This window comes from Ursus arctos, unplaced genomic scaffold (genome assembly GCF_023065955.2).
Source record: "Ursus arctos isolate Adak ecotype North America unplaced genomic scaffold, UrsArc2.0 scaffold_11, whole genome shotgun sequence".
NCBI classification, from domain to species: Eukaryota; Metazoa; Chordata; class Mammalia; order Carnivora; family Ursidae; genus Ursus; species Ursus arctos.
In genome coordinates, this window is record NW_026622775.1 from 69327678 (window position 1) to 69469803 (window position 142126).

A 142126-nucleotide genomic window follows, 5' to 3' on the forward strand; every position below is an offset into this window, starting at 1 on the left:
AGAAGTAGTCGAAAGCCAGGAGCCTGGAGGGCATAACCCAGCCTGAGCCCTGGAGCCTCTGACGAGAAGAGACTTGGGCGAGACCAGCAGGAAAGTCATTACCATTAAAAAAAGAGCGAGAGTGTTTACCTTCAGGGCGGGGAGGCAGTTTGGAGAAGGAGCATGTGTGTTGCGGGGATGTTTCCGGGATGCCAGTAATATTCTAGTTCTTGGGCTGGACAGTAATTACATGGATGTTTGCTTTATATTAGTTCATTATGCTCATGTTTCTATATTATGCACTTCCATGCATGTAGGTATATTCCACAGCTGTAAAACTTTTGAGATGATAGATCAACAGGCAGACAGATAATGGGCTCATAAGGAAAACCAGGAGAATGAGACTGAAAGGCCAGAAGTTATTTATGTTAAATTGTAGAGAATGGGGTTTGGTTTGGTTTGGTTTGGTTTTTTACTACAGTTCAAGAGCTCCAGGGATTCTTTAAGGAACAATGATTACAATTCCTGAAGTAGAAGCTGCTGGAGAGACGGGCTGCGTTGGCTGGAGCCTCCCAGCAATGGTCTCCTAGCAACCAAGGAGGCTGGTAGTGGGGGACGGGCCTCTGACTACACTGATGCGTCTTGGGTTGCCCCACTCTTCAAAATCACACCCGATAATTAGGGAGCTACCTTCCCTGTCCAGAGCACATGCATGTTTAATCTCTTTCTCCTTCTCAATAGCTCAATGAGGTAGGTGGGGGAAGACACAATTATATCTCAATCTACAAGAAAGAACATCAAGATTCCAAAAATAAAAAAAAGAAAGAAAGAAAAAGAAAAAATAGAGCAATGCCATTTTTATAGTGAGGAGGAGCCTTCATATCTAATTCAACCCGTTGTCTCCTGAAGAGAAAACCTGAAACCGGAATCCAAATTGCCTAACCTAACTGGAGCGCTCCAGAACACCGGATCGTCAGTCTGGAGAAAGTGGCGCCCGTGGCTCCTGGCATATTGCCCCTCCAGAAAGCGAGAATAAAAAGGAAAATAAGGTCTTAGTTTCATAAAAGTCATTTGACCTCATGGACTCCTTTCAAAGGTCTTGGTAACCCTCAGTGGCCCCTGGAGCACACTCTGAGAAGCCCTGCTGGCCCAGAGCACCTGGAGGAGAGTTAGGGCAGTAGCCGAGGGAAGGGGCTGCTGGAGATATATGACATTGTGCACACATTTGGCGCATCTTAATTTATACTGCGCATTGAAAGGTAGGCGATGGGGGCTCTGGGAGCGAGCCTGTGTGTAGGAGGGGAGTAACAGTGAAGCTAGAGGACAAAGAAGCAAAAGCCCCGGGGTCACGATGTTGCCAGTGGCCCGCGGTGGCAGAGGTCTGGGAAGGAATAGCCATCTGCGTGTTTGTGCGAGTCAGCTCAGGCTGCTGACACAAAATACCACAGCTGGGCGGCTTCAACAGCCAGCATTTATCTTGCACAGTTCTGGAGCCTGGAAGCCAAGATCAAGGTGCCGGCAGTTTCTGGCAAGAGCCTGCTTCCCGCCTGCCTACAGACAGCCGCCTTTTTGCTGTGTCCTTACCTGGTGGGAGGACAGAGAGAGAGAGAGAGCTTTGATCTATCTCCTTCTTTTACAAAGACACAAACCCCATCGTGAGGGCCCCACCTTCATGAGCTCATCTAACCTCATTACCTCCCAAAGCCGTGTCCAAATGCCATCAGAACTGGGTGGGGGTGGGGGGGGGTGGGGAGGGCTTCAGCATGTGAATTTAGGGGGACACAGTTCAGTCCGCAGCAGTGTTCCTGCCGTGTTGGTGACTGGCGCTGTTGGGGCTTGGAGACTTTTTCCTGGACCATGCCTTCCTCGGAACCTCCTACCCTCTCCAGGTATTTAAAATAAGACAGCCACCTCTGTGGGCTGGTGCTGGGTATTCTCCCCCAGGAGCAAGGTGCTGGTGGGCAGAGCAGGATTCGTTCCTCCTCTCCCTCCCCTAGGGTGCCAAGCTGGGTCTGGGCATGCAGGAGCCTCATAAATGCCAGTAGCTAGAATGGAATGGAGTCAGGCTATGTCCTCAGCCAACCCCGAGTGACCTGGCTGGGCCGCTCAAATGCTTTCTGGGAGGTGGCAATGCTTTGCTGGGCTGCGGCCCGGAGTGGGGGCCCTGCCAGATGCCAGCCCATCACTCTGCAGAAAAGCTCCCATTTTTCTCTGGCACTCCCCCTCCCTGTTTTAGCTGCATCTTTGAGACAAGGTGGTCAGAACTGGCACAAGCCAGGTGTCTGGGAATGAGATTTGGAACTTTTTTTTTTTTTCCCTCCCTCTAAATGACTGTGCTAGGTAAGACTCTCCCTCTTCTCCCTGCTGGAGACTTTCCTGGTGGAGCGGTCAAGTGGCAAGTGAGGAGAGCAGCAAAATTATAATGTGGGTGAAGCTTGTCTTCAGAACCTGTCACCCCATGTTCTGTGCCTTTGCCAAATCTCCAGGGTCCACTCTATGCCCAGCCACATCCCACCTGCTCCCAAATGTCCCAGAGCTCTCCCTGAGCAAGGATTAAGCTGTTTTCCCAGGTGTGTGTCTCCCTCCTGCCACTCCCACCTGGCCCAGCCTGGCAGGCATTGACCTTTCTTCCCTGCCTGTCTAGTCCCTACCCTCCTCTTATGCCCCACCCCCACTCATCACATTCCCCAGACACCACGCAGCCTCTTGGACTCTCTGGTCCCTCTGATTGCTGCTCACTGCATGCTGCAGCCACTTTGTACTGAATCTCCTACTGCTTAGTCTTGTTATTTAATTTCTATGTGATCTCCTCTCCTAAATCACAATATAAGCCTCTTGAGGACTGCATCAAGTTTTATTTAATCCTAGTACCCACCTCCTTCCAAATCCTATCTGCTACACACACACACACACACACACACACACACACACGCAGATGGCGAGAAAAAGGTCTGATACCCCAGGTGCTTGGTGAAAGCTCCCAGCCACAGACTGGGAGAAAATCTTTGCAATACACATGAAGGACTATATAAAATATACAAAGAACTCAAACTCAACAATAAGGAAACAAACAACCCAATTAAAACATGGAGAAAATATCTGAAAAGATAGCTCACCAAAAAGACGAGCAGATGCAAATAAACATAAGAAAAGATCCTCCACATCATTTGTCATCAGGAAAATGCAAATTAAAACAGCAGTGAGACACCACTACAGACCTATTGGAATGGCCGAGATCACGTGCTGGTGAGGATGTGCAGCGACAGGAACTCTCATTCATCACTGGTGGAAACGCTCCACGGAACAGCCACTTCGAAGGACAGTTTGACAGTTTCTTAGAAAACAAAACATACTCTTTTTTCCCCCACAATTTCTCTGCTTTATGTGGCCTTTTTTCCCTATGGTTTTTATTATGGTAAAATACACATAACATAAAATTTACTATCTTAACCATTTTTAAGTGTAGAGTTTGGTGGTATTAAATACATTCATAATGTTGTGCAACCATAGCCACCATCCATCTCCAGAACTCTCTATACCATCTCAGAACTCCGTCTCCTTCATCATGTAAAACTGAAACTCTGTATCCACTGAACAACACCTTCCCGTTCCCCTTCTCCCCAGCTCCTGGCAACCACCATTCTACATTCTGTCTCCAGGATTTCAACTACTCTAAAAGTACCTCATATGAGTGGAATCACACAGTATTTGTCCTTTTGCATCTGGCTTATTTCAGTTATCCTGTCCTCACGGTTCATGTCCTCAGAGTTCATCTATATTTTAGCATGTGTCAGAATTTCCTTCCTTTTTAGGGCTGTATAATATTCCATTGCGTGGCTAGACCATTTAAATTAAGCAGAGCCTTACCATACAATCCAGCAGTTGTGCCCCTTGAAACTTACCCAAAGGAGTTGAAAACTTATAACCACACATGAATGTTTATAACAGATTTATTCATAATTGTCAAAACTTGGAAGCAACCAAGATGTTCTTCAGTAGGTGAATGGATTAAAAAAAAACCTATGGTACAACCAGACAATGGAATATTAGTCAGCCATAAAAGAAATGAACTATCAAGCCATGAAAAGACATGGGAGAAACTTAAATGCGGATCAGCATGTGAAAGAGGCCAATCTGAAAAGTTTACATGCTATAGACGCCAACTCTATGACATTCTGAAGAAGAGAAAACTATGGAGAGAGCACAAGGATCAGTGGATGCTGCGGGTTGGGGGGAGGAAGGGAAGAACAGGCAGAGCAGGGAGGATTTTTAGGGCAGTGAAACTCTTCTGCATGGTATTATAATGATTAATACATGTCATTATACATTTGTCAAAATCCACAGAATGTACAACACAAAGATTGGACCCTAATGTAAACCATGGAACTCAGTTAATAATAATGTGTCAATATAGGGGCGCCTGGGTGGCTCAGTCGTTAAGCATCTGCCTTCGGCTCAGGGCGTGATCCTGGCGTTCTGGGATCGAGGCCCACATCAGGCTCTTCCGCTGGGAGCCTGCTTCTTCCTCTCCCATTCCCCCTGCATGTGTTCCCTCTCTCACTGGCTGTCTCTCTCTGTCGAATGAATAAATAAAATCTTTAAAAATAATAATAATAATAATAATGTGTCAATACGGTTCATCAATTGTAATGAATGTACCACCCTAATGCAAGATGTTAGTAAGAGGGGAAATTCACTGTGTGAAGGTTGGATAGGGAGGAGCTCTCTGTATTGGCTGCTCGATTTTTTTGTAGACCTAACACTAGTCTAAAAAACATAGTAACAAAACAAAAGAAGACACTTCCGTGTAGATTGGTTTAAAGCTAGCTGGTGGTGCCCATGCGCCAGGCACTTTACTGCAGGCATCTCACAGTTATGAACACATTTCAGCCTTACAAGAATTCTGGGCAGTAAAATGTAGAGGCATTTGACGAGTGAAGAAACCGAGGCCCGGAGAGGTTAAATGACGTGCTCAGCTCCCGCGACTCGTAAGCAGTGGAGTGAAGATTCACACCCACACAGACAGGCTCCAGCTGCTGTGTTCCTACCCACATGTCACCCTGTGTGGCCCTTCTCCAAACTGCTTGCGTTTTAAAAGAGGATATCAGAATGGGGAGGAGCTCCAGAAGAGAGGACTACGTTTTAAACAACACTTATTCTGGAGTAATTTCTGTAAAATAAAATTCGTCCATTTTAAGTGTTCAGTTTCATGAATTTTGGAAGAAAGCATATACCAATGTAAATACCATCACAGTTACGAAGTAGATCATTTCCATCACCCCAAAAACGTTGTTCTGTCCTGCTTATTCTCAGGCAAACCTCCACCTCCATGCCTCAGGCCACCACTGATCTGCTTTCTGTCACAGGAGTTTATTGCCGACTTTTCCAGAGTTTCCTATGACTGGGATCACGTGGTTTCTTACTGGCTTGTTTAGGGAGGGGGCGCTCAGCATGATATTTTTGAGACCCAGCCATACTGTTGTGTGTACCAGTGCTTTATTCATATGAGACTGATTTCTAACGACAGGATTTCAGACACAGCAAACCCCAGAAGTGGAACGCGTGCTTTTATGTAGACTCCTTAAACTATACCGACCCTGGTCAGTCTGCTAGGCAGGGGAGGCACTGGGCAACATCAGGCTGAACAGGACCCCAAATGGGCTGCAAGCACCAGATGTTATCCAAGGAGCCAAGGAGCCCCCCACCCAAGTTCTGGACAGAAATGGCAGGGTAGTCGTGGAAAATGGATTTTCCCTTTTCTAGACATATTTTTCTTCTTTGAAGAATATAAAGAGTTGCCTTGCTCTGCTTTCTTCATTGGAGAAGGCTTTGAAAAGCTTTGGGGACCCGAATAAATTGGTTTGCACCTTCAAACATGTTGTTATAATAATTAATAATAAAGAAAAGGAAAAGGAGAGAGATGGAGGAAGCTTAGTCCCAGGTGTGTGACAAAGAATGATCACACATCCTAGAAAAAAAGCTTATACTTTTACGATATAAAAACACGTGCTCTCTGGAGAAAAGGCGGAGGCAGCCTAAGCGCCCTTGACCTACACACACGTGCAGTTTACCATTGTGCTTTCTGAGCAGATTTGTGGTTCTCGGGGTTAGAGGCCTCGATCTGGATCTGCTGGCGGCGCTGCTGCTAACCGGCCCACGCACTGCGATCCGGGCAAGGGCTCTGCGGGTTTCGGAGAGCGCGACTCTAAAGGAGATAGGCATTAGGACTTCTCCAAGTCCTCTTAGTTTGAACTTGGCCTGAAGAGTACAAGCGCTCAGCGCCTTAAGAGACATGGACACTAGGGGGCGCTGCCGGCCAGGAGGAAGCTAGCATTTCCCCCCAAGCTCTTCCTAGAAACCATCTGCACCCGTTAAAAGTGGTTGTGATAACGCTATAGATTCCGGAATCTGAGAAAGCCAGCCAGCAGGGTCTGATATCTGGCCAACATAGGACACTGGGATATATGAAATACTTGACCAACGTGACTGCTTTAACTGCAATCCCCTCTGCGAGTACCAGACCAGACCACTATCCTGGCTGTGACGGGGCATTTCCGAATCACTTTCCCAAAGGAACCAATGTTTGTTTGGTTGCTAGGTTCCCCTTTTAACTTAACAAGTAGGCGAGCTGGAGCCTCTTCTTTGATTGTATAAATTTAAACTACTAGCTTTTTCATTCTTCTTACTGTGCGTAATCATTAATAATGCTGACCACAATGATTTCTTAATCATGTAGGCTTTCAAATGTTACAGTTCAATCTGATTCACTTCGACAAACACGGATGCTGGTGATATGGGCAGGGCGCGCTGCTGGCTCCCCAGGTGGCCACAGAGGCCAAGGCCACTCTGCCCACGGGAGCTTGTGATCGTCCTATAAGGGAGAGAAATTGAATACATAATCATGTATAAGTCAAGCAGAAAGTGACACATAGGTCAGCAGTGCTGCAAGGTGAGTGCCATGAAGCCCGCAGGAAGGCAAGACTTTCCACCCCAAACTGCCACCTCGTCAGCCAGGGTCTTCGCAGGCCAGCCGGATGAAATAGCACTCCGTGCTTCCTTCTGTCCTCACTTCTGTCCTGGCTCCACTTTGGTTTTCTCCATAGTACTTGCCACCGGGCTTCTCCCCCATTTCATTGTTCCTATTTGTCAGTTTGTGTCTTGTCAGAGTGTGTCAGCCCCCTGAGAGCAAAAACTGGGGAGGATGTTAGCTGGGCCTCCACTGAGACCCCGGTTGCCCTTCTGGGACATACCCAGACTTAGGAAGGTGATTTGGCCACTGAACTCAAGAGCCAAGAGAAAAGAGAAAGAACAGTCCATACCCTTGGACTCAGCCATCACATCACGGGAGTGTGTCCTGGGGACGCAATCCCCATGGCCCCTGCAGGTGGCAGGCCGGTGCCGGCTTCCTTCCCTCTGGCTGCTGGGGGTCTGCAGCTCCTGCTCCCGCAGAGTCCACAACAGCGCCATGCCCTCGTCCCTTCAGCCCCGCAGCCCCGCAGCCCTGCAGGAGCAGATGCCAAACAGCAACTTAAGTGCAATCCCACATGCAGGGACTCTTCTACGGCTCCCCGGGCATCCGGCCCCTTTCACTCCTCTAGAAGCGTTTTGAATGAGATGCTTCTTACAGATGAGGCGAGCCAGGCAAAGACAGTCACTGTTCAGGCAGGAAGTGGTGGAGTCGGGATGTGAACCCAGGTATTCTGACTGTGGACGCAGGCTCTGAATCCATTGCGTGGCTCTGCCTCTGCCTGGGAGATGGGGGGGCGGGGGTTCACACGGGACTATATGGATGACCTATGGACATAAAGCATTCTGTTTCATCTAGAACAGAGGTCTGCTGCCTTCCCGGCCTCCCAGGTCTTCGGTTCAGTTCCTGAAAGTGTATCCATGAACGACTCTGTGCAAGCTTCAAGTACTCATTTTCTCTTGGGAGTGGGGCATGGCGAGGCACAGGTGGACTTGTAGAGGCCTCGGGTGTGAGGCCGCTGAGTACTTGTAGGAGAGGTTAAGTACACTTTAATGATCACAGCTTGACCACTTATTGGTTCTGTGAGTCTGGGGAAATTACACAGCTTCTCCGAGCCTCCGCTTTCTCAACTGTAACAATTTGCAGGAACCACATAGTAGCTGCTCAATAAATATTCCTTTCCCAAGGATAACTGTCATGGTCTAATTTAAACTAGTAAAAAGTTGTAAATAACTTGATGTCTAACAATAGAGAAATGATGTCACCAAACACAGAAGTTTTAGACACTGGTGGGGTCTACATTGAAAAAATGCACAAAAAACAATAGAGAAAAAAAAATGCTGGGTACAAAAACTGTATCTACCTGTGATTCTTAAAAAAACCTGAAGGAAATACTGCCCAATGTTAGGTGTTTATCTGTGGGTGATAGGACATGAGGGTGGCGACTTTCTTTATTATACTTTTTCGTATTTTCTAAATGCTCCACAAGGAGTTTGCCTTTTTTCACAAGCAGACAACACATTGTTTACAAAGTTAGTTTCCTTTCATTTTATGCTATATGGGTTAATGCTTTAGCATGAAGAGTAGGACCAGAAGTGGAGGGATCAGAGAAAAAGGTGAGGGGAGAGGAGAGAACCTCATTTCACTGGCGTTATATTGAGCACCTGCTATGTGCAGGCACTGTGTAGAGTGTCGACTGTGCCAACTGAATGAGATCTCAAAGAATTAGTCATTACCGGGCAGACAAGGCATGGGAATGGCACGTGCAAAGGCCCTGGGGTGTGAAACAGCAAGCATGGTGAACAGCAAGTAGGGCCCGTGGGGGAGAGGAAAGAATGTGGCTGAGAGATGGGCAAGCTGGAAATGCCTCTGGGGGCCCCTGACAGCTGTGAAGGCGATCAGACTGCATCCTGAGGGCCCTGGAGCTCCTGTGGGTGGGTTGTTTGTTTGTTTTGTCAGTTAAAAATTTTACTGAGATACTTGTAGATTCACGTGCCACTGTAAGAAATAATACAGAGAGATGCCTGGTACACTTTGCCCAGTTACCCCCGACAGTGACATTTTGCAAAACCATAGGGCAACATCACAACCAGGATATTGATATTGATACAATCCACTAACTTTATTCAGATTCTCCCAGTTTTGCTTGTACGTGAGTGCTTACTAAGTTCTTATTAAGTTCTATGCATTTTTTTTTATTTTGTAAAACATGTATTTTATAAAGGGTTCATATATTGAATATACAGAGAATATTTATACCTCAATAATAAGAAAATAAACAACTCAACAAAAGCAGGCAAACGACTTGAATATACATTTTGCCCAGTTTTTAAAATTCTTTTTATTATTTTAAGTCCTATGCAATTTTATCCCCTGTGTAGTTTCATGTACCCACCACCGCAGTCAAGATACTGAAAATTCCAGCACCACAGGGACTCCTGCTGCCCTTTGATAACCACACCCATCTCCTCCTGCCCCCTCCCTCCACTGCCTACCAGACCAGAGGATTGATTCAGGGGGAGGGTAAGGAGGAAGGGCCTGAGGAGCCCCCTTTTCTGCCTAACAGAACTCACAGGGGTTGGGGTGGGCTGTGAGTTAGGGATCAGGTGTGGGGTAGCATGCTAAGTTAGCGGTGGCCATGGGAAATGTCCAGAGGGCCAAGGGAAGATGTCCCCAAGGCCAGTGGATTTGCAAATCCACAGTGAAGAGAGGGGTCTGAGCCTGAAGGCTAGTTTGGGAGTCACCACCTGTCACTGCTGGTGCCCTGGGCTTGCTAGGGAGGGAGTGGGTGGGAGAAGAGGACGGGGAAAAGAGCTGGAGGAGGATTGCCACCCTTAATGTACCAGAGGTCCGTTGACAGTCCCCTCTGGGCTCTGCCTGCACAGAGGCCCACAACTGTCTGCCTCCTGCCGGGCCCAGCCCTGCTCTTGCTTCAGGAGCCCTGGCAATCTGCACAGAGGGCTCCCCCAACTTGTAAGGTGCCCTTCACTTTGCCCCCAGTGTGAGCCTCAGAGCCAGTAATGGAATGTCCCTCTGCACAATATGCGCCCCTTAGCTGTGTCCTGTTCGCTTCCCTGCGCGCAGGGCTTGTTAATCCTGGCCCTGCCATGCAGGGAAGGACCTTAGAGGTCACTGAATCCAAAGCCTTTAATTACAAAGGAGAAAACCAATCCTCAGAGAGGGAGGCTTGTCAAAGGCCATAGATAGGACTTGCTGGAAGAAAGGGGGCTGTTTGTTTTCACGTTCAGAATCGGCTTTTCGTATAGAGGAGAAACCCAGGCGAGATGAATGGAAGTTTCTGAACTCCTTCATTGATCAGTTTTTACTGAGCGTCTATTATGCGCCAGGCAGCATTGTGTTCTCTGGAGACCAGGATGGGTCCTGTGCGGACCCTAATGCTGGTGGATAAGGGCATTGAAGAGTTAAATTCCGGGAGCTACTGAGGGTGGGGGTGGGTAGAGATCTCCCAGAGGAAAGACCCCCTGCCTAGCTTCTCGGGCTCGGGAAAGCTGGGCGCGAGAAGCCTGGGAAGGGCTGCCCCTCTGGCGCGCAGCCTCCCCCGCACGGCCCGCTCCGGCCCCGGGGAGGGCCGCTCTCGAATTACAACAAAAGGGGCTGGAGGCCGGGCCTGCCGCGGTGGCCGCCTCCCGGGAAGGGGGTGGGTCCGGGGAGGGGTTTGCCTTCCGACTCACGTTAAAAGTACCGGGAAAAGCGTGAAGGAGCGACTCCAGCCCGCGGCGTCCGCAACTTGGAGCCCGCTTTCTCCAGCGGCCTGAGAAGTCGGCTCGCCCCCTCTGCTCGGGAAAGGGGGTCAGCGGCGACGGGCGCGGAGAGGGGCCATCGTGGAAAGTGCCTGCCCCTGCTGCCAAGTAAGAGCGCTCCCTGCCCCTCCCGTCCCCACCGCGGTAGGCAGGGAAGCGGGAGCGTCCCGGCGGGGTCTCCAGGCTCCACTCCCTGCGGAGCTGCCTCTCGGCCGCGCTCGGGGTTCCCGGGACCTGCGCGGCGGGCACTCCGAGCCAAGGCTACTTGCTCGGAGAGATGCTAGGACCCGCAGGCTAACGGGGTGCCCTTTCCGACTCGGGCGGACCCGCCCAGCCCCATCTCTACCGAGCCGGACGAGGCGATGCAGCCGGCGCGCCCCGGAGAGCAGGGCGCTCGGTTCCTTGCTTGCTGGGGCCGCCCGCGACCCGGCAGGACGGAGCTCGTCGAGGCTCTTGCGCTCTAGGTGCCTAGGGGGGTGAGGCGTGGGGCCAGGGACACTCGGAGTTATGGCTTTTGAGGAGGTGGAACGCGTGCGGGGAGCGGGGGTCGGCCTGGCGTGTCCCCGGTACTGCGGCTTTGGGGATACGGAGCGCACCGGGCTGGGGCAGAGTGGGTGGGGGCTATCGGGGCTGCGCCTGTGTGCTCTGGTGGCCGCTGCCTCGGAACTGGGCTTTCCCCCAGCCTGCTAGAAAGGCTCGGCTGAGCGCCCGAGTGTCCTGAGCCCTGTGCGAGGACAGGCGCGATCCGCACGCGAGGTATTCCCTCCCACGTCGCCCTGGCTCGTCCGGGGACCAGGGAACCTCTCCCGCCGTTATCACAGAGAGGCCCTGGAGTAGGAAAGAACTAGCACAAGCTACCCCGCGAATCGTGCCTGCAGGATCGCCCCGGGGGTAGACCAAATCTTAAGTCTAGCACGGATACTCCGGCGGTCCTCAGTGCCTGCAGTTTTTACGCAGGCGCTTTGGCTACTGCTCTCTGCACACCCTCCCCCAACCCCAAATTTGGGAGCCTTCTAATGTAGCAGCCTGCTGGAGGTGTCGCCATAAATCAGCGCTGGAATAGAAATGATTGGAAGAAACAAGCGAAGACCACCAAAAAACACCCCACCCGGGTGGGGTGAGGGGACGCGGCGGAACTTGGCGGGGTGGGGGGCACTGAACCACTCAGTATGCTTGGAAAGAAACCTCAGGTCCAGGCGAGGAGAACGATGTGCATGAAAGTCGGAAACATGCCCCAAATAAATTTCGCCCCCTAAAATCTTTGGACTGCGAAGTTCTTAAAATCAGTCCAACCGTTTCTTTTTGAAGAGGAGGAAAAGCGCTGGAGCTCAAGACCCCCCCAGCTGGTCGGTATGGGGCCTTCTCCCTTATGCCACCGCGAGCCTGTCGGTCCAGGAACCCCCAAAGCCTATTTGTCACCCTTGCTGGAATTATTTAGTTATTTATGTGGTGTACTCTGTACTTAAAATGGTCGGGGATGGGGCTTAAGAGGAAGTCAAAATGCTCATTTCCCTGGTCAGTGCCCAGATGAATGACTGACTCACTGGACCCTGCCTCAGCTAAATCATTCATCTCCCTCTCCCTTTTTGTCCTGTTCTCCTTCCTGGTCCCTAGTATCCGTCCTAGGAAGGACCATCAAACCCATGTAAAAGTGCGTGCCCCCATGGGCCCTTGGGGCTCTTGGGACCCAAGAAGATCCAGTGTCAGTGGTGTGTGTAAGCATGAATGTTTGTCTCCCTGTAACTTTGTGTTAAAAAGTGACTTGGTCTAAAGTGAATATGAAACTTAGGTCTGAAGACAAAGTATGCACTTGACTTTGGAGGTGAGCTGACATTTTGATGCATGCAAACAGGAAAATTCTGCAAAGAGGCTTCCGTCTGTCTTCTGTCCAGCTGGGTTCCTGGCCTTGCTTCTCCTAGCCTTTTGCCCTGTCCTTCTCTGACCTCTGGACGACCAGTGTGGAAGGGTCTTTCTGGTGAGGGAAACAGATTTTCTGTGCTCTGGGGATGACCATTGGTGAAGCTTTGTGCTGTCCCCCAGGTTCTGCAGTGTGTATTTAAAAATTATTTTATATTCTGAGAAATTTCAAATATGCAGAGAAGTAGAGAGAAGACCCCCATATCTTCCCATCCAGCTTCAAGTTATCAATATTCTGCCACACTTGCTTCTAACTATCCCTTTGCTCTTTCTTTTCTCATTGAAGTATTTTAAAGCAAATGCCAGATTTCAAATTTGATAATCATTCCATCTGTATGTATTTCAGTGTGATTTTGAAAAATGTTGAATAACCATGATGCCATAATTACACCTAAGAAAATTAACAATGATTCTTTACTATCATCTAATACCCAACCCATATGCAAAAAGTTCCCAGTTTTCTCCAACACGCCTTTGTAAAGATGATCTGAGTTCTGTTGGTTTTTATAATCTATGTTCATGTCATATGTTATTCCTTTCAAGCTATGTTTCTAGCCACTGTGTCATTTGGTTATTATGATGTCCCACTAAAGAGTAAGATGGGTCCGGAATTCATTTTTTGGCTGAGTAAACTGGCAAAGAGATAAGCTGTCAGATGGCACAGCCGGTGATTGGCGGAGACTGGACCAGACCCAGCCTCCTCCTTCCTGGGCCACGTTGGTTCTGCTTCTCAGTGCTGCTTATGGACTATTAGCTTTTCTGTAAAACGTTCATCTTGGCTCTGGCTTCCTACTGAGCTTATCACTTCCTATACACCTGCTATCAGAAATCCCTGTGTAAATATTTAGTAATTGGCCATTTGGCTCTTGAGGTAAATCAGCTGCAAAGTCAGGAAGCCTGGGTTTACTTCCCAGCTTATTATGAAACTGTAAGAAAGCAGAGCCCCACTTGAGGACTCGGGGTGGCCCTCTCTGAACTAGGAAGCAGCATTTCCCTCCATTCTCGGGCTCCTGGGTCTGGGAGTGGGATGACTGAAAGGACCGTAGCTGAAATTCCTGGACAAGACCAAGCCAGAAAAAACTTTCCCTGAGAACAGTCGCCCCTCCTGGGGCATCGCCTCAGTATCCTGGCAGCTGGCATCTTTGCTCGAAGATTCCTAAATCCAGTGACAGAAGAGGCTTCCCTCTGAGGTCCTTCATTCACAGACAACTTTGTTTATTCTGCCGCTGTCCGATGAGGATACAGAACACCAGAATTTTGTACATTTAGCCATTTCATTACTTGTGTTTATTTGCTTTGTAGTGGGGTGATAAATCATTTTTACACCTTATTAGTAAGACTCATGAGTTGGAATTCTCCTTCCTTGGCTGACTGTGTGGGAAAATGGAATTTCTTATTTCTTCACTCCTAGGTTTTCTGTTCATATGTTCATTGCCCCAAAATAGACATTGAATGAATAGATCTTCCGTAAAACAGCCATTCAGGGACAGAGAAATTGGCTGCTTCAATCCCATTATTCAACTGTAGAGACTCGTCGGGGCACGGCATTGACCTGGAATCACACTGTCTTCTGGCAGCCATCAGTCCTCTGCCCCCGTAGCCGATAGGCGTGCTCTGTAGGGGAACAGTTCTCCGTGATTCCATGTCAGTGGTGGCAAGTGGCTTCCTTCCTTTTACAGCTTTGGGAGCAGTAAGAGGTTAGTTCCCCACTCCCAGGGCTGCCTGGTTCGGGACAGCTTGTGATGACTAGCTGTTCCTTCTCCTCCAGGGAAGGGTCTTCGCGGGCAGTCTGCATGGCCGTGACACACAGACCCACCTGCCCTGTGGACCCTGGCTGGGCCTTGAGGCCTCAGAAGTGGCCGCAGCCTGCGCTGCTCCAGGCCCACAGAACCAGCGGGAGCCTAGCGACCGTGGGCCAGAGGAGGACGGGCCAAGCAGATCGCACAGACAAGCGTCCGCAGCGATGCGCTGGTTAGCCTCTGTGCAGCCACGTCCAGGTGTGACGTGGGTCTTCAGACCTTCTTATGTCAGTGATTCCAGCGGTGCTCCCGCTGTCAGGCGTGGCGCGTGCTTGGCGGGGAACACAAGCTGGCCAGGTGTGCTGGCTGGTCTTCCCCTCGCCACCGGTGTCTGAGAAGCCTTCAGGCACGAGGACCATCCTTTCGAGGGGCATAAAGCATGAGGGTGACAGTTTAGATAAGATTTCTGTCCCGAGTTCAAAGAAATCTGTCGCACTTCTCTTGGCAAAAACAGCATACCCAGGCAAGGTTCGTGTGGCAAGGATGCGTGTAGAGTGAGAACGAACTCAGCAGAGAATGAGGATGTAATTAGGGTCGCAGTTGATTTCTTCTTGCCCAAGGCTTTTGGTCCCTTTGTTTGGAGTATCTTCAACTTTGCATTGTAATATCATGGGTGAATGATGAGCCCTTTTGTTTAGTTTTTCATTGTCAGACTCTTCGTTACACAAGCAGACACAGCTGGCCCCGTGGAGGCTTTGTGCAGACTACCATGTGTCCACCTTGACGTGTCCCCAACACAATGCTTAAAGTAGCTTATGGGAAGATAACGCTGCTTGCCTACAAAGCACACGAATGATGAGAACAGAACTTAACGTCGATGACTTTGAACACCTTACTGTGCTCAGTTTCTTTACACTGTCCTTGAACTTGGATCCATGAACTCCACCCCCCCCCCCCGGCCTTGTCCTGGGCACCACTGCAGTAGTGGGATGAATAGCTTTCCAGAGTGCCCGCATGACCCAAAGATCTAGGAACATCTTTTCCTAAATATCTAACTCAAATTCAAGTATAAAATCGAGTACATTTTTAAAGTCAACTGCTCCCCCTCCCCGAGAATAGCATACATTGGTAAAAGGGCACTGATCCTAAGCGTACACACGTGTAAACTTTTGTTTTTGTTTTTATTGTGCTGAAATAGACATAACTTAAAACTCACCGTTTTATCCATTTTTAAGTGTACAGTTCAGTGGCATGAAGTACATTCAACTTTCCCATCTTCCCAAACTGAAACTCTGTCCCTATTAAGCACTAACTCCCTATTCCCCCACCTCCCAGCCCCTGAAAACCATCATTCTACTTTCCATCTTTCTAAGTTTGACAACTCCAGGTACGCATATAAGTGGAATCATATGGTACTTTGTCTTTTGGTGACCCGCTTATTTCACTTGACATATGTGTCCCCAAGATTCGTCCATGTTGTAGCATGTGTCAGAATTTCCTTCCCTCTTAAGGGAATAATATTTCATTGTATGGCTAGATCACTTTTTCTTTCTCCATTCATCCATCAGTGGGCACTTGAGTTGTTTCCGCCTCTCAGCTAGTGGGAATAATGCGGCTGTGATCATGGGTGTACAAATACCTGTTCTGGATGAATTTTTACAAGATGAACATGCCCTCATGACTACCACCTACGTCAAGACTAGACGGTTACCCAGAAGGCACTGTTCTTCGGGGAGGCAGGAGATGTCAGCAGCGTGCCTTGCTTGCGTGTGGCTCCTTCAGCTGCACTCGGGCTGGGAATTGGAAGCTCATTTGCTCTACCATGAGGCAGTTTGGAAGAGATGTTTGAAAAACACAGTTTATAATGTGAAAGGCCCCGAGATGAGTTGTGAGATGTAAGCAACTTTTTCCTTAGGGGAAGATGGTGCCGCATGTGTGGGTTTGCAGCTGCAGGTGTATTAGCACACGACCACCAGGGACCGCCTGCCAGGCTCTCCCGGGAAGAAGGGGGCTCACACCCACCTGGAGAACTGCGCTTTCATCGGCTGCTGCCGGAGCATGAGTTTTAAGCCTCGAGGGAAAATTGTGTGGCCAAGTCCAGCCTTCCTTTCTTCCTTTCCTTCCTTCCTCCTTCCCTCCTGACCCGGTCCTCTCTCTCTTCTTAACTAAAATGATTTATTAGTGGCCTTCTGTGTACCAGACACTCTGCCAGTCACCGTAGGAGACACCAAGATGAATAAGGCATGATATTTGACACGTGTATTTAAAATGAAATCGTCGGTCAAAATAGTATTCTGTTGGCTGGCAGCCAACCCCTTGGTGCCCACCTAGTGCCAACAGCAGCCTTAGAGCACAGCCAAAGAATTTGTGGAGTTTGGGCTTGTTGCAACACGTGAGAAGAGGAAGACCATCGGTTAGAGTTGCTCTAGCTGCCTGTAACCAAAGGGTAGGAGTAAGTTTAAAATACTTTAAAGCTGGGGGCACCTGGCTGGCTCAGTTCCTAGAGCATCGACTCTTGATAGCGGGGTCATGAGTTTGAGCCCCACGCTGGGTGTAGAGATTACTTTAAAAAATTAAATGAAATGCTTTTAAGCTGCCTTGAATTCAGGTGTTTGACAGCATTCTGCTAAAAATGATGTTTAGAGACCATTTTAATGCTGAAGGAAAAAAAACTCTAAAATTCACACATTGGTCTCCAATCCTTTTCAGAAAAATCAGGCACTCTTGATTTACTTGAATTGATACTCTCCAGGTATTTTTCCTTCCCTGCAAAGCCCCGCCCATCCCCCTCCAACCACCACCCCCATGCCGTCTGTTACACCATCATAACATTACCCAGGTCGGGAGAGGTGCTGGTCTCACTGGCCTCCTTTCCCTCGGTCTTAACCCATTGGAAACCATCTTTTATGCAACGGCCCCAGTGACCTTTCTAGAGCTGGGAGTGGTAAACGCTTTCTCTAGGGATGGATAGCAAATATTTCAGACCTCACAGTCCATATGCGCTGTGTTGCTGTTGGTCAGCTCTGCTATTTTAGTGGGAAAGCAGCCACAGATAACAAGTAAATCATTATGGCTGTGTTCCAATAACATTTCATTTCCAAAACCTGTATTTATAGATTTGGCCCGTGGGCTGTAGTTTGCTGACTCCCGCTCTAGGTCAAGAATCTGCCCCCGTCACCCTCCTTCCTCTTACCGTTCATTGGTTCCTTATCCCCAAAAGGAAAAGTCGGCATTTCCTAGCATGACATTCAAGTTCCGTCTCGGCTCGCCCTCTGCTGCTTCTCCTCCCTCACCTCTCCCACTTCTCACCACACCCAACACTTCTGCTTTTCATCTGGCCCTTGGAACCACACACGGCTCCCCAAAATACCCTGTGTTATTTCAGACCTGCCCTGCTTGCTGCCTGGAATGATCCCCGCCCCCCCGCCCCCAGTCGTGTCAAACTCGAACTTTCCTCCAAAACCTGCTCAGTGTCAGCTGTCTGAGGCTTTCCCTGGTCCTCGTCCCCACGCGTGATCGCCGCCTCCCTGTTCCGTTTCTGTACCTATTTCTGCACTATTATTGCTTCTCTAAGTAGCGGGTGAACTCCGTGAGGGCGGAACCCACAGCAGATATGTCTTTGAATTCCCAGCGCCCAACAGTGCTTGTCGTGTGGCAGATGCTTCATAAACACATACCACTAACAGGAGGTGTCATTTAAGGCGATTTTTTAAACAGCATAATTGAGATGTAATTCACATATCGTACACTTCACCCATTTAACGTGTTGAAGTCAGTGCATGCTAGTGTATTCACAGATGTGTGCACCCATCACCGCGGTCAATTTTAGGGCGTCTCACTGCCAGAAAGAGGCCCCCCCCCCGTGCCCTTTACCTGTCACCCGCTTCTCCTCCCACCCCCCTCCCCCACTCCCCCCTCTACTCCTGCTAGTCTACTTTCTGCCTGTATGTGCCCATTCTGGATATTTCATATAAATGGAATCACATACATGGCTTCTTTTACTTCACGTAATGTTTTCGAGCCTTATTTATGTTGTGACAGGTATGCATACGTCACACCTTTTTACGGCTAAATAATAGACCATTGTATGGCTAGACCCCATTCTGTTTATCTCGTCACTGTCGATGGACGTTTGGGCGGTTTCCACCTTCTGGCTATTACGAATAGTGCTGCTATGCACATTATAGTGTACAAGTCTTTGTTTGAACATCTGTTTTCAGTTCTCTTGGCTGCATAAACAGGAGCGGAATTGCTGGGTCATGGGCGTTTCTGTGTTGATCTTTTTGAGGAATTGCCAAACTGTTTTCCACAAGGGCTGCACCATTTTCCCTTTCCACCGTCAACGTGTGGAGTTTCCGATTTCTCCACATCTTCACCAACACCTGCTTTTTCCCCGCTTAAAAAAAATCCTAGACATCCTAGTGTGTGTGAAGTGGTATTTCATTAGAGTTTTGATTTGTGTTTCCCTGGTGACTAATGATGTTGGACGTCTTTTCAGGCGTCAGTGAGCATGTGCATATCTTCTTTGGGGAAATGTCAGCTCAAGCCCTGTGCCCATTTTTAAATTTGGCTGCTTATCTTCTTCTTATTGAATTGTAGGAGTTTTTATATGTTCCGGATACTAGAGCCCTTTCAAATGTATGACTTACAAATATTTTCTCCCATTCTCTGCGTTGTCTTTTCACATTCTTGATAGTGTCTCTTTGTTTCTCAGTTCACATCACGTTTACTTAGCATTTATTCTATAAGGACCCAGGAGATACAGAGATGATGGGCCCTCTAGGGGGCTCACAGTCTTAAAGGGAGACAGACACGCAAACAGTACAACAAACACTTGATCAATGTGCCTTTTTCTACCCTTACTACTGCTCTCCTGGTTCACGAACATCTTAATAGTGCCTTTTGATGCACAGCAGTTTTAAATTTTGATGAAGTACAATATATACATTTTTAATGTGTTGCTTCTGCTTTTGGTGTCGTAGTTAAGAAACCATTGCCAAACCCAAAGTCATGAAGATTTACCTCTATGTTTTCTTCTACTAGTTGTATACTTCAACTTTTATATGTAGGGGTTTGATCCATTTTGAATTAATTTTTGTAAATAGTGCAGAGGAGGAGTCCACCTTCTTTCTCTCTCTCTTTTTAAAAGGATTTTATTTATTTATTTATTTTTAAAGATTTAATTTATTTATTTGTCAGAGAGAGCGTGCAAGCAGGGGGAGCGGCAGAGGGAGAGGGAGAAGCAGGCTCCCCGCTGAGCAGGGAACCCGATGCGGGACTTGATCCCAGGACCCTGGGATCATGACCTGAGCCGAGGGCAGACGTTTAACTGACTGAGCCATCCAGGTGCCCCCCTCAACTTCTTTCTCTTACATGTGGCTATCCAGTTATTCCAGCACTGTTCTTTTTACAAAGACTGTTGTTTCCCCCATTGAATGGTCTTGGTACCCTTGTCCAAATGAATTAATCATAAATATATGAGCTTATTACTAGACTCTCAGTTCTATTCCACGGATCTATGTAGGTCTATGCCAGTACCCCCACTATCTTGATAACTGTTGCTTTGCATTACCTTTTGAAAGTGGGAAGTGTGAGACTTTCCACTTTGTTCTCCTTTCTCAGAATTGTCTCGGCTATTCTGGATCCCTTAAAATGCCGCATAAATTTTAGAATCAGCTTTTCAGTTTCTATGAAAACGTCCTTTGGGATACTAGTAGGTACTTTGATGAATCTGTAGATCAGTGTGTATTCTCATCTGATGACGTTAAGTTCATCTTCATGAACATGGGATGTTTTTCCACTTATTTAGGTCTTTAATTTCTTTCAACAATGTTTTGTAGTTTTCTGAGGATAAATTTTGCATATCTTTTGTTAAATTTATTTCTAAATATTTTATTCTTTTTGGTGCTATTGTAAATGGAATTAGTTCATAATTTCATTTTTGGATTGTTCTTTGAAAGTGAATAGAAACAGGTAACTTTTGTATATTGATCTTGTCTCCTGTAAACTTGTTGAACTCTTACCAGTTCTAATAGTCTTTTAGTAGGTTCCTTAAGATTTTTTTTATATACACATGTGGGTATATTCCTAAACAAAGAGTAGTAGGTGTTCAGGAGGTGGCTAGTGGTGTCCTGGAACAGGGAACAGCAAGCACAAAGGCAGGGAAGTGTGGAAGCAGGTGTCTTCTGGGAACCACATGCCCTCAGTCAGTGTGGCCAGAGCTCAGGGTTGTGGGTGCGTGTCACGCTATAGAGAGTGGAGGCATCCTGTAACCGCCAGTGGCAGCCATGCCGTGCTTGGAAATGCAGTGAGAATAGAATCATTCCCAGAAGGAGGCCCCGAAAAGACTTAGGATCAACACCACTGACACTGATCCGGTCCAAAGGTAGCTGAGAAAGTCTGCCTGCCTCGGTAAGGGCAAGAACTTGTAGGTCTGTGTGTATGTGCCACGACTCTGTAGATGCCATTATCTCCGGGAATGATCGCCGGTGACACAGGACCAGCTGGCATTGTGCAGCTGAGCCCGGCCAGCTTTGGTGATGTGGCGGTCGGTGCCTGCTGCTGTTACTCACTCGGCTTCTGGAAGGGAGCCAGTGCTTCTAGGGACAGCAGAATCCCAGATCGCAGGCTCTTAACAAACTTGAGAACAGCCCTCCTACCCCCTCCTCGGTGTAGCCAGACATTTCCAGACAAGCTAAAGATGGGGCTGTGGTCTCTGTGCCGGCTACTCCTTCCTTTGCTGGCCCCGGGGGTCTTATTCTCATCTGAAGGCCTCGGGCCTGAACAGTTGGCTGTTGGCCGAGGTTGTATCATTTGAATGAGAGCTTGGCCTGGAAGCTAGTGGAGACCACAGAAGGTGGACAAAGCCAAGAGTGTGTCCTGCTAGGACTTGCCCTACCTGAGGCATGAGGGAAGCTAAGCAGGAGATGCTTCCTTGGCCACTTTTGAGGGGCCATCTCCTTGAAGAACTGGTTTGTAGACTCCCTGTAGCCCAGAACTCCCTCCACCTCCTGCCCAGTATACTCCTCTTACCCTTACTGGCCCTGCCAAAACCCCTCCCTACCTGTCTGGGCCTGGACCTACCCTCCCGGAATTTGCATGCAGTGGGTTCCATCCCCAACGACACTTCCTGCCCTAAAAACACAACGTATTTGCAGTGATTGGATTGCTGACCAAGTCTGCACACCATTCTGGCTCTGGCTTCTGTTCTCCTCCCCTTCGAAAGTGGTGCAGAAACTCAGACCAGTCTGGCTACTGATCGTTAGCTCTGGGACACAGTGTGTGTGTAGGGAGGGGAAGAGGGGGGATGGTTAAAACCTGGTGTCCAAGTAGTGTGTTAAGAGTGGTTGATGAGTGAGGTGACATCCCTCCTGGGATTTTTTTCCAGGTTCTTGCTGATTTTTATCTGATTATAATAGTCACCACTCATCAAGCATTGCCATGAGCCAGTCATGGTACTGGGCCCTTGATACCTCCAGTATCAAGCTGGTAAGGCCCTTCTCTATTTGCAGAAGCCAGATCTGAATCTGAGACCACTCTAGAGGCCAACACCCTGTTCTTTCAATTATTGTATGTTCTCCCGTAGTCAAACTAGGTCTTCCTTTTCTTAGGGCCTAGGGATTGGTTAATTTGAACCCAGGGGGCCTCTTGGCCTCACACGGTTCCCGCTGCCATTATGATAGTACCGCCTTCAAGCAGGAGCACTGAGTTCGGATGCTCGCTGCCTCTCTCTCTGGGCTTTGTGCTGTAAAGGTAAAATGCGTCTCTTACAGACGCTATCTATGTTTCTAATCTGGTCCGACAGTCTCCATTAGGCACACTTTTAAGAGCTGGAAATTGTACCTTCAGCCTCCCCAACAGAGAGCCTGGTTAAAATGAGATTCCACCCAGAGCCAGAGGTGGACTGTGGGGAACCCCAGTTGATCACAACAAATTAGGCCTGACAAAGGCCTCTTTCTGGAGGATGAAAAAAATTCAGCTTTATATGCTTCCCTTCTCACCGTTTCCCTGTGCCCTGAACATTCCTGCTCCGTGGCCAGAAATAGACAGAACTGAGGTGGAATCTTTGGCCAGGGGCCAAATGGACCAGCCCTGGCCGAGGCTGGTGTCAAAGTCTGCATTCTTGTCTGAGGTGGTTCAGAAGGGCCCCATCGTCCCCCACCGCTTCCCTCATTCTCTGAGCACACCCCATTCACCAAAGGCAGCCTTCTTCCACAAAGGAATGTGTTCCGTGTGAGGCCAGAAGCAGCACCAGGACCACAGCTGGGATAGCCTCCCCATGGGGCGCCCTGGGCCGTGAATGAGGACCATTCATCACTCCTGCTGATCCAGCAGGAATCCCTAGCCATGAGGGTCTGATGAAGGAGACAGCCCCCACCCCACCCCTTGACCCCCTATCTGAATGCCGACATCTGGCGGCGATGTTAAGTGGAGCATTCTGTCTGGGTGAAAGAATTCTGTTGAGTTCTGTGCTCCACTGTTCAACGAACATTAAGCAAGTGCCCTTTGCGTCGTGGGCCACTGCTCCTGGCTGGGGAGTGGTACCCTTGCTTACGTGACGCTTCCCTTCCCGTGTGGCGCAGGAAGGCCCCTTCCTAGGAGCTGCAGAGCGCAAGATGTGGAGCCAGGGCTGGGAGGAATGATGCATTTCCCTACCTACGAAAGGCCTAGAAACGACAGACCCAGTCATACGAAGCTGGAGCGAGGCCTGCTCTCGGAGGCCCCAGACAGTCCTGTTGGTGGGCAGGCGGAGGGGGTGCCGTTGAGGGGATCAGCTTGTGTAAGGGTAGGGCTTTCTGCTAAATGCACTACACACGCACAGTGAACGATATTTACAATGTGCCCCCCCATCTGTGCGTGCCTTTGTTACTAACTGGGAATCGGTTGGTCACATGACTGGGTGCGACAAAGCGAGGCGTCCGTGGTAAGAGGCCATGGCTTGTCTTGTTGTTTAAGGCTGTACCAGGGAAGTCAATAGCCATCTGACTTTTCAGAAAATATTTTTAGGCAGGCAAGTTCTATAGGACAGAATACCCTTTTCAGGTAGATGATGGAGTGATTCAGACGGGATTGCTTCTAGGGGAAGAAAAGCATTTGAGTGGTCCCAAGGCTACTTGAGACTCAGATTTCTCTGGAGTAGGCCTGTCATATTCTTTGCTAGGCAGAATGATTCAGCTGTCGAAATAGTGCTTAAGAAAAAGACCCTGGAATTTCCAGTTTTTACATTTTCTCCTTTGTCTTTTGGAGCCCTGCTTGGTTAAAATTAAGTAAAAGATTTTCAAATCTTTATCCATTATGAGAACAGTGCCACTCTTGGAATCCTAGAAATTGGTGTTTCTAGAATGTACTGGAAAGTCCTGCGGTGACATATGCTTTGAAGCTAAAGATGTCCTCAAAGAATGATGTTTATTAGACCATTGATGAAGCTCTGTTCATGATCAGATGAGAAACTTGAACAAGACCCAGGGTTAGAAACTTTCTCTCCCTCCCTCTGACCACGTCCCCGGCCCCAGCAAGACCAAGAAGCATTGATGACTTAGACTCCACTTAAAAGTCTTATTTGCAGAGACCGCAGGCTCGCTGGAGCCCATCTTCCCGTTGAACTTCACACAAGGTAGCACCTACCTGGTGATACGGCCCATGTGAAGACACCTATTGACTTAGGTAATTAAGCTTTTCTTCCGTATCATATGGTCTTTGGAGCAAATGTATATTTCTAGTTTTCAATGGAGTTTTTCCAAGGGCTGGATCCAGGAGGAACTAAGCTCATCCTTGGGAGTTACCAGTTCCCCCAGATCTGAAGATCAAAATTAAATACAGCCATTTCCATACGCAGCTTAGCATCTTGCGGTTGGCACGTAAATCGCCTGACCTTGATCTGGCAGGCTGCACCTGTTTGAACCCAAATACTTTACCTGATATTTTTGACCACCTACTGTGGATCAGGAACTTAAGAAATACGATCTTTGATTTTTATAACAATCCTGAAAAATAGTGTGTTTCTTGTTCTCCCTTTAAAAAGTTGCTTTTAGGGCGCCTGGGGTGGCTCAGTCTGTTAAGTTTCTGCCTTTGGCTCAGGTCATGATCCCAGGGTCCTGGGATAGAGCCCCACATCGGGCTCCCTGCTCAGTCTGGTTCTCCCTCTCCCTCTGCTCCTCCCCCCTGCTTGTGCGCTCTCTCTCTCTCACTCTCTCTCAAATAAAGAAATAAAATCTTTAAAAAATAAAAATAAAAATTTGCTTTTAGGTACATATTGCATCCATTTTACAGCTGAAATGCAGAGACTTGGAAAATCTCAGTGTGCCCGAGGTCGCAAAGCGAGGAAGTGGAAATGAAATTTGAAGTCTGTTCTGCATGCCTCTAAACTATTACTCCATGCTGTGTACTGACAGCAGAGATGTGGGAATGCATGCAGCCCATTCTCCATGGGGGAAGAACGTGCAGGCTGTCTGAGTGGGCCCCTGCGTGCCGGGTTGCTTAAGGCGCTTGAGGAAGGTGAGCTGAGTCCCGGTTTGTCAGGAATGCCTGGGACCTTTGATCCCAGTCATGTGAAGAATTCTTTCCCTATCTCTCCCAGATACCCCCTGGGGACATAGAGCCTCTCGTTGGCCAAGCTTATACTAGCATCCATTGTGTGAAAGTTGTATCCTCCAGTGGATTGAATTGAATGTAAGAATGTCCTCAACTGCTTAGCCGAGAGCCGAGTGAGAAAATATTAGGAGAGATAATTTACCACTTTCTGATAAGCCACGGCCACAGCCAGCTTTTTTCTGGCACACACTGGCTCCCATTCGTGTTAAACACATACTACGGTCCATGGGCATCTTGCCTTGAACCCCCTGATGATGGCCCACTCCCGAGCTAAACTGTGTGAGTAATTAAGACCATCTGCTACTGTAGTTCCTCGACTTCAGTCACATGAGGTTTTAACAGAACACTCTCCAAGGTGAGCTTCCCCCTCGTGAACTTTCCTCAGCTTGCCTGGAGAGGGTTGCTGAAACCCTCTTGAGCTTGCTTTTTGGTATGTGGGAGCAAGCTACAGAAATGTTCTGCGGACCCAGCTGGCCTGTGTTCCGGGTGGAGGAAGCTCCTGGAATTTCCATGTTGGGTGGTAATGCGTCCTCACTGGCATGGACCCTTATTGGGCCATCGATGACCTGGGAGGTCTTCAAAGGTGAATGCTGAAAATAGATCTTCCTGTTGCCAAAATCTCCCCCAGCTGTGGTCACAGATACCACATTTGATCAGATGTCTCCACCTTTTTTTTTTTTTTTTTGATGTCTTTAGCAGAATAAAATTTCTGACCAGGATAGAGTAGGTGTGAAGAGGAGGAACTTGTCTTCCATCAATCCAAATGTCATCAAATGTCCAGAAGGGTAGGGGCGCCTGGGTGGCTCAGTCAGTTAAGCGTCTGCCTTTGGCTCAGCTCATGATACTGGGTCCTGGGATCGAGCCCCGTGTCGGGCTCCCGCTCTGCAGGAAGCCTGCTTCTCCCTCTGCCCGCCGCTCCCCCTGCTTGTGCTCTTTCTCTGTTAAATAAATAAATAAAATCTTAAAAAAAACACAAAGTCCAGAAAGGTAAAGGGAAAATTTACCATATTTGTTTAGATTAGGCACCAGAAAAGGTAAGAGACATAGTGCCCTTCTGTTTGTTTTACTGAAATTAAAATTCAGGCTTTCTTTTGCTTTTGTTAGTCATCATTTGGAGCCTCGTACATTTCTTAGTGAAGCTCAAATCCTTTAACCCAAAGCAGTCTTCTCAGGCAAACTGGTCCCTGGGCAAGGCCGGGTATACCAGAGTGCGGGTGCACCAGTCTCAGCCACAGGGGTAAGAAGATTAGTGAATAAACGTATCAGTTCTGGTATCTGGCTGCCTAGAGGCAAGTCCCGCCTTGATCACCTCTTAGCCATGTGACCTTAGGAAAATCACATAGCCCTTCTGTCCCTTGGTTTTTCCTGGGGGAAGTCGGGGTGCTCATCACACTCTCTCAGAGGGCTTCCTGGAGCTCTGCCATCCAATATGGCGGCCACCACCAAGTGGGGCCACCAAGCACCTGAAATGTGCGTGACCGAATTGAGACGTGCTGTGAATGTGAATGTGAAGTACCCACCAGATTTCAAAGGCTTAGTACAAGAAAAGAATGTGAAGAATCTCATTAATAATTTTATATTGATTACATACTGGAATGATAATATTTGGGATATATTTGAGCTAAATAGAATATATCATTAACATTAATTTCACCTATTTCATTTTACTTTTTTAATGGGGCTACCAGAAAAATTTCAATCATATATGTGGCTCGCACTATATTTCTATTGGGAAGCTCTGGTCTAGAGAATCAACTGGTCCATACTTGTAAGGCACTTTTCACACAGTAATTGATACAGAATGAGTGATCAATAAATACAGGGTTTATTAATTTTTTTAAAAAATCCAGCTTTTTCTGTAACAATCCCACCTTCAACACCAGCCCATGCAGTGTCCAGGTTTCTATATAAAAGCAGAGATCATGCTTGTAGAAGAAGGTGGGGAGGAGGGCAAATGAATACATAAAACAGGCAGAGAATAAGAAAATGTTATATGTCCCTGGGTGGGGGGACGAGCGTGGAATTGCTCACACAACCTTTGCACAGCAAAATGACCAGACCCCCAAAGGCGAAGCACGTCTACCTCTCAGCACCTTCTAATATAATGTTCTGCTGGAAGATGGAGGCTATTGAGCTGCCTCCTGAGCTTTCGTCCTGCCTTCCTTCCTGAGGCTGGCCTCTCTTGGGAACTGGCCTCAGAGAGGGAATGGAATATGCTTGGCCTACCTGGTCCGCTCAAAGCACGAGATGATGCCCAGCCCCCTCTCGCTTCCCGAGCGCAGCTAAAGGTGGTGCTGGAGGTAAGTGGGAAGGCAGAAGGAGCTGGAGCTGGCTTCTTCGAGGTGGTGGGTCTTGAGGAGTCATTGCTCCCCGTGGGGCTGCCGTGTGGACCCTGCAGACACAGCTGTTCTCCCCTCGGAGTGTCAGTGTGGCTCACTGCCTCAGACCTTCACAGGCCCTTAGGGTGTCGAGTCCAGCAGGTGGTTAGGGGCTCATCCTTTAGGGCTAACAAGTGCGTACAGTGAGTCGGCACATTTCCCAGGAAATCAGCTGTGATGAGGGGACCGGGCCTCACTCTGCCCCTCCCAGATCCCACCTCTTGTCTAGATACCGGTACTGATGAGCTGGTGGGGTGAGACGTTAGCATCCAGGGGATCTTCATCTCCCACAGATCACCCCAGCGCCTGCCTGCCACCTTCGCGAGTTCACAGTGAATCCGAGGTGAGCAGGCAGCTACGGCACTGATCTGAAGGGCATGCGCAGGGTCCACCTACTCAGGAAACACCCTGTTGCCCTTGCTTCTAACATTGGACAATATGTAAAATTCGACTATTGGAATTCATATCTAGGCGTTCCTGTTACGATGTAAAAGTGCCCTGTCCTTGGAAGAGTAATTATTCTTTAATGTGTTACACTCCTAAATACAAAAATTTCACAAGGAATGAATTTATCACCTTGCTTTCCAGTGCAATTAGATGAGAAGAAAAAGGCAATTTGGGTAGGGTGTGAAGATGTAAATAGGAATTTTATTTACTCACTCAATAAATATTTGCTGAGTACCTACCGAGTACCCACAATCGGGGGTTCTAAGTTGGCAGGAAGGAAAGAAGAAAACTAATGTGAATGAGTCTATGCTGTGTGCTAGGAATTTTTACATTATTTCATGTAATCTACACACACACACACACACACACACACACACACACACACACACACGGAAGGTTATTTCCATAATCCAAAGAGAAAATTCAGGCTCTAAAAATAAACTGTCCCCAAATCAATAGAGCTTGGATATGGTGAAGGCAGGATTCAGACGTATGTGTTCTGATTCCAAGATGCCCACCAGACCTCTCCGGGGAACCAGTGGTGCCAACAGATACCAGAGGAAGGGTTGGAGAGAGAGAAGAGGAAGGGTTGCCAGGAGCAAGAGGACCCACACGTCGGAAGACGAGGGAGCCAAAAGCCCCCTCCCATCCACTTTACTTGAATAGTGCCTTGACCTGTGATCATAGAGGAGAGCTTCTTTAAAACCACCACGGAGAGGCATATCAAGTATCAGATGCCCTCTGGTCCGATCAGCGGATGTGAATAGAGCAGCCGTGGAGCAGAGTAGATGTGCACACGGAGGGGTGCAGCATGTGTTCGGGGTGGGCTCCACAGCAGAGCATCGGCTGGCCATCGTGAGAGATCCAGGGAGGAAGCATTACTGAGGTCTAGCAGCAGAATCAGGACCAGGGTTCGGAGAGGGAGGGATTAGCCCCTAGAAAGACTGACCAGAGCAAGGCAGGGGACACAATTCAACCCATAACGACAGTCTTCTCACTGAGGACGTTTAGGACCTCAGTGGATTCATAAAATCTGAGAACCAGAAAGTTCTTAAGATGGTTTGCCCAGTGCCTAGAATGGCAAACGCCTAGCGGGCATGCTGCCCCTCTCCCGCCCCGCTCTGTGGCAGTGCTCACGAACCCATGCCAGCCCTCTTGCTTCTCAGGTCTCGATGCCACTCAGCTCCCTAGCTAGCCACCACGAGCTGGGTGAATGTGACCTGCAAGTCGACACCTGCATGCCTTCCCTGTGCTAGCGTACCCTGTTCATGTCACAGATGAGGGACTGGAGGCGGGGGTGCCAGGGACTCAGACCACGGAAGAGACTGAGCCCGAGCTCTTGTCATGGCCCCCAGCTGCATCTTGGGTCCAGCAGGATCCTTCCAAGTCCTCTGCAAGCTGGCCTCAGCCAGGAACTTAGAGCCTGGCTGAAAAACAAAATGGGGACAGACAGGGACAGAAAAAGGCGTCCCAGTACAGGAGATAGAATTGGAAACCAAGATCCAAGGTCAAGAAAAGACTCTGCTAACTACCAACCATTGACTGTAGGCCAGTCTAGTAAACACTTGGTCCTCACTTCTTTCATCTATAAAATGAAATGAGATGGACTTGCTGACTCGATGGACTTGCTCTGAATTCCCTCCTGCTCTGAAGGTCTGCCCACCCACCCTTCTTTTCCAGCACCTTCTAAACACTGTGTTCCAAATGCCACCTCCTTCAGTCTCTGCACGGATTGCTGACTTCCACACCTATTGCTTTAATCATGTAGTTTGCTCTGGACCAGACTACTCCATGTTTTCTTTTCCTAATTCTTTTTCCCAGCCCTGCTCAAGGCCGTCCTCCTCCCATAGCCTCTCCTGACCTTTGTACTGAAGTGGGAGGAGTCCTGGATTTGGGAAGCAGGAGCTACAAATCATTCCCTGCTCTTGCTCCTTAGCTAAGTGACCCCGGACATGGCCTTCCCCTTTCAAATGGCCCTTGCATGGTCCCTTCTGGCAAAAAACCTCTGATTTTGTTCTAACTCACACAGACCTCTTATACCCATAACTCTTAACACTCCCATCATCTGGGCCCACCTATTTAAAACTTGAGTAAATTCTCTTCTAATTCTCCCATTCCAGAGAGATAGGACCAGCCCAAGAGACAACAGGAGGAAAATGAGGACAGCATTTACATTCTAGATGGGGCAATAGGACCCACCCCCCCCCCCAAGAATGTGTGCTCCTCCCATTTCTTATGTCTCTCTGACAGCAGCAAGCACCACACTGGGGACGTGATAGGTGTTCAGTGACATACTCAGTAAGCGTGGTGATACTACTTTGCATGAACATAGCACAATTTATAAAGATTCTCTGAACTGAAAGGAACTGAGTAAGGAGATGGAGCACAGGAACCAGGAGGTCAGACAGGCTGTTCCTCCGTTCTTGCAGGAAAAGAAGGGAGGGTGTGTTGTCTGTACCCTAAGTCTTATCTGTCACCTCCTCTGAGAGGAAAAATCCACAGAGGGAGCTATACTGCAGGCGCTGTGAAAATTCAGCCCCAAACCCTGCAATTGTTCAATAAAAAATGACATTTCCCACCTGCTCTAATGACCCTTTCTGGAAGAAGTCTGTGCGTGATATGAGACATACGTACACCACTGGCAGAAAGCAGAGGGAGTCTTTCTTGTTTGAGGTTTGACTGCTCTCCTTCACTCCTGTCCTATGAATCCTCACAGCTGGGAATCCACACAAGGCACCTAAAGCAGGTGAAAGTAATGACTTTGTATGAGGGCACTGGGTTTGGGGAGGACAGCTCGGCCACGACGGGACTCCCGCCTCCCAGAGAAAAGTGAGGATAAGGCAATCAGGTTCTTCCTCTGCTTTTGCCACTGTTTTCACTGGCTGAACAATTGTTATCACAGGTCGGAATGGTGTATCTGTTTTACAGAGAAAAACACTCAAGAAGGGGAAATGGTTTTCTAGGGGTAATAGAACTGTGCCAACCTAACTATAATCTCAGAACTTCTGCCTGGTGCTCTGTTCCAGCTCCTTTGTGAGGTCTGTTGTTTGTAAGTAAAACTGTGACTCTCACCAGCCATCTGGAAGGCCTGCGTGCGGTCCGCCTGGTCTCTGCCCTCCCCCTCCCCTCTTCCAGGAATGAGGATGGGTCTACTCTGAGCCAGCTGTACCCTGTTATTATCCAAATCTTCTTTAAAAAGGGTCTCACATGCGCCAGGCACCGTGCTAAGCCTGGGGGCCGCGTCGGGTACCAGATCACCAACGGCACCCCCTCCACACACACGTGGGCAATGCGAGCAGAGAGGGGACACGCGCTCCCACGGAACCTGGCACGGCCCAGCCCATCCGGTCCTCACCAGGCCTGGTTCCCGGAGAGTCCCGCGGGAGGCAGCGGGGGCCCCGGGCGCGGCTCCAGAGCGGCCGCCGCGGGGCCGGGGAGTCCAGGCCCCGGGTCAGCGCGGTCCCCTCGCTTTCCCGTCCTCCGGGGACCCTGGGCACCCGAACGCCGCGCCCCGCGCCCCCACGGGCTCACATGTGCGCCCACGCCGGGCCGCCTGCCCCGGAGGACTTCGGCGGCCCTAGTGGGCTGGGAGGGCGGCCCGACCGAGGGCCCCGCCCGCCCGGGGCAGGAGCGCAGAGCCCGCAGGCCGGGGCCCGCCCTCCGCGGCTGCGACCCGAACGTCCCGGCGCCTGGCCGCTCTACGCGGCCGTTCCGTTCCCCGCGTGGCACCAGGGCGCCGCAGGCTGCGGGCGGTGGCCAGAAACAGGGGGACCGCCCTCTAGCTGGGCCGCCTTGCTGCGGGCAGCTGGGGTCTCAGGCCGAGGCGGGGCTGAACGCAAGCTCAAGTGCAGGGCGCTTGGGAGGAGCAGCCAGGCTGCGGGGCATTTTGCTCTGCACCCACCCAGGCTTTGCTTTTTTGGACGTTGGTTTTCACCTGGCCGTTTTTCCCTCCTGAGGGTTGTTCGGATGCCAATGAGAAAAATGGATTTTATAAAGCCATAAGGGAAAGATGAACATTAGGTAGAAAAGGGGATAAAAAGCGTGAAGAGAGAATTTCCAAAAAAAAGAAAGAAAGGGAGGGAGGGAAGAAGGGAGAGAGAGAAAGAAAAGCAAGGAGGGAAGGAGAAAGAAAAAAGACAAATGCAGGTGGCCAATAAGAATGGGGGGGAGCATTCAACATCACTAGTAACAAAAGAAATGCTAGTTAAAACAAAAATACTCTTTTCTGCTTATCAGATGGAGAAAGGTTTGAAGACCTGGTTATAGCTAGAATTCTGAACCTGTGAGGAAATCTGCATACCGCTGGCTGGTGTATGCGTTGACAGTCTTTCTGGAGGGCAGTTAATATAGTTTTGCGAAAGTGTTGACTTTTTGCCAGCTCTTTGACCCAGCAATTTTACTTCTTGGAGTTCATCCCAAGACTGTGCACAGTTTTAGCTACAAGGATATTAATTTCAACAATGTTTTATAGCAGTAAAAAAAATTCGTGAAAAGATTATCCAATTTTATGGTATGTGGATAAAACTCTTGTAAAAGAAGAGTCAAGGTGGCATAATATTTGCAATAGACCGGTAAATGGGAAAAGCAGTTTACACAGCAAGTATGTAGAAAACGATTCCAATGTGTGAAAGGATATCCGATGTACAAAAGGAAGGCTGGAGGGGTACATAGCGCGGTGTTGGTCATGGCTCCCTCCATCAGTGACGCTGCAGACTGTTTTCTTCCTTTTACTTGTTTGCATTGTCCGGAGTTTTATCACTAGTTTGCTAACTGTTGCAGAAGAAAAAAGCATAAAAGTTATTTTTGAAAGAAGAGAGAAGCATCTGGGTCTAATACTTTACAATCCCCCAGAGTAAGAAGCAGAAGTCCTCACAAAAGAGGCAGAAAGTTCAGGAGCACTTTTCTAGGAAAGATTTAGGAGTTGAACACTGGCCATTCCCACAGATTGGAGAATCCAAGAAGACGGGTGGAACAGTGTGGAGATAGGCACGTCCAGAGAATAAGATTTCTTTTAAAAAATGGCCACTTAAAAAATAAACCGTTAGGAAGGAAGAAGTTTATACTCACCGATTCCTAGAAACGGGAGGCAAGACACACGATGGGGGGCCACACCGGGAAGCACCAGGGTTGGTCCCAGGCAGAGGGAGTGAGGGGAAACTGTGGGCAAGAGCCTTTCTTGTGACTGTCGCAGGAAGGAATGGGTGAGACCTAAGAAGCAGGCTAAGCAGGTTTAGGATTGGCTGATGGAATAATTTTGGCTCACTCTGGGGCTAAGGGGCTATGTCTAGTTGTCAGGTACCTGGCCGTGGGGTGACTAGGGCCGAGGGATAGTGGCCCCGAGTATGAGATTTTGGTAAGGAGGTAGTTGGGAGGACAGGGCTCTGGATTGGTTGGTTTGCATATGAAAGGTACACTTGTGAGTTATCATCTCAAGGAATTAACTAGCCCTGGGAAGATTAATTGTGTAAAGCACAAACAAAATGCGATTTTAAAGGAAATAGAGAAGACATTCATTCTGACTAGAGGAAGAATTTTCTCTGCCCTTCAAGGCCTTTCTAGCTGGGCTAAGAGTCATATTGACACAAGACAGATTAACGGGAGGAAAATCAAATATAATTTCATTCATACAGGGAATCTACACAGACATGGAAATTCCAGAGACAGGCAAAATGAGGTACATATGTCTTCCTGAACTAAAGAAAGGGGGTAGGTGTCTGGGTGTTCAAAGGAAGAAATGCAATTCACAGGAAGATGGAAAAGTAAATGTTGGCTAAACAAATGTTGGGAGGGGGCTCTCAGGCCCCTCAGAAACAACGGAACACACAGGACTTGGATGAACCAGGCCTTGCTAGGGTTCCTCCCTGTCCACCACACCCAGTTCATATCATAATGTAGTTCTCGATGGTGACAGCTCTCTTCCTGGAGCAGGTCCTCTATCTAAATTCTTTTTAGGCGTTTGAGGGGGAGGTAAAGAGCTTTTCCTGAATCTGCTGGGTTTTGATTGCTTTTAACTCAAAATAATCTTCATGCTGAAGTGGCCCATCTTGGAGTGGCCCACCTTTAGCCCCTACGGGAGCATCTGGGAAGGTTTCCTTGAAGAATGGGCGGGCTTGTGACATACACTATTTGGAGGGAGGGGGAGAGGGAGGGCATAGGGACACGATCTAGGTGTAAAGCTTCAGTAGAGTAGAGGCTGATAGGATTAGACAGGTGGCCTGTGAGGGTCTGGAGTGAGAGCGGGGAGAGAAGGGTAGTTCGAACTGAAGCCAACGAGGTAGCTATGTGCCGAACTGCAGAAGCTTCTATGCCCCAGGCACAATTTGTGCTGGTGGACTGTTGCTGTCTTGGTAGCTTGGGATTTCTAGTTCTGGCTTTGCCTGCGCTAACGTGCAACTCCAGGGAAGTCCTTAATCCTCTCTAGTTCTTGAGTTTCTCCCTTGTAGAAGAATCAGGATCCCTGCCTTCTTCATCACGCCTCAAGGTTTCAGTGAGGCACAGTTGATCGAGCCTGCGGGTGCAAATGTGCTCTGATGGGAATGAAGTGAGGGCAGGGGAGGTGAGGATGCTTCCCTTCAGAGCCACACTGTCATTTGCCGGGCTGTGTCTGAAGGGGGCTATTGCAGGACCTCCCGTGACTTTCTGGCCTTTCTTGTGAGTCACAGGATGACGATGGGTGGATCTCCAGTGGACCTGGGGGGGCCTTCCACAGTCCTCGGGCCTGACCGGCCCCCAAGCACTGGCGTCTTCAGCCCGCACCCACTACAGGGGACTGGGCACTGTCCGGCCATCCTGACAGTTCTGGGCAGTTATCTGGTCCTTCCTCGATGGTGCGGTGCCACGAACTGAATATGATTAGCCTAACCCTTTGTACCTGGTTAAAATAGAAAGTATTATATCTTTAGCTTCCACCTGCTGGTCCCAGTTCTGCTTCTGGGGCCCCACATCCCAAGACTGCTTCCTCTCCTGGGACACACCTGCAGTCCTTTTAAGCTAGTAGTCCCTCTCTCCGGATTATGGAAGGACTAGGACCGATGGCCTAAGTATTTATCTCTTGCTGTAATCCTCGCTGTGGAATTCTTAGGTAGTCTCCACCTGGGAATGGTGACCACAATCTTGAGAATTTAAATTCTTTATTTAAGAAATGCTCCTGTAGCACTGAATGGCGATGTGCCATTCATTCAGTCTTTGTGACATTTCTGTGAGCTAGATAGTATTACCCCATGTTACAGATAGGGAACACAGAGAGGCACAGAGAAGTTAAGTATTTGCCCGATGTTGCACAGCTAGTATCAGAACGAGGATTCAAACCCAAGCTGTGTGGCTCTAGCGTCTGTGCGTCCCCTACTCTGCTGTCAGGTCCTCCCTTGCCTGATGACAGGCCACTCAGCCCCTCCTCTGTTTGCCACAAAGAGCTTTATGCCTCCGCTCTGTGCTAAGAGCAGACTGGCCCCAGTCCCCTGCACCCCTCAGGGACAGACGCTGTGAAAAGGGACAGAACTGTTCCCAGGACATCACTGGCATCAGGACCGTGCATCAGGACCGTCTGAGCCTGCTGCTTGCAGAGACCACAGCTCAGCTAAGGACAGGCTCTGCATGGGGGCTTTTTACGGAGACTTTGCCACTGACCTTCTCGTTCAGCAACCTTGCCTGTGTGGTCCCGAGTGCACGGTGTAATGAGATCGGGGGTGTGGGTGGGAAGCATGCTGGTGTGTCTGAAGGCCTGGGGCCTGAAAGCAGAGCCCTAGGAGGGTTCACAGGTGTGTGTAGAGAGAACAGCAGCCCGTGTTATTCTGGCATCCTTCCTGGTGTTTTTCTCTGCACCCGAAAGAGGCCATTTCTGTCCCAGTCAGCTAACGTCCCAAAGGAAGGAGGACATGTCACACGGGAATGCCCAGAGAGTGCCCACGGGACTCCTTCCATGCAGCACTCTCAAGCTCCGTACCTCGCCAGGGGCTCAGTCCCTGGAACCAGATCACTTTCTCCTTCAATAAACATGTCCGTAAACCTGTAAGGTTTACTCTGGAGGAGCCAAAGAATGAGCTACAAGTCCTGCCCTTGAGAAGTCTGTAATCTACCTGGGGACTTGGAGGTATCTGGAAAGGTTGAGAAGCATGTCTAGATAATGAGCCCACCTCGGAAGGAGAGAACCCTGGAGGGCACTTCAGTAGGGATATGGCATGAAGGAGGCAGGAAGGGGTCTGAGCCCTGGGAAGCAGCTGTACAGAGGTGGGGAGGAAGAGGAAGAATGTCCTGGATGCCCTCTGCTTGCCCTTTCCACCTGCTGCCCTCCCTCCCCACCATCCCCTGTGCCCCAGGAGGCAGGGTGGGCTTGCCCAGTAGGAGACCCCGGAAAGAGAGTAGGAGACCAGGAGAGAGAGAGAGGTCAGGTATTTTTTCCTCCTGCTCTTGTTGCTGTGATTTGGCTTTAAGACCCTTCCCTGAAGCCACAGTTCCAAAGAGGCGACCTTCTCAGCTTGGCCATTCTCTCTGGTGCTGACAACCACTCCCTCCCCAGCCCCTCAGGCTGGAGTGGGAACAGCTCTCTTCTCTTGCCAGCCCAGGGTATCATGCTATCTTTCCTTCCTTCCCCTGAAGGCTGCTCACATCTCTGTAGATGATCTTTTTAAGAACTCTGCTCAAGGGGCACCTGGGTGGCTCAGTCGGTTAAGCCTCTGCCTTCGGCTTGGGTCATGATCCTGGGGTCCTGGGACGGAGTCCCTGCATCGGGCTCCCTACTCAGTGGGGAGCCTGCTTCTCCCTCTCCCACTCCCCCTGCTTGTGCCTGCTGTCTCTCTCTCTCTGTGTCAAATAAATACGTAAAAATCTTTAAAAAAAAAAAACAAAAAAAACCAACACTGTGCTCAAATGAAGTGTGAATGTGCTCTTGTGACTGCCAGAGCCCCACCGCAGAAAAGCATTTCAGAGCTAGGGAAAGGTGGGTGGGCAAAAGAAGTAGGAATTCACACACCCGTCCACTGGAGTCACAGGTGGGAGAAGAGAAGGGGTGGGGTCCAGAAGGTGAAGAGCTTTAAATACTAAGCTGGATGTTTCTTAGACCGGTAACCTGCATCCCTCCCTGTCTTCCAGGACGCTCCTGCCTGTTGCCCCTCACTGCCCAGCGCCCCCTCGCTCAGGTCAGAGGCCGGGGATGGAGAGGCATGGAGGCTCACGCCTGGGCGGCTGTCTGGCCCTGCTCTCACTGCTCCCGTCCCTGAGCCTGGCACAGTACGAGGGCTGGCCCCAGTACCCCGAGTACTTCCAGCAGCCGGCCCCCGAGTACCACCGGCCCCAGGTGCCGTCAGACGTGGTGAAGATCCAGCTGCGCCTGGCGGGCCAGAAGAGGAAGCACAGCGAGGGCCGGGTGGAGGTGTACTACAACGGCCAGTGGGGCACCGTGTGCGACGATGACTTCTCCATCCACGCCGCCCACGTCGTCTGCCGGGAGCTCGGCTACGTGGAGGCCAAGGCCTGGACCGCCAGCGCCTCGTACGGCAAGGGGGAAGGTAACGCTCTGTGCTTTGGAACTGAGTGCTGGGTCGCTGGAAAGCCAGGAACAGTCCCGCGCGTGGTTAGCCTGTAAAGGGAGCCGCAGCTGCTGTCGCGTGTGAATGGCCCATAGCCCTGCATCTGGGCAGGAAGGTGGGAACAGACGGGTGCCGGGAAGGGGTACAGGGGCCAGCCGTCCCGCTTTGCCCGGGACTTCCCTGGTGTTGGCGCAGGAAGTCTTGCCTCCTGGCAGTGCCTCCTGCTGGCCCGGGCAGACCGGTTGGTGACCCTCACTAAGGGCTGAGTCCGTCTGCTCCCGGGGCCCCATGCGCCCTGCCTGGGGGCCTCGTGAGCCAGGGGACAGGGTGCCTTTCTTCCAGTCACCCCCTCGAAGGGGTGCCTTTTGCTCTTTCTCACAAAGGCTCCCCGTAGGCCAACGTTCCCTGACTCTCGCCACTGTGCTTTTCCTGGAGCCTTCACGCTGTTAACACTAAGATGTTGTTCTGGGCTCGTCCGTGACAGGAACAGAGCTACTCTGGGTTTCGAACTTCGGTTGGGCTACTCTTTCTTCCCTTGTCGAGTTCAAATCAATATATTTCGGGGGGAGAAAAAAAAGAAAGATGTTTTGGTGAAAGCTTTGAGGGGGGGCAGGTATTGGAGCCCAGAACCCTGAGCTCAGTCCTTGTGGGGGGTGGGGAGGAGGGCTAACCTGTAATATTCTGGGTTGAGGTCTGGGCTTGAGTCTAGGACTAACTTTTGGAACCCTCCCAAGTGATCGTATATGTAGTCGGGTTTGGGAGTCATTGAAATAGATTGTAATTATGCTCCCTTCCAACCCTTGCTTTCTGTTATTCTAGAAATTATAGGAAAAAGGGAACCCATCTCGTACGAATCTTACCTCTGTGCAGTTGAATATGCTCCGTGGGAGTAACCAGACCAAGAGACCACACTTAGAGTAAAATGTTCTCCGAAGCTGACTTGGGCTTCCCTAGCAGTGTTGACATTAAAGCAGCAAAGATGAGTTAGCAAATGCTGGTGTTTTGGGTTTTGTTTTTGTTTTTGTTTTTTAGAGAGGGGAGAGGGAGGGAGGGAGGGGCAGAGGAAGAGGAAGAGGGAGAATCCCAAGCAGATTCTACGCCCAGTGTGGAGCCCAACACTGGGCTCTATCCCACACCCCCAAGATCACGACCCGAGCCGAAATCAAGAGTCGGATGCTCATTGACCAAGCCACCTAGGCAGCCTGCAAATGCTGGGCTTTTAAAGCCCACTTCCTGTGTTTTTTACAAAACTCTGGACATGTTGGAACACCTGGGTAGCTTAATCAGTGAAGCATCTGACTCTTGCTCTCAGCTCAGGTCTTGATCTCAGGTCGTGAGTTCAAACCCTGTATTGAGCTCCACGCCCAGCATGGAGCCCACTTCAAAATGAAAAACAAAATCCTCTGACATGTCTCCACACTTGTACATCTCCATGTATCCTGCTGGCTGAGTGCTCCAGGGGTAACATCAGGTGTGTGTTTTCAATCCCAGGCTCTCAAGCCTAGGTATTTTACAACAAATACTTTCCAATGACTGTGGGGTTTTTCCAGTGAGCATTATTTTATTTCTACTCAGACATAAAGTTTACCTGTCATCAGATTAGATGGATATGGTTTTTCCCCTGTCCCAGTTCACCTGCCCAAGTGTGGGCACGGGGTGGCCTGGGAGGTAGGTTAACCTGGCTCAGACTTTGCCGCCCAAGGAGGATTATGGGAGAAGAGTTCAGGGGAGCAGAGGGAGTGTGTGAGGGAGCAATTGAAACCATGGTCCCTGGAGTCTGGGCTGGGTAAGTAGGATGGTGCTGCGTGGGGGACTTGTGTGGAGGGCGGCTGGGGTCACGAGTCAGGGTGGAGATTGCAGTACAAGAAGGAGTGTGCTAGAAACATTTTTGGGGATGGGTGGAGATGCGGCCGCACGGCAGAAGGGTTGAGATGGACACTGGGAAGGGCGCCATTGTTGGTAACGACGAGGTCTAGGCTACGACCGTGGCAGAGTGGCTGACATAGGCCCAGGGGAAGATGCTGCAGAGAGAAGCTATAGTAACAAGAGGCCAAAGAGTCCTGGGAGGCTCATCTAGGTGGATATTAAACCAGCAGGACTTAGGCAAGGAGAAGTATCAAAGAGGAAGGGAGAAACAGATGCTAAAAAAATCGTAAACCATCATGTCTCCCGGACTTTGGGGATATGTTGTCTACGTAAAGTGGTTCTTGGTTTTTGCATCATGAGAGATCTTTTAAATATATATAAACGTGTTTGAGTTCTTCAGCGTCAGGTTAGGATTCTTAGCACTGGGTAGGTGTTGGGCACTCAGTAAATATTAGCTGATTAATTCATTTTGATTGAGGACAATACTGGAAACAGTCGGCAAGCAGTCCTTGCATAGGGACCAGAGAATGTGACCAGTGCCCTGGGCTGTGCTCCCGTGGAAGGAGTTTAACCTGCAGGTGGGCTCTGTGCGTGCCCTGGGAACGCCGCGGCCGGCCCTCCAGAGCGCCCGCTATCACCGGCGCCTCTGACATGCAGGCGGTAGTAATGAAGCCCCAGGAGAGCACCCAGGCCCTCCCAGGTTTTCCAGCCTGGACTGTCAAGAGGTCTTTCCCCCTAAAGTGTCTCTGAGCTTGGGGAATTCAGGGACGCTTTTGGAGGGTTCTGGAGGGGACAGCTGCTCTATTTCTCACCCTCCGGATGGGTCTCAGAGCAACCTGAACCAGAGGCGATTGCTCTCCTTTGCTTGTCTTCAGACCTGAGCTCAGATCTGATCCCTCCCCAGGCCCCCCCAACGCCCCTCACCCCCATTGTTCAGATCAGAGCAACAAAGCCAGCAGATGACCCCAGTGGGGTCCCAGAGGTTCTAACATGAACAATTGTCCTGACAACACAGGGAGCACTCTGGCATTCAGAGTTTCATTTGTGACCTCTGTCTTCCAAATGGTTTGTGGATTGGCTTATACATCTCTTCTTTTGTCAGGAGAAGCGTTTCTTAGAATGAATGAATGGACAGAGTAGAATGAGGTTTGGCTTCTGATTGGCTGGCTTTTTGTGTCCAAAACTGAGCCCCATCTACAATCCAAGTGTCACTTTCCTAGCGGCTCTGAGATGGCGTCTACGGAACTGTGCCCAGACCACCCTGCACCCCAGCAGGCAGAGCCTGAGCTGGCTGACGGTCTAGATGATAGGCAGGGACCATACAGGGAAAAATATTGTCATGGAATCGGGCCAGATTAGTATATCGTTCCTGGCAGTGCTATCTTGGGCTATGTAGAAATTTACATTTCCGGCATCTACAAAAAAATACCTGGTGAGGGGGCGTCTGAGTGGCTCAGTTGGTTAAGCGTCTGCCTTCGGCTCAGGTCATGATTTCAGGGTCCTGGGATCGAGCCCTGCATCGGCGGGGGGGGGGGGTCCCTGCTCAGTGGGGCTTCTCCCTCTCCCTCTGCTCCTGCTCGTGTACTCTCTCTCTCTCGCTCACTCTCTCTTTCAAATAAGTAAAGTATTAAAATTAATATTAAAATATTAAATATTAATATTAAATATTAAAATATTTTTGAAAAACCTAGTGAGACTTTGTCAAGAGTAGGGCCGTTGGCGGTGAGCGAAAGCTTCTTAGGAAAGCAGCTCTTCGGGGGAAGTTCGTTCCCTTAGCGCCAGGGAGCTAATTTCAGATGTTCCGTATTAGAGTAAAGCAGGCCATGGAGTGTCTGCTTTGCAGCTCCTCGTTCCTTCAGCTGCGCGCTGTCCTGCTTCCCCTCCCCTGAGCTAGGGTGGTTTCTCTCCTTGCAGATGGAGTAAGGGCCCTGCATCTTTTCACCATCTCTGTCCCTTCAGCAGCTTTGCCACAGAATGTTCCAAAGAGGCCGCGCTTCAGATGCGGAGGGTCTTTTCCGTTGCTAGTACTTAGTAAGACAAACATTGGTTTGTTGTCCAAGCAGCAATTGATTAGGGAACATATGTTTCCGAGGAGCTTGACGGCTGGCAAGCAAGGCCAAATTGAGAAACCAGTTGGAAACCCTCAGCCCAGATGTTTTCAATCAGCTTGTTGTTCCCTACAATGCGTCTGAGGCGCGCTGGTTCGAGCGCTGACCAGCCATCCGTCACAGCAAACGCATCTCAGCGGGGCCCCAGAGTCAGTGACTAGCCCCATGTCCTCCCTGACCTCGAAGAACCTCAGATTCTCCTCGGTTTTCTCGTCTCTACAATGGGAGTGTTTGTATCTGCATTTTCCTTGCATCCTTGTTTCCCTGCGTGGAAACAACGGGATTCCCTGTTTTTCTGAGTAACTGGAAGGAGGAAGGGAAAGGGCTCGAACATGTACTAGGCCCATACATTATCTCATCAAATCTCCATGGTAACCTGTTTGTTGGGGATCCTTGTTTTCAGTTTAGAAATGGGAAATAGGTTTGGTTAAGTAGCTGGCCAAGATGCGTGGTGCCCAGGCCCGAGGCAGAGAGAGTCTGGTTATCTGGCCCCATCATCCTGTCGAGTCCTGCCTGGAGCCATGAGAAAAAGGAGACCTTTGATTTTGTTTCGTTTCATTTTGTTGGGGCACTTAACAAAAATCACTCTTTGAAAACCCTTTAGCACTATAAAAAATTTTATTTTTAATTGTGGTGAAATACATATACCATAAAATATGCCGTCTTCACCATTTTTCAGTGTGCAATTCAGTAGTATTAGTACATTCCTACTGTTGTGCAACCAATCTCCAGAACACATTTTGTCTTGAAGAGCGGAAACTCAGTGCCCATTAAACAAGCACTCCTCATGCTCCCCTCTCCCAGCCCTGCCAACCTCCTTTCCACTTTCGGTCTTCATGGACTTGACTACTCCAAGTCCCTCATCTAAGCAGAATTATACAGTTGTTGTCATTTTGTGACGGGCTTATTTCACTGAGCATAATGCCTCATCCATGTTGTAGCCTGTGTTAGAATTTCCTACCTTTTTAAGGCCGAGTAATAGTCTCAGGGTGGTCAGCTCTTCTGGGTACATACCCAGAGGTGGGGCTTGCTGGATCGTATGGTAATCCCATTTTTATTTTTAAAATATTTATTTCTTTATTGAAGTATAGTTGACACATGTTACGTTAGTCTCAGGTGTACCACATAGCGATTCGAAAAGTCTGTTCGTTATGCCGTGCTCACCGCAAGCATGGCTACCATCTGTCACCACACAGCGCTATTGCAATACCATCGACTATATTCCCTGTGCTGTGCCTTTCACCCCTGTGACTTCTGCACTCTGTGACTGGAAGCCTGTACCTCCCATTGTTCATTTCTTGAGGGACCACCCTACTGTTTTCCATAGTGGCTGCCCCATTTTACATTCCCGCCGACCACTAGTGCACAAGGGTTCCAATTTCTCCAGACTTTTGCCAACACTTAGTGTTTTCTGTCCTTTTGACAGTAACCATTCTAATGGGTGTGAAGTGGCATCTCATTGTGACAAACCCTCTAGCACTTTGCATTCTGAAGTCTCTACTTGGTGCAAATCAGAGACACAGGAGGCCAGCAGAATTGCACAGGGTCTCCCAGCCCTGCCTTCACCTGACTTCTGGAACGTGAGGGGGCGGCTCCGTGGGTTAGCAGAGCAGGGCCGTCTCTGATTCAGTGGCTGGGAAACAGCAGGAAGAGAGAAGGGCACTGAATGGACCAGGCTCTGGGCTCAGCGGGCGGCCTTGCCTGATAAGCCACCTCTGAGCCAGAGCCCTGTGCCTGGGAAGTGGGAATGACTGTCCCCGAGGTGTGGGGAGGTTAGGGGGTGATACGTATGAAAATACCTTAAAAACTCCAAGCCCTCAGTTGCAAGATAGCTTACCTTTTTGCTGAGGGGTCAGAGTTCAGCCTGTGCTGCAGGTGCAAGGTGAGTCTGGCCTGCACCACGGTCAGTCTAACTAGAATTGCCATCGTCATCATGGTCACCTTGTTTGAGTAACGATGGGCCAACAACAAACTAGGCACGTGCCACGTATTATCTCTAATCTGTACACAGCCCTGCAGCTGAGGTGTCTGATGAGAAAGAGGGGCTTTGACCAAGGTCATATAGCTAAGTGGCTCTGCCAGAATGAAACCCAGCTTACTATCCAAAATCTCTGCCCGTTCTACTAACCACGTGACATCTGGGCTCAAATCTGGTTTCCAAATCACGTTCCATTAACACACCCCCGAATCACATCAGCTGCCCGCTCTGGAAAGGGAACCCAGATGCCCTAGAATGATATCCGATATCTGGAACATACTAATGATTGATGACCACAGTAACTGGCAAAATGAGAGACAAATTCTCTCTCTGTGGATGACACTGGTGCCCGCGAAGACTCAGACCGACTTGGACACACCATTTGGTCTCTCTCTTCTCTGCTTGCTTCAGGGCCCATCTGGTTGGACAATATCTACTGCACAGGCAGAGAGGCGACCCTGGCGGCCTGTTCCTCCAACGGCTGGGGCGTCACCGACTGCAAGCACTCAGAAGACGTGGGCGTGGTGTGTAGTGACAAAAGGATTCCTGGTTTCAAGTTCGACAATTCGTTGGTCAACCACATAGAGGTAAGTCCTGTGCTCCTGAGGACTCCCACACGTGGATATTTTCCTTCTTCCATGTAACTCGGTTCTCACCTACTAATTCTGAGAGAGTGCTAAGGAGGGAGCCCCAGCCAACCTGGTTTGATGCAGGGTGGCTGAGGGGAGGATTTCTGGAGAAGGGGAGGCCACCAGTGGGGAAAGGGTGCTCATTCCCTACACAAAGAATGGCTCGGGTGAAGGCCTGGAAGCCCCGAGGCATGAACGGGGATAAGTAGGTCAGTACTGCCCAAGGCTGCGATGTGAATGCGGGAGCAGTGTGAAGGGAAGCTACGGAGGGTGGGCAGGAAAGCCCCTCTGTGCTCTGCCCAGGAGCTTGCCGTTTGGGCTGGGAAAACGTACTAGTTATCAATTGCCGTGGAACAAATTATCCCCCAAATTTTGCATCTTCAAACAATAGACTTCATGATCTCAGTTTCCAAGTGTCTGGAATCCAGGAGCGGCTTAGCTGGTTGACTCTGATCACATTCTCTCATGAGGTCACCAGGGCCTGGGAGCCCTGTCCCAAGCTGACTCACGCAGCTGTTGACCAGCTTTAGTTCCTGGCCATCAGCTGGAGCCCTCTGATCGTCTGCACATGAGCTCTCTGTGGCCTGCCCGAGTGTTCTTAAGACATGGCAGTTGTCCTTCTCCAGATTCAGTGATTCAAAAGAGAGAGAAAGGGAGCAAAACCCGGAAGCCACAGCCTTTTGTAACCCAATCTTGGAGGGAATAGACCATCATTTCTGCTATATTCTGTTGGTCACACAGACTAACCGTATGCAGTGTGGGAGGAGACTACCCAAGGGTGTGAATGCAGAAAGTGGAGACCATCGGGGCCCATCTCGGAGGCTGGCTACCAAAGGCCCATTGTTTCGAAATCTAGCTGGGGATCCGAGTCACTTTTAAAACGCACTTATTGGGGCCTCACCCCAGACCTCCTGAATCGGAAGTCCCACTAGGGAACCAGACTAGTTTTGAAAGAGCTCTCAGATGATTCTGATGTTGTCAGCCTGACCCAAGTCAGCATTTGGAAATGGCCAGAGGGCTTGTGACCCTTCTACATTTATGGCTACATTTCAGAGTTAGCTTTTCAATAAGTTCTCCACCCAAACAACAAAACCCACAAACGTTTATGGCACTGCTCTTATGTACAAGGTATGTGGGGCTGAGGGCGGGCAGAGTGGGCAGCCTCCTCCAGGACATGTTGGATGTCGCCCCCCAAGGCACTGTGGGATCTGCCATGAAGCCAGGCCAAAGGGCCTTCGGTGTGCTTTAGCCCCCAGCTGACCTCAGAACCAACGCTGAAGAAAGGCAACTTGAAATTGCCCTATTTGGGCTCTAGAGGAAGTTCTCCCCAGACTGTGGTCTTTACATTTTCCTCTCATGACTCACACTGTCCCACTCTTTTCTCATATGTTCCTAGAGCACGCTGAGTACGCTGGGAACTAGTCCAAGCCGGCATTATAGCATGGAAAAGGATTTCCAGCTTTCTCTCAGCTAGCAGGATCAGATTGCTTCTAGCTGACACTCTTCAAATGCTGCTGTTTTATCTGGGAGAGTTAGAAGAGATTGTCAAAGAGCTGATGCGTGTTAGTGTTCCAGTGATCGATGACAACTTCGCTTTCCCGTAAGGTCTGTGATTTGGAGGATGGGCTTGTCCAGCCCGGTTTCACATGTTCCATCTCCGCTCCTTATGACCTCATACGGGACCATTAGCACCCACTTTCTGAGGAGATTGGAAGCTGCTTGGGGGGTAGGGGTGTACCTAATTCGCCATTGCATCCAGTAGATACAGTGCTAGGTACCTGACAGAACAGTGTCTCCGACCCCTAAATTTCCTTCTTAGGAATGCATACCACAGATCGTCATCCCCACAGGTGAAGAATCTCCCAGGATCAAATATCAAATTAAACAGTGATAAGAAAAAAAAAACAGTGATAAGAAGCGCATAGAAGCAAATCATTCCTTCACAGCATCACCCTGCTTAATAGAAAAATGAGCTTATTTATAGCATCTTTAATGGGCCTGTGTTCAGCCTAGAACCTCGGGATAATACAGTTGGATTGTCAAGTGAAGATCCAGGCTTCTGGGTATAAGAAAGTCATTGATGGTTTGAATAAAGAGAAGATGGGCCAAAATGTCAGTGGGTTTTTGCGGGTGGGAGAATGAGAAGACTCATCCGCCATTAGAAAAAATGATTCTGGAGAAAGGACTCTGGGCATGGCACTTCAACAGAGAAGTGTTTATTGAATCTGGCTCCTAGAAAAAGCAGACCCTTGACTGGGTAGAATAGGCAGATAAATGACCCCCCACATTCTAGTAAGAAGTACGTTTTTATTCTGGAAGTGCTAAGAGTCCACCATAACAGCTCAGTTCCTGTCTTTACTCTGGACATTTGTTGGGTGCCTGTTATACACACAGCATGGTCTGGGTCTCCATTAGGGAAAGAAAACATGGCCTTATAACCTGAGAAGACAAGATGCATGCCTTTGGAAAGCTAGAGGATCATTTCAAGGCAAGAAGCCTAGACCCTAAACGAATTTACAGTAACCCAGACAGGACTACCAGGGGGATGGGGAACGGCTGGTTTGAAGGGTGGGAAGACTCCCACCGCCTTCCACGCTTTGCAGCTTCCTAGAAGGCCTCCCTCTTGCCTTTATTTATTTTTATTTATATATTTTTTAAGATTTTATTTATTTATTTGACCTAGAGAGAGATAGCCAGAGAGAGAGGGAACACAAGCAGGGGTGGTGGAAGAAGCAGGCTTCCAGCAGGGGAGCCTGATGCGGGGCTCGATCCCATAACGCCGGGATCACGCCCTGAGCCGAAGGCAGACGCTTAACGACTGAGCCACCCAGGCACCCCTCCCTCTTGCCTTTATACAGTCAGGCTGTTTCCCATGAGCCACAATGGGAGTTTCTTGTCCAGCCTCACACGCTGAGGAAACTTTCAAATGGTGAGCAGTCCCTGGAACCTCTTCCCTTTGGTGTCAGCCGAATACAGGTCATGAAAGGGCCCTCATCTCAAGATATCTGAGGAGAAGCCTTGAGAGTTGCCCCTCCATCTAGGACTTTGTGGCTAGAGCTCATGCTTACTGTCAGAGCTGGCCTGATGGGTAGGGAGCTGCCCAGCCCACCTACAGGGGATATTTGTGGGATGTTGAGAAGTTTCTCCAAAATGCCTCATATAAAAGCTTGTGTCAGTAGCTGAAGTCATGGAATCATTCCTGTTGGCTACAGAAATGGCCCCATTAGATGTTTGTGGATAAGAGGAAGAGATGTAGGCTGGTGGACGTGCAGTTAGGTGGGGCCGCAGTGCGATGACTAATGGTGCCCGGGAAGACTGTAGGTTAATCCGTGAACACAGCAGATGGTCTCAAACCGTAGTTCTGGGGCCTGGCTCCTGCCTCTCTAACAGCAGACGTTTATCTGGAGAGTAAAATATGCCTTGATAAAAGTTGTAGGAGACACGAAACTAGAAGGGATTGCTGAAATACAACATTATTGAATGAGATTCAGCAAAACCTCAGTAAGTTAAGATAATAGGCCCAAACCGTAATATATCAGGGATGAATACAAGGTCCTATGTCAAGGTTCATTGAAAAAAAATCAGCCACGGAGTGAAAACCAAGGAGAGTGACTGAAAAGCATTGATTGTATCTTTAAAATCCCTGAAGGGGATTGGCTGACTAAAAGCTCTGTATAAGCCAAAGCTATGATATAGTGGTAAAAAACAAAAACGAAACAAACAAACAAACAAAAAAACCCCAAAAAACAAAAATCAAAAAAACCCATAAGCGTGAATGTGCACTCATACACTGACGGAAGAATTCTTCCCCTAAACTCTTAGTTTTTTGGATCAAGGACAGATCCAGGGTTCAGTTCTGGGGCCATCTTTTAGCTAGGTCACCCAGAGGATGGACCCGCAGGATGGAGACAGGTCTGGAAACCATATCATATGAGGAAATGAAGATATGGTGACAAGAAAAGAGAGGGGAGGGGAGCCATGTGGGTTCTCTTTAAATATCTGCAGTGTTACCATGGAGAAGATGTGTGGTTTATTCTAACCCAGAACCAAGATGGGTAAGAAGGTAATGGGACGTAGATTTCAGCTCGGAGTGAAAACTCTGTAACACTTAGGTCTGCCCCACAGTTCATGGAGCTGCCCGGTCAGTAGCAAGCTCCCGTCACAAGAGTCATTCAAGCAGGAATGGGATGACCTCCTGCCAGGAATGTGCAGCCAGATTCCTGCACTGGGAAGGAAGCAGGATGAGGTGATTGCCAAGTTCTAAGATCCCTGCTTACTCTGCATTTACGAAAATACACCCAGCCCACGCAAGGGGTGCCCATAGCTGGCTGTGGGCAGGGCGCACCGTTGTGTGAATCGGCATCTCTCTCTCTCTCATACATGCACGCACACGCACATGCACGCACGCACACAGAAGGGATGCCCGCTGGTGTGTGGGCTCTGTGCTCTGGCTCTCTCCCTGCCTCTTTTCTGATCCCACCCAACCTTGGCCTTGAAAGCAGGAGCAGACTTTCTGCCCTTCCTCTTCCACATCAAAGCACTAAGGCCCTCCCTGGACTTCCCCAGGTAGCGGTCCATGAATTCAAGTGGCCAAGAGTGGAGCGTGGTCAAAATGAGAGGTCAGTTAATGCTTTCTCTGTGTCTTATGACTCCAGGTGCAAATGACTGGCCTAATGAAAACGTGATGAGGTCACCTCCCCCACCCCCCATCCCATCTCTTCCCACCCTCGAAAGGGTGTGACCAGGATCTCTAACATCCGTCCTTATTGACTCCTGGAGATTGGGGGCAGATCACGGACCATTAGAGGTGACCCTCCCAGGCTTGTGCCTTCTCCGGAGCACACTGGAATTCCCCAAGCAGAGAGTGGAAGAAAACTGAGCATCAGTCTAGACCAAGTTCATCCCACTTTGGAATGCCAGAGGCCTGAGTCACTAAGCCCTGGGGCCTGGCTGATGAATTTCACTCAGTGAGCTCACTGTGCTTCCAGTGGACTCCTCCATCTGCTTGGGGCATCCCCGGGGGCTCTTTGACACTTCATGAGTTCCCTTCTAAAGAAGGGAGGAAGCACATCTCCTTCATATGAATGACCCCATCAAGGGAGAGTTCACAGGTTTGGACCCTGAGCTACCTGTTGGCCAGCAGCCAGAACACTGGGCACGTCCATTCTCTTTCTGAAGATGAGCTGGTTGAATTCTGTCCCTTCCAGCTAGACAGTCTGTCATGCGGGGTGGCAATGGTTTCTCCATCAGAATGACACAGCATGCACTCTTCATTTACAAGGGCGTTTTAAATATTCTGGAGAGGAAAAAACTCAGATGATTTCTGTCAAAGTGCTTAGCAGACTATGAAGTGCTGCAGTAGGTTGGCCCTGGGGGTCCGCCAGCCTTGGTTCACGGCAGCCAGAAAAGTCACCAGGTAGAGTCTCAGTTCTCTGGTTTTCTGGCACAGACTGTACGGTCATGTCTGGCTATGGAGCCTGTCTTGGACCCCAGAGGTGAAGGCAGGGCCCCTGAGTTCCGTTCCAGTGGAGCCTGAGACTTGCAGCTGTGTGTCCGGAGTGCCTGAGCCTTCCTGGGTCTCTGGACTGTAAAACAGCCTTCTCAGAAGGCAAATGAGTCAGAGGCCAGTCCTCAAAACCTTCTCAAAAAGAGGCAAGCAGGACCAAAGCATGAAATGCAAAATACTGTTGCTTCCATCTGAGCCACTTTTAAACCTGGGAAACAGAGCCCCAACTAAACCTCCCAGGATTTCAGAGGCTCTTAACTTGAGAGGCTTTGTTTCCTGTCTGTGGCAGTGGACAAGTTGGAAAAAGCATTAGATAAGGAGAGATTACAAATCCAGATGCCCTCCTGAGTAGACCTCTCCACGTTGGCTGTTTTGCACATTGCTAAGTCATGTGCTCATGGAAGGGCTCAAGGCTGGAGCCGTGTGCTGTGAGATCAGGGAACATACAGATCTTTTCCTTTTCTTCACACCCCCACACCACCTTCTCCCGTACCCACTTTTTAAAGGCTCTTTTGCAAAGGCAGTTAGGTTACCGGCACTGATTGGAAACCCCCAGGCTGTGAGATTTAGGTGTGGCCCATCCTTCCAGTGGCCCCCAAGCTCAGTTTCTCCTTGTGACAGCAGGCAGCCCTGAGGTCTGGAGAGGCCAACAGAGGGACAATGAGGCCAGAGCTGGGAGAATCTTGTACCCCTACCCTCCACGCTCTCATATCCTTCTGGAAGGGCACGGAGACCTGAAAAAGCTCTTTCTTCTCTTAACCACAGGAACTGAGGCTGGTGTGAATTCTTAAAATTCCAGGAGTCCAGGTTTGTATTAGTCACCCTCAGCTGCCAAAATGCTTCAAGGTTTCCCTCTCAGCATCAGCCTTATCTCACCAGCATCTGGGGTCTCTAGGAAGGTCTGAGAACTTTCCAGCCGAAAGTCCCCCCCCGCCCCACCAAAGAGTAGGTGTAGCAGGTTGCACTGGATGATTTAGGAAAGAAAGGGGGTCTGTCCTGCTTCCCCCGATGGCCGCGGGATAGCTGGATGACCTCCCACTGTGGCAGAAGGAGAAACGGTAGCAAGTGGGCAGTTTGTGCCGGACGCTACGGTGGGAGCCCACAGCTCTGAATCCCTAGTCTTGCCGACCCGTTGAGCAGGGCCATCAGATATAGCTGTGCTGGGTTTGTCTCGTAGCTCACAGGGAGTTTGGGCTAAAGGGTGTATGTATAAGATCCTGTCTGGTGTTAACATTCCATGATTCTATTTATTGAGTCTCTATGTGGTCAGGGCTGGCCAGCCACCACAAGGAACCCAAGAGAAGTAGGTCCAGGATGACCTATTTTCCCGACTAAAAATAGGTCATAGCATCTGAAAAGCAAAAGGGCATTTATGCGGATCACGGTACAAAATACTTGAAATTGGGCACGTCCTGACAAACCTGGGAACCTGATTCCTGGCCAGGGTGTTGTTCACACAACTCTTTGAAAAGTATAAATACTATTATATTTGTGTGTGAGGTGAAATAAGTAAATAAGCAACATTGTACTTACCTGTTAGATGAAATAAATAAGTTGCATTAAAGTTTATCTTAGGTGAAATAAATAAATGGACAGCATGGACTCCAGGTTCGAACGTGAAGATTTGGATGGGAAATCCGTGGCAGCTTGGAAAGGGAGAGAAGAGAACATGGAAGATTAGACGTGGGATGCAAGATGGGAGAAGCAGGCAGGAGAAAGACTCATGTTGCCCTGGATGGGTTCTGTAGGGCAGTCCTCTCATGTGGCTAGGGTGGGGCTGCAGGGGACGGCAGCAGTTCAAATGAGTCACCTGGCCCATGCTGGAGGGGTCAGTGCCAAGGAATCCCCACCCCCCAACTCCATCCCCGTGAGGCTGTTGCTAAGTTAGTTGGATGCTGGATCTGGTCATACATTCCTCTGATACGTTTTCACCGAGCACCAGACGCTATGCCGGCACTGGGAGTAGACCGAGGAAGGAGACAGCCTTGCCTTCCTGGAGATTGCAGTCTGCTAGTGAAGGACAGTTCCACAAATCGTGCCTTTGTTACCATGGTGATAATTACCCTGAGAAGCAGTAGGTACCCCAGTTGGGAGTCTGGCCCAGGACATGGCTGGTTGGTGGCGTCAGCCCCCCTGCTGGGTCAGAGGGACTGGTTGCTGGAGCAGGTGTCCTGCCAGCTTCCTGCAGACAGCAGGGCTCGCTTGTTCTCCGAAGAAGCAGGCTCTGTTACCTACCCCAGTGCTTTCAGGTTGGAAAAGGAAATACAGAGCATTCGATTTTCCAGCAGCCTTGTAAGGCTCTTGATTTATAGCAGGAGGGCCCAGACAGACTGCCGGTTTTTTCCTCTGGTGGCTCAGAATGACGTCAGCTCTCCACACCACCCCCACCTGACTGGCCTCCATCACATAGAGTGGAGGAGCGATCACGGCCATGCCTTCTCTCTTCCCCTTCATCCATCTGACCCAGTGGGAGTTCCCGGATAGAGACTGTTACTTCTTACTCAGCTCCTTACTCTGTGAACGCTGATCTGATCATCAAAAGGAGATAATTACAGGGGCACCTGGGTGGCTCAGTGGGTTAAGCGTCTGCCTTTGGCTCAGGTCATGATCCTGGGGTGCTGGGATTGAGTCCCGCATCAGGCTCCTTGCTGAGAGGGGAGCCTGCTTCTCCCTCTGTCTGCTGCTCCCCCTGCTTGTGCTCTCTCACTCTCTCTCTGTCAAATAAATAAATAAGATCTCAAAAAAAAAAAAAAAGGAGGTAACTACAGTGTGGCCAGATTCTTGCCTCAGGCTGTTTACAGATGATACCCATTTAGCTAAACCATCTAGATGTGTGCTGAGGGTCAGATCCGCTTTTAATTCAGCGCAGTAACTTCCTTAGCGTCAGAGTTTGAGAGGCAAGGGAGGGTGTTAATAGCCCAATGACAAGGGAGCGCACGGAGAGGGTGTAGACCTTCTGCTTGTCCATCCATAAGTCACACGAGTAGTGCTTATGCTGTGAAGAGAGGCAAGGGCTGCCTAGTTGTTTATTTTGCATTAAACGAAGAATAAAGGGAGTCTTTACTACATTTTTGGCTTGGGAGTTCAATGTTCAGCTAAGACGAATTCCTGTAATTGGATTTTTAAAAAATGATTATTGGTCCGTTCCAAAAATATTTGAGGACCCACTATGTGTCATGTCTGGCCTTAGGGCCATGGATAAGACAGAAATAAGGCACTGTCCCGCCCTCAGGAACTCACAATTCTGAGGTGGCAAAAACACATTGGAAAGATAAATAATCAGAGTATAAGACAGTCAGGATAAGCCAAGGACTCTGAGCAACTCAGAGAGCAAATGCACGGGGAATAAAGAAATCCATTCTCTGCGGCCTAGATATTTGGAGAAGGGGGCTTCGTGGAGGACTTGGTTCTCTCTGTTTCCTGTCAGGAGTGACAGCAAGAGACTGGCGTGTCGGGTTGGCCGGTGCGTCCCAGGGCCTCACACGGTGCCAGGAGCACTCAGACACGTTTCAAACGCATGAATGAGATTGTCCCTGAGGTCAGGAGGACTCAGACAGAAGGAAAAGAGAATTTCAGGGAGGTTCAATGCTGGGCTTTAAGAGTGATGTCTGTGGCAGTGAGAGAAGGTCGCTGGCTGGAGAAAGGGAAGGGAGGGAGTGGTATGGATCAGGGAGCCCAAGGCCTGGGGAGCCATGGAAAGGTTTGGAGCAAGACACGACTACACAGTAGGCTAGGTGCTGTGAGAGGCAGACCAGGTCAGCGATTCCTCCACACCGGGGAGCACTCAGCCTGTGTGAAATGACAGGGCTTCGGTCATTTCACCCCCTGGTTCCCGTTGCCACCTGACTGGCAGATGGAGATGGGAATGGGCCAGTGATGGAAGGCTAGACGGGGCGCTGCCGGGTGGCCGGGCGGTAGGTCTGAGGAGGGCAAGGCGCAGAAGGCAGGTGAGGCTTGTGGTCTGCAAGCTGGACGGGTGGGAGCCTGACTCGGTGAGCGGAGGCAAGGCTGAGCGTGTCTTGGATGTGTCTGCTTTGAGGTGCTGAGGAAGGTGCCGAGCTGGTGGTTGGGAAAATGGATCTCGGTCTGGAAGGCCCGTTTTTGAAACAGCTGAATAAAGGCAGCTGAGGGCTTAGAGAGCAAGATGCAGGAAGCCGTTAGCAATAGAGGGATGAGGCTTGCTAGGCAAGCAGAGGTTGTGTGGGACCAGCCGTGCGTCCTCGTTGGGATGACTGCGTACTCGTGTATCTCATCACCGAGGTCCTCCCTCCTCGACACCTCTCCAGGGATGCCTTCTCAGGTGGGAAGGCCGGGGCTGATATTCCTTCAGAGGGAAGGAAGATAATTGGGCTGAGATGGGGCCCTTACACACATGCCTCCCAGGATGGGGGGGGGCTTCGCACCCAGTGCCGAGCTTTGCAGTTGTGAAGTATGACCTTACAGGCTTGCTGCTTGCTTGCCTTGCCTCCCCCTGTATCTTTACCTGATGCAATCTTCAACTAGCTTTTCAAAATTGGTGATTTCTCCTCATTGGCGACAGCCCCAGACTGTCACATTGTGGAATTTTTGCAAGTCATTCACAGATGCTGCAAATGTGAAATGTTGTGCAGACACAAGACTGGGAGTCCTGCCCCGGTGCTCCTGCAGCGGCCTTTCTTTCCAGCAGCCTGCTGGCTGAAGCAAGGCAGGTCCTCACCTCCCTGCACCTGGATTTGCCCTTTTGGAAGTGTCTGATCATCACTCTCGAGCCCTGCTGGGGACGAGATGAGTTCTGAGTAGGACAAGTCTAGAAGGTTCTGTGAATTCCTTGGAAGAAGGTCTTATTGGAGATCTGGGTGAACTCTTATCTCTGGCAAGAGAGACAGCATTCAGACTTTAATTTGAAAATATGCCAGACACTTTGCCACCTTTTGGGCTATAGGGCTTAATGTATAATCAGCAAGTCTAGAGAGCTCTTTGTGAGAAAAAAAAAGTGTGTCTATGGTTTAGTGTTTCACATCTTCTCGTCTCTTTTGGAGTTGAGCTTCTGAGGAAAAGAAAAATCTAGCCCTTGTGGTTATGGAAGAGATTCCACAGCAGTGAAGTAAGGGGGAAGTTCTGTGTGTCTGTGTGTGTCTTCCTGCACAGAAGTCTCTGAGCGGCCTGTGGGAGCTCGTCAGCGAGCAGTGAGCCCTGAATGTGCGCCACGAAGGGTTTCCCTGCTGCCCCCTGGCCCGAGTCCAAGAGCAGCTGGGAGGCAGCTCTCCCCACACGTACACTCTGGTCTGACTCATGGCTCCTCCCACCGGAGCACAGGATGGACTTCGAACACGTGCAGGCCCCAAAGGGACCACCCAGAAGGCCGAGCCCCTGACCCCGCCTCGTGTGGGTGGACTCAGTACCTCGCACTGGATGGGGCATGAATGGGAGGGCAGAGACCAGTGGTCTCCAGTCCCAAGCACAGGGTTGGAGTCCGAACTCAGTCTTCACCCTTGTTTACCTACTTACCGGCTGTGTGAACTGGGAGAAGTGAAATCTTGCCAAGTTTTCTCATTTTTCACCTGGAACACGGGTGTACCATCGGCTTGCTCGTGGGTTGTCATGGGAATTGAGGGAGCCCAGAGCCTGCTGTCTAACGATAGGTTGGTGTTTGATAAGTGAGGGCCCTCGCCCAGCTTTTGTTATTCAGAGAAGAGGCAGGGCCCTGTGGCTGCGGCAGAGGGAGGAAGGCTGGCCAGGTCCATGGAGGAGACAGACTGAATTTTGTTGAATGAATGAATAAATGAATGACTGCAGTGAATTTGAGTCTGACGGAATGAGGAGTTGGTTCCATGGAGGGAGAAAAGAAGACATTCCATTTTGAAGGAACGACCCTGAGCTTGTCCCTCTCTGGACCTCCCCTGCACTGCGTGGGTGTACAGACACCCTCCCACTCCCACATACAGAGACACACAGACCCACACAGAGAGAACGCATGCACTCACACACGCACTCACACACACGCACACGCACACACACACACAGAGGCAGGGAGTTGGTGGGAGAATAAAGACAAGGACACCTTGCTCTAACACATTCTCCTCTCTTCACCTCATTACCTTGAGCCCACTTGGCTCCCCCTCCCCCACGCTTCTACGAAAGAGGTGCCACCTGGCCCAAGACAAGGGTACATGGGTCTGCTGTGTCCCCTCCCCACTATGCGGGCTGGGGTGCCGAGGGTCACATTTCACATCTCCCCTTAGTGAGCCTGCACTGCTGCCCCATGGCAGGGGGGCATGGGGGAGGGAAGGATCGGAATTTAATAAAGTTGGTCCGGGCTGCCTGCCCTGTGGAGTCACAGGGCTGGCGCCTCAGCGGTAACTTTCCTTCTGGGCATTTTGCAGGGCGCTGGAATTCCAGACCCGCCTCCTGAGGTGGGAAGAGGCAGGAGGGGCTGGTCTGCAGGCTGGTCCAGAGATCAGGCCCTTTCTTGGCTTGTCCCTGTCCACGTGTCTTGGTGGCACAGGTCCTGTGGCCTGAATGGAGGCCGTAAAGAATCCAGGATTTAAGCTGACAAACATAATCCTGCCCCTGGCACTTTCCTTCCTCTCTGCATGGACAGGAGCCGGGGCCAAATGCCATCACTCCTGGCCCACATACTTTCCACTGCCTTGCCGGGCTGCTGGAACAGGGCCTGGCTTTGCACCCTGAAGCCGGGGTGAGGAGACATGAATCCCCGGGCACCCAAATAATGGTTCTGTTCAACCTAGTGGTTCATTTGCATCCTGGCTGGACAGGGGCTCAGGCACTCAGGTTGCCAAGATCCTGTGCCCGCCGCCCCCGCCCCCCCGGCCCAGCTCGGAGAGCTCCTCACACTGCACTCCCTGCCTCTAGGTGGTTCTCGGAAATAGAGTCAACCAGTTTTCTTACCTGGAAAACGGACGGCAATAGCTCCGAAACACCCCATTCTGTTAGTTGAGGATTAAGCAGGAGAATGCACTAGAACACTCCTTGTGCGGCTCGCACATGGGCTGTTGTTGTTACATTGCAGTTAACCAGATCTGAGTATAGATTTGGGGCTGGGGACAGTGAGGGGGCTGGAGGCACAGGGGGCATCAGTCCTGACCGGCTGTGGGCTCCTCACTAAGTAATCTGGGCATTATTATACAGTGAAGGAACAAGATCTCTCTGTGTTTTAGAAAGGCCTCTGCTGGCTGGCCCTGTAGCCGATGGATGGAAGAGGGAGATGGAGGCAGGGACCCATGGAGCCTTGCAAGAGCCGGTGGTGGTCCCACAGGGCAGGGGAAGAAAGAGGAGGGGGTGGAACTAAGAGATTCGGGAGGGAGCTTCCGTAGTGTTTGGGGGCACATCGAGTGAGCACAGGTATCACTAACTCCAAGTAGCCCCCCATTCCTCTCATCCATCTTGGCCTCTTGAGGCCCCCTGTCCTTCTTCCAAATCCCTGGGCCTCTGGGGTAAGCGTGGGGCAGGGACATTGCCGCTCAGTGTCAGAGGTGTGGGGAGGAGAGCCCACAATGCAGTGCGGCAAGAGTCCCCCCTCCCGTGCCCAGCCTCTTCTGCTTCCTCCTGTCAGGGTCCTGACTCTTTGGTCACTGCCTCAGAAAGATGGATGGAGGTGGGGGTGGGGGTGGGAGTGGGGGTGAGGAGCGGGCTTTCCAAGGGCCTCAAGTCATCTGGAATCTTTCCTTTCCTGGCCACAGCTCAGTGACGGTGTCCATCCCTACCTCCTGCGGGGCAGGCCTGAGTCCCTACACAAAGCTCCTCCCTCCCCCTTCTCTCCTGGGGTTTTCTGCCTGAGGAACACCCACACCAGGGGACGAGGCAGAGTGCGGGATGGCACCACCAGCCTCAAGATGGCCAAGGCTCCTCCACCTGACATTTCGGTTTTACTCAAAGCTTAGTGGGGACACACACATACAGGCACACGTGTGCACGCAGACATGCTTTGGCGTAAAATCCCAAATCCAGATTGTTTTTAATGTAGAACTTGCAAGGTCAAAGAACACGTTCTCACTTCTGCACTTATTTTGAGAACCCACGGAAGGAGTCTGCCGCACGCTCTGTCCGCGCTCGTAGGATGTAGGAGAAGCCGCCGGGGTCCTGGGGCTCCTCTCTGACTGCTCCTGGCCACGCCTGCCCCCCCCCCCCCCCAGGGTCTGCAGGGCAGAGGCAGGCTGCAGAGTGCCTGGCCTGCAGGCCCCCCTCATGGCCGGACCAGGCAAGTAACTCCTCTGCCCCGTGCCTCCTCCTTCCCAGAGCCTGAACATCCAGGTGGAGGACATCCGGATTCGGGCCATCCTGTCGGCCTACCGCAAGCGCACCCCCGTGACAGAGGGCTATGTGGAGGTGAAGGACGGCAAGAGCTGGAAACAGATCTGCGACAAGCACTGGACAGCCAAGAATTCCCGAGTGGTCTGCGGCATGTTTGGCTTCCCGGGGGAGAAGACGTACAACACCAAAGTGTACAAGTAAGGGGGCGGCTGACTCCTGGGCTCTCACCCTGCCTGGTTACTGGTCAACTCTGCCAGGGGGCCCCCCGCAGAGGAGAGTCCTTCCTGCCCCACGTCGTGGCAGGCCTGCCCGTGGCCCTCCTGTAAGCCTGCCCTCCAGGAACTTCCGCTCCTGTGGGAGACAGACCCCAAAAACATGACGGAGGCAGGGTGAGGGAAGGGTGAGGGCCAAGATGAAGGGCAAGGTGCTCCAGCCAGGAAAAACCCCACCTCTCGGTGCGCACGGTCAGCGTAGTGACCACAGGGGCTGAACGAGGACAATACTAGCCAGGCCGGGGGGGGCAAGGGCAATGCCAGCTTAAGGAGACATGTCCACTTTTCCTCAGGGAATGATTATTCAGAGAAATCTGGACCTTTCAGCAACTGTCAGGAAATTGAAAAATGGTTCGCTTTGACTCAGTTACACGCATCCCAGTTAAACTTACAGTGCTGTTACGGTTTCCAAAGTTAGCATCTCCCAGGGGTAAAGGGAGGCGATACCAATGAGACGTAGAGTAACCTGCCCCGAGGGGTGTCCAGTGAAGGGATTGGGTCCCCTGCCAGGCTGGCCGCTGGAGTCCCTTTGTTGGTAGTGGGTCTCCCTCTCTCCTCTCCTGGGGTAACGACGGTCTGTTTCTGAGTGCTGACTGGTGCCGGGCTCTGCTCCTAGCCGTCGAACCCTCACAGCACCAGGAAGTAGGGGGCTGCTTCACAGTCGAAGAAAGAAAGTCAGAGAGAGGCAGGAGAGCTAGGATCCGAACACGGGTCTCCAGCTTCAGGGTCTACACTCCTAGAGAGTGTAGACTCACGACACTACGTCTCTCCTTTCAAACCAAGGACAGGGAATTTCGAAGTCAGGAGACGTGGGTTCCACGCCAGGCTCTCCTTCCAGACCCCTGGGGTCGGGCGGGCTCCATCCCTCCCTGGGCTTGGCCTGGCCGCCTTTGGTTAGAGCCCCCAGTCCGCCACAGGGGTGAGCACTGGCAGCCGGGCAGGCTCACCACACTCCTGGGGGTGTGTCGATTCCCACCCTCCTCAGCCTCAGACACGGCCCAGACCTTCCTGGTCGCACAGGGCAGCTGGGAGGTGGAGTGGTCTCGGGCCTCCGAGTCTCTGGAAAACTCCTGCCAGCTGGTCAGCTCCTTCCCTGGGGACACCTTCTCAGCTTTTCCGACCCACTGGAGCCAAGAAAAGCAAACCCCTCCCCTGGCTGGCCCCACCACAGCCCCCAGCCCAGTCCCAGGAGCGGGACGGCTGCCATCAGGCCAAGGCCAAGCAGCACAAGGCTTGTTCAGTTGAAAGCCATCTCCCCAGCTGAGGACGGTCCTGAGTCCTCTTGCTGCTTTCGAGGAGGGGTCTCGGATCTGTTTTGGCGCTGTGCCCCGGGCGATCCTCTCGTGGGCTGGGTTGGAAACCCTCTCCTTGCTCCTCCCATACTCCTGTGTGCAGCTTCCCTGTTCAAACTGGGACAGGAAAAGGCCCCAAAGGGCTGGGAGGCATCCAAGGCCATGGTGGTGGGTGGTGTTCTCAGCCACATTGGGAGATGATTAACTGACGCTGCTGAAAACCAGCTCCAATTCCTGACCTCTCGCCGGAGAGGGCAGGAGGGCGGGCGCTAAACCTTGCAGACTTGTTTTATGTTAGCCTCAGAGGCTCAACTGACCGTTGAGCCCCAAAAGAGAAAGGCACACTGGGAAGTTTCTGCCTCCGTGGTGCTCTTCGGGGCAGTGATGGCAGGCGGCTGGAGGAAGCTGTTCGTGATGAGCTGGGACTCCCAGGGCCTACGGCAGCCTCAGACATCACCTGGTTCAAGCCCTCGGTCTGCACAGGAGACGCAGGGCTGCAGGCAGGGCACTTGGGGGTCCCAGAGCCCACCCGCCCAGAGCCCGCAGGGGAGCCCAGTGTGTTCTCCACACTGCTGCCGCCCTCTTCAGCCCCGGCTCCTGCTCTGCTCCCCCCCAGAGGCAGGGCCTGGCTGGGTGGCCCAGAGAGTCTGGGAGCTGGGGTGGGGCTGGCCTGGGGACAGGGGGTCTGTGAGCCGTGCTGAGAGGCTATGGACAGCAGAGGCCTGGGAGCCAAGTGAGGGCCACCCTGTATGGTCCCTGAGTCTGCGCCTTCCAGTAGCATCTTTCCCCAGTTCCCTTTGACCCTTCCCGCAGCCTGTCCCTGCTATTGCTGACATCCCTCAATCCCAGGGAGGCCCTTCACCCTAGGGAGGAGATTGTTTTCAAAGTGATTCTGTCTGGGGTGGGGTTAGCCATCTCCAAGTCTCTACCAGGTCCAAAGGAGCTTTGCAACCTTAGACATTCATTCACCTGGGCAGTGCCTGAGGCCTCTCCTCTTGCTCTGTCTGCTAACTGGTGTGTCTGGGGGCCACTCAGGGGCCTCGGTTATCCCCAGGGCCGGGACCATAGCTCATGAGAGCCTCTCGGCTCACCACTGTCCACCCTCCAGGTGGTTCCCACGTGTTCCTCAGAGTCCTTGTGCCCATAGGGCCACTGAGAGTGGAGTCAGTTTCCCCACCAAGGGCTGCTTTGCCATGAGCTGACTTATGCTGTGGTCCGGGGAGCCGTGAAGGCTCCTTGAAGCTAATGACACTGAAGCTTCGGGACCCCATTCTTGGAGCCAGGAGCATTTTGTGGTCATTTTTGTTCTTAGAGCAGGATCCCAGAGTTGACATTGATTTATTGATGGGAGCTCACTACGCTGAGATTCTGCATCTAATGTTACGTCTCGGGAGTTAGGAAGAGCTTTAACGATTTGGTTGGTTGGCTGAGACGTGAACCAAAATGTGGCCCACCGTGAGCGAAACGGAAATGCCTGCCCTCCTTGGTTTCATGCGGAGGAAGGGATTCAAAGGCTTAAGGAGACTGGAACATTGGAGTACATTTGTCAGCTGAGACCTCACCCACCCTGGGAGGGTCCAGAAGACACACTTTCCCTATGACTGAGGAATAAATTTGTGCGGGAAACCCTGGCATTCTTAAGAGTTCCCTGGAAGCTCTTCACTATAGGCCATACCTCCCCCTAACTGGATCCCAGGGTAGAGGGACTAGGTGACAACACGCAGCCTCCCAAGGCCAGACGGACGTGGTCCCCGAATGACAGCAGAATCGGAGCAGGCATCAGAGCAGCTTGACACCTGCAGACCCTTGGCGTGGGCTGATTGATCATGGTGCCGTGGGCTAGTTGATGACGGTGTTCCCAGAAGTGAAATGGATAGGAAGCCTACTGAATTCTTACTCATTCTAGATGAACAGAAACCCCAGGTTGAGAGAACAAAAATCGAACCTAAATCATAAACACAGAGAGTCACACCCCTCCCCCAATTCCCAGCCCCGAGCCAACTTACAGACCCAGGACCTTTTGAACGAAGGGGAGGCTGGGTCCCCTTGAGAAAGGACCCCAATACACTGCCAAAAACTTACCATGTTAATCAATTTCCCAACCTTCCCCAAAGGGACCTATGGCCTTTTACCGAAGTGTGCCTTGGGGAAGAGGAAATAACCAGAACTTTACTGGACACAGGCTCTGAATGACACGCTCCCAGGAGACTCACAGGTCACTATGGCTCTCCAGTCGGAGGAGGGGCTTATGGAGGTCAGGTGATCGATGGAGTTTTAGTTCAGGCCCAGTGGGTCTCTGAGCCCATCTTGTGGTTATTTCCCTAATTCTGGAATCTGTCATTGGAATGGACATACACAGTAGCTGGCAGAATCCCTAACAAAATCTGGCTTTTCCCTTGGCTGGAGAAGAGCCAGGAGGACCTTTCATTTTTACTTGCAGCAGCCCAGCTGTGGGTTCTTCCTGCTACCCTGCCCTAGGCCTGGTCACCTCTTTCTCCAGCAGGCTTCCCCCTGGGCCCAAAGCCGCCCCTCACTCCAGTCACTCTCCAAACAGCAGGCCTGAGGCGGGCTGTCCACGCATCCTCCCCAGCGCCTCAACTCGTGTCTGCACCCCCTGGCCTGGCCCTGGTGAATCACTGGGGGGGAGGGGCTGCTGCCTGTGTAGTGGAGGGCTACGGCGCATTCCTGTGAGCTGATGTGAGAGGGACGCAGGGCTGCCTGGGAAAGGCAGGAGCAGTTCTGTGTTTGCTGTGGGTGCTTCCGTCTACATTAAGAGCTCAGTACATCTGTTGCTGGGTGAGGGTGGTGTTCACTGAACCCTGGAAGCAAGAGGATGTTTCAGGCCAGGGAGGCCTGGCCAGTCCTTGTGCAGCTGATCTCCCCCGAGTGTGCTCTCTCGCATAACGTGGGGGCGTCCTGAGGAACAAGCTGGAGACTCCCCCCAAGTGTGTTCTCCAGTCCGAGGTGGGGGTGTCGTGGGGAACAAGCTGGAGGTTATGTTTCCAAGTGCAGGGGTCTTGTATGCAGGAAGTGGGGAGGGGCAGCGGTGCTTGGAATTATTAACAGCCCTCCTGCAAAGTTCTTCACCGTGGGCTACAGGGCTGTGGGGCACACATCCTGAATTTCCCAGGGTAGTCCTTTTTCCAAAGATTCTGTGTCATCGGGCACACAGGTACACTAGAATTATTCCTAGTCGAAATTTTTGGTTAAGGAAAGAAATTGGCAGCGTCTGTAGGGTTTCACCTTCCTCTACGTTCACATCCTTCACTCTGAGACGAAGCAGAAACTTCCAGTCTGGCCCTACCAAGCAGAAACAGGACCCCATTTCTGCCCCACCCTGGGCCAGCCTGCCCCGGGAGGCCCCTCCACTGGGCCCCTGGCGACGATGCTGCCTGGCTGGCTGTGGCATCTCACTGGTTCTGCCAAGCAGGGACAAGCACACAGACCCCTGGGAGCTGGGAGAGCGTGAGAGGACAGGGTGTCTTCCCTGCCCTCCTCCTTTGCAAACCCCACCATCATTCAGAGCCGAGCTCAAGCCCTGGTCCTTCCCAAAGTCGTGTCAGGACGGCAGCCCTGGGGAGTCCTATCTTCTCCAATCCCCTTTGTTTCTCCTTTAGCCAAGGTAGCTGTCGGTTCTTTTACAAACACACACGAAGCCTTTCCTGTGTGCAGTTCTAATTGCTTGGCAAGTATTATAAACGATCTTATCAAGTAGATCCCATTGCCGCTTCTAATTTGGAGATCAGGAAACCGAGGCCCAGTACTGTTAACCAGTTCCTTACTTACTGGTTGGTTATTGTTTTAGAAAACACTTTGGCTCACCCTGATCTTTATTCTGCCTTCCAAAAACACAGAAAAAGGAACGCTTTACACATAATACAGGCTAAGAGCTTCCCTGGGCTATGCTCCGGGGACACCATCAGCCTCACTGGCTCCCACGTGAAGATTTGCTAATAAGGTCTGTGGCCAAGTTTCATGACCATTTTAATTTCCAGGCAAGTTATACTTTGATTCAGCCCATGTTAAGACTGTTCTCATTGCTTCTCATTGGATCCACACCTTTGATCTTGTATGTCATTGGGAGAGAGTTTAACATTCAACTTGTTCTGCTCATGGACGCAGGCAAGAAACCACAACCAATCGTGATGAAATGATCTGAAGGGTTAGGTGAGCAACCATTCTGGTTTGCCTGGGATTGAGGGTTTCCTGGGACCAGGAATCGTACCTCTTCTAGATCCCAATCTGCATTTTGCATTTGTAGGCTTTAGTGTTATCCCACTCCTGAGTCCCTCCTCTCCTAGCATATGAACCGCCCGGGGGAAGGAGGCCACATCTGCCTGTCCAGGTCCTGCTCCCGGCGCCCAGCATGGTGCCCCGCATGGCTGGGGTGCTCAGCAGTGCTCGCCCACTCATCTAGCCTGAGCTCCAGATGCACAGACCAGACCCATTCATTCCCCCCGCCCCCAGGTCCCCAGAAGCCAGAACGGCGGCTGGCCCCGGGCCCCGTACCTGGTTGTGGAAGGAATGAGGGGTGGGTGTCATGACGCCCTGGTCACCCGCTGCCTTCCGCCCTCTGCAGAATGTTTGCCGCCCGGAAGAAACAGCGCTACTGGCCGTTCTCCATGGACTGCACGGGCACAGAGGCCCACATCTCCAGCTGCAAGCTCGGCACGCAGGTGTTGCTGGACCCCGTGAAGAATGTCACCTGTGAGAATGGGCTGCCAGCTGTGGTGAGTTGTGTGCCTGGCCAGGTCTTCAGCCCCGACGGGCCCTCAAGATTCCGGAAAGCCTACAAGCCAGAGGTGAGGACGCGGCCAGAGGTCTGGCTCCTTGGCGCGTTGTGGGGGGAGGGGGGAGGGTGGCAGTTCAGGGAGCAGGCAGGGACCCCCCCAGGAGAGAATGAGGAGAGCTGGCCCCAACTCAGACCACTTGCCTGCAGGGCAGGAATGTAGTAGGATGCCTGTCACGGCTGGCCCCACGCATAGATGCCACCTCTAGAGTGTGACGAGCAGCTGGGCCCCGGCCCCAAATCATCAGCACCCCGCCTGGCCTTCCACCATTGCTACTCTGAGACCGGAGTCCCCTCCGTGGAGGGCAAATACCAAGGAGAGGAGAGCACCTTGTTATCCACTGTCACAGGCTCTGTGCGCTGTCTGCTGGCCCTGCACAAAAGCAGGGGTGGGGAGTCCTGCTTAACTCCCAGAGGAGGACAGTGTTCTGAAGTTGTGGGGAATTCAGCATAATTCTCAAAAGCACGTGAACTCCACTACAAATGTTTCCAAACATGTTTTGGTTTTGTTCTGCAAAAAAAAAGGGTAAAAATTTTAAAAAGCTTTCACCAAGACAGACAAGGAAAACCTGCCATTCCCATGTCTGTGTCACCTGTAGCCCTCAGTCAGGTTCCATGTATGCAAGCAGACCTGCGTGCGTGTTCACGTATGTGCGTGTGCGTGAGTGCACGTTTGTGTGTGCGCATGCGAGTGCGTGCAAGACATGTCGATGTACATCTGCTCACGTAAGTAACACCCCGTGTCAAGGGTCTGATTTCTTAGGACAAGTGAACTGTCCCGACCACGGCAGGCTTGCACAGCCTCTGAAACGGAGGAAGCGCGCTCCTCTGTCTTTCATTGAAAATCATTAAGAGGAGATTCATTTTTCGTTTTCCTCCTCTTCCTTTTTTCGATATCCATCAAAGGCTGTCTGTGATGTGCATGTTCTGGAAACTGCTCTCATGGGACTGGTGGGTGGGAATAGCACATGGGAGGAGGAGGAGGCGGGGTAGGAAGGGTGGCTGCTCGTCTATTAGGGAATGATTCCCCGTGCCGGATAAAACTCCACGCTCACCTGGACGGATGAGTTCCGAGTCAGCTCTGACCACGTCACGGTAAAAGGAGGGAGAAAGGCCATGATGGGGACAGACGGTGTGTCCGCTGGGTCCAGGGCATGGGACGGGAGGAGCAGCCCCTCCCCGGGCTCAAGCCGCCTCATTCTGTGTCTCTTTCCCCTCTCCCTGTCTCTCCCATCTTTCCGCTCTGCCCTCTGCCATCTGCTCTCCCCATCAGCATCTAAGGGCCTGCTCTTGGGAGGGGGGGTGATAGCAGTCATCTGAAGGAAATGGGAAACCCGGGCAGGAACCAGTAAACCACGTTGGGTGTCCTCTCCCAGGCCGGGGGTGGTGTATTTGCACAAAAGAAAAAGTCTTCAATGAAAGGAGTGAAATGAATGCTGTGAGCCCAGCCATCAACCAAGGGGTATGGGAACTATTTGGAGTGCCTTCGTGACTCTTCCAGCAGGCGGCCATCCCTGCCCCCTCAGTCCCCAAGGGGCCTCCAAAGTGCGCAGGCCCACCATACGGCACATGCATGCAGCCAGGCGACACAGACACCCCCGGACAGTGCCGTTCCCCTACCCCCGCAGCCCCACACACTCTCACTTGCCCCCCTGCCACGTGATGTGATGGCCACATCCTTCCTACAGCCTCGGCCCGAGCGTCTGAGCTTTTCTCGTGTGTCATCCAGAATACCAGACCCTACTGTTTTGGAATTCCTCTTGCTGTGTGGTTTAAAGCAAAGGAATTGAGTTCATGCCAAAGGAATTTAAAAAAAAATAAAAGGTTGGGGGGGAGTGAGGCTTACATCACATTTTCCCTTGGTTTCTTCCTTTCCTCCACGGCCGGCTGACTCTGCTCGGCCAGTGCCAGGCTGGGGTGAGGTGATTTGGCACTCTGCCTCCATCAAGTGGGGGGCATGGCTGGTCTGCCCCCTCATAAATGAGCAGCCACCTTTCCTCCCCGCCCCCCGTCCCATGTGCTGTTCCCACCTACCGGCCCATATGAGCAGTTTCCAGAACATGGAAGTCACAGCTACCTATGCAAGACAGCTTGGGCTGGGCATCAGGGGAATGGAGAGGGCCCAGCTCCACTGCAAACAGGCCACAGCCAGCAGGTGTCTGGTTTGTTTTCTAAAGCTAGAAGATCCCAGGTGTTTTGCACATACCCCGTCCCTCTTCTCTCCCTAGTGCCAGGCTCAGAGCCGTCCCCATGGTCTGTAAGTCTGGGTGCTATCACTGCGCCCTGCCACGGCAGCCACGAGGCACCGCCAGTGGGGCAGAGCCATGTGGCCGAGTGGGAACCTCGGCTGGAGGATGGAGACACAGGTTCTGGTTTGATGCCTCGGCCCTCAAGGTGGCTGGTGTACTGAATGCCGACAAACACCAGCTCCAGCTAGGCCACTGTGGCCGGGCTATCGGTGGATGTGGTCTGAGGACCACATAGGCCCAAGTGGAACAATGACTCTGGTCTGATCCAACGCACATAGAATGGCTGCGTAGCCACCCCGCTCCCTCTGTGTTGAAGCAAATGAGCATCAGCAGTAACTCAGAGCCTCGAAGCCTCCTGAGCCCCCCCAGCATACACATGCTCAGGTACGCACACACACACGCACACACACACACACACACACACATGCGCGTGCATGCACTCTTGTGCCCCCCACATGCATGCACACCCAAACACATACACACGCATACATGCACACTCCTGCCCACATGCATGCATGCACACCTGCGTCCACACACACATGCATGCACAGCTGCGCCCCCCACACGCATGCATGCACACATACACATGCACGCACGCACACTTGTGCCCACAACATGCATATACATGCACATACATACACACATGCGTGCACACACATGCACACACATGCATGCACACATACACATGCATGCACGCACTCATGCCACATGCATGCATATACATGCACACACATACACACATACGTGCACACACATACACACATACGTGCACACACATACACATGCGTGCACACTTGTGCCCACATACATGCATATACATGCACATACATACACACATGCGTGCACACACATGCATGCATGCACACTTGTGTCCGCATACATGCATATACATGCACATACACACATGCGTGCACACGCATGCATGCACACATACACATGCATGCATGCACACCTGTGTCCACAACATGCATACACATGCACATACATACACACATGCGTGCACACACACATGCACACACATGCATGCACACATACACATGCATGCACGCACTCATGCCACATGCATGCATATACATGCACACACATACACACATACGTGCACACACACATGCGTGCACACACATGCATGCATGCACACTTGTGCCCACATACATGCATATACATGCACATACATACACACATGCGTGCACACACATGCATGCATGCACACTTGTGTCCGCATACATGCATATACATGCACATACACACATGCGTGCACACGCATGCATGCACACATACACATGCATGCATGCACACTTGTGTCCACAACATGCATACACATGCACATACATATACACATGCATGCACACACATATACACAGACATGCATGCACACCCGCACCCACCCCCCCCCCCACACACACACACGCATGCTCGGAAGTTGATGCAGACCAGGGTGTGTGGGCAGATGGAGTCATGTGAGCCAGCTCCCACCTGCTAACATGTGATCCAGTGGCATAAAAACCCTGGTGGAGAGTGGCTCTTATGCGTGTGCGATTAGATAAACCCTACGAGACAATTGGGCTTCCAGGCTGTTGGTGAGCACTTAGGGGCATTCGAACTGTAAGCACGCATCCTCTCTGCACACCTAGGGGTCTGCCTCCTCTGAGGAGCCAGGCCGATTGGACCTGGAGTAGAATCAGGGAGCGGTAGCAGGAAGAGTAGCCGCGTGTGAGCACGGCCCCCGGACAGAGGGCAGGCTTGACCGGCGCGGGGCTCCCCACCCCCATGCAGTGACCATTGTCTCAGTCACGGCCTTCTTGGTTGGGTCGCATGCTCTAGCCCCGTCCCCCTGCTCCGACTTCTCACCAGCCTGCAGAGCAGCGTCAGCAGGGTGTAAGCATCAGTGCCCTGAAGTCTCCCGCAGGGCTAGACTGGAGCACTCTGTTCTAAGCAAGGTAGAACCCCGGTCCATCTGGAATCTGCCAGGTTTGGGGATAGGAGCTGCTTTCTATAGCTCTAAAGCTTGAGGCTCTGGAGTGAGGAAAGTGCTGGTGGCAAGGCTCCCGAGCCAAGCCTGGGTTGGGCTGGTGAACTCCTGAGGGCCCCAGTGGGCTCCTCCATAGTCCAGGACAGCAGCTCCCGGGGAGGATTGCAAAGGGAGCTGGCAGCAGAGCTGACGGCCCAGAGTGAGCCCCCCGCCCCCCATACATGCACACGACTCCAGCACAGGTTCGCCTCTAGCCTGGGCACCTCGGTGGAGGGGGGCGGCTGGAAGGGGGAGTGGGCAGTGACTGCCTGCCGATTGTGCAACAGCTTTTGCACTCAGCAGGACCGTGTGTCTCTTCAGCAACCCCTGGTGCGGTTGAGAGGTGGTGCCAACATCGGGGAGGGCCGAGTGGAGGTGCTCAAGAACGGAGAATGGGGTACCGTCTGTGACGACAAGTGGGACCTGGTGTCTGCCAGCGTGGTCTGCAGAGAGCTGGGCTTTGGAAGTGCCAAAGAGGCCATCACTGGCTCCCAGCTGGGGCAAGGTAAGGAGTGGGGAGGCGTTCTGTGGCCTCTTCCCACGGAGCATGGCATGGGGAGCCCAGCCCAGGCGGGCTGGCTTCGGGCTTTTCAGGGTCTTCCTGCTTTGCTTCGTCCCTCCCGCGGCGGCTGCTCTATTAGAGAATGCCGGGCCTCTCCCAACAGTCAGAGCTGGAAGGGCCTTAGGGAACACTGAGCCCCCCGTTTTATGAATTTAGAAGCTGAGGCCCAGAGAAAGAAGTGAATAACCAAGATGAGACAACATATTAGCCACCAATGACGACTCTAATGGAGGTCTCGCAGCTGGCAACCCAGTGCTCCCCACTGTCCCACTGAGAAAGCTGGAATTCCCAGGCCCTTCCTCCAGGACAGGCTCTCAGAATTCCCCCGGCCGTGGCCCTCCCCAGCACACAAGCATCTCAAAGGTCATCTTACTTTCCCACTCTGGTGTAGCACCACAGACATTCTCTCCCTGCTACCGGAGACCGGGAACAGGATGCCCTCTCCGGATGTCACGTGATGCTACCGAGAAGGGGCCTGGTTTTCATTAAGTGTCCTGAACAGATCTTTCATCTAAGCAGAGGACAAAAGTCTAAGAGGCTTTCAAGTGGGTCATTCCGTTGAGAACAACGATGCACACGTGACATGAGGACATGACAGATAGCTTCCCTTTCTGACAAGGAGGGTGGGGCGTCCTGTCCTGTGGGGAGAGGATGTTTCCAGACTGCCAGACGTAGGGCCGTCGCCCCACAGAGAGGAATGTGGTGAGGTCATTGGTCACAGCCTGGAGGAAGTAACAGCCCAGTGGACTGGAGAGAGAGTCCTGGAATCATAGATGCCCTGCTGGAGAGGACCTCCGTTCATCCAGTCCAACAGCCAAGGCCTGGAGGCACAGGAGGACAAGCCTGCGGTCACCCCCATGGTTAGTGGTGGAGAAAATCTGAAGCCCAAATCATTAGTTCTCAGATTTGGGCTTCTCCCGGTATGTCCACTGTGGCACAGTCCGCATGTATTCAGAACATCTCTCTACCCCACTTCTGACATCCCGCAAGCTTCCTGGGCATACCCTAAAGTTTAGGGGTCTAGGCTGGACGCTAACATTGCATCGTGCCACCTAGAAGCCTTGGTTAAACCGCAGGCCGGGCCTCTTCCTCCCTGGTCATGGTGAGCTCTTCGGAGTTCCCTTGGATGGCGAATACCCCCACGGTCCGTGTCACTGATGGGCTGATGTGTTGGTTTGTGCCTCCCCAAGGCGTGCAGAACAAAGCCCACTCATTCTGAGGAACAAATAAGCCCTGGCTGACATAAGCATTCCATCTATCGTGGGCGTGTGCTCTCTGACCTAGTTATTTCACTGCCCAGAGCAGCCAAAGGTTTCCAGGAACCTGCCGAACTCTGGAAGAAAGAGACAGTTGGCATTTTTGATGCTGTCCTTGAAAGAACCTCTGGATGATTTATGATCTCCCGCCACTCTGGGCAGGTCAACTCTGGTAGGCAGGAAGGGAAAAGTCCACGTTCAGTGTCAAGTCACAGAGCAGATGGGGTCAGTTCGCTCCCGGCTCTGGCTGGTGGACCCAGTGACCACACCCGTAGCTTGGGTGTGAAAGGCAAGGACTAAGAGGCGAGCAGTCTGAGTCCTAGTCCCAGCCCTGCCCCGCCCTTGCTCAGTGACCTTGAGCAAACAGCCAGGGTTGCGGGTTCTTCAGGTTTGTCTGGCTTCAGCCTCCTGTGATTCCCTGAGACCTGCTGTTATCACCAGGATGGATGTTAGATCGGAGTCAGACACTTTGTGTTTTGTGTTCCCGGGAGCCCTGCACACCTCTGGACTCCAGCTGTCTGTTTCCACGTCCATGTCCCCCCAAGACCCCATGCTGCACGGGGGGAGGGCCTGTGTCCTTTACCTCTGTGTCCCCAGAGCTGAGTCTGTACCCAGCTCATAGTGCTTTAGGCTGTTTATTCTATGAAGAATGAATGCATGAATGAATGAATGATTTCCAGTTGCATAAGTGGGATCACTCGGTAAAAAAGCTTTGGCACTCTGCACCTGGGCTGTCCCATAGAAATATAACATGAGCCACAGAAGTGGTTTTAAACTGTCTCGTAGACATGTAAAAAAAAAAAAAAAAAAAAAAAGAAACAGGTGAAATTAATTTTAATAATATATTTCCCTTAATCCAGTGTATCCCAAATATTATTATTTCAACATGTAATCCATATAAATGCTATTAATGAGATCGTGTCCATTTTGCTTACCGAGTGGGTGAAGTCTAAGGTGGGCGTTTTACTAGAGCACATCTCAGTCTGGACTGGCCACGCGCACGTGCTCAGTGTGGCTGTATTGGTCGGGGCAGCTCTAGAGCAGTGGCTGGAAAAGCCTTTTGCCTGAAATCCCTAAGCAGAAATACATGTGATGGAACAGCCCATGCACGTAAACCTGAAACAGAAGTTTCCGGAAACAGCGCTTACCTCTACAACATGCAAAACACTAGGCTATGTCCTACTATATTCTACCGTGCTCTTAAAACGTGATTGTAACCCACGGAGTTGACTGTGGGTCTAGAGTCCATGACGTCACCCCAGGGGGCTGGGCTTCTCCCCAGTGCCCTGCTTCCGCCCCTGGCCTGTGGTCCCCTGGGCCAGGGCTTGTGCTTGGGGGAAGAGCAGGGCCAAAGAGCAGGTGGGGAAGGCATCGTGGGGTGGAGCATTCAGGGGTTAGTCCAGAACCAGGAGCAGCCGAATGCTGGAGTCAGGATGCAGGTCAAGCCCAGGTCAGCAAAAGGAGCCAGGCGCCCACAGACAGCGCCAGGCAGGCTCCGCTGTACACCCAGGCCGGGGGCCTCCAGGGACACCGCCCACCCTGCCGAGCTGGGGGTACAGGGAGAGGGTGAGACACACTGGCTCTCCCGTCTCTGTGCTGTGAATGCGTGTGCTTCAGGGACGTGGGCCCCACCTCTGGGGCCTCATCTCCAGATGTCTGAGAGCAGTGTGGACATTTATACTGGGGGGAGACAGGCAGCTGTTAGTTGGAGTCTAAAGCTCTTGCATAAACCTTTCCTCCCCTGGCCGGTCCTGTAGGCCAGTGATTCATAAGCGTTCATCGAGGACTGCTTGGGCTGGGCCCTGGAATGGAGAATTCACGTATTCCACAAACATTTACGGTAATGGTTTCTGCTCCCCAGGAGCTCATGTCAAGTGGGGGAAACGAGACATAGCCTCCCTCAGAGGTCGCCTGCCTTCAGCGGGGTGGTGAGATATAAGAAGTGATACCTACACTATATACCGTTTCCTGAGCCCCTGGTCACCGGCCGTCCTCGGGGTCACCCATTCCTCATAATCCCCACCCTGCCCGAGAGGTTATTCTAGCCTTTGACACATGAGGGGGTGGGGCTCAGAAAGCGCCCGTCGCTTCCCAAGGAGACGCAGGGCGCCTCCAGTCTCAGGCCGGCCGCCGGCTCCTCGCCTCCCAGGGAGAGGTCTCAACAGGAAACACTGCGGGTGGGTGAGGTGGTATCAAGCAGAGCCATGGCGGAGGACGGCTCTGAGGTGTTCCTGGGAGGCGGGCCTCTAGTCAGGTCCGCAAAAGGAGAAGGTGCTCTAGGAGGGCAGGGAGCACAGCCCCAGATGAAGAACACAGGCGCTTCCAAACGCTCTGCGCTCTCCCAGAGCGACCTGCCACTCCCGTCCAGCCGCGGGCTCTTCTCTCCCGATGGCTCCAGAAACCCACAGGCTCCCGCTGTGGGGCCAACTGCCTGGTTTGCCTCCTGGCTCCACCAGGCCACTTACTTCATCGCTGGCCGCCCGTTTCTTCATTGTGCTGACTGGTGATCTGATGAGTTCATATACGTGACGTGTGTAGGACAGAATCCGGGGCCTAGTAAGCACTCAATAAATATACATCGTTGTTGCCATCGCCCTCCTGACAGTCGTCAGACAAGCCCCACACGGGCTGCTAAGTCCAAGGTTGCTACCTGTTTCTGTGTCCACCTGAATCCCTGAGCTGTGGCCCCTGCTTGCTTCGAGGACCCTGTTTGGGGTCTGCCTTGTCACAGCCTCTCCACTCTGAGGCCTTGGATGCTTCCAGCCGTGGTCCTGTGTTTTAATCAATTTTGTAAAATTCCAAGGAATTGGAAGCTTTACTGTGTGTGAATTGAATTTGTGAATTTGTGAATTTACGAGGAAAGGGAAACTTGGCTCTCACTTACTAACATAAGTTGCTCCTGGTAGTTCATTTTGGCCTTGGTGAGCCTAGATGCTGGGTGTCTCTGGAAACCTCCACAGCAGAAATCACGGAAGGAACAGACATGATGCCTGCCCTCGTGCGGCCTCCCACCCAGTGGGGAAGCAGACATGGAACAGACAGCCACCCGAGGCCTCGATGGGAGGCTGCACGAGGGGGCCCAGCTTAGACAGCAATCAGAAAGTCTTCTCTAGGGAAGTGCCCAAAGCTGAGGCCTGAAGGATGAGCGAGAGTTAGCTGGTGAGGAGGGGAGGAGGATGGGCCGGGCAGGGGGTCCAGGCAGGGGAAAACCTCAGCTCAGTCACGCAGCCAGAGGAGGTGGTGTGGCGGTGGAGGTGGGAGGAGCGGGTAGAGACGGAATGCTAAGGGAGAGGCCAGATTGTGGCAAACAGGCCACTTGGGGATTGTGGATTTTACCCTTCGATGCAGTGAGAAGCCGTTCCAGAACTTAAAATGGGGAGTGACTTGATTCAATATGCATTAACAGCACTCTTGGGCTGCCCTGTGGCAAATGTTGTAGAATGAGCAAGCAGGACGGAGCCTGGAGGCTGTTGCATTTGTCCAAATGGGAGAAGACAGAGCGGGAGGAGCGTAATGGCAGAAATGCAAAGCACCCAGATTTAGGGGAGCGAACAGGTGTGGTGGTGGATTCCTTGTCGACCACAGAGGAGGAGGGGGTACCAGAGATGACCTCTGGGTTCTGGCGAGAACATCAGGCCGGATGGATACCACTTCCCAGGATGGAGAGGGCTGGCGGAGAAGCAGATGGGAGATGATCCTTCTGCTGGCCAGGGAAGTAAAGGAGACAAAACAGACAACTTTTCCAAGAAGTTCACTCTGATGGAGACAAAAGTGACAGGCCAGACGGTGGACTCAGGGCTGTAAGATGGGAGGTGAATGTCTGAGTGTTAAGGGGCAGGACCAAGCGAGAGGAGGATGGTGAATGAGGATCAGAAAAACGGAGGTGGTCCCAGGCAGGGCAGGGACCAATGTGAGGGTCAGTGCAGCCCAGAACTCCCGGAGAGAACTGGGCTTCGATCCATGTTGATGGGCTAGACAGAGGGGAGGTAGCCCTGTGAGCTGAGTGGAGCCGACACTGGTCAGGTTGGGAATTCTCTCTCGCCAGCAGTGGGGGGCTCTCCTTGGTTATCTGGGTGCGTGTGAGAGCAGCTTCCATGCATGTTCACCATCGGTCACCTACCAGATGATTTGCCCTCTCTGCCCAACTGTTCCCCTGTCCACACTCGGGCATGCCCAGCAGGGAGCACTGGCAGGAGATGGGCTGGGGAGAGGGGGGAGGCCAGTTATCTCTTCTCCCTACAAGGTCCCTGTAGGCTGCTGTGTCCCTCCTTGACCATGGATAATGGCTCTTAACAGGCGGCCTCTCCATATAGCTTCTTTGCTCTCCTAGGTCGGACGCTGGCATCTTCCCCTCACTCCGCTGGCCGAGGGGCTGTTTCTGTGTCCCACTGTTGCTAGCCTCTGAGTGTTGGACTGTCTGTTGTGATTTTGTGATTTCCTTATACTCTGCCCATACCTTTCTTTTCTTTTCGTTTTTTTTTTTTTTAAGATTGATTTATTTAGTTAGTTATTTGAGAGAGGGAGAGAGAGCATGTGAGGCGGGGTAGGGGCAGAGAGAGAGAGAGGGAGAGAATCCTGAAGCAGACTCTCTGCTGAGTGTGGAGCCCGATGCGGGGCTCGATCCCAGGACCCTGAGATCTTGACCTGAGCTGAAATTAAGAGTCAGACGCTTAACTGAATGAGCCCCCCAGGCACCCCTTACCTTTATTTTCAAAATCCCTTTTTCTAACTCTGTTTGAATCATCCAGTTTGAGTGTGCCCTCACTTTCCTGCGGGGACTCTGATTCTATAGGGATAGTCACCCCTTTTGGGTTCAAAATGCACAGAGTATTAAAGTTGCAGAGGGAACTTAGATGTCTTCTTACCCAGCTCCTTTATTCAAGGAAGAAAACCAATATTCAGAGAAGCTGAGAGGGTTGGCCAAGGTCGCACAGGAAGTTAGTAGCACATTTGATTTACTTTTAGGAGAGAAGTGAATCCCAAGACAAGAAACAATTCTCTCCAAGGAGAGGAGGCCTGGATCCTTGAGCTGATTATGGGATGCAGTTGGAAGAGTTTTGAGGATGGGAGAAACATGTTCTCACTGTCTAGGACTTTCTTGCCCACTTCCAGAAACTTGCCTTCAGAAGCTGTCAGCGGCACGTGTTTGTTTTCCTCCCCCAGGGATAGGACCCATCCACCTCAATGAAATCCAGTGCACCGGGAATGAGAAGTCCATCATAGACTGCAAGTTCAATGCCGAGTCTCAGGGCTGCAACCACGAGGAAGATGCTGGCGTGAGATGTAACATCCCTGCCATGGGCTTCCAGAAGAAGGTGAGGGGCTGTGCTCTGTTTTGGTCACTGAGCCCCAGAAAGTATGGGCCAGGTAGCCTCCTGCTTAGGGTTTCTAACAGGTGGCATTCGAGTGCTCTGATGATGATCTCAGAAAGGGCTCGGGCTCCGCTGCTGCCACTATTAACGACATTCATTAGCGTGCCAAGTGAGAAAATGTATGGATAAGCGCACTGCCCTTAGTGGCAGACGTCGGGCATCCACTGCGTGCCACACCCTGCGCGGGGACTGGACATGTGGGGTGATCACCACGCAGTCCTTTTCTGTGAGGGGCTCAGGGTCCGTATGTAGCGCCTGTGACACCCTGGGCCTGGTCCCTGTCCGAGGACCCCGAGGAACTACATCGACAGCAGATCTACAAGGTACACAAGGGTAAGCACAATACAGACAATGGTTTGGGACAGAAGACTGTATTTTGGTAACCAGAGGGAAAGAAAGGAGAACTTTAATAGCATTATACCAGAGGCACACCCTTCTCCTGAGATGGAGTCTCTAAAAACCTACATCGTGTCTCCTGGCTTTGGGTGATCTCTCCCGTGGGGGTAGCCAGCAAGATGAAGTCCTCTTGGTCTAGCCAATCCTCCAGAAAGGCCCAGCCCGTCCTATTTACTGCTCTCCACTGTCCCATGTATTTGGTTGGGTCCTATGCACCATCTGCTACCCGGCTGGCCCGTCGGAAGAGTTTCTTAAGCGCTTACTTTAAAAATGAGCAAATGCAGACACATCAGGGTACAAAATGGCTCCCCCGTTGGGTTCTTGCTTCGACAGTGATTCCTGACCTTGGCACCAGCATGCCAAACTGGTCAGCCAGAACATGTGTTGTGCAATTCACTGCCCGATGGGGCCCAAAATGGGACCCGAGCAGCCCTCAGCCAAGCCGTGCGCTTGCCTGTGGACGAGTAGGAGCACGGGCCACAGGCCCCCAGCTGTGGGAGAGGCTCGCCGTCCCTAATTATCTGGCAGCGTTCGTTGCAAGAGAGCTGTACAAAGCCGGGGCGGGTGACGTGCCACGGGTCCTGGTATGCTGTGGCAGCCTTCCCTTAGGCTGATTGGAGGTGGGTGGAGTGAGGTTTTCAACCCCAATGAAAGACCTAGGCCAAAGAAAGTGATGTTTTCCAGGTGCGTTTTGTGGTTGGGATGACTGAGCCAGGCGGTGAGCTCGGTGATGCCAGTGGAGGCACCACACTCCCAGCACCAACGGCCTCACGCTTGCACGGGCCCTCGGGGCTGCGGCAGGTGCTCCCTGAGCTCAAGCATGAGGCGTGGGAGAGTTTTACACCTGGTTGCCATCCCCTGGGAAGGAAATGGGCAAGGTCACCTGTGAAGGAAAGTCCCACGGGCCGTACGGGTTGTCTTGCCCCCGCAGCGGGCCAGCCTGTCACGTGGCGTGGCTCGGGGCTCCCAGGGGCACGGGCAACCACGCCAGGCTGAACTGGAGACTCCCAGCTGTTACCAAGGTGTTAGTTTGCCGGGGCCGCCATAACAAAACACCACCGACGGGGAGGTTTCCACCATAATAATGTTCGTCCTCACAGTTCAAGGGGCTAGAAATGCAAGATCAAAGTGCCAGCAGGGCTGGTTGCTCCCGCGGCCTCTCTCCTTAGCTTGCGGATGGCCACCTTCTCATGTGGCCTCACGCGGCCTCTCCGTGTGCATCCCCCGTGTCTCTTCCTCGTCTTAAAGGGCACCAGTCATAGTGGACTGGGGCCCACCCTTATGACCTCATTGAACCTTAATTACGTCTTGAAACACGGTTTTTCCAAATACAGCCATATTAGGGGTGAGGGCTTCAGCACAGGAATGTCATGGGGACACAAGTCAGTTCACCATCACTCACTGGCTGATTCCTTATTTAATTTCTTTGAGGCTTGAGGTTACTCCTCTGAAAATAAGGAGGTGAGAGCGTGACGTCCCTGGCTTCTCTGCCTCCCCCGTTCATTAGGAAATTGACTTTTCTCTTGAATGGCTACTAAAGACCACAGACTTGGAACCGGGTGGCTTTCGACATCCGGCCACCGTAAAGCCTCATTCTTCTCGCCACTGGGAGGGAGGAGCCAGGCCCAGGAGGCTCTGGGAATGGCAGGTGGGTTTACCGGGTGACCACCCTTGCTGACCTCCGGTTCACCTCTGAGCTGCAGGCCTGGCCTGGCCTGGCCGTGTTACCAAGCCCGTGTGTGGAATGTGAGTTGGAAAGTGCCCATGCTTCGTTTCAGGCTGACATCTGGGTCGTGTTCCCTCTCCTCCTACCCCCTCGCCTCCCAAAATAGGTGTGGGACTGGTTAACCACAACCTTATCAAAACACGATGCAGCCTTGCCGGACTCCACTGGCTGCAAGTGTTTTGCTTTCCCTATTGACGTTCAGGAGAATGTAGCCGTTTGCGCTCCGCTCCCTTCTTGCAAACCCCAGGCTGCTGCTTTCGAGAACCAAAAGAATAAGAAAAAGGAAATGCCAGGGTTATTTTCAGAAACTTTGAGGAGGATTGACCTTCCCTGGCAACCTCACTGGGTGATCAGAGGCTGCTGGCTGACCCCAGGCCCCTTGGGGTTCCACCAATCCTGGTGACGTCAGAGCACCTCTAGCTAGCGCGCCAGGCTGTTTCCATAATGCTGGCACGTCAGAGTGGGGCCCTGGGCATGGAGAGCTATGTCCTAGGCCATGTTAGAGCTTCATGGCTGGCCTCTTGCTCCTTCTAGTCCACTCTAGAAAATGAGAAAAGGTCCCCAATGCATCTTGAAGGGCCTGGACTCCTTCCAGGTAGAACCCTGGTCCCCGTCTCAGAGGCTGCTCCAGGCCTACTCAGGCTTGGGGAACCACAGAACAGCTTGGAGCCTTGGAAAGGGCTTCAAGGAGAGGCCCCAGCTCACCACTGGTGACCACGTGGTTTCCTTACCCCAGAGTCAACGTGCAGCCACGATCCTCAGCCAGAGCCTCCGAGACTTCCTGTGGCTTTAGGATGCGGGACAGGGATGCTGCCACGTGGCCAACCAACCTTGGGCGGGGGGCTGCACAGGCAGAGATGGACGAGGGAGAGAGTCCTCTGGGACCTCCTAAAGAGAGCCCGGGAACAGGGGCCTTCACAGCGGGACTTGAACTTGGGAGCCCCCCTGCTCTCTGGCAACAGGACGGTGAAACGGGGTTCTTCCATCTCCTCCATCTTCATAGTTCGTTGGCCTCAAGATGACAAAATGAAGTCAGTTTTCAGGAGGTGGTGGCCTAGGAAGGGGGCAGCAGGAGGAGCCATCTGTCCCCCTGACTGTTAGAATAGTCAATAAGGCAGGCACAGCCCACAGGGAATTCAAAAACGGTAACAAACCCGAATGAAAGTCACTCTGCTCTTAGCTTCACCGCCCGCTGGCGTTTGGAGCTTCAGTGCTCCCCTGGCCCACTGGAAGGGTCCACACCATGGCCTCCACCTCCCCAGGGTGCACAGGCTTGGGGGGGGGGGCAGCTGGAAACCACAGCAGGGGAGGGGCATGGCCTGTGGTTACCTAAAGATGCCTCTGATGGGTTTCAACACACGCCCTGCCCAAGGTACTGGCCCTTCCTTGGTGTGTTGAAGCTGGGTCGCCTGCCTTCTGCCATTCTGGGATTTTCTCAATGGCTCTGCTCATTTTATTTGTGTTTTTACATAGACCCAGAGATATGGTAGTTGTGGGTAAAGGACGATCCACATCTAAGACCGTGTCCAGTGCCCACCTTTGCCCCAGACTCTCAGCCCGGAAACACTCAGGAAGACAAACGCTGGCCTCCCGAAGGCCAGCCCTCTTCTTGCCTTCTCAGACCCCTTCTATTTCTTCTGAAGAGAGTTTAGATTTCTGATGGGACTCCCCCCTAATGAAGATCATTGCTAGGATGCTGACTAGTATTTCTCAAGCACTTACTGTGTGCTGAGCCCTGTCTGAGCACTTTACATGAATCATCTGATTTAATTCTTCCTCTCCACAAGCCTGGGAGGGAGACCTGGCATTATGCTGCCCTTGGCTTGTCTGTTTGCCAGGTGACCTCATTGACCTTGGCAGCCCCAAAGTCCATAATAAGAATTGCGACCCGTGCCCCAGGAGTTATGCTGTCGCTAAGGACTGGCGAGCCAACAGCCCAATGTGCTCAGGGTTTCCTGGAGGCATCACGCCTGTCCCAAAAGAATGCATTGCTAAGTGTATAAAGGAAGCAGAGTAAGGTGTTTGGATTAAGGGCAGCATATTTAGAACCCTTCCCCAGGCTCCAGATCTCTCTGCTTGAAGTCACCTAAGTTGGTCCATGCTTTCAGTCCGTAAGACTGGTCATTCATTCATTCATTCATTCATTCCAAAAGTAGTGCTGGAGAACCTAACATTTGTGAGGTGCTGTCTTAATTATCAATGATGCAGGAAACCACACAAACACAGCTCTGCCCTTGGGAGCTTACATTCGAGCGGAGGAGACAGACGTTAAACAAATTGTGAGTTGGCTTGATTTGTAACTGTTGTAAATGCTAAGAAGGAGACGTGTAGGCAGCGACGGAGTGTGTTCATGGCCACTGACCCCAACGAGAGGGAGTGTCGCAGGGTACGGAATCGAAAGGGTGAACCAGGAGCGGCCGGGCAGACGCGCACCTGTAGGTAGTGGGCTCACGTGTGACCTGTGTGACCCGGTCAAGAGAGTTGGGTAGCCGTGGAACCCGAAGGAAGGCCCGCGGGCCTGGGGGTCGGAGAACAGGATGCAAACGTGAGTAGCGGAGCAAGGGGAAGCCGCTGCCGTGTTCCAAGCCAGGAAGCCACACCAGCAGAGGTTTCTCTAAGCTGACGCTGGCTTCTGGCCAGTCAGTTGATGAAGTCCAGAGCGCAGCCAGGAGAGAGAGGAGGAGGTCTGCCTCAGGCGGGAGGTGACGGCTCTGGGACAGGGGGCTCTGCATGGAGTTGAGGGAAGCGATGGATTGGAAAGAGACTTTGGAGATCACATCCTCGAAGGAAGGTTTTGACCGGATATGGGGGGAGAGAGAGGACGGCTCTGGGATTTCCGGCTCGTATAACAGAGTAGATTGGAATCAGCAAAGCACAGCTTACAGGCCAAACCTATCCCCGCGCCTGTCTTTGTCATTATCGTTTCACTGGAACACAGCCACGCACGGCCATGGACACACCAGCCGTGGCTGCTCTTAAGCCGCGCGGCAGAGCTGAGTGGTGACGACACGGAGCACACGGCCCACGGAGCCTCAAATACCACCTGGCCCTGTAGAGAAAGTGTGCTGCCCCGGAGGAGACGGCGGAGCCTTTTGTGGCAATAGGGAACAGCGGGCGGTCGAGCACAGGTTTAGGGGGACGCTGAGAAGATGCCAAGTTCAGACTTGGGGTCTCCCTGGTGCCAGGTGGAACTGTCACATAGGCAGTTGGCTACAGGGTCTCAGAAGGGAGTTCTGGTGGAGAAGACGGTGGGGGTGGGGCAGATGAGATCGGGAGCCAGAACCAGCTGACAAAAGGGCCCCGGAAGAAGTCTCGGGGAATTCCAACATTTTAAGGTCTCTTGAGGCATCCTCCCAGGAGTCTGATTCTGAGGGCAGCCCTCCCCGGTAGTCTCACGGAAGGGAGCAGGGGTTAGAGGCACGTGCAGCTGTGGTGCGCGGTGGGGGTCAGTGCACAGGCTTCGAGGCCTGGGGCTGCCTGCGGGTGGGGACCTAATACGTAAGGTCATGCTGGGCAGGCTGCAGGCACGTGTAGACTCTCAGTGATGCTGTTGACTCTGACTGTGTCCCAGGCAGGACCCCCTGGCTTGGGGGAAGTTGCGACGGGTGGCAGTACGGTGGGGCAGCTCCCCTCTGCTCCCACCTGGTGACTCTGCCTTTCTTTCTGTCCACAGCTGCGCTTGAACGGCGGCCGGAACCCCTACGAGGGCCGGGTGGAGGTGCTGGTGGAGAGGAACGGGTCCCTCGTATGGGGGACGGTGTGTGGCGAGAACTGGGGCATTGTGGAGGCCATGGTGGTCTGCCGGCAGCTGGGCCTCGGGTTTGCCAGTAATGCGTTCCAGGTGAGAAGCCCCCATCTTGGACCCCCCATCCAGTGTGGCCCTACCCCTCCCAGTCAGCCCTGCCTTCCCTGCGCCTTCCCCAGCTACCCGGGAGGTGGACAGCAAAGTGCCCTGGACGGGGGGAGGGGGAACAGGAACCTCATCCTGGCCTCAGCTGTGCCCCTCACAGCCCTGAGTCCTAGGGTGGGTCATGTTCCCCTCTGGCCTCTGTTTCCCCGCTACAGAATAAGGGGCTGGACTCTGGTTTCCAGGGTCCAGTCCGCTTAGAGCGCTGGGATTCACCCTGGGCTGAGGGCTGATTCTGGGGTGTGCTGATGTGCCTGTGCAGAGGGAAGCAACTCAGTCCTACGGGGCAGTGGAGACCACCGAGCCCAAGGCCCAACACCCCAGATGCCTTAGCTCACTCCCTTGGAGGCCCCTCCGGCCAGACTATGTTTCCCAACTGGTGTCTGTACTCACACCTTCTCCCCTTGATTGGCTGGTAAACCTCTAAGCCTTGTCCCATCATCTGTGCCCTCCTCCCGCCGGCCCCTTTCTGAGAGGGACTCCGCTAAGCCCCTGCCCCAATCAGAAGGCAGCAGAGGAGAGGCAAGAAGTGTATTGGCTTCAAAACTCATTGACTTCTGGACCCTGTATCGTGAGGACACATTGTCAGAAGGAGGCTGGTGGGGGGGGGGCAGAGATGGGAGGCTTGAGGTCTCTTCCCATCTGTACCCCCACCAGCCTGCTGTATAATGATCTGGGGCAAAGCAGCTACCCTCCCATGCATCCCTTCTTCTCCCTGTGACATGGAGTGAATAGTCCCAGGTCCTCAGTGTTCTGGCTCCAGAGACTTTCTCAGTATTTGGAGAAGAGGAAAATGGCAGGAGCCCCCATCTTGCTTTGCTAACCCAACTCCAGCTCCCGTGCCCAGGGGCCCTGTCCCTCGGAACAGGATTTCTTAGGGAGGGACTTGGGTCAGATCCGAAGGCTTGCAGAGCCTGACTGCCCGCCGCAGGCCGGCCGGGTCCAGGGTAGGAGCTGAGTCCTGAGCAGAGGCTGCCCTGTGGCTCCTCATTGCAGCATTCAGAAGGACTGGCCTCTGGGAGCCCTGCCCACACCCTCCGGGCTCCGGGCTTCCCGCAGCGTCTCTGCTGATGCTGCTTGGACAAGCCAAGGCACTGTCTGGGGCTCCAGAGAGAGGAAAAACCAGTGCTCCTCAGCAGAGCGCTCGTCCAGCTATTTTCGTTCCCGATCAGCTCATTCTTAAGACACCTGGGCCTCAGCAGGGTCATGACGTGGGCCTGGATCTGCCACTGATTACACAGCCTGTCCCTTCTCGAAGCCCCGGTTCTCTCTCTAGAGGATGTGGGGGTTCTCTAGGTAAGCAGAACGAATAGGATGGATGCATATTGTGCTATCATGTGTGAATAGATTTCTTCTCTCCTGCCAATTCTGATCGATCGGTAGTGTCTCCCCGGAGCACTGTGCTGAGAGCACATGCAGGTTCAGAGGAGAGAGGGCTATGACGGACTAGTCATGTCTGCCCTGGGCTCCGGGCTAGGGACCGAGCAGCAGGAGTCACATGCTGTTCCTGACGCACAACATTGGACAGCCGTTTGACCAAAACCTTAGCTACGCTTTCCCCACGGGGACCAGGGACAGAACCGGAGCCTGAGGGTCTCCCCTAATCTGCCACCAACAAACTGCATGACTTGGGGACATGGCTGTGTGGGCCTCCGCTGTCTCCATCTAAAAAAATGGGCTCATTTGGCTTTAGCCTTGGGATTTTCCCGAGGCTGAAAGTTGACGGAATATGAGGAAGTGACAATGGGGGGTGACACGCTTTCCATTTCTTTTGATTCCTCCAGGAGACCTGGTATTGGCACGGAAATACCTACGGCAACAAAGTGGTCATGAGCGGGGTGAAGTGCTCGGGAACGGAGCTGTCCCTGGCGCACTGCCGCCAAGATGAGGACGTGGCCTGCCCCCAGGGCGCGGTGCAGTACGGGGCCGGAGTCGCCTGCTCAGAAAGTGAGAGTCCCGGAGGGTCACATCCCCCCCTCCCCGCCAGGATCCAAGAGGGGACCAGAGTCCCACTGGATATTCCTGGCCAGGCTCGGGGCGTCTGCCATGAGTGGAGCCAGAGAGGAAAGCAGAGATTAGTTTTAAGTGAGAAGCGCTGGGGGCAGGAGGAACTCCCCCCAAACACACACACACACACACACACAAGCCTGCCACTTGCCTGCTGACAGTGGGAAGAGAAGCGGGAGGGAGGGAATGGGGAGTCTGGGAGCCTTGGGTTCAAATGGCAGGGCCGCTGTAGACCAAGTGACCTCCGGTTAGCTCTGTCACTGAGAACTCCTTGTTCTTACCAGTTAACGAGGAAGACAGCACCTTCCTCGGGGGCCGCGTCTGAGGCCAGGGAAGGAGAACAAGGACATGCTTGGTGTGTGTTGGCTTCCTTCCTCCCACCCTTCTCCAAAAAGCGTTGCTTGTTTTCACAACTTGGAGACAATTTAGCTTCCTGGTGAGTCCCTGGGAATCCTAGAGAGACTGAAAACATAGAAGGGGAACCCCCGCCGGGACTCAGAACGGCCCAGCTCTGAAGGCTCCCTTATGCGCTGAGAGAGAGAAGAAGGAGGAAGCACTAACCACGCAGCCCTGTGGGCACGCTGCTCTCCTGAGGCCCCCGCGCTGCTCTCCCACCCCTGGCCTGATAAACCCATGCTTAGCCTTCTCCCTTGTCAATCTGGGAGGTGCAAGAGGCCCCGGATCTGGCCAGAGAACTTGAGAGCAGATCCCACCTGCCATTTATTAGCTGATCTTGGCAGAGTTGATTAACCACTCCAATCTCCAGTTACTGTTTTTCTGAGACAGTGGAAATGAAATGTGACAGTGAATATGGGCACGTGCACGGGACAATGATGCGCCATCTTACCGTCGTGGAGCTAGGGGATGTCAGACCTGAGCTAGTGAGCTTCACGCACCCATTGACCCCTTTAGATAGCCTGGCATTTTCGAAGCCTTGTAAGGCAGGCCTGGCCACCCCGGCGTGAGTTCATCTGGACAGACAGTGCTGGCTGTCCGTCCTGTCTGAGGGAGAGATCACTGGCCTCCCCAGGAAGGACATCCGAGCAGAGAGAAGCAGTCGGGGGCCTCTTCTTTGCTTCTTAATTTATTTATATTTGTAATCTACCATCATTCCAAGAGGAAAGTAACATAATATAAACCTAAATAAAATTCAAGGTAGCATAAGAGAAAAGCAGGGTTGGCGAAAAGGTAGTGGCTCAAAATGGAACCGAGAGAGAGGGGTAGAGACCTATACATTTACTGTTGGGAGGTCATAAAATTCACTGTGAGCTTCCTAACGGCCAAGGAAAGAAGGAAACCTGGTCATTAATGTCAGTCACAGTGTCCATGAAGTAGAAACACACCCATGAGATTAGAGAAGCCCACTGTTCTAGATTCTGAGATGGAATTTCTCATGAAGACAGACAGCTATGAGATAAACAGTGCCCTTGACATCTCATGGCAGATGAAAAATAAGTTTCATGGGGCTCCTAGAACCCCGCAAGTTAGGCTAAAGGCATCACTCAGAGTGACGACTGGGGGGGGGGGGCAGTGGCCATTTGGGCAGGAACACAGCTCTTGGCGGATCTGGCTTAATGCACGTTAGAGTATTCAGAGATGAAGTATATTTTTTGAGCCACCCTTTGCAATTACTTTTTCTCATCCAACCAGTTCCACCCTGTATCTGTAAGTCTTCCTTTCTCTCTCTTCCTCCTGACCCCCCCCCGCCGCCACATACAATCCATCCTCATTGCTACCTGTCCGTGTTTTCTCCACTCCTTCTACCTCCTTCCTCCCGCTGTCTCGGCCTGTGACCAGATGCCATTCTTCCAGACTACGTTAGTGCAGAGGCTCTTTGGCGGGATTCCCCACAGTGATGTGCCCCTCCGATTGCGCCCCCTCCCCGAAGCCAGAATCAATGCTGGTCTCCCACTCATACCTCCGTCCTGTTCAAACCCGGCCAGGCTTTCCCAAGGCACTTAGGTGAACACAGGGACTTGCACAAGGCAAGTGTTGTCCAGCCTCATTTGGGGCCACTTTCCACCTCCCACCCCTCCTCGGTGGCCCAACCATGCAGGCTTTGTGCTCTTCATGCCTCAGGGGCCTGGCACATGCTACTTAGCCTTGCAGACCTGCTTCCTCTAATCCCTGCTCATCCTCCAGGGAGCAGCTAAAACCTAACTGCCTCCAAGGAAATCCTTCCTGACCTCCTCCCCCAGTCTGGGTCCCCCGGTTATAATTTCCAACACCCCCTATATTTCTCATTCTAGCTCTGGCACAACTGTAAGTAAGTAATTAATATGGGCTTCTGTCTGTCTCTCCGGAGACAGCGTAATGTCAGCCTTGTTCAGCACTGTCCAGAGAGCCTAGCGCAGGGTTTGCCTGAACACTTGGGGTGGACGGGTGGATGAATGCACGCTTCGGATAAGCTTCTGGCGGATGTTTCAGATGATAGGGAGGTCGAGGCCCCATCGCATGGCAGGTGCTAAGAGCACAGCTCCCAGGCTACCAACTAACTGTAGACTCCGGAGCTGGTGCTAAGGCTGGCCTCCTCTCAGGAAGAGGAGCGAGTGATGGAGGCCCGTTTGCTCAGCTCAGAGGTAAGCACAGGGGCTGTCCATTGAGTACCAAGTGTTGTACAGACCATGAACAAGAGACTCACCACACCCTCCAGTAAAAGTGTGCCCAGGACACTCTGCCTCCTGGTGTGTGTCCCCCAAGAGGAAGTATTTCTCTTCCCCACTTCTCATCTGTGTGCCCCCTTCAGACTCTTCAGTTCCACATCCAAACCCCGCAGGTGGACTTGCTTTTCTCTAGAGGCTGCCGGCCCCGGGGGTAACAAGTATGTCTTGAGAACATGTATGCTCCTCGTGCAGCCTGGGGGCCACGGGGAGCGTTCCAGGCTCTAGTGACCTTGAGGGAAGCAAAGCTCAGACCCACACCCGCCTCAGAAATTACAAGCAACTTGTTAGAAAAAAAAGGGTGGGGCTTGTTGCAAATAATTCATATATAATACTTTTGTGAATTAAAATGAACTAGAAATAGTCAGTGGAATAGACTTATAAAGGGAAACTTCCAGTTAATCATTTCGTAAAGAAGCTAAACCTTCTACTAGGATTGTTTAGTAAACAGAGACTGAAGCCATTGGTAATTTTTTCTTAACACCTGCTGTGTGCAGCGTGCTCACTGAGTAAATCAAGCTTCGTTTTAAAAGATGCACTGGGGCCGGGGGCGGGGGGTGGAGCCGGGGTGACACAGTCAGTTAAGCATCGGACTCAGTTCTGCTCAGGTCATGATCTCAGGGTCGTGGGATCGAGCCCCGGAGAGGTGTTGGGCTCCGCGCTCAGTGGGAAATCTGTCTCTCTCTCTCTCTCTCTCTCTCTCTGTGCCTCACTTAGCTTGCACTCTCTCTCCCTCAAATAAAGACATATATCTTAGGGAAAAAAAAAAAAGATGCCCCTGGGGAAACATGTAGAGCAACAGTGTGAGTGGAAACTGAAAGGATCTGTTAAGAAGGTAATGGAGCGGGCGCCTGAGTGGCTCAGTCGGTTAAGCGTCTGCCTTGGGCTCAGGTCACGATCCCGGAGACCCAGGATTGAGTCCCTCATCGGGCTCCCTGCTCAGTGGGGAGCCTGCTTCTCCCTCTGACCCTCCCCCCTCTCATGCTTTCTCTCTTTCACGCTCTCAAATAAATAAATAAAATAAAAAAAAAAGAAGGCAATGGAACGACACGCATCAGAGCCTTGAAAACATGCAGCCTTTCTGCCCAGCAATTCCACTTCTAGAAATATATTCTAAAGAAATAAGTTATAAGTTACATACACAGATTTACTGCAGGATGTTAATCACAGCTTTATCTTTAAGGGTGAGAATGGCAAGCAACCAGTGTATCTAAAGATATGAGATAGGGTTATGAATTCAATGTTACGTAGCCATGAAATGCATGTGGTAATGGATATTTATTAACAAGAAAATATGTCAAGATACATTTGAAGGGAAACGGTATTAGCAGACTGTAAATCTACATACAGTATTACGTGTGTTAGAAACTCTGTGTGTATCCGTCCTGGAAGGGTCGCACCAAGGTATCCATTGAGCTCGCTCTCAGGCAGCCACAATATCATTGCTGTGGTTTGTTTTTTATTATGGGAAATCTCCAGCCACCCAAAAGTAGAGAGAGCACGATAATGAACCCTCGTGCACCATCAGTCAAATTAAACAGTTGTCAACATTTTGCCCATCATTTTGCACGGATAGCTGCAGAGGTGTCCAAGAGGACTCTCGAGAAGGGGAAGAGGAATTTGGAGCAGCGTTCTTCAAGAAAGGTGACCTTGAGAGACTATGAGCCAGCCCCAGATGGTGGTGCTAGGCAGGGATGGGGGTTTGTCCCAGCTCAGGAATCAGAAGCAAAAGACTTGGGAGGGGTGAGGGGGCTCTCATCTTGTTTGAACATCGTGTCTGCCCTCCGCAGCTGCCCCTGACCTGGTCCTCAATGCGGAGATTGTCCAGCAGAGCACCTACCTGGAGGACCGCCCCATGTTCATGCTTCAGTGCGCCATGGAGGAGAACTGCCTCTCAGCCTCGGCCGCCCAGACCAACCCCACCACAGGCTACCGACGCCTTCTGCGCTTCTCCTCCCAGATCCACAACAACGGGCAGTCCGACTTCCGACCCAAGAACGGCCGCCACGCGTGGATCTGGCATGACTGCCACAGGTGAGCCCTCTTGCATCGCCAGCAGCCTACACTGGCCCGACACGCTGCAGGCCTGCGTAGGATTCAGAATTGCAGGGTCCCTTTGAGAGCTGAGAGGCCACACATCCAGGAGGCAGGGTCTCCCTACATTACAGGGGGCCCGGGTCACCACAGTCACCTCGCACATTTACTCCCAGCTGCCCCGGCCCACCTCACCTTCCCCAAACCCAGTCTCGTTCTTGCCTCCAGTGCCGAACATTAGGAAACAAACTTTCAGTACCCGATGCTTCTCCACTGACCCTTTGGTCAATGGTTTTCAAGTGCATCTACGGCAAGTTCACACTCTGCAGGGTGCTTGGGGTTCTGCAATTTTGGGACTCTGAGTTCATTTATAAATATATTTGAGGGGGCACCTGGGTGGCTCCATCCGTTAAGCGTCTGCCTTCAGCTCCGGTCATGATCCCAGAGTCCTGGGATCGGGCTCCCTGTTCAGCGGGAGTCTGCTTCTCCCTCTCCCTTCCACTCCCCCTGCTTGTGCTTTCTCTCTCTGTGTCAAATAGATAAATAAAATATGTTTTAAAATATCCTTAAAATATATATATATTTGAAATATCTTGAGGAAGGTAGTGGGTATGGAGACAAGAGTTTTAGGCCCAGTAGTCATGAGCCCTGATCTCTCAACCCAGCCGTGCCTCCAACCAGCTGCGTGATGTCAGGCCATCCGGGCCACATCACCCGGGACCTCCAGCATCCCTGCCACCCCTCAGCCTGTGGATGTGGCCCCAGTGCTATTAGTTCTGCACAAGAACAGAAATCCTAGAGCCAGCCCTAGCTGGAGCCAACAGAAGCCACCCGATTCATGGCCTTGCCTTATCTCTTCTGTTTCTTTGCCTTGATTCTGACTCTAATCCAGAGCCCACTAACCGAGCCTGTTCAGTTTCCTGCTGGGTCCGGACTTGGGCAGGTAGAGGGAACAGAAGAGAGCACACTTTTGAAAATGAAGGGGGTAGGCCCTGCCATGCAACAGGGCAGCAAGCCCCCAAGGGGTCCACAGTGAGTGCCCCCCCGGGATGCCCTCCGTCTCTGCGGCAGAGCTCCCTGCTTCTCACAGGGAGGCCCGTGGGCTGGCAGAGTCGGCCCGTTGCAGACCTTCGCATCAGAATCTGCATTTTGACAGGATCACCAGGTGATCGTGTGTATATCACGTCTAAGTCTGAGAAGCCCCGGCCCAGCTGACCACTAGGCATCCTTCCAGTGGGAAAACATACTGACCGTTGTGAGGGGCACAAGAACTGACATTTATTGACCCCCTTCTGAGTGCCGGGCACATGGAAGCCTCATTCTCAAGGGTAAGGGAATGGAGGCTCAGTGTTTATATGACTTGTCCAGGAAGTCCAACGGGAAGTTGCTGGGCAGGGATCCCCAGCTCGTATCTGTCTGACTCCAAAGTGTGTGCTCTTTCTGTTACCTCTGCTGAATCTTCATCAGCAATCTGTCCTCGTCTGCTTCTCCATGTCACAACAGATGGTCCAGTCACATTCAGATTGGTTTAGGGTGACGCCTGGGTGGCTCAGTCAGTTGGGCGTCTGTCTTCGGCCCGGGTCATGGTCCCACGGTCCTGGGATCGAGCCCGCGTCGGGCTCCCTGCTCAACGGGAGCCTGCTTCTCCCTCCCCTCCCCACTTGTGCTCTCTCTCGCTATCTCTGTCACTGTCTCTTTCTCTCAAATACATAAATAAAATCTTTAAAAAAGAAACAGGTTTAGGGATAGAACTGTTCAATCTGTTTCAAAAGAAAAGACTAGCATAGAACTTAGGGTGTTCGTTTTCCTTCATAATTATTATCCATATGTTTTGAATGTCCTAATTAGCCAAAGAATTTTTGGTCTCTATGTAGAGGCATGTCAGCCTTCTGCAGGGTGGATGTCAAAGAGTAAAATTAAAGTCGTGACCAGATTGGTGCCTGATTTCCTTTAGAGGGTGGGAGCCCTGGGGCTGCGGGGGCTGGCGCTGCCCGCTCTAAGTTGGACATAATTGCATCTCTGTCCCACACGTGGTGGTCCACCCAGACATTACATGATGGGAGTTTCCGTGGGACATCTGCTTGCTCTCCAAGCAGTGGTCTGTCCTCCAAGAATACACATGGTGACACCATGGAAGTGTTTCTTCTGATCTGGAGACCCAGGCATTCCGATCTCTACCCCACCCCACCCCCTGCTTTTCCCGTCATCTTTGCTTACAGATGTTCCAATCGGTGGTTTGGGAGGAATGGGTGGAAAAAACATGCTGGCCATATGTCCCTTCAAGCTGCCTCTTCCTCACCCATAACTGAGAACCTATGACCATGGGATCTCAGGGAGCATAAGAGGGTCCCCCTGCCCCCAGCCTCCAGAGCTCCAGGGGACATCTCCAGGCTCTGTAGGAGGACCTTTGAGTAGGACTTCTGGACCCAAACCTCTGTTGCGTCCCTTTGGGAGTCTAATGAAAGCAGGCCCTTCTTCCACTCAAAAAATATTTCTAGAAGATTTACCATCCTATTTCAGCAGATTTACAGACTGTGGAGCCAAAGTTGAGAGCCCTGGCTCAAATTAGCATGCATGGGGAAAATTATCACTCCCAATGCAATTAATGCTACAATGAGGAAATATGTTCTTTGAAAGCCTTCAAGTGAAATCTAAAGACTGACCCCATTAGCAACTTCCTTGCCAACCAGACATGGAATAAAATGCCCTGAGTTGTCCTCTCTCATATGCATCATGCCCTTGGTCGATGACCCTGACTGTGCCCTAGGGAGCGGGGCCACACCTGTTTAACTGGCACGTCATGTCACAGGTCCCACAGGGTCCAGACGGACCTGGACACAGAGCAGCTCTGCCCCTGCGTGTCACACCGCAGGCAGCCCCACGAGAGGCACTGGGAGCTGGCGAGCAGGGCGGTGGATGCCCAGCACAGGTGTCTGCCCAGCGAGTCGGGGACAGCCCTGCTACCGAGGGAGAGTTTTACTCTGCCCGGCTACCAGCATGTGCAGAGCAGGCCCCGTGTTGGATCAAAGCCCCGCAGATGCGGTGTGGCCTCTGGGAGCCAGTTTTAGGCCCTTGTCACATCCATAGGGCCTTGTTCTGGCCGGAGGGCTCCCAGCACATGGGGAAGGTGGGGTGGAGCGAGCAGAGGCCCTCGCCCTTCATGACAGCACCTCCTGGACCTGGAACACCTCCCCCCCCCCCCCCCGTATTCTCTGCAATGGGGACAGCAGCCTTGTCCCAGCTGCCGCTGAGCGTCAGCCAGGAAGTACCAGAGGACACGTGGCTGGTGGGGGACAGGATGAAGGGTGACAACATCTCTACCGTGCGCACTGACTCTCTGATTCCGAGTTTCTGTGGGCCCCAGTGCCCTAGGATAACAAAGGATATGCCCAAACCCGCCCTCTTCCTCTGGACTAGCTTGCTCTAGCTTCCACGTATCATCTGCTTCTGACACTGATACTGTGTCTTAGAGGACGAGCTCTGCAGTCTTATGGTAGAAGGCCATCCTTCCTTTTATCCAAATTACAACGACTTCCACCAAGTGTCAGGTCACTCTCGCTCTCCTTAGGTTCTGGAATTTATTTTTTTTATTTTTATTTTTTTGAAAGATTTTATTTATTTATTTGACAGAGACAGCCAGCGAGAGAGGGAGCACAAGCAGGGGGGGTGGGAGAGGAAGAAGCAGGCTCCTAGCAGAGGAGCCTGATGTGAGGCTCGATCCCAGAACGCTGGGATCACGCCCTGAGCCGAAGGCAGACGCTTGACGACTGCGCCACCCAGGCGCCCCTGGAATTTCTTTAAAAGTTTTAATTTCCCCAGTTCTACCCCACAGATCCGGCCCGTTGTTAGACTTCCAAAGGTCAGGGCAGCTCAGCCTGGAAAGAGGAAGTATACCCTTATCACCGATATGTGCCCTCCTGCCTTCCTGGGGGCCCCATCTGTATTTCCTGGGGGGCCTGGGGGGTGTCCTGGCCTCTCCAGCCAGCCAGTGGGGAGGGAGACGTGGCCCCAGGGGTGACGTCCACACCTGTCCCGGAGGTAAAGCACGGGAGCTCCGGGACTGCAGCTAGCTGGAATCTAGAGGCTCCAAACCAGCTGTTTCCCTCCTCGTGTTCGCAGGGGAAAAACTGAAGAGCTAGGGAAAACTCTTAAATCAAGTCTGCAGGAAGCAGGGGGAGCGGGAGAAGGTCAGCCTTACAACAGTCCATCTGTGGACTCCGTCTGAATTTTGTTTAGACAACGGAACATAAACCCATTTCTCTTCAGTCTTTCCAGCCAGTAAACATGGTAACATAAACCCCTCTCTGAAAGATGCAGACATGTTTTAGGCAATGAGTCAGACCTCATGTCTCATCCTGCTCCTTCGAGAAGCCAAAATAGACTCGTTCAAAGTCATCACTTCGACTTGCCACAAAATGTGTCCTTGTGAGTGTTCTCAGGGGGCCCCTGGCTCAGCATCGCTTTACAGAAACATGAGCGACCTGGGAAAAGCCCAAGTTAGGAACTCCTGGCATTATTTTTAGCACGAGCAAACATAGGAGGAAGGGGGAAAGAGCCTCTAATTTCCTCTCCGAAAACCTATCGTTTTAATTCCCCTCTTGCCTCTGTCCTGATTGCCCCTGCTCCCTCGGAGGGAGCCAGAGGCCAGCCCCGTGAGGCCTGGGGGGTGAGGAAGCCTGGGCCCGGTAGCAGGAACAGTAGTGATGGTGGTGGTTACGAAAATACTACTTGTGGTACCACTGTGAGCGGGAGTAACCAGGAGAGTTGACAGGTGCTGAGTACCCCTCTGTTCCCAGCCGCCTGGGAGGTCTTCCTGTGGTTTCTCTGATTCTAGTCCTTGCCGGACTCCTAAGAGCGGGTCCTGTGATCATCCCCTCTTTCCTTTTTCTCCGCGTGACTTGGGTGCCTCGTATTTCTGTTTCCCCATTTGCCCCATGTCCGAGTGATGCTAGAGACAAGCGTGTTCAAAGAGTTGCACACGCCTGTGATACACACGTTGCGGCTCAGGCTGGGCCTGGCCCGCCCGCGGCCGCACACGGCAGCCATCTTCCCTTGTTTATTCTGAACCGAGCGCACCACTTTCCAAGAATCCGCATCTGTTCTCAGTCCTCCGGAGCCAAGAGACGGGACACTGCTCTGTAAACGACTCGCAGGGGCAAGAGCCCCCGGCACGGGAGCTCCCTCCTCCGCTCTCATCCCGAGCCCACAGGCAGGCGCCTGCCAAGCTCCGCCCCTTCCCAAGGCCCCGAGAGCCCCGCTGCCTTTCTCCGTGTCCCGGGCGAGGGGCGCAGACTCCTGCCGCTCACTCCGCAGCTGGTGCGGTGCGCTGGGGCCTCGCTGCCTGGAGTCCGGGCTGTGGAGGGTCTCGGCCGGTCCCCCCGGCTCTCCCGTGCCCACTCTTCCCCCTCCCGCACGTGCCCTCCCCTCCTGTTCTTTCACTCCCCGCCATACCCCCGCTTGGAAAAGTTGCGCAGAGACCTGGGAAAGTCACTTTTATCAGTCTGCAGGAAGCGTAGCAAACAGCAACGGGCTGGGAGCCACTCCAGTGCCCAGGAGGCTCAGGAAAAGCACGTACCACAGAGCCCTCAGGTATCGGGCGCACGGCAGGCCCTCTGCCCCCCAGCGCACCTGGCCAACCCCCCAAGGCCTCCCGCGGCGCGTGGGGTTAGTCCCGTCCTGCGGGTGAGAGCGCGAGGCCCCTCGGCGGGGGCGCAGCACGGTTCCGGCTTCTGCTTCTGCCCTCCCTCGCCTCAGGCCCGCCCACCCTCTCCTCTTCCACAGGCCGCGCCTTTGGACCACGCGGCCGCTCGAGGCCGCTGCTGGCTGGTGGCGGCGGCTCCGGTCACTGACCTGTAGGCCCTCTCCCTCTCTTTCTCTCTCTCTCGCTCCAGGCACTACCACAGCATGGAAGTGTTCACCCACTATGACCTCTTGAACCTCAATGGTACCAAGGTGGCCGAGGGCCACAAAGCCAGCTTCTGCCTGGAGGACACAGAATGTGAAGGAGGTATCTTTGTGTGGGTGGCTTCAGAAGAACTCCAATGCTCCCATCTGTCCGGGAGCCCAGGCCTGACACCGGACTCTGTCACCCTGGCCACTGCCGACTCTCCCCGTGACCTTTCTCCCTTCAGGGCCTTCCGTGGCTACAGCTTGGGGCTGGGACATGTGGGTAAGGCCTGGCTATGAAGGTGCTGGATCCCCCAGGGTTATGCCGATGGGCACTGGTGGGTCCACATGGTCCCCTGCGGGAGGCCCAAACCTGGCACGTGGTCCCCTCCGCCTCTGGCTGCCACAGCCTCTCTCCCTGTGTTCCAGCACCGAGCCCCCGCCCCACAGGCTCATGCCCTCCGAGTACAAACCCAAAAGACCCTCTCTGAGGTTCCCGGGTTTCTCGACTCCCCCAGACAGGGGCAGCACTCTGCTCACACCTCGAGGAGGCCGCCACAGCTGGTGCCCTCACGGGTGGGCACACCTGCCACCTGACCTGACCGGAGCTCGGGGGAGACACAGCGCTGCTTCCCCATGTGCCCAGCGCTTCGAGTAGTGCCCTGACCTGGTAGCCTCTCCATAAATGTGCGTTAGTCGGTCATGGACACGCCATGCCGTGAAATCACACACACGAGTGGGTTTGGAGCACCTACGTGTGCCAGACACACAGACCAGACCTGAGCCCACATCCCAGTGCTGATTCTCCAGAGGGGGGCAAGATGACCCCCACGTTAAGCTAAACAACCACCACCAGAGCTTTCCCAGGTCAGCACTCACTTCATTCCCAAGCGAATGGGAATGCCAGAGTGGCTAGGAAGGGCTTTGTGGAAGAGGGGCACTCGGCTGGCCCTAAAAGGACAGATGGGATGTGGGTAGAGAATTGGGCAAGAGGCTCCGGGGCCATGAGAGCAGATCGGAAACCCACACGGTGGGGACAGGACGCCCAGCCCAGATGAAGCCGAGATTGGAGGGCTTGGAGGAAGGAAGAGATTTGCTGAGCGTGGGCTCTGGGGACAGCACCCAGCCAGCCAGGGCTTCTTGGGGCACGGTGGGGGAAGGGGAGCGCAGAGGGCAGGCACTGAGGCAGTGGGGCCGGGGTGCAAGGTGACCAGGCTTCTCTCTGCCCCTGACTGCAGACATCCAGAAGAATTACGAGTGTGCCAACTTCGGTGAGCAGGGCATCACCATGGGCTGCTGGGACATGTATCGCCATGACATCGACTGCCAGTGGGTCGACATCACCGACGTACCCCCCGGAGACTACCTGTTCCAGGTAGGGGGGGGTCCAGCCCCGGCTGATGGGAGGAGGGGCCTTTTCCCCGGTGATGGGGGAGGCAGCCCCCTTCCTGCCCATGTCCAAACACGAGACGCGTGCAGGGAGGCCAGGCTGTCTGAAGTGCGGGAGCCCTACACCCGGGGCCGGCACATCAGGGTCAACAGGTGACCTAAGCATGGGAGGCATGCACGCCTGCGGGGCACTGGCAGCCTCCCGAGCCATCCACACTCAGTTAACACCTGACACTTGCAGATCAAAGTACATGTGCAGCCAGTTCGGGTCCTCAGGCCGAGAAGCTGTTCCCCGGACTCTAAGGCACCCCACACCTGCGGTGTCCTTTGACACAGGCTCTGCCCTCCCCACCCCCACCTCTGCCAGAGCCCTCACACTGCCTTGTCTGTGCTGTCAAGGCTGAAAGCAATCTCATAAAGAGCCATTCACTTGCAAGTGTCTGTGACTTGGGTCTCCCAGCAAAGTTGGCCTCAGGAAAGGCTCTGCAGAGGGGACAATTCTCCTGCCTCCCTGCAGACACAACGGCCTGCTCCAGCCAGGGCCCTGACCGGCGTGGGAGCAGGGGCGCCGCATCCCCAGCCTCCCCCGTCTGGAGCACAGGTGCACTCTGGCCTGCAAGGCGCCCTGGTGCCCTGTCACGTTCCTACACAGCCACCCGGCTTGCTCTCGAGCTGGACCCGCTGGGTGGCAAAGTGGGTGACCAGAAATATGTCATTCTGCCTTGAAAACTTTCCCAAGGGGGCATTCCGCCAGCGCAGAGCCTGGCCCACGGTCCCCACCCTGCAGACGGCCCTGGGAAGAACCAACACCTGCAGAGAAGTGACCACAGAGAGGCTCTGAAAGTCTTCCTGGGCAATTTCAGAGGCTGGAAATCAGACAGCCAAGCACTTTTCCACCCACAAACCCAAAACCGCAGACTTGGAGAGGCCCAAGCAAAGAGGAGAGTGCCCTTTATTTTAAAAACTGACTATCCATGTCTCCGTGCACGTACACGGTGCCTGGGGCTTTATGTGTGAGGGCTGCTATCACTCTGCTGGGTGAATGGGTATCATCATGTGTTCTGGAAATGCCATCTATTTAATAGCGATGGCTCACTGAAAGCTTGATGCCAGGCCTGGCCGTGCCTAAACCCTGTGGTCGCATGTAGCCCTACAATGAAGGGCTCTACTAGTGCTCTCATTTCACAGCCGGGCAAACCCAGATCACATTTGTGTTCCTGACGCCTGAACTACACAATTAGCTAATTAACTCAACAGGAGCATGTCAGTGCCTCAGATGAATGGAAATTTCCCTTGGGACAGACACGGAGCTTTAGCTGTGTGATGGCCCTGGCCTGGGATTCACTGACCCTCTCCGTTACCACATGGCCCTATGTGCAGCCATCAGTAGTGCTGCCAAGGGCGGGAGACAGCCGGATGAGGAGGAAGTGGCCTTCCAGGGGCCTGCAGGCAAAGGCTGAGGCAGGGGCATGTGTGGTCACACCTCCAGGAGCACATAGCCTGGTCCTTGTCCCCACCCCATCTCAGCACATCCTGCTCCCCAGCTCCCTTCTAGTTCCTATCAACAGCCTATTCTGTGCCCCGCCCCCCCCCCGGTCCCCAACTCCTGCCTCTACTAGCCTCAAGCCTCCCAGGACACCCAGGAGAGGGTAACCCCTTTATGAACCCCTCCTTGTGGGAGGGGGTATTTGTGTGAATCACACAGAGGCAGACAGCCAGGGGCGCACACTCTCACTCCTCTGGGCCTCACCCCTTCGTTTTCCAGCACTGGCCATGCCCCCTCTCATGAGGTCGCCCCGGCTCTGGAAGGCAGGGCTGGGCTCGGCGGGGTCCGGGCCTGGGGTGGAGGGTGGCCACGGCAGGACTCAGCAGCCGGCTGCAATCTGCCTCGCCCCCAGGTTGTCATTAACCCCAACTACGAGGTTGCGGAGTCTGACTACAGCAACAACATCATGAAGTGCAGGACCCGCTACGACGGCCACCGCATCTGGATGTACAACTGCCACATAGGTGAGGGCCCTGGGCACTCAGCATGGGGGGAGCCCCCAGGCCTGCCAGGTCCGCTGCAGCCCACCTTCCAGCAGACAGGCGAGAACGGCCCTGCTTTGTCGAGGAACCCGAGCAGCTTCCTAATTTGGTTAAAGAGCATGGGGAATGGAGCCAGCCTCCCATTTCCACGCACAGGAAGGAAGCTGTAGACACATAAGGCCTGGACGGAGGCTGGGTTTTCGCAGCCAGCTCTGGCCAAGGGAGAGGGCGGCACCGAACCCGGCTGGAGCTGAGGCCATCGCCTCGTTACACATGTGACCTCAAACATGTGGGCGTCAGCAATTTGTGGCCTCTGTTATCGTTTTCCTCTGTGGAGAACTAGAAGCTAGTCAACCACTGTGGCTTCTGGTCACCAGTAGAGAAAGGTTTCCTTGCATTATACATACACTGGAGAACAAGAGGGGAAGCAGAGTTTCCCCTTCTGCAGGAAAAGCAACGGCCCCTGCTCTTGTGATGGCAAAAACTAAACTCACTAGGGTTAGCCACTCCTTTGCTCAGCTTTGACAGAGGACCTGACCTGTGCCTGGCCCGAGGGATGGCCAGCGAATAGTGGCCACCCTGGGGGTGTCACACAGAGCAGGCCCCGGCAGGCCACCTGGGGGAGGGCAGTGGCTCCAGGGCCCCTGAGGCCCACAGCTCCAATGTGGGAGAAGGCTGAGCATCTGATTTGCCAAACTGTCTCCCCAATGCCCACCCCTCAGGCGGTTCCTTCAGCGAAGAGACGGAAAAAAAGTTTGAACACTTCAGTGGACTCATAAATAACCAGCTCTCCACACGGTAAAGCACCAGGTCACCTCCTGTCTTCAGGCCACAGCGCATCTTCCCCAACAACCGCAGTCTGACTGATGGCCACACTCCCCCTCGTCCAGCCTGGCCCCTGCCCTGTCCCGACCCCCTGCGGCCGTGTCCAAGGCTCGGGGGGACGGGGTGTGCCTGTCATTTGCTGGGGGCTGCTGCCTGACCTCTGGAGCCTGGGACAACCTCCAGGATGGGGCCTGACAGCAGGGTTGTGGGCACCAAGAGCCATCTTGTCTGGGACCCCCGAAGCAGCTTGTCCCACTGAAACCACGGTCCACCCCAAGTGGCACACCACCCCACTCAACTCACGACAGATCATTTGCCACGTGGTGGTGTGAGCTATCAACCTAAGGTGGTCAGGCTGAATTCCGTTTTCCTCCTCTTAGGTCACTTCTAGCCAACCTGAATATCTAGACCTCTCTTCCGATTAAACAGACTGCCTCTACTCTATTATCCTCACATAGACAAATAATGCTGCCACATGTTTTCTAACTAAGCTCAGAGTTGGTGCTCCCCCCACTCCTAAATCCTCTTACAAGATACCATTATTCTATTTTCACAGACTTTGAAACACAAAATAATTTAGTGGCATTTAATATTGGGCATCTGGGCCTTCGAAAGTATAGCTCAAGAGAAAACCGACCCACCTGTGTAAGTGACTCATTCTTCTGTTGTTCCAACTCTGTGGGTAACTGATTTAACGGTGCTATAACCAGGGTCCTGGGTGATGAGGACACCCACCGAGCGCCATGTGTCATCACGGACACTTACACATACTTGAAACTTTGAATAAAAAGTTTATGATATGCATCTGTGTTTCATTTGGGCCCCTGCATGCACCCCTGCGCAGCAGAGCTCCCTCGGACGGTAGGTGGGGAGGGAGCCTCGCCCACTCTCTCGAGTTCATGCTAGAGGTGGGTTCCCGGGGCGTCTTCAAAGACCGACTCCTGCCTTCGGACAGCAGCAGTCTAAGGATCACAAAAATCACAAATATGCGAGTCCTGACCTTTCCCGTACTTGTTTTTAGTGAGTCTGTCGGGGCACGGCAGCTGTGTGAGGACGGGATGGGACACCTAGATTGAAACCGTCGTAGGAGGCGCCCGCAAGGCCGGTGCCCTGGCCGGGCTCTGAGGGAGGGGCGGTGTGCAGAGTGGACGCACCAGCAGGGGCGGGCTCTTCCCAGAGCGGGCAGGGTGGGCGGCCGGGGCTCACCACTCTCACCAGGGCACGGGGGCTCCCACTTGTATGGAGAGCATGCTGTGGCCCAGCAAAGCGGAAGGGTCCACCATGACCCCAGAGCACCAAACAGGGCCACCTCGGCACCAACTCCACCGAAACCAGAAACATGAGTGACCCGAGACCTTGTCCCTGAAGATACCCTTGTCCTGTGAAGGAGTCAACTTCGGCGGCCATTTCAGGTGTTGCCTCTTGGCTTTGTGTATGGTCACAGAACTGTAGCCCGCGGCAGCAGGTAACCGGAGGACCAGGCCGAGGGGTGGTGCCCCGCAGCACATGGCGCAGGTTAGGGTGCCTGGCATGTTAGGAGACTGCGTGGGTGTCATGCAACAAGGGAACCTCCTCCCTCCCCCCCCCGCCCCCAAACTGGGTAAACACTGGGCAAAAATGCCTTTGAGACCCTGTTGGGATCCTCCAGGCCAACCTAGAGGACCCATTTCTTCAGCAGCCCCAGGTCTAAAATGGGAGACAAACAGCACCCCCTACCGTTCCCTGGCAGACCATTTCATTTTGAAGCAACTTTCAAGTTTTTATTTTTTCTCAACTTCTGGAACTAAACCAAACGAAAGCCCACCACGCCCCATAGGGACACCCTAATAAACCGCACAGGGCTATTCTGGTGCCTGTAAAGGCTTGTGGTATTGGGGCACTGGCCTAGTCCTGCGGGCGCCAGTCCAGGCTTGCTGGGCCTCTCAGGGCCTCAGGGAGGTAGAAGACTCAACTGCAGGCCGCTCTTTCTTCTTATGTTGGAGCCCCAGGGCCCGGGCCACCAGCCTCCTGGCCACGGCTGTATTTGTCTGTGGTCTTGCCTTCGCCAGACGCAGGAGCTCTAAAAGGAAAGCCCCAGAGGATGAGGACTTGAATTCATGGCTATGGCTACCGCTCTTCCCAGTGACACAGAAGCCTAGAGGCCATCTGAGACAACCTCCAAGGCCCAGCTGTGCCCACAGCATGGCCAGATGCCCGGGGGGTCCTCGCCTGATCCTGCCACCTCGGCCTCTTCCCTGTTTGGGCCACCTGGGAGGGAAATCAAGTCAAGATGGGACACCTGGAGCTCTTGGACTGACCGGATATTTATTGTCCCCAAGTCTGGGGCAAAGGCTACATGGGCCACGAGAGCATCAGATGGCCTCAGCAGGCCTTTTCTGGGCCAGGCTTGCCAGCCACTTTGCAGCCACAGAAAACTGGCCTCGAACATCCCCCATCATGCTTTCGGGAAGGACAAGAGGAAAAAGGAGGCGCTCTCATTTATTTGGCACCTTCGGTGTGCCCCTCACTGCTCCAGGCAGGTCTGCGGGGCTGTTTTATTCACCCCTCCAGTCAACCCTGGACAATCTGCTTATTTTACAGAGAAAGGAACCAGCTCACAGACATTAGGTGACTTGCTCAAGATCAACTTAAATAGGTGCCAGAAGTGGGATCACACCCAAGGCTGACCCCTAAAATCCAAGCTCTTCTTACCCCACTGTAAAATACGGTTCCATGACCCTACAGGAAAGATCAAGCTTTGCCCTTAGCAACACCTAGAAGAGGGAAGCACAGAAGGGCGAGCCCAGAACAGAGCAGATGGCAAACAGCTCTCCCTAATGGGGCCCTTCCTCTCTAGGCACCCCTGGGTCCCGGGGTATGGGAGGAGCACCCGTCTGGCCACTGTAGCCCAGCGGTCCCAAGGCAGAGCGCTGAAGAACAGGGAATTAATCCGAGGGAAGGCCCCACCCTGCCCAACCAGACACTCATAAGCTCACACAGCCTTCCCATCAGGACACAGCCGGCTTCCTTACTTGGCCTCTGCAAGGCTTTCAGCTTTGACTGCTTGGTTCCCTGCGTGAGGGGCCGGATCTTGAGCACAGAAAAATCCTTGGTCAGGGCTTCAGCGGCTATGGAAAGAAAACACATCTGGAACCATCCCAGTTCGTCCTGGTGAGGCCCTGTCAGGGCCAAAGAACGAATGTATCACCCCAAACTCACCGAGCTGCTTTATGCACCCATTTAAAGCTCGGGGACAGGGCGGCCATGACAGTACTCCCAATAGGCAAGAGACGGCCGCCATCTGTTCACCTCATCCCCCCAGAGCCGCACAGGCCTGCACAAGGCACTTGTGCTCTCTGAGCTCAGCTTCCATGCTCTCTCCTGGGCCGGTCAGGAGCCACAGCAGCAAGGCTGCAATTGTTGACATGAGGGAAGGCAGGCTCCCACCTTCTAAAGCCCAGGAGCTTCGAATAAACTCTCCCCCTTCCCCACTCGAGATCCTCCCGGGGCATGCCCTCACTGCCCGGAGCTGTGCTGGGGCCATGGCACATCAGAGCAGGCAGGTGCAAGCCAGCCCTTCACACACGAGAACGCCAAGGCCAGGACAGGACCTGCTCCTCACACACAGCTCGGGGGAGCTCAGGAGGCAGCCACGGCCACGCCTCACCCAGTGCTCATTCCTTCCACTGCACCCCGTGGCCATCCTCCCTGCCTGCCCTCAGTCAGCTCCTTCCGTGGGGCTGCAGCAGCCTCCACACCCCGGTCCTCCCGCTCCCTCAACACCTCAGGCTCTCCTGAGAACTGGGCCCACACCAGCTCCGGTGTTCAGAAGCTCGTGGTTATGAAAAGCCCAGCCAAGGGGGTCAGGGGTCTTGATAAATACACCTAAAGTGAGCCACGGTGTGGCGGGGCGGCTCGGGAGAGCAGCCGAGGGGGGAGGGGCACCACGGTCCCAGAATCGACACGGAGAGGCTTCATCACCTGGGGCAGACCGCTGCCATTCTGGGAACCCTGGTCTCCCCACCTGTAAAACAGAAGTAATCTGACCTACTTCTTGAGGCTGCGATGAAAGCTGAGTGAAAATGCAGCTGTGGGAACCAGATGAAATTGCCAGCTTAAATTTAAAGGCTTTTTCCTATAAAAAGAGCACTTTCATATGATTTCATCGCACATGCAGAAGCACCCAGAGCTCAGCCTGTGACACGTGCTCAGCAAACCTCACCGGACTCTGAAGCCTCTGACCTGAGGGTGCTGCCCGGCCAGGCGCCTGCGCTGCTGCCTCTCAACTTCCGGGCTGGGCGGGCTGGGCGCGGGCTGCCAATCCACTTGCTCAGGTGAGCCCGCACCCCGGACCCGGGGGAACCTTCCCTTGTCAACGGCAGACAGAGAAAGGGCCAAGGCCACCGTGAAGCTGCGTTACCTGAGGCCAGGCAGGGAAAGACACCAAGCGCGTGCGTGTCATCTACCCATTGAATCTTGAGCCCCTTCTCTCTGTGCCAGGAAGAGGAGACAGAGTGAGTACGAAAGCAAGAGGCGAAACCCTTTCTGTAAAAGGAGTCCCCTCCCACCTCCAATCCTCCAACACTATGAGCCCAAGACAAGTTCCTATCTCCCCTGTGAAAGAGACAACCCTTTGCAGCAACCTTTCTTGAAGACCACACGGTTAGCTTCAGAAAGACAAGTATCACCCCTGTTGCTCGGTAGGTCCCAGACTCCTAGAACTGAGGGAGACAGGGCTCAAAGAGCACAGTGACAAGGGTGAAGAAGGCTACACACAGGCACCGCCACAGCAAGGCCAAGGGCATGGGGTCTACAGTGGAGACAAAGGGTTTACATGCTGAGTACACAGGGCAGGACATAAAATAAGCATGTCCGTGTCACTCCTCATCAGCTTTCTTCCTACTGCTCAGGAAAGCCACACTGAGTCTGGGGCTGGTGAGAGGCCAAAAGCAGTTTGAGGCCCCAGTTTCTCTGTGGGCACTGCCTGTGCTGGCTGAAGGAGTCACAAGTGGCCTTTGTGGCCACATCTTTAGGGAGTGAGAGCAGATGAGCCCCTCGTGCCCCACCAACCTGCCCCTTCAGCCTTCCTCAGGCTCAGGGACACAAGGGAGAGCAGTTTGGGAAATAGTCAGAAAAGGGGGGGCATGAAGAAAGGAATCTTTATTTTTTAATTTTTTTCAAAGATTTTCATTTTATTTATTTGAGAAAGAGAGCAAGGGGGAGGGGCAGAGGGAGAGGGAGAAAGAGTCCCAAGGAGACCCCGCATTGAGTGTGGAGCCTGACGCGGGGCTCGATCTCAACACCCTGAGACCATGACCTGCACCGAAACCAAGAGTCAGGCATCTAACCGACTGTGACACTCAGGAGCCCCAAGATAGGGATTTTTAAAAGACTAAGCCGGAGGGACGCCTGGCTGGCTGTCAGTGGAGCATGTGACTCTTGATCTCAGAGGTGTGGGTTCGAGCCCCATGTTGGATGTAGAGATTACTTGAAAATAAAATCATTAAAAATATATATAAAAGACTAAGCAGAAAAAGAGAAAGGAGACTGCAGAAAGGAAAATGAGCATAAATAAAGGGAGGGAGGAGGGAAGGGAGGGAAGAAAAAAAGGAGAAAAGACTGGAGTTAGATCCAAAAAACGTGGGGAAGCAGAAGTCTTTGCTTGCAACATAGCCCCTTGGTGCCCATCTCCACCCTGACTCTGCCTCAGAGCATTCAGGCCCAGCTCACCCCAGAAACAGTTCTTGCACAGAAATGGCCCTCGATGTGTAGACTGACTGGCTGGGTGGCCGGGACATGGAACAAGGGGAGGCAGTGGGCTGCCTGTGTCCTGCATCCCGATGGGGGGCCTGGCTCCTGGCAGGCGTGTGGGTGTGCGGCGGGCAGGATGGAGGGCTGCTACCAGGTGCCAGCAGGACCAGATCTAGGGCCGCCGAATATGCCCACCACTAAAAACCAGCTCTCCTCTTCCGTACAGTCATGGCCAGCAGGAGCATGGAGCCCAGAGCGACCACATCCACTTTCTGCCCTTCCTTCCAGATAGCAAGACACTGGGGCAGGGGCGGGGACATGTCCCCAGCAACAAAGCCATGTCCTAGCGCCCGCCTCCCCTGCCTCCCTGAAGCCCCGTGAGCACTCACTGGAACTCGGAAAACGCGGCCAGCAGGTCCTCAGTCTTGAATGTTGGCTCAAAGTCGTAGATCTCCACCACGTGGGCAAAATCCTTCTCTCCAGGCAGCTCCTCCGTGAAGGAGGACGTGTCTACATGGATCTTCTCTACCTGGATCTCCTTCTCAGTCAGGTTGTCTATTATCTGGGAGAGATTACACCCTTTAGCAAGGGGAGCTCCGACACACAGGGCTCCATACATGTGCTTTCAAAACCACACACGGAGCCCTGCAGGCAGAAGCAGGACTCACACGGCAGGGAGCAGAGCACCGCAAGCCGCTTCCCACAGGAGCCACACCTGGCAGGGGTCTGGGAAAGGCGGCATGATGGCAGAATGGGCTAGAAGGTGGAGAGGCAGGAGTTTTAGGGAAGGTACCTTACTTTTATGGAGTCCCCATTGGGGAACTGGCATTTACATGCATTACATCTCATAGAATCCTGAAAACTATACTCTATATACCCTCTTTACAGACAAGAGCACTATAAATCAAAGGGTTAATTCTGCCCAAAGATGCAGTCAGTAAGTAAGAGACAGAACTGGGAAGTCCAGGATCTTTCCTCCCCTTATTAACAACGTGATATTAAGCAAGTCTACCTGGTCTCTACCCTTCGTGTGTAACGTAATAATAAAAGATGCCCACCCTCCCAGCCAAACACCACAGCCAGTCTCAGGGCAGACACACACTTCCAAGGAAATGAGATCTGTAACACGAAGCTTCAGGTACAAGAACCAGTCTCATGACCAAGGCTTGTAGTCCCTTATGAAGCAATTCCTCATATAGCCTATCTGTTACCTCGTGAAGCAAAGGTAACAAGCATCTGCTTGTCAGATGAGGAAATGAAGATTTAGAAAAACAAAATGAGCTGCCCATAGAGGAGCTTGTCGAAAAGCTCCTACACAGTTAAACGGGGACCCAAATCCACAGCCCTGATCCCCTGAGCCTTTCCCCCTCCACTGTGTCAGTCCCAACTCCTTCAGGCAAGTCCCGGTGCTCCACCCCATGTCTCCTAAGGGACCCCTATCACCCAGTACCCAGCCCTGCTCAGCCAGCACACACCCTGCCCCTCCTCTCCAGGACCCCTGGTCCCCATCTACCCCTGACCACACCCACCTCACTTCCGCCCTCCCTTCTCTGGGCTTAAGAGCCTCATCACCTCCTGTAGCAGCTCACTGTAATCGTCCCCGGAGCAGCCGCCAGACCCCTCCTCTTCCACCTCTTCCTCTTCCTCCTCTGCCGCCAGGCGCTTCTCCACCTCATTTCCATTCCCCTCGTCCAAGTCCAGCCGCAGACTGGACCCGAGCTGTGTGGCCATTTCCAACCCCTCTCCCATCCCTGAGTGGCTCTCAGGCTGTGGGGACTCAATGCCAAGTGGGTCCAGTAGCTGCTCATTGTCACAGTGTTGGTCTGGGCCCTCTGGGTCCTCAGGTGCCTGAGTCATCAACACAGGGAGATCCTGATCGGAGGTGAGGTCCCCAGCACCAACATTTCCAGGTTCCTCCAGGAGCCCACCAGCTGGAGGGTCTCCCTTGAGACCTGGGGTAGAGGATGGTACGCCTTCTCCTTGCCTACGCAGTACTCGGGGCACATACAAAGCCTGGTCCGGTTTGCGTCCGCGATGCCACCGGCCGGCCCGTGCCCCTCGAGGACCAGCAGGTGCTCCGTGGTTTGAAGTGGGCCGAGGACCGCGGTACTTGCTAAATTGGGAGGCAGGAAGGTGGCAGGGGCCAGAGAGTCCATCTGAGCTGGGTAACCTGGAGCAGGAACAGGAGGTGTGATCAGAGCAGTGTTTCAGACATGGTTCACTGGAGCTACCTATCATTCAGGCATGAGGCTCTCGAGTCAGCATTAGGCCAAAACCAAAGCCAAAATGACCCCTGAAAATACCAGAGGAAGGCACTGCAGAGGATGCCAGCTTTGAAGAAGCCCAAAGCAACCAGCTCTCCCTCTGGTGTTATAAACTATATCAGAGAAAGCGGAATCTTCGGGTATACGCTAGCTAAAAGTACTTGCATTTAGGAACTTAGTTATTAGAAAAATATACAACTTAGGGGGGGTCTAGGTGGCTCAGTTGGTTAAGCGTCCAACTCTTGATTTCTGCTCAGGTCATGATCTCAGGGTCATGATCTCAGGGTTGTGGGATCAAGCCCCACATTGGGCTCTGTGCTGAGCACGGAGCCTGCTTAAGATTCTCTCTCCCTCTCTCTAATAAAAAAAAAAAAAAAAGAAATACATTAACACTAGGATCACAGTCACTATGATAAGATTCTTCGAGATGCACATGTAACATTGATGCATGAGGCTCAGGTGTGCTTCTCACATTCCGTGGTTGCCCAGAGCAAACACTCACTGCTTAAACGGCTCTATTTTTCTCTCTTTCGGCCCAAGCATATAGTTGAATTTGCCAAATGAATCCCACAAACGCACACCTCCTCCACTGCTGAAACAGAAGGCGACAGTGCCTTTAAGCAGCTGAGGTGGGGATAGAGGCAGCAGCCTGGAGGCTGCTGGTCCTGGTTCCAGACCAGCTCACGCACCAACCCACAGAAGCTACTGAGGGCCCCCAATGCGTTAAGATACACACCTGATACCCAAGTGACAGATGACTGTCCTTCTCCTCCAGCCCTCCCCAACAGAGAAGCTGCTCAGAAGATCAAAATTCTCTGCTGTCCTGTGGACCAGGTACCGGAGGCGACTGGAGAGTGGGGGGAAAAGAAGTACCCTGGGAAGGGACGGGAATGGGTGCTGAGCAGGAACCTAGGGCCTCACCCCCACCAGGTCCAGGCCCAGTTTACAGGAGGCTTGACACTAGGCTCCCTCTGCCCCCTTGTGTCCCTGGCCGACTGCAAAGGACGCGAGTATAGAGGTTATCACAGGGAGTTAGTGGTACCATTCCATTCCTGTGCTAACACCCTTCCATCTCTGGGTGATGCTGAGAATTAAACAGGAAAGATGCGGCCGGGAGAGGCTAGCAAGCAGGTTATTGAACCCAAAGGCCAAGATCAGAGGCAGGTAGGAACCAGCTACTTGGGAAGAGGGCAAAAGTGGCTCCGCGTGAACCCGCCCTTCCCGCACAGGCAGCCTGGGCCCCCCCTCCACCCACTCCACTTACTTTGACAGCTGCTTCTGCAGCAGAAAGCGGTCCAGCTCCTCCTGGATGCGGTGCACAAAGTCATTCTCGGCGGAGGAGAGGAAGACGCCGTCCAAGCAGGGAAGGGCCAGGGTGACAGGTGAGAGAGCCTGAGGGGCGGTCGGACCCGGCGGGATCAGAGCACAGACCCCGGGCCCACTCACAACCTCGAGTGGCGGTGCCCAAACGGTCTTAGAGGCACCGCGGCCAAGGTCTCTCCTCTAACAAATGAGGAGCCAGGCTCCGAGGCGGCGAAGGGACGTGCCCAGCATACCCGGGCAAGTCGGTAGCGGGGCCAGGAAGGCGTCTCCTGGCCCTGCGGAAGCGTGCACCCTTGCAGGGCGAGCCCCACGCTGCCTCGTCCTCCCTGGGGCGGGCCCGCCGCCCACGCCGGGGGAATAGGCCCCGAGCGGGAGGCCCAGGCGGCGCGGGGTCGGCCCGGGGTGGCGACCCGCCCCCAGGCCCGCACGCCGCACTCACCTCAGCCGCCCCGCGCGTCGCCGCCGCCGCTCTGAGGGTCCCCGGAAGCCCGCACGCCCCGGCGCGCCCCAGCACCACCCGGCCTCTGCGGAGCCACAGCGCCACCGCGCGGCCCGGGGGAGGCATCGCAGAAATGGCAGAGGGGCGTGGTCTGGGTTTTTGGGGGGTTTTTTGCCCATGGGAGCACACTGTCTCCTAGGATTAAGTTCAGCAAACACTTTTAAGTGGCTCCTACATGCTAGTTCGTGGGGTACCAGATTTTCCGGCTTGATGCTCCCTTCCCGAGGCAACTAACAGAGGAATAAGGAGGAAGGAAGTTTCCGGGCACCAAATATTTCACCACCTCTTGCCCATCACTGCCCTTCTTTTGCCCTCATTGATGGAATCTTCAAAGAAGTCCAGCTTGACACCAAGGGGTCACTGACAAGGTGTACCTGGGCGAGGTAGACACTAGCATGGTGACTTGCAGTCCATCAGATTATACTACCCTGCTACATCCACAAGTTAACTCCTGCACCCACCTTAATTGGGGCTTGAAATTCTCGCCATCAGACAGCTCCTGGCTATTACAATCTAGAAGACCAGAGTTGAAATCCTCCTGTGTCCTGAAAGGTGCAGAAATGTGAGCCCGTGATCATCCTGAATCCAGAACCTCAGAGCAAAGCAAGGCCCTGAGCTAAGAACACTTAAGACCCAGGTTTTAATACAGAGATGGGACAGTCTGAACGTGACCTGCAGTGGGATACGGGCAAGGTTATGGGGACAGCATAGCTCAAAAGGTGGACTGGGAGGAGAGGCCTGGGAACAGAAAAATGGAGAAAAATTGAGATGCATTTTGCTTCCTCACAGTTTCTCCTAGAGTATTTCTTAAGAAGATGGTGGCATTATATCGTATTTACCACAATTATCTTTCTAGATAGTTTGAAGAATAAAAAGGGCCTAGAATAAAGACAAAACCCGGTGCAGGGAGAACTCAAGTCATGAGTCTCTTTTCTGAGCATGGTCGTGAGGAGCTTCTGAAGGCCTGACAGGTCCTCTGTCCCCAGCCCGGAGGGGCTTGCAGTCCCTGAGGGGGCTGAGGATGGGAGAGTGGCAGGAAGAACAAGAGAGACACCCTTTTGGTTTCTGACCCCACCAGCCCCACCCACTCCACACAAGCTCGAATGAAATGGGAGCAGGCCTGGAGAGAATGCCGAGTGGCCACACGATGGCACTGTTTCTCTGACCAGGCTTCCCCGACCAGGAGGCGTGAGGCTGGGAGGGGCCAGATGTGACCTGGGAGAAATATGCCTGGGGTCTCAGAAAACAAAGGCCCAACTTTCTCCACAAAGTGGCTATCTCTCCCCAAAACCGAGGGACAAATCAAAAACCCAGGAAACAAGCCATGCCCCCACCTCTTTAGAGCTGGTCCGCAGTACAGATGTTCAACACATTGAGAGACGGTAAAAACAAAGCTCCTAGAGGAAGGCTGCCCCGGAATAGCTTCTACCACACTCTCGTCAGGCGGCTCAGGGGCTAAACAGAAGCGCCAGCATGCAGGCCTCCACCACGGGTGGAACTTATGAAGGGACGCTTGGATAAACGCGGAAGGGAGTCAAAGTGCTTCTACCTACACTATTTTGGGACAATATCAGGTGAGGATAAAATGGGCCCTATTACTCAGAGGTCAGTAAACTGCACAAAAAGCAGCACAAAGGATAGACAGAATTTCTACAGCCAAAAAAACCCAAAACCAAGAAGAAAAGCATATAGCAGGGAAAAGAGCAGAGCATAGATGGTAAGAGTATACTGGAAGATTCTCTTGAGAAAAGAGAATAAAATTCCAGTTAATAACTGCTTCACATTCCCAAGGAAATCAAAGAAAGCCTGATTTCCATGTCGCAGCGGATAAACCAACAGACTGAGATGAAAGAGAACTGTCAGAGCCACGGAAAGATGTAACAGAGGCAATGACGTTCATCACAGAAGCAGCGAAAACGAGCCGACGAAGCAGTGCCGCCGAGTAAATGCTGGTGGAAAAGAAGACAACTATTTACAGAAAGCTTGCCGTATAAACTGCATTCATTAAATCCTCACAGCAGCCCTTCCAGATGGAGACTGTTGCCTACTGTACAAGAGTAACTCAGGTTTAGCCAGGGACACCCAACGACCCAGTGCGGAGTTGGAACTCACTCAAATCTAGCCCTGGCCTGACTGCCACACCCATGCTCCCCGAACAGCGAACAGCGCCGGATAAAGACTCTCCATCTTTAGAATGTCAGTAGAATTGTCTTGGTGGCCGGGAGCCAGATGCAGAAACCAGGAATGAAATAAATCTGATGAATCCAATCAGTTGGAGAAGCATGCTAGTATAGTATATAGCACAGCTATAGAATTTTACCCAAAACGGGAGGTATGATTGAAAGATTATGAAAGAACTGAATGCAGGGGACGCGGGGTCCCAAACAGTCCCATCTGAAGCGATGGACCTAGAGTTCCCTCCTGCCGTGTTCTCTTTGTGTTTAAGGTGAAGTTTGGGAATATCCAGTTTATGACTGTTATCGAAAGTCCTTGTAATGTTTGCACGGTTTGGCATACTGGAGAATCTAACACATTAGGTGGTGATTACAATTTAAAAAGTGAAATGAATCTCAGAGTCACAATTTTAAATGGGTAGATGTAATGATGTGGAGAACAAAGGCAAAAGAAAGGGAGATAAAATTAAATTTCCTTACAACTTACAACCTGTTGACAAATACTTGAGACAGGCAGAGTAAGACATTCCTCCGGGACCTCACAACTGTCTTAATGTTAATGCTTTGCTAGAGGCTTGACAATAGCTTAGGCCTCCAGGATCCTATAAGTCTTCTTCAGTATATGAAAATCCTTTTGGAAACTTTGGTCTTTACCCTTCACCCCTAACTTAAAAGTATATAGTCAGAGCACCTGGGTGGCTCAGTGGGTTAAGCGTCTGCCTTTGACTCAGGTCATGATCCCGGGGTCCTGGGATTGACCCTGCATTGGGCTCCCTGCTCAGGAGGGAGCCCGCTTCTCCCTCTCCCTTGGTCTGTGGCTCCCCCTGCTTGTGCACTCTCTCTCTGTCAAATAAATAAAGAAAACATTTTTATTTTTTTTTAAAAGATTTTATTTATTTATTTGACAGAGAGACAGCCAGTGAGAGAGGGAACACAGCAGGGGGAGTGTGAGAGGAAGAAGCAGGCTCCCAGCAGAGGAGCCTGATGTGGGGCTCGATTCCGGAACGCCGGGATCACGCCCTGAGCCGAAGGCAGACACTTAACGACTGCGCCACCCAGGCGCCCCAAAGAAAACATTTTTAAAAATAAGAGTATATAATCAATAGCTCCTCACAATCCCAGTATAGCTCTTCCTGCCCATGGGTCCTGTCCTGGTACTTTAATAAAAACACTTTTTTGCACCAAAAAGTCTCAAGAATTCTTTCTTGACCATTTGCTCCCAACCCATATCACATCAGTTAAGAGTATTTGACTAAGTTGGCAAACAGTATTATAATATTAAAGAGGGCTGGATTTAGAGTATTTTAAGATCAACAAGAGTTGTCCAAGTACAGCACAGAGAAATGTTTTGCTTTATAGCCCACAAAGTCATCCGTTTAATATGCATAAAAAAGTGAGGACTTCTGGAATATGGAGTAGATGTACTTTTTCCTATTCCTCTCACTAAATACAACTAATAACCCTGGACATTATATATAAAATGAACATAAGGAGACTGAAAGGTCGAGAGAGGAAGGCAGACCAGCTAGGGACCTCAGGATTCAAGGAAAAACGAAATGGTAAATTTCCTAGGTTTTCTTTATGCCTCAAATTCCCAGACTTGGAGCTTGAAGCCAGCAATCCAGAAACATCAAAAGACACAGACAAACAAAACAAAACAAAAAAACATAACAAAAACCTTTTTTCTCTCAGGGCAGGCTAGCAAGAAAGAAAACTTTCGGACAATAACTGTTCTACCCCAGCCAAACGCTGTCCTCACTCAAACCAGCAAAACATAATAGGAGCCTAGACTGTCACCTTCATCAACTTGTGACAGAGTGCCACAACCTTCCCGCCAAGACAATGCCAGAGAAGGCCCAGTAGGGAACTGGGACTTTCATGCTCTCCAGGCAGTAATGAGACCTGGGCCCTGCCTACAGTCAGTAGAGACCACAAGAGAACCTAACTTTCACCCCCACCCAGCAGTAAAAAAAGCACCCTCCTCATCACCCTCCCCACTGGAGTGCTGTCATAGGAGGCCTAGTGGACAGTAGGACTTTCATACCACCCAGAAATCAAGAGACCACCTCATCCTCATGGTGTCAGTGGAAGCCATGTGGGGAGAAGCAAGGCACTTCTATCTCTCCCAGCCAGGAAAGTGTCCCTGGAGGTCTGCTGGGAAGTCAGAATCCCCACCCCCACCCAGCAATAACGAGAAACCCCCACCTCGGGTGTCAATGGCAGATGAGTGGAGAACCTGGATTTTAGACCTCACCTGGCAGTAACAAGGCAAGCCCGCCATGCCCCTGCCAGAATGGTGTCCAAAAGAGACAGCTAAAACAGAGATACAATTAAGATCCAGAATCTCGTAACACCCAAATGTCCAGAATTCAATCAGAAATAACTTGCGATACCAAATATTAGAAAGACCTCAGACTCCATGAAGAAAAGGCAATTGCGATGCCAGAAATGTTACATTATCTGACAAAGATTTTAAAGGAGCCAAGATAGAAATGCGTCAACAGGGACACCTGGGTAGCTCAGTCGGTTAAGCACCTGCCTTCGGCTTAGGTCATGATCCCAGGGTTGTGAGAACCCCACTTCAGGCTCCCTGCTCAGTGGGGAGTCTTCTTCTCCCTCTCCCTCTGCCCCTTCTCACTCCCCACTTCTGCTCTCTCTCTCTCTCTCAAATAAATAAAATCTTAAAAAAAGAAAAAAGAAATGCTTCAACAAGCAATTGTGAACACATTTGAACTAAATGAAAAATAAATAGTCTCAGCTAAGGCATAGAACATGTAAAGAAGAACCAAAAGTAAATTTTAGAATTGAAAAATACAATAATGAAAATAAAAAACCCAGTAGCAGAATGGAAGAGGAAAAGGAAAGAACCTATGAACTAGAAGATAAAACAATAGAAATTACCCAGTCTGAACAACAGAGAGTAAAAAGACTGAAAACAAAAATGAACAGAGACTAAAGGATCTCTGAGACTTTAACAAAATGATTTTATATTCATTTTATCGGAGTCCTAGGGAGGAGAAAGAGGGTGATGTGGAAAAAGTGGTCAAAACAATGGCTGAAAACCTCTGAAATTTGGGGGAAAATCCACTTGGAAATTTGCAAAGGGTCAATTTACCAAGAAAACATAGCAATCAAATTCGAAGAAGAAATCAAGACAATCTCAGATAAAGGAAGAGTAAGAGAATTTGTTGCCAGGAGACCTACCCCAAAAGAATAACTAAAAGAAGTCCTCTAAATAGAAAAGAAACAATAAAATAAAGAATCTTAGAACATTACAATGGAGAAAAGAATACAGTAAGCAAAAACATAAGTAATACACTAGACTTGCTTTCTCTTCCTGAATCTTCTAAATTGTGCTTGATGGCTAAAGCAAAAATTACAACTATCTAATGGTTCTAAATGTATGTAGAGGAAATATTTAAGACAATTGACTATAAATGGAGGAGGTTAAAAGGACATAAAGGGAGGTAAGGTTTCTATACTTTGTTCAAATTGGTAAACTGAGAACACCAGAAGACTGTGATAAGTTATGTGATACTTAAAGCAACCATTAAAAACAGCTATATAAAGAGACATTTAAAAAATACCATTGGTAAATCAATACGGAATTCAAGTAACCCACAGAAAGGCAGGAAAAAGAAAACAGAAATAAAAAACAAAGAAAACAGGACGCCTGGGTGGCTCAGTGGGTTAAGCATCCAACTCTTGATTTTGGCTCAGGTCATGATCTCAGGGTTGTGAGATCGAGCCCCACATTGGGCTCCACACTGGGCTAGGAGCCTGCTTAGATTCTTTCTCTCCATTTCCCTCTGCTCCCCCGCCCCCATCTAAATACACACACACACCCACACACACACACACAGAAAGCATAGTAAAATAGCAGACTTAGACCCTAAAATATCACTAATTACACTAAATATAAATGTTCTAAATACACCAATTAAAAGACAATCTTGTCAAAGTCAATTTAAAACCATGATTCAACTATATGCTATCTGCAAGAAGCTTACTTCAAATAGAAAAAATATAGGCAGGTTGAAAGTAAAAGAATGGAAAAAGATCTATCATGCAAACGGTAATCAAAGGAAAGTAGGTGGCTATATTAATTTCAGATAAGGTAGACTTCAGAGCAAAGAAAATTACTTGAGACAGAGAGGGACATCATATAATAATAAGGGTCAATTTACCAAGAAGACATAGCAACCCTAAATGTGTAGGTGCAAAACAAAAGAACTGCAAAATATGTAAAGCAAAAACTCATAGAACTGAAAGGAGAAATGACAAAGCCCACAATTACAGTTAGAGATTTTGACATCTGTCTTTCAACAATTGATAGAATAACTATACAGAAAATCAGCAAAGATATAGAGTTAAGTCAACAATACCATTAATCAACAGGATCTAATCGACATGTGTGGCACCTGGCTGACTCAGGTGATAGAGCATGATTCTTGATCTCAGGATTGTGAGTTCAAGCCCCACATTGGGTATAGAGCCTACTTAAAAGATAAGTGAATGAAATAAAATAAAATAAAATAAAATAAAATAAAATAAAATAAAACAAAACAATAAACAGGATCTAATCAACATGTACAGAATACTCTATCCAACAACAGCAGAATACATCTTCATTTTAAGTACCCATGGAACATAGTCCAAGGCAGATAATTTCCTAAACCATAAAACAAACCTCAACAAATTTAAAAAAATTTAAATCATATGTTATCTGTTTTCTGACCACAATGAAATCAAACTAGAAATAAGCAACAGAAAGATAGCAGGAAAATCTCCAACTATTCGAAACTAAAAAACACGCTTCTAAAATAATCCATGGGTTAAAAAGGAAATCCTGGAGAAAATTAAAAAATACATTGAATGGAATGAAAATGAATAGAACATATCAAAATTTGTGGAACACAGGTAAGCAGTGCCAAGAAGGAAACTGATAGCACTACATGCATATATTAAGAAAAAAGAAAAACTCTCAAGTCAAAAGATAAAGAAGAGCAAAATAAGTTCAAACAAAGTAGAAAGGCGGGGCACCTGGCTGGCTCAGTCAGTGGAGCATGGGACTCTTGATCCTGGGATTGTAAGGTTGAGCCCCATGCTGGCTGTAGAGATTACTTAGATATGAAATCTTAAAAAAAAGAAAAGTAGAAAGAAAAACATATAAAATGAATAGAAATCAATGCAATTGAAAATAGGAAAACAATAGAGAAAATCGATAACCCAAAGAGCTTGTTCTTTGAAAAGATTAATAAAATGACATGAAAAAAGAGAGAGAAGACACAAATTACCAATATCAGGAACAAAACAGGAAATACCACTACAGACCCTACAGACACCAAAAGTATAATAAAGAAATATAATAAACAACTTTACACACATACATTAAACAATTTAGTGAAAAAATCCAATCCTAAAAGGTGACTAAGTATATTCCATTTATATAACCTTTTTGGAAAGACAACATTTTTAAATGCAGAACAGATTAGTGGTTGAAGGGGTTAGAAACAGGAGGTATGGGGGGAGATTGATGGAGGGGAGAGGAAGCGGATATAACTTACGAAAGCTACAGGAAGAATCGTTGTGTTATTTAACTTGACTGTGGTGGTGGATACAGGAACCTACACATGTAATAAAGTTATGTAGAATGAAATACACATGCTCACAAACACAAATGAGTATAAGCAAAACTGAGAAAATGTGAATAAGATTGGTGGATTGTACGAAGGTCAACTTCCTGGTTGTGATATTGTACTGTAGTTTGCAAGATGTTACCGCTGGGGGAAACTGGGTAAAGGGTACACGGATCTCTCTGTATTATTTCTTACAACTGCATTTAACTCTACCATTTGCTCAATAAAAATCTGCAATTAATAAAAAAGAAAGATCAAGTATATTAAATTTATAAATGCAAATGAAATGTTTAAGAATTTCATAAATATGAGTAAGACCAGGACCAAACGTTTAAGAGAAATAAATTTGTTCAGTCATTTCAAGTTTACCGTAATTGTTCTCATTTTCTGTAAAATATATCAGATATACAAACAAAACGACAATATTTATAAACTGAAATTTAAAACAATGAAAACTAGATATTTAAATGCGTTACTTCCATAAACTAATATAACTTAAAAGCTAAATAACTCTAAGAAATATTTTGTGACTAAAAAGCCACTCTCATGAAAAACCACCTAAAACTACATGGAATTCAAAGAAAAAGCAAAAAAGATTAAAGCAGCTAGGGAAAATATGAATACAGGGGCCTGCATTGTAGATCTAACATATGGATAATTAGTATACCTGAGGAAGAAAACAAAACTATTGGGACAGAAAAAAAAATTAAAATGCAACATTTTGTTGAAACAAAGGAAAATGTGAAGCTATAGATTAAAGTGGCTTACCATGTTCCAGAAATAGATAGATGATAGATAGATAGATAGATAGATAGATAGATAGATAGATAGATGATAGTTGACAGATAGATAGATGATAGATGGATAGATAGATAGATAGATAGATAGATAGATAGATAGATAGATAGATAGATGATAGATGACAGATAGATGATAGATAGATGATAGATGACAGATAGATAGATAGATAGATAGATGATAGATAGATAGATGATAGATAGATAGATAGATAGATAGATAGATAGATACAGACAGACAAATGGCTGATACTGATCATGGCAAAATTCTTTTCTCTGGGCATTAAAAAAAGACAAATACAAGATTTAGGCAGAATACAAAGGGAAAAAAAAATCAAGTGGCTGCAGATTTCCTTAGCAATTCATATGCCAGAAGAAAATAGAACAGTATCTGTGGAGGTTTAAAGGAAAAATGTTAAGACCAGAAAAATCTATAAACTATGATGGCAACTGGAAAATGTTTCCAAACCTGCAAAGGCTTTTTAAGTCTATCTCTCATAGAAGTTCTGCTGAGGGCAATGGACTGAGTGATCCTGGCCTGTCTATGGTGGGGATGCCAGGACATCGGCAGACTCTGTTTATAGACAGCCTGTCCGTGTCCTGGATAGCTTAAGTCTCAAGACTTTTGGAAAATCCACAAGTAACTGAAACGGTTTTCTCTAATGACCTAGTCAATCTATTCCAGAATAGCTTGCCCGACCAATCTCTTTGATAGCGGCCAGATAAATCACCTTAATCAGAAAAACAAAATTCACTCTTTGTAGACTGGCAGCTCCCCCCCCTTCTTCCCTTTCCCTTATGTAAGTCCTTTTTTTGTTTTCTTTCTCTTTCTTTCTTTCTTCGTCTTCGTTTTCTGATAAGAATCTAATGTCCGTCTTTGGTGTACTTGTGAGTTAGTTCTACGACTCACTAAACGTTTCTAAGCTTTGCTTTGACATTCATTATCTTTCCTGGGAAGTGACTAAAAGACATAATGCAGACAACCAAGGGATGAATGATGACTTACAAACTGGGATGTCAGGAGAGAAAACATTTCATGACAAACATTTACTTTGCTTAAACATTTAGTTAAGTGAAATAATCACAGCAAGAAAATGGTATACAAATATTATAATTTTTGAAAAAAGAGCTACAGAATGTAAAAAAATAAAAAAATTTTTTATCACAGTAGATTAGGACAGGAACCCCAAAATGCATTCTAAAGTGTGGAGGAAGGAGGAAGGGCGTATAACTGTGGCAGCCAACAAGTAATATTTTTTTCCAAGTAACTGGCAGAGACTGGGGACATTAGTTAATAAAAAAAACTGACCTTATAGCAAAATATGATAAAAAATATAACACCAGGGGGGAAAAAGCCTAAAAAATGGACAAAAAAGAGGTGATGTTAGAAATAAGACTAAATAAAGCCTTTGTAGCAAAACCATAAATGGGATAGATTCCATTCTACTGTGAACATTAAAATTGATTCAAAGAGCAAAATCTCATTCTATACTCTTTACCAAACTCACACCTAGGACAACTCTATGCAAATTCATTTAAGGATCTCAATGAAAGAGTCAAAATACCACCTGGAACTTAAGGGGAAACACTAGGAATACCACATTAATTTCAGAGCAAGCCAGGGATATTCACCAATGCCTTTGTTGTTGTTGTTGTTGTTGTTGTTAAGATTTTATTTATTATTTAAGTAATCTCTACACCCAATAAGGGGCTTGAACTCACAACACCGAGACCAAGAGTCCCACCCATGCTCTACAGATTGAGCTAGCCAGGAGCCCTTCACCAATGCCTTTTTAATTTTATTTATTTATTTATTTATTTTTAAAGATTTTATTTATTTATTTGACAGAGAGAGACAGCCAGCGAGAGAGGGAACACAAGCAGGGGGAGTGGGAGAGAAAGAAGCAGGCTCCTAGTGGAGAAGCCTGATGTGGGGCTCGATCCCAGAATGCCGGGATCACGCCCTGAGCTGAAGGCAGACGCTTAACGACTGTGCCACCCAGGCACCCCCACCAATGCCTTTTTTAACCATTTCTCTTAGAGGTCCTAGCAAAATCAATTTGGCAAAAGAAAGAAAGAAAACTGGAAAGACTGGAAATTTGATGAGATCAAAGTATCATTGTTTGCACAATTTTTTTTTTCCACAGAAAATTTTAAGATCAACTAAGAAATTCTTAGTAAGCAGGAACCGTCTCCAGAAACGAAGACCATCTGGAGCAGAAGTGGGAATGCTCACAGAAGGGCAAAGAAAGGCAGGGGTGGGGAAGCTGAAGAGAAAGGGCGGGACTAGAAAGGAAAGTGTAGCAGTGAAGGGGACAGAGGAAGAAAGGACGAGAAACCCAACCCTAGACCCTGCTCTATCTGACTGGCCTCCATGTATGCCATTCCTTGTTGTGGAGGGTCCCCACCCCAGCCCCAATCTCGAAGCTGTTTGTTGTCCTTCAGTTCCTAGGACACCACTTGTCAGGCTTGCTAGCGAGTTCTAGCTCCCTTCTTTTTTTTTTTATAATAATTTTTTATTATATTATGTTAGTCACCATACAGTACATCCCTAGTTTTTGATGTAAAGTTCCATGATTCATTACTGCATATAACATCCAGTGCACCATGCAATACGTGCCCTCCTTAATACCCATCACTGGCCTATCCCATTCCCCACCCCCCTCCCCTCTGAAGCCCTCAGTTTGTTTCCCAGAGTCCATAGTCTCTCATGGTTCATTCTCCCTTCTGTTTACCCCCCCTTTCTTCTTCTCTTTCTTCTCCTACCGATCTTCCTACTTCTTATGTTCCATAAATGAGTGAAACCATATGATAATCGTCTTTCTCTGCTTGACTTATTTCACTTAGCATTATCTCCTCCAGTCCCGTCCATGTTGCAGCAAATGTTGAGAAATTGTTCTTTTTGATAGCTGAGCAATATTCCATTGTATTTATGGACCACATCTTCTTAATCCAGTCATCTGTTGAAGGGCATCTTGGCTCCTTCCACGATTTAGCTATTGGGGAAAATGCTGCTATGAACATTGGGGTGCATATGGCCCTTCTCTTCACTATGTCTGTATCTTTGGGGTAAATACCCAGTAGTGCAATTGCTGGATCATAGGGTAGCTCAATTTTTAACTTTTTAAGGGACCTCCACACTGTTTTCCAAAGTGGCTATACTAACTTGTACTCCCATCAACAAGGTAAGAGGGTTCCCCTTTCTCCACATCCTCTCCAACATTTGTTGTTTCCTGCCTTGTCAATTTTTGCCATTCGAACTGGCATATGGTGGTATCTCAATGTGGTTTTGATTTGAATTTCCCTGATGGCTAATGATTTTGAACATTTTTTCATGTGTCTGTTAGCCATTTGTATGTCTTCATTGGAAAAGTGTCTGTTCATATCTTCTGCCGATTTTTTTGATTTCTTTCTTTCTCATGTATTGAGTTTGAGAAGTTCTTTGTAGATCTTTGATACCAGTCTTTTATCTGTAGTGTCATTTGCAAATATCTTCCCCCATTCCGTGGGCGGCCTCTTAGTTTTTTTTACTGTTTCCTTGGCTGTGCAAAAGCTTTTTATCTTGATGAAGTCCCACGAGTTCATTTTTTCTTTTGTTTCTCTTGCCTTTGGAGATGTGTCATGAAAAAAATTGCTGTGGCCAATGTCAAAGAGGTTGCTGCTTATGTTCTCCTCTAGGATTTTGATGGATTCCTATCTCACATCAAGGTCTTTCACCCATTTGGAGTTTATCTTTGTGTATGGTGTGAGAGAGTGGTCAAGTTTCATTCTTTTGCATGTAGCTGTCCAATTTTCCCAGCACCATTTATTGAAGAGACTGTCTTTTTTCCACTGGATGTTTTTTCCTGCTTTGTCAAAAATTAGTTGACCAAAGAGCCGAGGGTCCATTTCTGGGTTCTCTATTCTGTTCTATTGGTCTATGTGTCTGTTTTTGTGCCAGTACCACGCTGTCTTTGTGATCACAGCTTTGTAGTATAGCTTGAAATCCGGCGACGTGGTGCCCCCAGCTTTGTTTTTCCTTTTCAACAGTTCCTTGGCGATTCGGAGCCTTTTCTGGTTTCACACAAATTTAAGGGCTGTTTCTTCCAGTTCTTTGAAAAATGTCGTTGGTATTTTGATCGGGATGGCATTAAAAGTGTAGATTGCTCTGGGTAGCATAAACATTTTAACTATGTTAATTCTTCCAATCCATGAGCATGGAATATTTTTCCATCTTTTTGTGTCTTCCTCAATGTCTTTCAAGAGTGATTTGTAGTTTCTAGAATATAGATCCTTTACATCTCTGGTTAAGTTAATTCCGAGATAACGTATGATTTTTGGTGCTATTGTAAATGGAATGGATTCCCTAATTTCTCTTTCTTCAGTCTCATTGTTCGTGTATAGAAATGCAAATGATTTCTGAGCATTGATTTTGTATCCCGCCACATTACTGAATTGCTCTATAACTTCTATTTGGGGGTGGATTCTTTTGGGCTTTCCATATAGAGTATCATGTCATCTGCGAAGAGAGACAGTTTGACTTCTTCTTTGCCAATTTGGATACCTTTTATCCCTTTTTGTTATCTGATTGCTGTTGCAAGGACTTCTAGCACTATGTTGAATAATAGTGGCAAGAGTGGGCATCCTTGTCGTGTTCCTGATTTTAAGGGAAAGGCTTCCAGGTTTTCCCCATTGAGAATGATATTTGCATTTTCATAGATGGTTTTTATGAAATTGAGGAATGTACCCTCTATCCCTACACTCTGAAGTGTTTTAATCAGGAAAGGATGCTGTATTTTGTCAAATTAATACAATTATGAATGAAAGGGGAGAGGTCACAACCAACACCAATGGAACAGGAAGGATCATTAGAAACTTTTATCAACAGCTTTATGCCAATCAATTAAACAACCTGGAAGAAATGGATGCCTTCCTGGAAACCTCTAAACTACCAAGACTGAAGCAGGAAGAAATTGATTTTTTAAACAGACCAATTAATTATGAAGAGATTGAAGCAGTGATCAAAAACCTCCCAAAAAACAAGAGTCCAGGGCCTGACGGATTCCCCAGGGATTAACATTCAAAGAAGAAATAATACCTATTCTGAAGCTGTTTCAAAAAATAGAAACAGAAGGAAAACTACCAAACTCATTCTATGAGGCCAGTATTACCTTGATTCCCCAACCAGGCAAAGACCCCATCAAAAAGGAGAATTACAGACCGATATCCCTGATGAATATGGACACCAAAATCCTCAACAAGATCCTAGCTAATAGGATCCAACAGTACATTAAAAGGATTATCCATCATGACCAAGTGGGATTCATCCCTGGGATGCAAGGGTGGTTCAACATTCGCAAATGGATCAGTGTGACAGATCATATCAATAAGAAAAGAGTCAAGAACCATATGATCCTCTCAATTGATGCAGAAAAAGCATTTGACAAAATCTAGCTCCCTTCTTAAAGGGCCAGAACAACAGGAACCCAGATGGGGAACGGGGTGGGGGGTCTCACTGGTGGGCTGCAGGCTCAGGCCCATCCTCATCTCAGCCTCCAAGCTCCTGCCAGGGACTCCTTACGAGGACCTAATGCTGGTGTTTGCACACCCACCCAAACCCAGATCCGTTCTCCCCAGTTCAAGCGCCACCTCACAGCAGACCCTATTGCTGCAGTGGGACTTAAAGGACAGGAGGAAAGAATGAATGTGAAGACTTAGTAATGGCATAGGAAGTGCCCAAGCTTAAAACTTCAATGAAAAGATGTGCCACAAAATTGATGTCCTTGATTTAAAAAAAGACAACAGAAAAAAAAATATTGAAAGAAAACAAAAACGTGGGGAGTGATTGTCCCTGAGTGGTTTTATTATGAGTTGTTTTCTTCTCTAGACCCTGCACCTTTCACACAAATTTTCTAAAATATATCTATTAGAATACGTGTATTTCCATAATATATGTATAAACATATCCTGTTTTTATAAGCAGAGAGAAGACACTTATTTTTCGATCTTTCCAACCATTCAAAGTTAACACTACATGCAAATTGAGCAAAATTTTTAAAACTTAACGGAGCAAACATTTTTTAAAATGACCCTCCCTTAATTACAAAATCCACAGACTTCCAGCTCTCCCCAGTGTGGCCATCTTGGGCAAGATATCTCACTTACATGAGCTAAGGCAGTGGGGAATGCTCTGGCTCGGCATCCTCATTTATTGGGCTCCCACGATGGGCCTGGCACTTTCCATACACTACCCCATGTCATCCCCATTGAAATCCCAAGTAGTGGTTATCACTCCCACTTTGCAGACATAAAACTGGACCCCCAGCATTCAGTAAATGGCCCACCCCATTGCTCTGCTGCTGGAAAGCAAAGCCGGGATTCAAACCCAGAGGAATGGTCTGAGAGTCTGTGCTCTTACCCCTATTCTAGTAATTTCTGAACATTTTCTAGCTGTGGAACCCTCAGTTCAAACAAATGCCACCTGATGTGTTAGTTTGCTAGCGCTGTCGGCACAAAATACTTCAGACTGGGTGGCTTTAACACACTTTTGGTTTTTTCCCCACGGTTCCGGGAGCCGGAAGTCCAATATCAAGGTGCTGGCAGGGTTGGTCTCCTCTGAGACGTCTCTCTTTGGCTTGCAGGGGGCTGGCCTCTGGCTTCTTCACATGGTTGTCCCTGTGTACACGTGGGCCCCTGGGGTCTCTTTGTATGTCCACATCTCATCTTAGAAGGACATCAGCCACATTGGACTAGGGCCTCCTCCAAGAGCCTCATTTTTATTTAATCACCACTTTAAGGGTGCTGTATTCAAATACAGTCACATTCTGAGGTACTGACGGTTAGGCCTTCGACATATGAACTCCGAGTGAACACAATTCAGCATGTGACGTGTGGACTCTGATATGTAGGTGTGACCTGTTTGGGCTCAAGCTGGGCTGGGAGGCCAGGAGCCCAACTCTGCATTCACTCCCTAAGACCCCTTTATGGGCTCAAGGATGAATAATTAGGAAGTCACTCCTTTTCACGACTCTGAAAAGAGAAAATATTCACAGAAACTCAGTAAAGTAAAACCCCACATGTGAGCCATTTCTGTGGAACCACAGATGGAACATCAGCTGATTTACTATGAAGACGGCCATAGTTCATCTGATATGTTCCTCACTGTCCCTCTGCAGGCCAGAAAAAACGGCTTATTTTTTTCCTCACCCAGTTCTCAAACTGCAAGGATAGAGAGCACCCCAGGACGTAGTAAACTTTGTCCTTATATACGTATATTCAGAGATGAAAGATTCAGTATTTTGGATTCACAACCAGCATATTGGCTACCTGGGGAGTGGGTCATTTTTAAACATCTTCCTCCTCTAGACAACAAAATTATTATTGTTAACAATCACATAGAAATCAGTACTAATTATTACTGTCTTGATTTGTTCTTTAGCTTAGCAACAATTCACATTAAAAAAAGAATAAATTTCAATTTAAGGATATTCAAATTTGGTAAAACATATCATGCATGAACTAAAATTTGCACTTACCAAACAAAAATATACCAAACACTTTGTATTCTCTCAGTGTTTTAAATTTTAAACATAAGTAAAACTCCAAGTGGTCATAATTAAAATGACATAATTACTGTTAACTCATGCTATTTCTTTTGTATTTACAATTGCTGTGCTATCCTGGCCGATTTTGAATCTACTGTTTAAACACAGGAATATGTGTTATCATAATGACTGAAGACATAAATGTACCTAAAATGAGCTTTAACGATTCCAAACTATTAAGAACTTTCTTTCTTTCTTTCTTTCTTTTTTGAAAAGATCTTTTTATTCTAGAGACACTGCTTGTGTCCATGGCGGGGCGGGGCGGGGGGGGGGGGAGGGTAGTGCAGGAGGCAGGGGCTGAGGGAAAGGGAGAGAGAGAATCCCAAGCAGACTCCCCGCTCAGTGCAGAGGTCCATCTCAGGACCCTGAGATCATGACCTAAGCAGAAATGAAGAGGCAGGCACTCAACTGACTGAGCCACTCAAACACCCCAAGAACTTACTTTCAAAATAAATGTGTGGCAGCCCACTGTATCACTGTGAATTCCCTGAATTAGCTTCCAAGTATAAGGTTTACTAAAGACAGTACTATGTAAGTTCCATTTGAAGCTTACACAACCACAGCCATTATTTTGAACTTAGACCGATAAATTATTTTTTCAGAAAAGCATTTATTACCCACACAGTTTAGAATTGCCAGCAGATGGTGATAATAAAAAGCAGACTTAGGGGGCGCCTGTGTGGCACAGCGGTTAAGGGTCTGCCTTCAGCTCAGGGTGTGATCCCGGCGTGATGGGATCGAGCCCCACATCAGGCTCCTCCGCTGGGAGCCTGCTCCTTCCTCTCCCACTCCCCCTGCTTGTGTTCCCTCTCTTGCTGGCTGTCTCTATCTCTGTCGAATAAATTAAAAAAAATCTTTAAATAAAAAAAAAGCAGACTCGGTTTTATTGTTTTGATAATATCTGTAGAAAAGGCATCGTCTTGAGCCCACACCTGGAACAGAGGGCTCCCTCTGCTGGTGGAATTAGGGTAGAGGTCAAGTTGAGAGTAGAAACCAGGAGTTTAAGACGTGGAAGAGTAGGGGCACCCGGGTGGCTCAGTCCATTAAATGTCTGCCTTCAGCTCAGGTCTTGATTCCACGGGATCAAGTTCCACTTCAGGCTCCATGCTCAGCAGTGAGTCTGTTTCTCCCTCTTCCTCTGCCCCTCTGCCTGCTGTGCGTGCTCTCTCTCAATAAATAAAAATATTTTATAAATACTTATCCACTCCAAAGTGTCAATAGCGCCAAGGTTGAGAAACTCTGGTGAAGTGGTATTCAACTTCTTTTGTTAGATTTTTTCCCCAGAAATTTGGTATTTTGGGGGCCATCGCAGATAATATCTTCAAATTCTTTTATTTTATATTTGTTGATAATACATAGAAATATAATCGACTTTTCAAATATTGAGCTTGTGTCCAGTGATCTTGCTAAAATTAACTTTTCTTTCAGGTAGCTTATCTATAGATTCTTTGGATTTATTATATACACAATTGTATCACCTGTGAATAAAGACAGCTTTTTTTTCGTTTTTTCCAGTCCTTCCACTTTTTCTTTTCCTTGCCCTACTGAACTGGCTAGAACTTCCAGTACTATGTTGAATAACTGTAACATCCACAGGAAAGCTTTCAATATTTCACCACTGCATATGATACTCTTGGTAGGTTTATAGTTGATAATTACCAGATTTTTAAAAAATTATCCTCTATTCTTGGCTTGCTAAAGAGTCCCCCCCCCCATCATGAATAGGTATTGAATTTTATCAAGTGCTTTTCCTAATTTGTCGAGATAATTATATGGTTTTTTTTCTTCTTGTTTCTCCCTTTCATGTGGTGAACTGATTGATTTTCAACTCTTAAACTTCCCTTGTATTCTTGGAATAAACTGCCCTTAATCTTGATGCATTACTTTTCTTTTTTGTAATATACTTATCAGACTTTTGTGACTAGAATGTGCTGACCTCGTAAATGAGTTGGCAAGTGTTCCCTGTTTTTCTATTCCTCAGTAAGAGTTTGTGCAAAACTTATTCCTTCTTTAAATGGTTGGAAAATTTTGCAGTGAAGCTATTTTGGCCTGCGGTTTTCTTTGTGAGGTTTTTAACAATGGATTCAATCTCTTCCATAGATATCAAACTATTCAACTTTTCTATTTCTTGTTCTGTCAGTTTGGTAAGCTGTGTTTTAAAAGTGTAAAGTTATTCCTAACATCTGTAGCCTAACTGTATGATCTGTAGTGATGCTCTTTCAACAGCACTCCAACCAGTCTTAAAGGTTGACTTGCTTTAACTTATCACACTCCTTACTTGCTGACCGAAGGCCTTTGACAAGTAACAGACTAATTTACTTTCTTTGAGATCTGCAGACCACTAGGCCTTGAGGAGTGAAGGACCAAACTTTCCCAGGCCACAGAGGCCAGCAAGTCTGAAAATGTCTCGGCTTTCTGACTAGCCCAGCCATTTTTTAGCAATATAAATACAAATTTTTCTTTCTTTAGGTCACACAAATGATTTTACTGACCTGGCTTTGTGCATCTGTAGACCCTGCCCTCCTCTGCAAAAAGAACAGAGTATTCCTGCACATCATGAAACCAGAACTGGACCCTCTCACACAACCCTGAAGCACTGAGATAATACTGTAGCTGGCATCAGCAAGTCTGCACGAAATCAATAAATGTTGCAAGCCACTGTACTCCCTTTGCTGATTACCCTAAACCCCTTAAAAAACCCAAGAGCCAGGCAGAAACCTCAGAGTTGGCTTTTGGTCAAGTGTCTGCCTTCTCCCTGTGTTGCTGGGCTCCTGAATAAAGCTCGAATTTCTTTCCAGTCAAAAACTCGACTCTCAGAGGTGCCTGGGTGGCTCAGTGGGTTAAGCGTCTGCCTTAGGCTCAGGTCATGATCCCAGGGTCCAGGGATCGAGTCCCCACATCAGGCTCCTTGCTCAGCAGGGAATCTACTTCTCCCTCTGCCTGCAGCTCCCCCTGCTTGTGTGATCCCTCTCCCTCACTCTCTTTCTGTCAAATAAATAAAACCTTTAAAAACAACAACAGCAAAAAACTCATCTCTAGAGTAATGGGCTTTCAAGTGACAGGCAGCTGAACTTGGGTTTAGTAATGTGCTGTCTTCTTTTTCTTGATCAGTCTTGCTAGAGATGTCTCAATATTAATCATCTTGTCAAAGAACCAGATTTTGGGTTTGGTAAATTTCTTTGCTTTTGTTTTCCATTTCATCAATATCTATGTTTATTTCCTTCTTCTAGCTTTTTAGGTTTGATTTGTTATTTTTGCCTAGATTCTTGAGATGAAAGCTGAGGACTGCTGGTTTTCCAACTTTCCTTTGTTTCTGGTATATGCATTTAAGGCTAAGCACTGCTATGCTGGCACTCCACAACTTTTAATATATTGTATTGTTCACAATACTTGTACTAACTTTGTGATGTCTATAGGATCTAGAACTAGGTATGAATTTTTTTTTTTACTTAATCTGGAATCTATTTCCTGCATTTGTATCTCTCATCAGTTCTGGAAAACACTCACTGATTTCTCTTTGAATATTGTTTCTCTTCCATCTTTAAACTCTCCTTCTGGACATTGAGTTAGATACATGATAGACCTTTTCACTGTGTTCTCTCTTTCCTCCTCCTCCTTCCACCTAGTGGAAGGTCTAGAGAACACTGGAAACCTAGTGTTTCTCTCATCTTTTCATCATTCTATTCTGCATTTGGGTAATTTTCTCAGTTCCATTTACAGTTCACTTATTCTTTTCTAAGATATATCAGAGCTGCTGTTTAACCCACTCATTGAGATTTGGTGATTAAATGAATATACTTTTATTTTTAGAAATTCTATGTCCTTTTTTAAAAAATCTGCCTAGTCATTTTCACAATGTATTACTTTCTTTTGTTTTGACTCCTTTTTATGCTTTGAAATTATTTAGTATATTTTCATTTTTTTTTAAAGATTTTATTTATTTATTCGACAGAGATAGAGACAGCCAGCGAGAGAGGGAACACAAGCAGGGGGAGTGGGAGAGGAAGAAGCAGGCTCATAGCGGAGGAGCCTGATGTGGGGCTCGATCCCATAACGCCGGGATCACGCCCTGAGCCGAAGGCAGACGCTTAACCACTGTGCCACCCAGGCGCCCCTGGTATATTTTCATTTTTATAGTTATAAGCTGTGAATCCCTTTAGCTGAAGTTCTGGGCTCTAACCCTGCTATTCTCTGTGTTAGCTTTCACTCATGGTGGCTTGTTTCCTTGTATATTTTACAGTTTGGAGCCATGAGCCCATCTTCAGCAGTTTTATCCGTGCAGATTTTATACAGCCTTAAGAGTTGTCTTGCCTTTGCCCCTTCCAGATAGTCATGGTGTCAATAGTCTGGGACCATATTTTTTAATTGTGCTAAAATACACATATAGAACCACTTTTTATTTCTCATCTCGGTAGTTGTAATATTTTATGAAAAATGAAAAAATTAAACCCCAAACCGGTGTGAGCAGATCTGTGGGTCTAATTTCCCAGATGATACTTTTTTTCCACCTCAGTCCAAGTTGAGGTTGACATGCTTCCTTGTCATCTCCCTGTCCCAGAGGACAGCTTTTCTTACTACTTCACCGTTTGAGGGAAGGTGTTGTACTTTGAGGGTCACAGTTTAATAGGGGAGTCTTGCTCCCAGCCCTCTTCTTGCATTGCCTTCTGGACTCATCTTTATCTCTGGGTGACAGTGAAATTCTGTGCCCTATGTTTCCACACACCCCATCTGAAGGCAGCCACAGTGTAGTTTTAAGTTCTCTTTTTGTTCTTGTCCCTTAAGGTTTTCTTTCTTGTGACCTCAATTATTCATTATTTTCCCCCATCTATTTTGAAATACTTCAAACCCACAGAAAAATCTCACAAAGAACAAACTAGACACACCATTTATTTACTTTTAAAATTTTTGTTAAAGCATTTGAGAGTTAGTCACAGATATCATGACACTTTACTGCTAAACACTTCTGCATACATCTCCTTTATAATCATGATACAATTACCACACTCAGAAAATTTAAGAATGGTATAGTACTTTAATACACAGTCCAATTTCTCCATTTGTCCCAATAATGTCTTTTATGACTGTCTTTTTTTCTAATCCAGTTGAAGGCCACACATGTCATTTACATGTCTTGTCTCTTTTGTGTCTTTTAATCTGGAACAGTGTGCCTGCCTTTTGTCTTTCATGACATTGACATTTTATTTTATTTTTTAAAAAGATTTTATTTATTTATTTGACAGAGATAGAGACAGCCAGCGAGAGAGGGAACACAAGCAGGGGGAGTGGGAGAGGAAGAGGCAGGCTCATAGCGGAGAAGCCTGATGTGGGGCTTGATCCCATAACGCCAGGATCACGCCCTGAGCAGAAGGCAGAAGCTTAACGACTGTGCCACCCAGGTACCCCATGACATTGACATTTTAAAAGTCTGTGGATTTGTCTGATTATTTTACTCTTAGTTTCACAGTAAACTTTTTTTTGGTCAAGAATTGTACACAGTTAATATTGTATCCTTCTCAGTCCATCTTATTAGGAGGAACATGATGCCATTTTCTACATTTGCGGTAATGATGTTTGATTATTTGATTAATATCTACCTGGTTTACCCATTAAAAAGACACTTCTCCTCATTCGTCATTAATAAGTTAAGGGGTGATACTTTCAGACTGTCTGAATGTCCTTGTTCCCAAAAATACTTTGCTCAATAGTGTCTAAATTAGCTATTATTGTCTGAATTAGTTTTGATGTGATTGCTGCAAAATGGTAATTGTTCTAATTCTATTATTCCTTCGATGTTTATTAGTTCTTCTCTAAGGAGAGCTTTCCTTTCTCCATCCCACAGACGCCCCCCACCCCAACTCAGTCATTATCATCACTGAAGTTAGTATCAAAATAAACTCATTAATTTTTAAATATGGTGTTAAAAACCATTCCTCTCATTATTCATTTTGATTCCCTGATTATTCTTGTGTTCCTTCAAGCTGCCTCCTGTGTCCTTTTGACATGTTTCCGCTGGTTTTTGAAAGCGTCCTTTCTGGACTAACAAGACATTCTAGTTCACCTTAAACTTTCCCTGACCCTGCCCTCAGACTCATTTATCCAAGGATCTCTGATTCCTTTCACTGGGAAATGATATTTTAAAATCAAGATCAGACTTTCTGTATGTTAATTGCTCCTGAGATGCCACTGCTTCTAGGCTCCTGATGATTCATTTTATGTGTCAACTTGACTGGGTCACAGGATCCCCAGATATCTGGTTAAACATTATTTCTGGCTGTGTCTGTGAATGAGTTTCTGGAGAAATTAAGTGAATATTTGAATCAGTGGACTAAGTTAAGTAGGTTGCCCTTTCCAATGTGGTTGGGCATTATCCAATCCACTGAAAGCCCGCATAGAACAAAAAAGTGGAATTTGCTCTCTGCTTGCTGAGTTCTGGTACGTCAATCTTTTCTTGACCTCCATGCTCCTGTTCCCAGGCTTTCAGACTCAGACTGGCATCTACATCATTGGCTCTCCGACCCTCAGGTCTTCCTGAGTCTCTGACTTACAGATGGCAATCTTGGGACATCCCAGCCTCCAAAATTATGTGAGCCAATACTTTATAATAAATTGAGACAGAGAGAGAAGGGGGTTATCACCTATTGATTCTGTTTCTCTGCAGAACAATGACTAATACAAGGCCCTTTCAAAGAGCTAAGAGTTTCTTGATTTTGTCAAATATAAGTCTATACTGATTTTTTAATTCTAATCCAACACCAGCAAGCCAACACATTCTCCCCTTTTTCCTCCCATCCGTTATTTATAGACACTTTCTCTTATAGTGAGAATCTTGTTTTCCAACAATATCTAAATTTTTTTTTCATTTACTCAATCCTATGACCAGATATACATCTAAATTTATTTCTTATTTACTGAGTATTCTAAGCATTTTTGTCGTAAGAGACATGCAGAGTAATTCTGTCTACTCTATTGCTGGCAACACTGAGACTCTTCAAGTATCTGAATAATATTGAGCCCCAGAGCTGACTCTGTTCACTCACTAATTAAGGGAGAGAGTGTCTTGACTACAGTCTCCAGCCAAGCTTCTGTAGGGATTATTTAGCAACTATCCACCAAAAGACTGAGAGGTTTTGCCCTTTTTTATTTTCTGTTCCTTCGGCATCATGAGGGGGGAAACGGTGCCACGCTCCTCAGGCCTCTTCTAAAGATTTCCCGTAACAAGTTATGAGAGTAATCTTTTTTTTTTTTTTAAGATTTTATTTATTTGAGAGAGAGAGAGAGAGAAAGAGCATGGGAGGGGGCAAGGGAGAGGGAGAAGCAGGCTCCCCACTGAGCAGGGAGCCCAATGTGGGGCTCGCTCCCAGGGCTCTGGGATCATGACCTGAGCCGAAGGCAGATGCCCAACCGAGCCACCCAGAGGCCCATCTTTTAAAGAGTCAGTGAAATCATATCATCCTCTCCCCTACATAAAATCCTGTAGTGGCACCCCAGTGCTTTCAAATAACTTATTGCCAGGCTCTAAGTTATCTGGCCTTCTACACTGGGGCCTGGATTCTGGTGAGGCAAGCCAGGCACACACCTGACCAAGAGTAAGCGCACCTCCATAAGCCCTGCGCCCTAGGTGCTTGAATCACCCAACCTCAGTATGGCTCTAGCTCCCACACCACCACACTCCTCCCTTGCCCATTACCTCCCAGTCCCACTGACCTCCTATTTCTCCATGACAAGTTCTTTCTTGAGGCAAGAGCTTTGCAATGGCTGTTCCTTCCACCCATGATGCCCTTCCTTTGGCTGTTCTCAGGGTGCTCTGTCTTCTCTGTGTTTAACAACTACAGTCACATGAGCTCTTTCACTGTGGTGATTTTTATATGGAACCCACTGGAAGTGGCTGCCTCTAAAATCCTGTCAAAGACCACAGCGGTCCCACAGATTCTGGGGGGCTCTCTGCTTCTGTGCCACAGAAGGGCTTGTGTGACTCTATCCTGAGACTGAAACCCTGGGGCCCTGCATCCAGTCTCCCCAGTAAAACACGCAAACCATTTCCTTTGAGGGCTCGCCAATGACTTGGAACGCGCAACCTCACCGACGCCAGGATCCACAGACCTGTCTCTTTTCGTTTCCCTAAATTTCCTATTCGTTCCCCCACGAATATGATTCCCTCTGTTCTCCAGGACTCCTAGTAGAGTCTCCTAAATGGACTCACACTTTACGAGAATGAAAATCAGGACAGTCAGTGACCAGTAGGTAACTTCTGCCCGAGCTTTTTAAGACAAACCTCTTAGAGGCGAAGGAGCACAAGAGGGCCTTGTTAGCTGTAGGGTAGGAAAAAGATTTAGCTGTACTCAAAAACACGGCCCATGTCTCTGGACAACACCAGGAAGTGAGGGTGGCTGAAGCGGTAAGCCAGCTGGGCTACAGGTCTGAACACCCGCAGAGCCCTCGGGGATTTCAGTCCCTGTCAATAAATGGGAAGAAAAGTGCCCGTGAAAGGGAGATCAAAGCCACCTAACCACATAACACCAGGGGACAGAGGGAGAGCTTCCCATTTATGCGCTTAGACAGAATAAAACTACGTTTGACTACTTCTGGGAGTTATGGCTTATTCTGGAAGGCAAAGACCAAAGACATTGTCTTGGGAGGGGTTCCTGAGCCAAGCTAACTGCCAGCCAACTGGGCCAGCAGCTTCACCAACATCCACAGGGCTCTCAGCCACCAAGAAGAAACCTGGTTCTTAACCGGATGCCCCGTGGCAGGGGTGGAGGCAAATGAAAGTCACCGTCCAGGGATGAGAGAATTCAGAGAGAGGCAAAGACCACCCACAAAAGAAGAATTTTGCAAACCAAAATGCTAAAACACTTGAAAACAACAAATGGTAAGAAAAGACATGTCAACCAAATGCAAGAGGTCAGCCCTTTTACTAAAGGTGTAAAAGGACACGTTTGGTCAAGCCAGGGAAATATGAATGCAGGCTGGATACTAGATAATATGACGGGTTGTTCTTACGTGTCAGGGGGTGTTTATGGTTACTGTTAAGAGAAAACCACGGGCCCAAAACAGCACATCTGGGTTAAGGCCCCCGGTCGGTAAACCAAGATTTAATACCTAATCTAACTGCAGCTTCAAACCACCACCAACGCCCCTCCCAGGAACATAAACTTCCATGGCCAACATGGAATTTCCTGGTCGATACTTGCCTTCTGTTTCCCTTAGGAGGGCAACCTTGCCTAAGCCATGCATTCCCTGCTAATAAATTCTCTTCCTCCTCTTTTTTAATGCTCTCCCTCTGCCCTTAAAAACCTTTCTTTTGTTTAGCTCAGCACAGCTCCCCTTTACTTGCTAGATGGGACGTTGCCCAATTCATGAATCAGTGAATACAGCCAAATTAGATCTTCAAATGTACTCGGATGAATTTTGTTTTTTTTAACAGATTTGGTGGCAGTTGTGGGGATCCAAAGTATATTTCTGGTGGCATTCAGGGACAATGAGTAGCAGATGTGGCACCTCGCGAGCACTTCTGGTTCATGGTTCCACGGCCTTGGTGAGTCCTAGCGACATCATCCGCTTTCCAGCCCAGGGCTAACAGGTCCGTATAGACTGACAAGAACCTCTAACCCAGCACCAGTCCTTAGGATGTGGAGAACAAAGGAAATGTAGATAAAATTAAATTTCCTTACAACTTGCAGCCCATTGACAAATATTTGAGACAGGCAGAGTATGACATTCCTCCAGGAACTCCCAACTGTCTTTTTTTTTTTTAAAGATTTTATTTATTATTTATTTGAGAGAGAGAGCGCGAGAGGGAGCACAAGGAGAGGGAGAAGCAGACTCCCCGCAGAGCAGGGAGCCTGATGTGGGGCTCAATCCCAGGACCCCGGGATCATGACCCAAGCCAAAGGCAGACGGTCAACCAACTGAGCCACCAAGGCGCCCCCCAACTGTCTTAATGTTAATGCTTTGCTAGAGGCAAGAAACAACCTTAGCTTGACAATAGCCAGGCCTCCAGGATCCTGTAAGTCTTCTTTAACATATGAAAATCCTTTTGGAGGCATGCCTGGGTGGCTCAGTTAAGTGTCTGACTCGTTTTTTTTTTTTTTTCATTATGTTCAGTTAGCCAACAAACAGTACATCGTAAGTTTTTGTTGCGGTGATTTCGGCTCACCTTTTGATTTCAGCTCAGGTCATGATCTCAGGGTTGTGGGATGAGCCCTGAGCCCTGCCTGGGGCTCTGTGCTCAGCGGGGAGTCTGCTGGAGATTCTCCCTCTCCCCCTGCCCCTCCCCCCACGTGTGTGTACACCCGCATGCGTACTCTCTCAATCTTAGGGAAACAAAGAAAGGAAAAGAGAAAAGAAAAGAAAATCCTTCTGGAAACTTCCTTTATCTCTGCTCCTCCCAACTTAAAAGCATATAATCAATTGCTCCTCACAATCGCAGGGCAGCTCTTTTGGCCACGGGTCCCCATGCTTTAATAACTCCAACTTTTTTACACCAAAAATGTCTCAAGAATTCTTTCTTGACCATTTGCTCACAGGCCCCACCTCACATCAAATCACATCACTTAGCCCTTGGTGCAGCCGGCAATTCCACGTTGGAATCCCCAGTTCCCACCACAGCTTGCTGGTTTAGTCCTTTCCCCATTTCCAGTCCCCAGTTTCCATAATGGAGTCTGCAGGCTTAGTACATGTTGGGCATTACTGGTGGTACATGTGGCTTCTCTTGGCCAGGCCATAATGACATCTTTTGGTTATTGCTGGTGTGTTAATGTACACATGTGATTGTCTTGTTTTATGTAAACAAAGTCTTAGCTACTGGAATCCTTAAAATCCAAAGAATCAAGTGCACCATCTTCCAGCACACTTGCTTAGTTCATGTCGAAAAACTATGGTGCCGGCAGCTGTGACTATCTACAGAAGTGGCAAAATTTTACTAAGAACAACCCAGAATTACAATGGCCATGATAGGGAATATCCCAATGAGATAAGATCATTTAGGAAGTGCACCTGAAAGAACGGGTGTCCAAATCAAACTGTTTTAACTGGCAGGCAGAAACTTCCAAAAAATTTTCAAAGTTCCAAAACAGTTTCATTGAAAGATTCACTGCAAAAGGCTAAAGAAAAATTCATGTAAGAGGTGCCTAAAACTAGACTAAACAAGATGTAATTCCTACTGCTCCCCTCTTTCCTCCTTTGAGAACCCACTCTACTAATCCTGAGCTGTTTTTCCACTAAAAAGACTACACAGCCATAAGCAAAAGGCTGCCAAGTTAACGGCCTTACAGACACCCCCATATCTACCCAGAAAGGAGGGCCCTCATATGGGCCCCTGCCAGAGTTGATAAAACGGAGGCATTTTCTGATAAACTATTACATTATTCCCTTTAACAGCCAAGAGGAACCTCTGATAGATACCAGAGCCTGCAGAGCGGGTCCTGGGAAAGTTGGTAGAAGCCAGTGAAGGGTGAAAACCCCTCCAGATTCGGTTCTTCTGATTGTCTCCAGTGCCCAGGTGAGAGAGAAAAATAGTTTCACTTTGTCTCTTCCTTTCCAAATGCAAACCCATTGTTTCCTGATCCCTTCTCTCACAGGGCTAGCTCTGCCTTCATCAGGTCTCATTTTGCATAACTGAAAGCTTGGTTTTTTGCCCACCTGAGACTAGCAGGTTGTTGGTTCTTTATTTTGGCGATCTTTGGGAGTGACTCTGGATTTAGGGAAGGTAATATTCTTTGCACCCTCTTTGGGGGCCCCACCCAAGGAGGGGGGTAGTATTCAATACTGCCAGAAATATTTAAAATGAAAACTATGTACCCAGAGGAAAAGAAGCAAACTGAAGATAATGTAGATGGATATGTTGGATCAACCTATGATGTCATTCAAATTACAACCCAATTCTCTGAGGAATTGAGAACAATTATCCTGATTTTACAAATCTTTGGTGGGGGGGGGTCAGCTTTAAAGGCAATGCAGGGGCGCCTGGGTGGCTCAGTCGTTAAGCGTCTGCCTTCAGCTCTGGGCGTGATCCCGGCGTTCTGGGATCGAGCCCCGCAACAGGCTCCTCCGCTGGGAGCCTGCTTCTTCCTGTCTCACTCCCCCTGCTTGTGTTCCCTCTCTCGCTGGCTGTCTCTCTGTCAAATAAATAAATAAAATCTTTAAAAAATAATAAAAATAAAATAAGAAAATAAAGGCAATGCAAAATTCACCTATTCTTTACCAATCCCAAAAGTTCCCTTTAAATCAAAAAGACTTGTAAATTTTTGACCTTAGTGACATTTTTTCTTTGTCCCTTAAAGTTGTGCACCTTCTCATTCTTTTGAAATGTAAACACAGGCCTCGATCACCTGAGACTTAAGGAGGAAAAAAAGGAAGAGGCCTTTTAAAATATAAACTGCTAAAAGGGCTCCTGTGTCCAAAGTCTAGCACGACCTCCCTAAGGTTAAGTCCAGGAACAAAATAAAAATCTTAAAAATCTCCTCCACAAATATTAGAAATTATGAGGTCCTCTGCATCTGTTTTTGTGTGTCCATATATGTATGTTGTAAATGTGAGATATTTTTCTACCTCCAGATGGTACTGCTAAAATTAATTTGTAAAAGAGCTCTGTTTAGCTGGTTTGAAGGCGAGTGCTTATAAGGATTGGGCATTCTAAAACTCTTGGAAAGACAGAAACTAAGCCAAATGGTTTTACGGTTCACACGATCTGGGAAAATATTCAATATAAAAGCTAGTTGAAGGTTGATGATTTAATTAAAATAGACATATCTTTAGAGTTATCAACATAAAACATAAGACTTTTATTCTACCAGAGTTTACCAGCCAAATAAATTCATATTACGCCTTATAAGATGTATCAACAAAAACTAAGAGCTTAGGATAATGGCTCACTTTGGGTAATGTTTAATGAGGTCTGTGTAGTAATCTAAACATAGTTATTACGAACAAGTAAATTAGGGGCGCCTGGGTGGCGCAGTCATTAAGCGTCTGCCTTCGGCTCAGGGCGTGATCCTGGCGTTGTGGGATCGAGCCCCACATCAGGCTCCTCCGCTGGGAGCCTGCTTCTTCCTCTCCCACTCCCCCTGCTTGTGTTCCCTCTCTCGCTGGCTGTCTCTCTCTGTCAAATAAATAAATAAAATCTTAAAAAAAAAAAAAAGAACAAGTAAATTAAATAGATGTAAACAAGATAAAAGTTTATTTAAACTTTTCAGCAATATTTAGATCTACTTAAATTGTTTTCCCAAATCTTTTTGGTAACCTAAAGCCTTAAAGTTTTGCTAAGTGAGGTTAAATTAGTTAAGCTAAATTCATTAAATATCTAGATCATTTCCAAATAAGACAAAATACTAAAGCATTAAATACCGAACATAGAGGTTTGATGGAAGAAAGATCGTTGAGGTTCAAAGCCGAAGGCCAAGAAAGAATTCTTGAGATGTCTTTGGTGCAAAAAGGTGGTCTTATTAAAGCACGGGGACAGGACCTGTGGGCAGAAAGAGCTGCACTGGGGTCATGAGGAGTGGCCCATTATATACTTCAAGTTGGGAGGGGGTTAGGGATAGGGTTAAGTCTGGAAGGAATTTTGGAAGCAAGGATTCCAGGACCCTGAGGGGCTAGCTGTTGTTAGGAAAAGGTCACTTATTACTATTTAATAAAACCTGTATCATGAGACCCTTCAGATCTATATCAGTGGGTCCTATGCTTGGGGGATGACTGCCAACATATATGTTGGGGGTAGAAATAGAAGAAGTTTCCAAAGGAATTTTTATATGTTAAAGTAGACTTACAGGATCCTGGGGGGTTGGGATAATGTTAAGCTAAGATTGCCTTTTGCCCTTAGCAAAGCATTAGCATCGAGGCAGCTGAGGTCCTAGAGGAATGTCCTCTGCCTGTTTCAAGAACTTGTGACTGGGCTGTAAATACTATGGAAATTTAATTTTTCTTTTGCCTTTGTTTCCCACATCAAGGTTTATCAACTGTTGCCTTCTCATTATAGAAAACTAAAAGATACCTGAATGTGTTAATGCCATCCTGGAAAATTTTAAAAGGCATACGCTTCTAGAAATTATAGAATATATTTGTAAGTTTACAAATCGAAAATGCTGGTATTACAGTTCATAATTAGTTACCACTTACTTTTCACTAAAAATTAAGATTTCTAAGAGTTAAGAATTCTAGTAAGTGTATTTAATAGACTACTGGAAATAACAAGGGAAAAAACTCTATGCAAGGAAAGTAAGATGTCTGTTTTTGGTAAGAAAAGATATGAGAAAAAAAAAACACATTCTTGTTGAGGAAAAGAAAGTAATTTGGTCCTAAGTGAGGCTGGTTATTTATAGAGGAAAAACTTAGGACAAAATCTAAATGTTAAAAAAAAAAAAAAAAGTCGTAGAAGGTTTGTGGAAACAGAATCTTTGGAAAGAAATTTCAATATGTCACTGGCTTTTCTGCAAAGGCAACAGCAGGATCTATGAAGATTGTGGCACATGCGGAAAAGTCTGTTCTGCTTCTGCAAAAATGACCCCCCCATGGTCACACCTTTGCCATAACATGGAAACAGTCTGCTCCTGAGTCAGAGAAATTAAGGTGGGTAAACAATGGCTATAAATTAAATGGACAGTCAGGGTATGAGAACCCAAGACGGCCACTTGGTTCTTCCCAGCTCCCTGATAATCTCCACGTTTGGGCTTTTGCATTCCTTCATTCTCCGTAGTGCATTGAAGATGATTCAAACTATGAGTAGGCATTTGTGGGAAGACTTCTACAAAATAGCAAAAACCATCTACCAGCAATGTCTGACTTCTCAGGTCCGTAATCCTGAAAACAACTGTTTTTATTCCCAGAGGCCTCAGACCTCCTCCCTCTGAACCTTTTAAACACCTACAGCTAGACTTCACTCAACTGCCACTTGGAATAGATTATTATTTTTTTTTAGGAGAGAGAGTGGGTGTATGCAAGGAAGATGGGGGAGTTGAGAAAGGAGGGGGTAAGGGTAGAGGGAGAGAGGGAATCTTAGGCAGGCTCCACACCTAGTGTGGAGCCCGACATGGCGCTCGATCCCGTGATCCTGAGATCATGACCTCAGCCAAAATTAAGAGTTGGACATTCAACGGTCTGAGCCACCCAGGCGCCCTTGGTATAGATTATTGAAAGAGGACTCCGACTACCTCCATATTGACCTCAAACTTCCTAATTGATTAAGTTCTTCTGTCCAGCTTATCTCATAACTCAGGCAAATGACCCTGAGGGCAAAGGATCCCCTGATGGGAACCACGACTACCCGCTCAAGCAATGACTACCCTGAGCCAAAACGACCCCATGTGACTGACCCCAAGACAATAACGGACTTGATCTTCACTGCCCACCTGCACTTACCCACCAACCTTTCTCCCACATTTTCCTTACATCAACCTGGAAGTATTTTCAGCACCTGGGAAGACAGTCTTCAAGATGCTAGTCTGCTGTCTTCTCAGGGTTGGCCACATTGAAATAAATGACTTTCACGTTTTGCCACCACTCATGTCCTTGCCTTTGGATTCTGTCAGTGGCAAGTGGCCAAACCTAGTCTGTTTGGGACCCCTGGAGCCAGGTGCTCGTGACCTCTGTACCCCAGCTGCATTGTCAGTATATACTTGTTACTGTGTGTTTTCTAGATGAGTTAAAGCTTTCCCCTGCTATAAGGCCAATGTCCCCACAACAGCAAAAAAACTGTTAAAAGATCCATTTCCCATTTGGGGTATATCCCTATGATCTCCAGTGACTGAGGCATCCACTTCACTGGACAAATGGTATGAGCTTCAAGGAAAAACTCTGCAAACTTCTTGGGATTCTATCAGTATACAACCTTCTGCCGATCCCCTGTGTTGTCTCGTGCTAGTATGACCTGCTTCTGAAAGTCTCTTATGTCCTACGCCCAAGTACACTATCAACAAGTTCCAAGGATCCTTCTGGTCACACTTTAGAGCCTGGTGACTCAGTATTCTGAAAATGTCATCGGAAGAAAATGGCCCATGAGCCCCATTGGAAAGGACTTTACCAAGTACTCCTGACCACCTAACACTGCTGATGTGGGGCTGCAAGCGAATGGTCAAGAAAGAATTCTTGGGGCGCCTGGGTGGCTCAGTTGGTTGAGCATCTGCCTTCAGCTCAGGTCATGATCTCAGGGTCTCGGGATCAAGCTCTGCATGGGGCTCCCTGCTCCATGGGGCAGTCTCCTTCTTCCTCTGCTTCTCACCCTACTCGTGCTCTCTTTCTCTTGCTTTCTCAAATAAATAAAAAATAAAATCTTAAAAAAAAAAGAATTCTTGAGATGTTTTTGGTGCAAAAAGGTGCTTTTATTATAGCATGGGGACAGGAGCCGTGGGCAGAAAGAGCTGCCCTGGGATTGTGAGGTACAACAGATTATACACTTTTTAGTTAGTGGGGGTCAGGGATGGCTAGGGACGGGGGTTAGGGAAATCTCTAAGGAATTTGGAAGCAAGGTTCCCAGGACTTCGAGGGGCTCACTGCTATTCAGATAAGGTTATTCGCTACTATCTAGTAAAACCGTCGTGAGACCCTCAGTTGTATGTCAGTGGGCCATTTGTTTGAAAGATGATTGCTAACATATATCTTGGTTGGAGGAATTGCTTATGATTATCAGAGGAAAGCAACACTAACTAGAGCAAAGCTGTGGTCGTAAAACATTAAAGGAAGTCCTTGAGGGAGCTGTAGGAGTGTCACAATCTGTACATCTCAGGGATTTATCTGCCACTTGTAAGATTTAATTTTAGCTTCGTTTCTCTTGCCTTTGTTCTCATCACTGCTATCAAGTTAAAAGGTATTAAGCCTTGGGTACACATCACACAGCTAAAAAAGGTTCTACCGGATACCTAGTCCTGTACAGATGGTGGGGACCTCTAAATCAGACTGACGTAGCTGAATCAAGGAATACGGCTTCCACCCCAGATGACGGATCACACTTAATACTTTAAACGTGAAACCTGTATTTCCCTTTCCTTTTCTCTGGCATTGGACTGGAAAGATAACACCCTCACCTCTAGCTCCCAGGCCACTATTAAGGGGGGTAACCTCTGGGATTTAAAATAATCTTTTAGGGGCTCCTGGGTGGCTCAGTCAGTTAAGCATCTGCCTTTGGCTCAGGTCATGATCTTAGGGTTCCAGGAACGAGCCCGACACTCGGCTCCCTGCTCAGCGGAGAGTCTGCTTCTCCCTCTGCCCTTCACCCTGCTCATGCTTGCTCTCTCTCTCAAATAAATAAATAAAATCTTCAAAAAAATAATCTTTTATTTCAGGCTAAAAGAAAAATCTAACTGTGTCTGTAACTTTTCACAAGCAAAATAAGTCATCTTATTGGTCAACACCTCAGAATTTAGAAAAGACCTAGCAGGTGGCTTTCATGATTCAGGATTCACTCCTTTGGCAGGTGCCTACTTCCCTGGTTAGGGATACATGTGAACAAAGCTAACTTCTTAATTCTTAAAATTATTGGAGAATCTGCTTCTAAGGCAATAGCTACCCAGCAAAGATCCTTAGATTCTCTAGCCTAAATTGTTCTGGATGATAGGCTTAATAAACCCTTGGCTACCTTTTAGTGGGGCAGGGAGGCCTCTGTGCTGTGGCCAACACCATCTGCTGGACCTGAATTAGCACTTCTGGGGAAATTGAAACTCAATTACATAAGATCACAAAACAAGCCACGTGGCTTAAAAAGATGACTCCTTCCTTGGGGTCTTTCTCTGACTTATTTGATTTTGATTGCTTTGGGTCTCGGGGACCATGGCTTCAAAGTACACTCCAAATATTGGGAATTAGCCTGCTTATCGTAATCACAATAATCTC

General features: G+C 49.9%; 2 protein-coding genes and 1 long non-coding RNA gene across 9 annotated transcripts; 1 reads left to right on the forward strand and 2 right to left on the reverse strand.

Annotated features, from left to right (window-relative positions):
* Positions 1 to 10620: 10620 nt before the first annotated feature.
* On the forward strand, positions 10621 to 99097 carry LOXL2 (lysyl oxidase like 2). Of its 4 annotated transcripts, none has more exons than XM_026518988.4 (14): positions 10621 to 10815; positions 36866 to 37281; positions 43666 to 43841; positions 57625 to 57836; positions 63783 to 64005; positions 68571 to 68754; positions 75231 to 75382; positions 81235 to 81402; positions 83253 to 83415; positions 87926 to 88169; positions 94061 to 94176; positions 95294 to 95430; positions 97343 to 97454; positions 98195 to 99097. In XM_026518988.4, the coding sequence occupies exons 2-14, from the start codon at positions 36927 to 36929 to the stop codon at positions 98272 to 98274; spliced, it is 2322 nt and encodes a 773-aa protein (XP_026374773.1). In that variant the 5' UTR covers positions 10621 to 10815; positions 36866 to 36926; the 3' UTR covers positions 98275 to 99097. The 4 variants fall into 4 exon arrangements, with proteins under 4 accessions (XP_026374773.1, XP_026374775.1, XP_026374772.1 ...); XM_026518990.4 differs by having other exon boundaries at positions 10630 to 10815; positions 68550 to 68754; XM_026518987.4 differs by having other exon boundaries at positions 10630 to 10815; positions 68553 to 68754.
* On the reverse strand, positions 26762 to 31342 carry LOC130543366 (uncharacterized). Its single transcript, XR_008958687.1, has 3 exons — positions 31134 to 31342; positions 30413 to 30515; positions 26762 to 29205 (listed from the first exon to the last, which is right to left on the reverse strand). It is a non-coding gene; the product is annotated as an uncharacterized LOC130543366 (long non-coding RNA).
* Positions 99098 to 100035: 938 nt separating the features above from the next.
* R3HCC1 (R3H domain and coiled-coil containing 1) lies at positions 100036 to 108553 on the reverse strand. Of its 4 annotated transcripts, none has more exons than XM_026518992.4 (8): positions 108054 to 108549; positions 107556 to 107683; positions 107028 to 107138; positions 105600 to 106197; positions 104417 to 104589; positions 102697 to 102767; positions 101309 to 101404; positions 100036 to 100356 (listed from the first exon to the last, which is right to left on the reverse strand). In XM_026518992.4, the coding sequence occupies exons 1-8, from the start codon at positions 108177 to 108179 to the stop codon at positions 100220 to 100222; spliced, it is 1440 nt and encodes a 479-aa protein (XP_026374777.2). In that variant the 5' UTR covers positions 108180 to 108549; the 3' UTR covers positions 100036 to 100219. The 4 variants fall into 4 exon arrangements, with proteins under 4 accessions (XP_026374777.2, XP_026374776.2, XP_026374778.2 ...); XM_026518991.4 differs by having other exon boundaries at positions 107028 to 107165; positions 108054 to 108547; XM_026518993.4 differs by lacking the exon at positions 107028 to 107138.
* Between the last annotated feature and the right edge of the window lie 33573 nt (positions 108554 to 142126).

What these genes read in the sequence shown, in the direction of transcription:
- LOXL2 (XM_057310203.1), top strand. Translation starts at nt 36,927, where the DNA reads ATGGAGAGGCATGGAGGCTCACGCCTGGGCGGCTGTCTGGCCCTGCTC. An exon ending in TTGCCAGTAATGCGTTCCAG is followed by an intron (nt 81,403 to 83,252) that starts GTGAGAAGCCCC and finishes TGATTCCTCCAG; the next exon opens with GAGACCTGGTATTGGCACGG. An exon ending in CGGAGTCGCCTGCTCAGAAA is followed by an intron (nt 83,416 to 87,925) that starts GTGAGAGTCCCG and finishes TGCCCTCCGCAG; the next exon opens with CTGCCCCTGACCTGGTCCTC.
- R3HCC1 (XM_026518991.4), bottom strand. Translation starts at nt 108,179, where the DNA reads ATGCCTCCCCCGGGCCGCGCGGTGGCGCTGTGGCTCCGCAGAGGCCGG. An exon ending in CTGCAGAAGCAGCTGTCAAA is followed by an intron (nt 107,166 to 107,555) that starts GTAAGTGGAGTG and finishes GTCCCTTCCCAG; the next exon opens with GGTACTTCTTTTCCCCCCAC. An exon ending in GCCGCGTTTTCCGAGTTCCA is followed by an intron (nt 102,768 to 104,416) that starts GTGAGTGCTCAC and finishes TTCCTGGCACAG; the next exon opens with AGAGAAGGGGCTCAAGATTC.